This window comes from Mugil cephalus, chromosome 19 (genome assembly GCF_022458985.1).
Source record: "Mugil cephalus isolate CIBA_MC_2020 chromosome 19, CIBA_Mcephalus_1.1, whole genome shotgun sequence".
Classification (NCBI taxonomy): domain Eukaryota; kingdom Metazoa; phylum Chordata; class Actinopteri; order Mugiliformes; family Mugilidae; genus Mugil; species Mugil cephalus.
Genome location: NC_061788.1, coordinates 800198 through 906423, shown reverse-complemented (window position 1 = coordinate 906423; position 106226 = coordinate 800198). Strand labels below are relative to the sequence as shown.

Below are 106226 nucleotides of genomic sequence, written 5' to 3'. Positions count from 1 at the left end.
AGGAGAAGCTGTTTCTCTGTGGTGCTGGGGGGGGGGGGGGGGGGGACTAACTACAATTATTAACGAACTGAACTGTTCTCTAACCTTCAGTCTCTGGACTGAAGGCGTCTGCTGCAGCTGATCTGGAAGGAGAAGCTCAGCGCCTCCGTCAAACCACAGCCTCTCAGCTTCTATCTCAGCTTCTATCTCAGCTTCTAGCGGCTCTCAGCATCAACACCTTCAGCTGTGGTTTCAGCTTTGATACCAATCTGATGGAGCACCTGTTTACTCCGAGGACATGGATCCTCTTGGCTTCAAACCCCAATATACTCCAGTATACGCCAATATACCGTAAAATAACTCCAAAGACACCTAAACATGCCCCTCATTTCTGCATGAACCATCCACAGCAGCAGCCATTTCCTGTCTGTTTTTATTCATTGTCACTGTATATCTCCAGCTTTTGTTTGTCTAAACTGTGTATATTGTTAAGTTGACACACCAAGTACACTTCCTGTGTAGATTGCGCATTTGGCCAACAAAGACATTCTGATTCTGATATTATAATAATAAATATATATAAATATATCTTTATTTTATTGTACTCTGGTTCTAGTTCTGGTTCTGATTCCTGGTTCTGGTTGTGGTTCCTGGTTCTGGTTGTGGTTTTTGGTTCCTGGTTCTGCGGGGCTCAGCATCATCAGGTTGAAGGTGTCTTTCTCAGCCAATCATAAAAATCCCTCAGTGCGTCTCCAGGCGGATTTGAAGGCCGGCAGCCAATCAGTGAGTCCGGCTGGGGGACGGGCCCGGGGAGCTGAGGCCGGCTGAGTCAGGAGTCTGAATCCTGGGGAGGAACATGTGGGAACCTCGGTGGAGAGTCAAAGCAACAACTTCTCTAAAAACACTTTTAAACGCGTTTAAAAGAGGCGTTTAAAAAAAAAAGAAAAAGATGAAGAAGAAGAAGAAGTTATGTGGACTTGTAGTGGTTTTGAGGGTGTTTAGTTGTGGACCAGGTCTTGCCTGGGTCTGTCCTCTGGGCACCATATGGAGACAGCGATAGTAACGGAGAGCAGCCTTAGTGCTCAGGTCTATTTCTGTCCTCAGTGAAACCACAGACTGAGGCGAAGTGGAGGAGGGTTTGAAGCCGAGGCAGCAGCCACATGAAGGCCCCTCTTCTGTAGTGCCGTGGAGCCGGGCGCTGCTTCCTGACAGCGCTGCGTCTTCGCCTCTTCAGAGATGACTCGACACCACATCCTCTTCCTCCACAGCTCGTCTCTTCAAAACAACTCACACACAGATCCAGAGACCTGTAGAGACCAGGGACCAGCACAGACCTGAAACCAGCACAGACCAGCACAGACCAGCACAGACCAACACAGACCAGCACAGACCAACAGAGACCAACAGAGACCAGCACAGACCAGCACAGACCAGCAGAGACCAACAGAGACCAGCACAGACCAACAGAGACCAACAGAGACCAGCACAGACCTGCAGAGACCAGCAGAGACCAGCACAGACCAGCACAGACCTGCAGAGACCAGCAGAGACCAACAGAGACCGGCACAGACCGGCACAGACCAGCAGAGACCGGCACAGACCAGCACAGACCAGCAGAAACCAACAGAGACCAGCACAGACCAGCACAGACCTGCACAGACCAGCAGAGACCGGCACAGACCAGCACAGACCAGCAGAGACCTGAGACCTGCACAGACAGAGGACCCGCAGGAAGACAGAGGAACTACACCAGTTTGTCTAGAAACCAGACCGGACCAGTCCAGAACCAGGTTTAGGTCTCTACTGTCGTCTGGTCCCTGCAGCTTCACCCTCGACGTGGAGGAAAGATTCAGAAGGTTTTTAACTTCCTGCTGGTGTTAGACTCCACAACAACTCTCTGGATGTAAGTGAGCTCATAGTCCAGCGCCTCCTGGTGGATCATTAGCTCAACAGGTTATTTATCTCTATTACAGACTGGAAGGATAGTGGAGAACCATGGTCTACCAGGAAGAAATAAATCCTGATTGATGGAGAAAGGTTTGGAAGAAAAGCAGCAGTAGAACTCAGGGCTGTGTTTAATAGTGGAAGGAAGAGCATTTCACACCATGGACAATGTGAAGGGAACTCAAGGGACTGAACAGAAAACCACTGATCAGGGAGGACAACTGGGAAAAAAGGCTCCAATCTGATAGGGAGCAGCACTAAGACCTGAACCCCATAGAGAATGTTTGGGATGAGCTGGAGACTCAGACTCTGACATCATCAATACAAGATCTGAACTAAAAACACTGGATGGAAAAAACCTGGAGACGTTGGAGAAGCTTCGTATTGAACCAATGGAGTCAAAGCTGGAGGAGCTCCGCCCACAGACTAGAGGGGAGGAGCTCCGCCCACAGACTAGAGGGGAGGAGCTCCGCCCAGATATTAGAGACTAATATTGTGTATTATTACACCTCAAGGTTCAACACTATTCATTGTACAACTTTATATCCCAGTTACACCTGATCCATCTGTGCAATTAAACCCTGTTTAGACCATTATAGTTTTATTCTATTTTATTCTACTATTTATCTTTTATACCATAATCTCATCTAGTCCAGGGGCCACATTCAGACCAGTTGGTTCTAAAGGGTCCAGACCAGTAACACAGATGTTTCCCTTTGTTTTAGAGCGAAGAAGAACATCATGAACATGTTTATATTTAAAGAATTGAACAATTGGAAACATGGAATGAACAAATGGACATTTCTAAAGAAAAAGAGAAGAGTTTATGTTTAGTTGCAGGTCTCAGTGTCGTGTTCTGCCCTCAACTAAAACTAAAACTGTGTGAACCAGAGGAACATCAGATGTAAACTGGAGTTCCCCAGTAGAGGACACAGTCCAGAAGCTCTGTCTTTTATTTTCTGTTTGATGAAAATGACCTTGTTCTAGCATAGACTCATTTACTCTATAGTTTAATTCTCTGCTGGTTTCAATGCTGCTATTTATCCTTCATCAGTTCCACTCTCTCTCTGCTACTGCTGCTTCTATTGTATAGATTGTATTTTATTGTGTATCTGCTACGGTTTCTGTGTTGATGCTGGTGTAGTTTCTGTTTTGTCTCGCCAAACATGTAAAAAAATAAAGAGCTGATAAACTGTTTTTGACCAGGCAGTGACAATAAAACCTTGTTGTTGTTGGTTGGAGCAGACGTTACCAGACTGATGTAAACCACCGACGCAGCAGCTGCTGCAACAAAACGAAAGCAGCCGTGGGAATGTGTCCTGCTCCAGGTTCTCAGCTGCCTCCAGGTGTCTGAACCCGACTCACTCATCTGCTTCCAAGACTTCCAAATAAACAGCATCTTCTCCACTCTCCATCTTAAAACTTGTCTTAAAACCCACTTTTATTCTTTGGCTTTTATTTTTTGATCCTTTCTTTTTATTTTTTCTTTTGCAACAAAAACAGAACAAAATGCAAAACCTGACATCTGAAAAATAACGAGCTGGATCGCTACGTCTCTACAGACACGATCAGTGTGAAAGACAAAGTCCTGAAGTTGATCTATAGACAGTCATTTTCTTATGGAATGAATCTAAAGAAGGAAGGATTCTCTCTAGTATTGTTTTCAAACGGGTTTTATGTGAAATTTGCTCGATAAAAACATGTTTGAAGAAAAGCATCGTTTGAATCCGTGTTCTTGGCGTGACGTCAGAGGATGGCACACGTGTTCAGATTGATTACCGATTACAAATCAATCACGACAAAAGAATCATGGCGATTAGAAGCTGACGGGTCCAGCGTTGATTAAAGCTCCAAAGATCCAAACGTCCTCTCTATTAAAACTCTATGCTAATGCTAGCTTAGCTTAGCTTAGCTTGCCGCAGACAAAGAAATCTGGTCTGATCTGACAGATGACAGGATGGAAAGGACTGGAACGTTGGACAGAACAGCTGATGAGTCCTCTGGTGGACAGGAAGACACTAAACACTCACTGATGTGTAAATAAAGTTTTTATGGTTGGTTCTAGTTGAACTGTCTTCATCCTTCATCATGTCTCACCCGCTTTCTACATTAAACACAACTCTGGGACAACACGAGGACTCAGTGCACTGGACAGAGGAGGACAGAGACCAGAAAAATACGACCACCAAGAAGTGACATTGGTCTGGTGATGTCCACCGGAGGAGACATCCACCGGAGGAGACATCAGACTCTGATGAGGAAGTCGAGGCCGAGGGAGGCGGGGATGTGGAGCGTCTCCAGGCTGAGAGAGGACGGAGTGAACGGGAAGAGGACGGGGAAGGTGTGTTTGGTGTCCACCAGCAGCTGGAGGGGGTCGTTCCTGTCCTGGAGTTGGTTCTGAAACAGAGGACAATGGTCTCAGTCGTCTCTGTTAGGACATGTACTCAGTATCCTACATACGTAGTCAGCTCTACTGGTTCAGTCTGTAACAGCTCCACCCAAACACAAGGTGGCGCTGTGTCTTTTTACCAACGGAGCGATCACAGCTCTGGTTCCATGTCTGTGGAGGTGGAGGTCAGCCATGCTAGCTAGGCTAGGCTCTACGCTAACGTCATAGCCTCTGTGTATGTGATGAAGTATGAATTGTGGGTCGGGGCGTTTTAAGCCTGACGTCGTCTCACCTGAATGTTTCTGATGAAGGACACGGTGACTCTCTCCTCGAACTCGTTGAGTGGTGTGTAAAGGTTCAGGATCTTCACGATCTGCAGCAGAAACAGAAACAGATGAAGCCCAGACCACCACAGACATACAGACCGAGGGTGGTGGTTCTCATGGGCGGGCTGGTCGGACCTGCTGCGTGGTCAGGGCGGTGCACAGAGAGCAGATGGCCTCGGCGTCCTGGGACGTCTTCTTCTTGACCTGCAGCAGCTGGGCGGCCTGGATGATGGGCTCCAGAGTGGCTGCAGCTTGACTCTGGTACAGGTTATTGGCCCGGAGCCACTCCTCCATCTGACTGGTGTTGTACCTGCACAGATTAACATCAGCATCTTAGCTCATCTTAGCTCTGCTGATGAGTCCTGACAGGACCAGTTTCATCTGGACATCATGTTCATCATATTCATCATATCGGTGGTCCACGAGGAGGAGGAGGAGGAGGAGGAGGAGGAGGAGTCTCTTACCTGAGCTGCATGCCGGTGCTCCAGGAGCATACGTCTTTGCGTAGCAGCAGGTTGTTGAGGGTGTTGGCGTTGATGCAGTGGAAGAGTTGCCGGACCACCTGGCCGATGATCTCCGGGTCCAGGCCGTGGTCCCTCATGATCCCGTGGAACTGGCCCAGCTGGCGGATCAGAGCCTGGAGGGTGTAGGTGTGGGGGCCCCCCTCATCCATGTCCATGCTGGACGAACGGTTCCTGTAGCCCATCGGCTTCACCCCCGCGAGACTGGGGATGCTCTCACTCTCCAACATGGCCGACACTGGAGAGAGGAGGACGGAGAGCTCAGAGGAGGAGGAGGGGGAGGAGGAGGAGGATGGTGGGGGAGGAGGAGGGGGATGGGAAGGAGGAGGGGGAGGCGCTCACCGATCATGGGCTGGATGATGCCCTCTGCCACCCTGATGAGCTGCTGGTAGATCTGGATGGAGAGGTCACTCAGAACCTGACGGTACTCGGCCAGGTCGAAGTTCTTCAGGCAGTGTTCGTTCTGTTTGACCGTGTTCTGGCTCATGAAGGCCTGAGGAGAACCAGACAGAACGGTGAGGAGGAGGAACCATGAGGAGGAACCAGACAGAACCGTGAGGATGAGGAACCATGAGGAGGAACCAGACAGAACCGTGAGGAGGAGGAACCATGAGGAAGAACCAGACAGAACGGTGAGGAGGAGGAACCATGAGGAGGAACCAGACAGAACCATGAGGAAGAACCAGACAGAACCGTGAGGAGGAGGAACCATGAGGAGGAGCCAGACAGAACCGTGAGGGGGGACCGGAGCAGAACTGACCTCGTCTCCACTGTACTGTTTGAGGCAGTGCAGCAGGCGGCTGGTGTTGGCCAACCAGAAGGACGTCATCTCAAAGTCCTCGTTGTTCTTCTACGGACCAAAGACAACACGTTAACATGGAACATGGAGCGTACATTGTAGAACACAGAACATGCCTGTAGTCGGAGAACAGGTGTGTGCAGAACCCACCTTCAGAACCTTCTTGATGGCGTTGATGGAACCCGTGAGCAGAGACTCCACCTTCTGGTCGTCGTTGATGTAGTCGGCGTGGCGGATGCACATGAAGAGGACGTAGGCCGGGAGACACGGGACCGTGGCAGAGACGGTGCTGGGCTGGACGTCTGCAAAGAGACAAAGACAAACCATGGACCAGGAACAAAACCATGGACCAGGAACCAAACCATGGACCAAGAACCAAACCATGGACCAGGAACAAAACCATGGACCAGGAACATAACCATGGACCAAGAACCAAACCATGGACCAGGAACCAAACCATGGACCATCTAATCAGTTCATGGCTCTAACAGAGTCTCATGTTTAGTTTATTTCTATGTTAATGTTCAGTAGAATTAATCCACCTGATGAACGGATGAACTGGAACAACTTCAGGACAAACTCAGGGTTCCGTGAACCCACACTCTGACTAGTCATCCATCCATCATCCTCTCATCCATCCTGTCATCCATCCTCTCATCCTGTCATCCATCCTCTCATCCATCCATCCATCCATCCATCCATCCATCCATCCATCCATCCATCCATCCTGTCATCATCATCCAACCATCCATCCATCATCCTGTCATCCATCCATCATCCATCAATCATCCTGTCATCCATTCATCATCCTGTCATCCATCATCCTGTCATCCATCATCCATCCATCCATCCATCCATCATCCTGTCATCCATCCAGTCCCTGTAGTGAAGGGGGTCTGACCAGTGATCAGGGTCTTGACCAGCAGGGCCTCGTCCTCCTTGCTGTACTCCAGCATCCCCTCAAAGTCCTTCTCCTTCCTCTGGACCGTCACCTGGCGGCTCAGCTCCGGTTTGGACCGGCTGCTCAAAGACGCCTGATTGGCTGAAAGAGAAGATGGACCCGGATCAGTCAGAGACCCGGAGAAGAGTCCTGGTCCTGGTGGGATCTCGTCCAGTTACCTTCCAGCTCCTGGACCTTCTTCATGTAGATCCTCAACTGCTTCTTCAGCTTCCGCTCGTTCTTCTCCAGCTTCTCCACCAGCTCTTTCAAGTCCTGCAAACAGAAACACACCTGTAAGGAACCCCAGCCAGACCGGAACCAGAACTGGAACCAGAACCGGAGTCAGACCCTGAGTCTGAGTCTTAACCGGAATAGGAACCGTCTTCTTAAACGTGTTCTTTAATGACCAGCTGATAAATGACTCGTTGGTGGAAACTGTCCAGTAAACAAACATCTCCTTAAAAGTTTATGTCTGAAGAAAAACACAGAACATGTTCTTTAACCCGGGTCTTTAAATGTGTTCCTTAGTCCAGTAGTTCAGAACCTTTCTGGAACCAAGGCTCACATTCACTTTAGAAAAATCCCACAACACAAATAACATGGCACAAAAAATGTGACTCAGTGTACGTGGTTACGTCATGGTTACGTCATGGTTACGTCATGGTTAAGTCATTGGTTAAGTCATGGTTACATCATTGTTACGTCATGGTTACGTTTCATGAGTCACATGCTCAGCAGTTCTCGTACAAACCGTACTGAAGCGCTAACACTGGTCATAGAATCTGGACTTTAGGGGCAAACGTTCTAGGACACAGAACAATCATCTAGTCTGAGAGGCCCTGAGACTTTAAACACAGAACAGAGTCAGAGTAAATCCAGAGAAAAAGGAACCTCTACTCAGACTAGAACCTCCATCTGGGTCTAACCTCCTCCAGGACCCAGTTCAGACCGAGTCCTTGTTCTTGTCCAGTATTTATCCATCATCTCTATCATCACTGTCTCCCTCAAAGTATCAGGACTTATTCTGTAGTTAGAACGGTTCATTATTCAGCTGCTGCCCTCTAGTGGAGGAGGAGATAAATGTTCACTGGTATAGAACCAGGACTAATTATAATATTATAATTATATCAGTGAACTAATAATCACTTTCTGACCAGTTAAGTGAAACTGGATCATTTTCTGTGGAACAGCGATTTAACCCTGTCCCCTGTCCCCTGTCCTCTGACCCTGTCCCCTCACCCTGTCCCCTGGATGTATCCTCTGACCCTGTCCCTTGATCCTGTCCCCTGGGCCTGTCCTCTGTCCCCTAGGCGTGTCCTCTGACCCTGTCCCCTGATCCTGTCCCCTGGGCTTGTCCTCTGTCCCCTATGCGTGTCCTCTGACCCTGTCCTCTGTCCCTGTCCTCTGACCCTGTCCTCTAGGCGTGTCCTCTGACCCTGTCCCCTGTCCCCGTCCCCTGGGCGTGTCCTCACCAGGTTGTCGTTGGTGAGGCGGGTGATCTCCTGCTGGACGCTGAACTCCACCTGAGCCTCCGGAGACAGGGACATGGTGTAGTTGAGGATCTCCTGCTTCTTCTCCAGGTCGTCTCTCAACAACTCGATCTGAGTGTGAAGAGCCTCCAGTTCATCTTTATGCTGCCTGGACTGAGTCTGGAGCTGAGCCTCCAGGAGCCTGAGGAGGAGCGGGAGGAACAGGAGGAGGAGGAGGAGGAGGAGGAGGAGGAGATGATGGAGGAGAATGGTCTCATTAGTGATAACTTCTACTGACAGAACAGCAGCAGCTCTCAGACCAGACCAGACCAGATCTGATCTGGTCGGGTCTGGTTCTACAGTCCACGCTGCAGCTGCTGTTCTCCACACTTCAACTCAGGACCAGGAGCAGGACCAGAACTACGCCAGACTAGAGGAGAACAGGAGGTGGATTAAAGAGACCTGGCTACTTGTTTGAGGCCCTGGTAGACCAAGACCAGCTCCCCATCTTCATTCAGATAAGACCAGTCCTGATGGTTACTGTGGTCCAGCAAGGCCAGCAGAGGAGAGAACAAGAACATGAAAAAGAACATGAAGAACATGAAGAAGAACATGAAGAAGAACATAAGGGACATGAGGGACATGAGGGACATAAGGGGGAAAGCAGAGAGCAGACTCAGAACCATCACGGCCTTAAACTCAGACTGAGCTGATCTTCGTGGTCCAGTCAGATGGTGTCAGCTCCTTGATATCAGGACTCTGTCTGGCCAGGTCTTAGCATAGCATAGCATAGCATAGCATAGCATAGCATAGCTGGTCCAGCCTTGTTTTAGTCTGGTCTGGTCTAATCTGGTCTGACGAGGTCTAATGAAGCAGCAGGAGGTCTGGTCCAGCTGAGTCCTGGTGGGAATCAAAGGGTAAAGAGGGACTCACTGTTTGGACTCCGTCAGACTGGAGTCCACTTGGTCCAGCTCCTCTTTGTTGTGGTTCAGGTCTTTGACGGTCTCCTGTTCCAACACACAAACAACACGAGTGAATCTGATTGGCCCTGACTCATCCCGCTCTCTGATTGGCCCTGACTCATCCAGCCCTCTGATTGGTCGTGACTCATCCCGCTCTCTGATTGGCCCTGACTCATCCCGCTCTCTGAAGGGTTCTCGTCCTCCCGTTCAGGGTTTATTCAGAAAAACTTTAAAAAGGAAACTGGACTTGGAGAGTTGTGAGAACTGAAGAAGCTACTTGGAGGTGAAATGTCCAGTTCCTTGTTTAATATTCATCAAGAACCTTTTGTTCTTCTGTGGGTTATACCCACTGGTGGGTCTCTTTAGACTCTCTTAAGACCCTTTGATGGGTCTCCTTAGACTCTCTGGTGGGTCTCTTTAGACCCTCTTTAGACCCTCTGATGGGTCTCTTTAGACCCTCTTTAGACCCTCTGATGGGTCTCTTTAGACCCTCTAGTGGGTCTCCTTAGACCCTCTTTAGACCCTCTGATGGGCCTCCTTAGACCCTCTTTAGACCCTCTGGTGGGCCTGTTTTGGTCCTCGGGCCGTATGTTTGCCCCCTGTGGTCTAGGTGCTGCCTTGGCTGTGATCAGCTGATTAATGGACTCACCAGGTTGTGGTTCTCCTGCAGCTGGGCAGAGCTCATTATCTGAGTCCTGAGGATAAGCACCTCCTCCTTGCGGGCGTCCAGCTCCTCATTGGCTGCTCTCAGCTGACTCAGCAGCAGGTTGTATCCGTCCTGCAGCTCATTGGACGAGCTGTCCTGTGACGCCCTGTCTGCCAGGCTCCTCCTCAGCTCGTTCAGGTCGTTCTTCAGCTTCTTGTTCTCAGACTCCAGCTCCTGTCTCTGCAGAGACACGACCGTCCAGAGGGTCAACGTGTCCCCCAGCGTCCACACTCACATCTCTCATCATCAATACAGACCTTTAACTTTAACCAACTCTAGACCTTTAACCTTTAACCTTTAAGTCCTTTACCTTCTATCACATGTGACTATAGCGCTGACTAATAGGAGCAGAGGCCGTAACCATGGCGACTCCTCCTTCCTGATAAACTGAGCACTAACTGAGCTCAGTTTAATGTTTCCTTTAAACGTGTTCTTTGACATGTTCTCTAAACTTGTTCTTTCATGTTTTCTTTAACATGTTCTCTAAACTTCTTCTTTAACAGTTTCTCTAAATTTGTTCTGTGAAATGTTCTCTAAATGTGTTCTTTAAACGTTCCTACCTTCAGGTTGTTGTAGGCCAGATCTGCCGTCTCCTCTGAGGTGGGGCTCTTGGCCTCAGGGCCCTAGAAGAAGGAACCATGTGTGATCAATGCTGTAAAGAACCGGATCACAATCCAGACAAGTTCTACTGTTCTGATTAGTAGCGTCACCTTGCGCTTGGCGAGCTCCTCCATCTTGTCCACGTTGCTCTGCAGCCTCTTCCTCTCCTGCTCCAGCTCCCGGACTCTCTTCTGCAGCTTCATGAACAGACTGATGTCCATGGAGGCCTTCTCCACGCCCATCTCCTGCAGAACCACCAGAACCATCAGAACCATCTGAGCCACGGTACCATGACCACACACCAGAATTAAAGAGTGAATGAAGAAGTGACTGACCTCCACCTGCTGGATGGTGTCCTCCGTGTCTCCCACCTCTGAGGTGGAGATGGATGGGTAGTTGGAGTCCGACTCCAGGCTGCTCTGGTTGGACGGGTTCCTCCTGTGGCCGGGGTGGAACTGGAGGACAAAGGAGGACGTGAACTAAACTGAACTGAACCAAGCGTTCCTCTCTCTACCTGGAGCATGATAGAGAACATTTATAGCTAATTACTGGATGAACTTGTTAACAGTCACCTTGTTCAGAGACATCTCCTCCTTCAGGTTGTCGTATCTCTGCTCCAGTCTGGAGAACTCCTTCAGGAGGTTCTGGTAGCGTTCCCTCTCCTGATTTAGCTCCGACTGCAGAGACACACTGCTGGCCTCCACTAATGACACACAATACAACACATGATACAACACATTAACACACAACATGACGTCAACAATGAGACGCAGCGTTCTGAGTTCTAGGTTCTCACCTTCAGAGTTCTTGGTGTTCTGCAGGATCTTCTGGTTCATTTCCTCCTTCTCAGCCTTCAGCAAAGAGTTTTCTGCCTCCAGCTCCTTGAGCCTCTGGAGGAACACAGCAAACACAACAAATACAACACAACAAACATGGAGTCAGTCAGGAGAGACACAGATCAACACATTAACAAACTGGTCCAGTGTTGATTGTGTTGTTGAGTCTTTGTGTCCAGTGTGTGAGTCTGTGAGTCCTTCAGACTAAATGTTCCTGTAACAGCTGATCAGGGTCTAATCTGATCAATTAATCAGAACAGAACCAGCTGAGTTGTGAGATGTTGGTGGTTTCCTCTCATCAACTGATGCTACAACATTTCTACTGGATGAAGGTCAGGACTTTGACTTGTTCCTAAACATTCATCCGGTTCTTCTGGAGAACCACTGGTGTTCTTGGGCTCCTTGTCTTCCTCCATGACCCAGTTTCTCTTCACATTCAGCTCATGGACTCATGTCCTGACATTTTCTTTCAGAGTTCACTGGTAGAATTCACAGTTCATTGGTCCATCAATGATGAGCAGATGCAGCAGAACAGGCCCAAACCAGGACATAAGCGCCCACATGTTTCATGGAGGGATGAGGTTCTGATGCTGGAATGCAGTGTTGGTTCATCTCCAAACATGACGATGCCCAAACATTTAAACCAAACTATTCTACTCTGGTCTCATCTGTCCACTAAACATTGTCCCACATGTTCTTTGTGGACAGAGAGCAGTGTCTTTGGTTGTTGAGTGGATTCATCAACATGAACATCAGCCAATGTGAGAGAGGCCTTTAGCTGCTTAGAAGTTCCCCTGGGTTCCTCTGGTTCCTCTCCCACTATGATGGAGTGATGTTTGTTGGTGGACCACTCCTGTGGAGGGGAAACAGTCGTCTTCAATCTGTCTGACTCTCTGTGGATTATTTGTGGCTTCCAGACTCTTTACAGATGGTTGTGGAACCTTTTCCAGCCTGATGAGCAACAACAACTCTTTTTCTGAGCTCCTCACAAAGCTCCTTTGTCCGTTGTCATCACACTTCAACACAAACATGAGGCAAATCCCTGATTCATAGAAACTAAACCAGGAACTGAGTCTCATCACATTCATGGAAACACTTCTGGACTCATGGACTCTGGTTTAATCCTAGACCAGGGCCACATCCAGACCAGTTTAGTCTCAAGGGGTCAAACCGTAACCGTAACAACCTGTAAATAACAACAACTCCAGGCTTTTTCCATTCGTGTTAGTGCAAAGAAGAACAAGGACATCAGGAGAATGTTTATATTTAATAAAATGTCTTTTAAAAAAAAATGTTTTCTTAAGAAAAATAAGTGTAAGTGTTGTCTGCTGCCTGGTTCTAGTTCTGGTTCTGGGTCTTACAGTTATTTTCATTGAAAGTTTGTAGTCTTCTATGTAATTTTCGCACCATGTAACTTGATGTCGTGGGCCAGATCAGACCCTCTGGGGGGCCACCGTTGGCCCTCAGGCCGTACGTTTGACACCTGTGATCTAGAGGTTCTCCTCTGTGTTAGATAATATTGACTCTCTTTAGTGTGATATAGTGGTCGGGTTCTTTCTGGATGTTCTGAGTCGGTTCTAACCTGTGTGAGGCTCATCTTCTCGCTGCTGTGCTCCTCCTCCAGCTTCTTCCTCTGGGAGTGCGCCTCCTGCAGCTCCTCCCTCAGCCTCTCCACCTCCTCCTGCAGAGACGTCAGCTGACCTCCGTTCTCCTGGTGACGGCGGAGCTGCTCCAGCTCCTTCTGCAACTTGTTCACCTCCGAGCCCAGACTCACGTTGACCGTCTGCAGCTGCTCGTTCTGAGTCCGCAGCTCTTTGGACTGAGACACACAGTTAGCAGCGTTAGCATTAGCATCATTAACAGCATTATTACCACCATTAACCCTCCATCTAGAACCAGGAACCATATGTGGTAACGTGGTTCCTGGTTCCTCTCAGTGAGGTTTAGTGTCATGTGGTTTTCATTGAGCCAATCAGAGAAGATCCAGGAAACATCGTCAGGTCTAATCAGGGTCTAATGTGGTCTACAAGGTCCCCCTCTGACCTGGTTTATTAGGAACCATGAAGAAGAACAAGTGTCCTAATGTTTCTAATGTGATGATGTTGACAAGTGTCTGAATCAGCTCTGATGTTCTAATGTGACAAATACATGTTTACATTAGTTTAAGGACCAGGAACCAGATATGAGACCAGGAACCAGATATGAGACCAGGAACCAGATGTGGTCCTAAAGTCTTCTATGTCCTATGATTAGACTCTAGGGTTGAGAGTAGAAAGTATTTCTGTGAAGGTTTAGAGGGTGGAACGTTGTCCCGGTCTGTTCTACCTGGTCGTCCATCTTCCTCTGCAGCTGGACGATCTTGTTCTCCATCCCCGTGTTGAGTTTCTTCAGATGTTCCGCGGACCGAGCTTCGATCTTGAGCTGTTTGAGTTGTCGTTTGGCTCGAAGCCGTCTGAAGGCACACTGGATGGTGATGGCAGCGTTGCGGGCCCGACGGAACCTCCTCCTCTGCAGCCAGCCCCGCACCCTCTTCTGGATGATCATGGCCTTGTGGTGCAGCATGAACTGGAGAGGAGCAGAGTCGTTAGAACTCACTGGAACCAGATCCAGAACCAGACCTACTGTGTTCTATGTGTGTTTTAAGTGTGTTCCAGGTGTGTTCTAGGTGTGTTCTAAGTGTGTTCTATGTGTGTTCTAGCCATGTTCTAGCCGTGTTCCAGGCATGTTGTGGTACCTCCCAGAAGACGCGGCGGGTGAACATCCCCCGGGCGAAGGCCTGGATGGTGACCACGGCCCGTCTCACCCTCTGGTAGGCCCGCCGCTCCCTCACCATGCGGTACTGTTTCTGGCAGATGACGGCAGCTCGGGTGCGACGCAGGAACTCGGCGTACCTGCAGGAGAACGGGGGCGGGGGGGTCAGAGGAGCCGGAACATGCAGCAGGAACATGAGGAGGATCCGCGGTGGGCGGAGTCAAACCTGCGGGCCATCAGGCCTCGGCCGTATCGCTGCAGGGTGATGGCCATCTTGCGGATCTTGCGGTAGCGGACTCTCTGCAGCCAGCCTCGCACCGTCTTCTGGATCTTGATGCAGGCCGAGCGGAACTTATCGGCACGCAGCTTCTCCAGGTACGCCACCTGGCCCGCCCGGAAGAAGATCTTGGTCTTTCCAAACTGGAACATGTCGGGATCCTGGACACAAACCATTCATTAATGGAACAGAAAAACATAAATATATATATGTGATGCATTTAATGTCATATTATATTATTTGAATTTTCCCTTTGCTTCTTTTTTTTACATTTCTTAACTCAGATGTTAATTAACGTTTGAAGAATTAATATCAGTGTAAATTAATAAAAAACACAAATATAAATCTATAAATTAATTAAAAACAGAAATGAATTAATGTCTGCATTCATTTATAATTTTCTTATACTTTGCTTTTTTACATTTCTTAATGTATTTCTATTTTCAAATGTTTGAAGAATTATAACATGATTAATAACAGTGTAAATAAATATAAAAACACAAATATAAATATGCAAATCAATATCTGAAATAAATGTATTATTATTTGTGGTGCGTTTAATGTCAATGATTTATTTATTGGGTCATTTCTAAATGTTTCTAAACTTTTCTTTAAATCTATTTAGTTCTGTTTATGTTTATGTGACTTAATACAGTTCAGCTTCATTAGATGAGTTGAGGAATATATAAATATAATAAATACAATAAACTGACCAGTTGATCAGAACCAGACCTTTAAAGTACCCCTCTGATGAGAACCAGGCCTTTAAAGGACCCCTCTGATGAGAACCAGACCTTTAAAGGACCCCTCTGATGAGAACCAGGCCTTTAAATGACCCCTCTGATGAGAACCAGGCCTTTAAAGGACCCCTCTGATGAGAACCAAACATTTAAAGGACCCCTCTGATGAGAACCAGGCCTTTAAAGGACCCCTCTGATGAGAACCAGACCTTTAAAGGACCCCTCTGATGAGAGCAGGGTTCCAGTCTGGGTCCAGGATGCTGTTGGTTCTTTACCTTTATGAGGGTCTCCAGCAGGTTCCTACACACCAGCTTCTTGTCACTTGACATCATGTCAGATTTCTTCATGAGAACTCGGTACCTGTTGAAGAAGTCCAGGTACGTCCACCTGAAGACAGCAGGGACACATGTCAGTGGTCTGGTTTCTGATCGGATCCCTGATCGGTTCTGACCAGGCCCCAGGTTTTAGGAGCCAGTATCTGGCCTCGGGTCACAGGAGCGTCGGTTCTCCTACCACCACTAAACTATTAGAAATACATCAGACACAGCTTCTGGTCTGGAACAGTGTCATTAAACTAACGGAGGAGGTTCTCAGGGAACCGTGGATCATTTATCTGGAGAACCCCCTTACGAGACTCATGATACTAACAAGACCTGAAAGGACTGATCATCAATGAGGAAATATATTAAAACGTGAGGTAGAGGAGTTAGAGGAGGTAGAGAAGATAGAGGAGGTGGAGGAGATAGAGGGTTAGAGGAGTTAGATGAGATAGAGGAGATAGAGGAGATAGAGGAGTTAGAGGAGTTAGAGGAGATAGAGGAGGTAAAGGAGGTAGAGGAGTTAGAGGAGATAGAGGAGATAGAGGAGGTAAAGGAGGTAAAGGAGATAGAGGGTTAGAGGAGATAGAGGAGTTAGAGGAGTTAGAGGAGTTAGAGGAGTTAGAGGAGATAGAGGAGTTAGAGGAGTTAGAGGAGGTAGAGGAGATAGAGGAGATAGAGGAGTTAGACGGTTAGAGGAGGTAAAGGAGGTGGAGGAGGAACGTTAGAACCAAAATGTCAGAAATGTCGTATAAAAAACAGAAGAAGAGTCTAAATGGAAACAGCTGACTGGTCGTCACTGACTCCTCATTAAAGCTCCTCCTGGTCCCAGAGACACAGAGCGTCTGTCCTCTCAGAGACAGGAAGTAGCATCGTATGGTCTCTATGGCAACGGAGAGGTCATTCAGAGGACAGTGATCAGAGGAGGAGGAGGAGGAGGAGGAGGAGGAGGAGGAAGGACCGACCTGGACGGGTATCCAGCGGCGCTGATCCGGATCGTCTCCAGGACTCCGCAGGCCCGGAGCTGCTGCACCGCTCGCCTCGAGTCGAACCTGCAACGACAGAACCTGGGTTAGAACCGAGCAGCTGGGAACCATTAGACCGTGGAACCACAGCCTCGTCCCACCTCGGCCTCCGGGACGACATCAGGACTCAGACTGGCTCAGCTGAGACTGGGGCATGTGACCAGGACCTAACTTCATTACCCTGCCACAGCCTCTCCAGACTCCTCCCACCTCCTCCAGACTCCCCCCACCTCCTCCAGACTCCCCCCACCTCCTCCAGACTCCTCCCACCTCCTCCAGACTCCTTCAGACTCAGTCCAGCAGCTCCATGGTTAGTTCTACATGTTCTATACTGTGTGTTTTCCATGTTCTGTCCACCTGACACATTATCTAGAGTCTGTTTATCAGACACTGTGTCCACAGACTGGATGAGAACGTTCATATGAACCTTCATGTGTTCCATCCTGAACTAAACTGTCTTGAATGTGAGAACTCTTTTAGAACCAAGTCAACGGGAGCGTTTTAATTTCATTACTGACCGTTACGGTGTGTGGTCTGTAGGAGCTAGCCCACGGCTAAGCTAATCTCATGGTGTTTATGTAGCTGCTTAGAGACGATGAAAGAAAATCACACTTTTAAAACGACGTCATGTGGTTCTGTGACGTCATGTGGTTCTGTGACGTCATGTGGTTCTATGACGTCATGTGGTTCTATGCTGCTGTTGATCAGAGAATCTGATGATTCTGGATCTGACTCACTCACTGACTGGATTCAGGTCCTGGTCTCAAAGAGTCACACAGTTGTTATTATTAACAGGTTATCATATGTTCTCTACATTCTATGTGCCACAGGTTCTGTGTGTTCTGCATGTCCCAGATGTTCCACATGTTCTGTGTGTTCTGTGGGCGGTACCCGGCTGATAATTCACTGCTGAATGTTTGGTGATGACTCACGAGAACGCCTCCTTCTCATCGTTGGGTTTGATGCAGCGGACGTAGTGAGGAGTCGTAGCGTTCAGGGTCTCCATGAGGAGATGGAGAGAACTGCGGAACTGAACCACACAGAACCACATGTTAGAACCAACACAGAATCTCAGGAGAACCACAGATAATCACAGGGGAACCACATAGAAATGAATGAGAACCGGAGAGAAACATGTAACACCAGAACCAAAGACAAGTGGAGAACTGACCTGGAGCCCAACGGTCTTCCTGTGTTCTTTGTTGGGAACCTTAGGAACCGTCTTGGCCGATCGGACGTTGACTCTGGACGACTTGGAGGATGGAACGTCATCCTTCTCGTGGAACAGATCAGCGACGAGCTGGAACTGGACCAGAAGCAGACACTGAAACCGGTTCTTCTAAAAACTCATAAAATCTAGTGCTTCTCTGTCCTGGTCTCTGGTTCTATCCCTGGTTCTGGTTCTATCCCTGATTCTGGTTCTTGACCCTGGTTCTGGTTCTATCCCTGGTTCAGGTTCTCAACCCTGGTTCTGTTAATGTCTTTGGTTCAAGTTCTGTCTCAGTCTCTGTTCTCTCAAGTCCTGGTTCTAGTTCTGTCTCTGGTTCTGGTTCTGGTTCTATCCCTGGCTCTGGTTCTGGTTCTGGTTCCTACCTGACTGGCCTTCAAGATGTTGATCTGCTCTTCGTAGACTGTGTCTCGGTTCTTCTCCAGAAATCCTTCACACTGATACTCGACCTGTGGAGAAAACCCAGCAGTTAGAGAACCGTTTACAGGTTCTGGTCCTGGTCCTGGTCCTGGTCCTGCTCCTGCTCCTGTTCCTGGTCTTAAAGAAACGTCTCACCTTGTCGGCGAAGTGGATGATGATGAAGGACGTGTTGGACATCCGAGGTTTCTGGAAGTGGGCGCTGCTGGAGTTCTGCTTGTAGAGCTTCTGGGCCCAGTTCTGATCCGTCCCCTTTGGAACCTGAACCACAGACACGTTAGGGTCAGGAGGATGCTAACATTAGCTTAGCATGACAGGGTGAATCATTAATGATAGGAGGATGCTAACATTAGCTTAGCATGACAGGGTGAATCATTAAGGTCAGGAGGATGCTAACATTAGCTTAGCATGGCAGGGTTAATCATTAATGACAGGAGGATGCTAACATTAGCTTAGCATGACAGGGTGAATCATTAAGGTCAGGAGGATGCTAACATTAGGTTAGCATGGCAGGGTGAATCATTAATGACAGGAGGATGCTAACATTAGCTTAGCATGGCAGGGTGAATCATCAATGACCGACCTTACACTCCTCGTCCAGCAGGTCCAGGATGCCGAGTCGGGCCTCGATCAGGTCGATGCAGGGCTGGTTGTCGTAGAAGTCGATCAGGGTCCAGGGGATCTGCTCCTTCATGTACTCCTCCTGCTCCAGCTTGAAGACATGCTGAGGACAGACAGAGACGTTAGTGTCCACACAGGCACAGGGGGACAGGACGTCCTACATGGAGACAGAGGGGAGGGATAGAGAGACAGAGGGACATCCTCCATGGAGACAGAGGGATAGAGAGACAGAGGGACGTCCTCCATGGAGACAGAGGGATGTTCTCCATGGAGACAGAGGGATAGAGAGACAGAGGGACGTCCTCCATGGAGACAGAGGGATGTTCTCCATGGAGACAGAGGGATAGAGAGACAGAGGGATGTCCTCTATGGAGACAGAGGGACGTCCTCCATGGAGACAGAGGGATGTTCTCCATGGAGACAGAGGGATAGAGAGACAGAGGGACGTCCTCAATGGAGACAGAGGGATAGAGAGACAGTTGGACGTCCTCCATGGAGACAGGGGACTCACAGAGTTGAACTGTTGCTGCAGCTTCTCGTTGGCGTAGTTGATGCAGAACTGCTCAAAGCTGTTGACCTCGAACGTCTCAAACCTGAGGACATCAGAGACATCAGAGACATCAGGGAAATCAGGGACATCAGGGACAGAGGACAGAGTGGACGCCTACCCGTAGATGTCCAGGACCCCGATGAAGGAGTGCTGCTTGGAGGACGTGTGCAGAGCTTTGTTGATGTGCTCCACGATCCAGTCGAACATTCGGGCGTAGATGTGTTTGGCCAGAGCGTCCCTGGCGTTGGACGCCTGTCTCAGGGACATGTTCTTGACGTACGTCTCCGACGCCGTCGCCAGCTTCCTGTGGACGAGCCAGTGCTCCATCTGCTGGAGCTCCACTCCCAGCAGTCTGCAGAAATGTCCCAGGTGGACATCGTCTCTCTGATGTCAGCAGGGGCAGAGGACATAAGAGAAAGGCATCAGTGGGGACAGGGGACAGAAGACAAAGACATCAGCAGGGACAAGGATATTATCTGTGGTGCATTAAACGTCATCTTATTTTATTTTTGTTTTTCTTAATATATTTCCTAATGTTGCAGGGACAGAAGACAGAGACATCCGAGAGAACATAGAGGACAGAGACGTACCGAGACGTGGCAGGAGTCCCCGTCTCTCTCTGAGCAGATCTGGATGTTTCCCAGGTGAAGGATGGACGCCACGATTTTAAAGATGCTGCTCTGGCTGCTCTCCTTGATCCCTGCAGAGGACACAACACAGCATCACAGCCGGTAGGACCAGGGGACAACATGGGGACAACATGGGGACAACATGGGGACGTCTCCACAGTCTGTAGGACCAGGAAACAACTGATGGGATGGATCAGAATCACAGCCTTAAGAGCCAAGATGGCCGACGTGTAGCATGAATCTCTGAGTTGTTCCTTGATGTCCTTACGTTTCTGTGGGGTCCACATCTGGGCCCCAGGCCACAGGTTTCCTACCACTGACTGGCAACGGGTCCCGATACTGGGGACCATGATGCTAACGGTGCTGATGCTAACGGTAGTAACCGGACTGATCTGGTACCAGTGAGTGTTTAATTAGCTTAGCCTCCTTAGCTCTATAGCTGCATGGATGGAAGTGAAACTTCATGTCTGAGACCAAAAGTTTGTCTAAAGTTTGTCTGGACTTCACCTCTAAAGATGCAACAAGGAGGAAACACCTGGAATTAGATCCAACATCTGACCACACATAGCATTAGCATTAGCATAGCATAGCGTCTTTGATGCCTGACAGACCCCACAACACTAGTTTATTATTATTATATTGGTTCATTTGTTTCTTTTTTTTCTGTCCAGGACCAAGACCAGGACCAGGACCAGGTCCAGGTCCAGGTCCAGGTCCAGGTCCAGGTCTAGGTCATCTAGAGCTGAACTTGGAGGGGGTTTTGGATCATTGGTGTCCAGATCACCTGTGACCTGGATGACCTGATGAGTCCTGGTTCCTCACCCAGCAGTGTGAAGGCCTCCCTGGTCTTCTTAAAGTCCTCAGCATCGTTCACGCCCTCGATGAAGATGTTCTCTCCTAGAGAGGTGTAGGTGAAGTCCTCAGCGCTGCCTGGAACACAGAACCAGACCTCACATCAGAGCTCTGGGGAAACCACACGGTTCTAGAGATCGGAGCTCCTCCCCCCGGCCATCTGAGCTCCTCCCCCTGGCCCACTAAGCTCCTCCCCTGGGCCACTGAGCATTACTGTTTGTAATTAATTATTATTATTATTATTATTATTATTATTATTATCATTATATTAATTGTTCCAAGTATTAAAGGTTGATTACATTTAATTATTCTGCTTTTATATTTTTATCTTTATCTTTTATCTATGTGCATTAATTATATATCTATATCTAGATATATCTAGATACATGTATCTGTGTGTGTGTTTAAGTGTGTGTCAGGAAATGTTTGGTCAAATGTTTGAAGTTCTAAAAGAACTAACTGGTCATTCAGTTACTGATTAAAGGGACGAGTTCTTCTTTTCTTCTGTGAACGTAATAAAACGAGATAAAGACCAAACGTAGTTCATAGTTTTATTATCAGACTGAAATCTACTTGGTTTCCTGTGTTTTCTACTTTGTATTTACCTGCTGACGTTTTTGTGCCATAACATATTTACTTTTTATATCTTTTTATTGTTGCTCTGTTCTTCCTCACGTTGTGTCTAATTTCCCCACAGAGATAAGTGAATCTGGTCTGATCCTGTTCCTGATTTGAAGCCACATATTCCTCATTTCTGAAACATGTTTCTTCTTTTATGGTTTCAGTCGACTGTGATTTATAGAGGAGGAGGCGGAGGAGGAGGAGGAGGAGCAGGAGGAGCAGGAGGAGGAGGAGGGTGTTAATGTTCCACCAGCTCTGGTTTATCATTAATCTGAACTCAGGTTCCAGACGAGTCAGTTTATTAGCGTTGGACTCACTGAGGCCGAGGTCTTTGAACTCTGGTAACGAGGCCGAGGCGCACAGCTGATAGAAGACGTGGTAGTTCCTCTCGTCCTCCGCCTGGGACACAACACAACACAACACCTCAGACACGTGTCCACCAGTCCAACATGTCCCACCAGTCCACCAGTCCAACATGTCCCCCTCACCTGGAAGACGACGCGGGACTTCTCCAGCAGGTATGTCCTCATGTTGGCCCCGATGATGTGGTAGTTGCGACTGAAGCCGATCTCGATGTACTTCCCAAAGCGACTGCTGTTGTCGTTCCGGGTGGTTTTAGCGTTTCCAATGGCCTGAAGGGAACCAGAGGACAGAGGACGGGTATGAGGGGACACGTTCTTCACACACAGCTCTGATGCTAAGCTAAGCTAAGCTACGCTAAGTTTATTGAACAGTTTAATGTGTTGAGTTCCTCTAGGGTTGTAGGTCACAACATCAAAGAACATCAAAGAACCTTCTCAGAGAAGGAACAAACCTCTGGAACTATGTAAACGTGTGTGTTTATGTCTATAATAATGTCACACACACACACACACACACACACACACACACATGTGTGTGTGTGTGTGTGTGTGTTCGGTATTCCGGTCCATGGACCAGAGTAGACCCTCTGGGGCCTCTTTTGGTCCACGGGCCTTATGTGTGGGCCCTGTGTCTTATAGTATGTAACAGCCTGTCCAGTCCTCCAGGGCTCTGGACGTCTCTGTCCAATGAATGAATGAGATGACGCCCACCTCCATGATGGGGCTGGAGGCCAGGACCTTCTCCTCCACGCTGGTGTCGTTGGCCGACCCCCCCACCGTGGCGAAGTACCTCATGGCGTATTTAGCAGAGACCGTTTTCCCTGCTCCAGATTCTCCGCTCACGATGATGGACTGATTCCTCTCATCTCTACCGGGCCAGCACCACAGAAGAAGAAGAAGAAGAAGAAAGAAGAAGAAGAAGAAGATTAAAATCACCTGATTGAACTACAGGACTAGAGGCTCAATAACAGTAATAATAATATAACATTAATATATTAATAATAATAACATCTCAATATTTAGACTTTATTCTGGTGAATTATTCTCTAAATTAAATTATTCTCTAAATCAGTTTCTGTCTTGTGAGGAACTTTTACAATGACCCAGTCAAAGTGATCTACCTACAGTATATATATATATATATATATGTATATATATATATATATGTGAGTATGCGTATATATACACACACACATATACACACATGTACTGGGTATATACAGCACACATGATGTAATTGAAGCTGTGCGTTGCTGTGGATATGAGCCACTGATGGCGATAAAAGCATTCAAATTCAAAACATGTTGAGCGCCTGCTCTAAATGCCCCATTACTGACTGTATGTTTGAAGATGAGGAGGTGTGAGGAGGTGTGAGGGGGTGTGAGGAGGTGTTAGGGGGTGTGAGGGGGTGTGAGGAGGTGTGAGGGTGTGTAAGGAGGTGTGAGGAGGTGTGAGGGTGTGTGAGGGTGTGTGAGGAGGTGTGAGGAGGTGTGAGGAGGTGTGAGGAGGTGTGAGGAGGTGTGAGGAGGTGCGTCTCTACCTGGCCATCTGCTTATACGCCTCCTCAGCCACAGCGAATATGTGAGGGTCCATGTCTCCCATGTTCTGGCCACTGTAGGCGTTGATGACCTCCTCCCCGTAGATCTGCAGCTGCTCATACGGATTAATGGCCACCAGCACGATACCTGCACACATGACGTCACACATGATGTCACACACATGACGTCACACATACACATGATGTCACACACACACATGATGTCACACACACACACACATGATGTCACACAAACATGACGTCACACATACACATGATGTCACACACACACATGATGTCACACATGACGTCACACATACACATGATGTCACAACCACACATGATGTCACACACATGACGTCACACACGATGTCACACATGACGTCACACACACACATGATGTCACACATGATGTCACACACACACATGATGTCACACATGATGTCATGCACGATGTCACACACATGACGTCACACATACACATGATGTCACACACATGACGTCACACACGATGTCACACATGACGTCACACACACACATGATGTCACACATGATGTCACACACACACACATGATGTCACACATGACGTCACACACACATGATGTCACACACACATGATGTCACACACAAATGACGTCACACATGATGTCACATATACATGACATTATACGTGTCATGTGTGACGTCGGCATGTTGTCAGCTACATTAGTGCTAGCAGGTTGACGGCTACATTAGTGCTAGCATGTTAACGGCTACATAAGTGCTAGCATGTTAACAGCTACATTAGTGCTAGCATGTTGACGGCTACATTAGTGCTAGCATGTTAACAGCTACATTTGTGCTAGCAGGTTGGCGGCTACATTCGTGCTAGCAGGTTGGCGGCTACATTAGTGCTAGCATGTACCACAGTAGGTGTAGATGTGGTTGGACTCCAGGAATCGAACCCGCAGGTTGTGCAGCACGGCCGGTTCATGGAGGTAACTGAGGGCCGTGAGGTCGTTCTCCCCCACCAGGATGTCGGGGTTACGCAGGAACGGGAGGGGGTTGGATTTAGGACCAATGGGGTACTCCAGAGGCTGAGGCACACAGAATGAACACATGATGAATGAACACATGATAAATGAACACATGAATGAATGAACGTATGAATAAATGAACACATGATGAATGAACATGTGATGAATGAACACATGTGATGAATGAACGTATGATGAATGAACACATGAATAAATGAATGTATGATGAATGAACACATGATGAATGAACATGTGATGAATGAACACATGTGATGAATGAACGTATGATGAATGAACACATGAATAAATGAACGTATGATGAATGAACGTATGATGAATGAACACATGAATGAATGAACACATGAATGAATGAACACATGAATGAATGAACACATGATGAATGAACACATGAATGAATGAACGTATGATGAATGAACACATGAATGAATGAACGTATGATGAATGAACACATGAATGAATGAACGTATGATGAATGAACACATGATGAATGAACGTATGATGAATGAACACATGATGAATGAACACATGAATAAATGAACACATGTGATGAATGAACGTATGATGAATGAACACATGAATGAATGAACACATGATGAATGAACACATGAGTGCCTGGGTACCGTCTCATCCTCCAGGCGCAGGTGGAGGACCGGTTCTCCTTCCTTGTAGTCTCTGGTGATCTCTGCAGCCTTCCACACCTCGTCAGGGTCGGGGATCCAGACCCTGGTGAACTGGAACACATCAAACACACAACATGAACACAACTACTACAAACAGCCACACACATCATGTTACTCCTCCAGATCATGTCCTCTGGTCCCTCTGAACACTAGACGGGTTCCCTCCACGTTAATATGGTGATGGACTCGACCAGACCAGTAGCATGATGAGGCTAATGCTAATGTTGATGCTGATGTTGATGCTAATGTCCTGGTTTGGGCCTGTTCTGCTGCATCTGGTGATCACTGATGGACAAATGTTCCAGTTATTTTAAGGAGAAATGTGTCAAACAGAAACTAATGGAATCTAATAGTTTATAATAGAATCTAATAGTAAATAATAGTATCTGATACTATACACATGTAGATCCTACGTGTTTCCTTCAGCTCCATGTTTGTAGTTAGTTTATCTTGTTTCTCCTGTTCTTCTTCTCTCTATCTTCTCTGGTTCTACCCGGCTGGTCTTAGACAGATGGTTTCTCCATGTGAGCTGGTTCTGGTTCTGGTTCTGGTCCAGGTTTCTTCCTGTTAAAGGGAGTTTTTCCTTCAGGCTGCTCTGGAGGTTCGTCTACATTCACTCTGTCAACTCTTTATTTTAACACCAGTTAAAGTTCTTTAGTCATTATTTATCTCAGTGTTCATGTCTGGGAAATGGAGGGAGCTGTTTCTGCTACATGTCAACAAAGTCTAACAGGATAAATTCCTCTGTTACTAAGACCAGAGTTCCTCTTTGATCAGACGCCCACATGATGAGACTGGAACCCAGGTTCTCTGACATGTAAACGCTTAATCAGACGACAACAGGACAACATCCACAACCGCTGGTCACAGAAGAAGAAGGTAAACGGAGCTGGTAGAAGAACCATCTGAGGGACAGCGCCACCTATCTGCTCCAGAAGCAGCTCCACATTACAACAAGATTAACAAGATGAACTGTTATCACCTGGTTGTTGTTTAAATGTGGGTCTGACACATGAACCACTCTTGATCATTATATGACGTAACAGGTGAAACAGACAGTTTAACCCACTGAAAACACACTTATCGCCCCCTAGTGTGGAGGAGGAGGACATGTTCCCTCAGTTATTAGATTTTCTCTGTTTCATGTAAAGTGGAACAAGGACACATTCAGAAAGATGAATTTAGAGCACGGCTCCATTAAACTGTGACTTTATAAAGTGAGCTGAGGACCAACCACACTCCTCCCTCCAGACTCCTCCCCCTCCATCTCTTTAAAACTAAACTCAACACAAACACGTCACTTCTTTGCTTTGATGCAAATTCTCTCCCTGAAACCAGAAAGTCATTTACATCCCGTTTCCCTGTGACGGCCGGGATCCACCAAACACTAGACATCTCTACACAACCCAGGGACACTCTGAGACAACACTGCTACTCAGTCCATGTGTCAGGAGGTGGGAACACAACTGGATGATCAGTGAGTGTTTCTGTTAATTAGCCAAAATAATAGGAACACAACCCAGCTCCACACTGACCTCCTGATTCACTGGTGTACCTAATGAACTGGCAGCTCCTTCCTTTCCTGCCTCTGATCATCGGAGAGAAAGAAGATTCTCAGACGTGGTGTGAGGGTCAACAACACGACAACAATAAAAGGGGGGTCAGAAATGTAACCAGGAAGAGCAGAGGGGCAGAGCAGCCAATCAGAGGAGGCCTGCGTGGTCATGTGACCTCCTGTTTATCTGGGACATGGATGTGGCAGCCAATCACGGAGCCCGACCAGACCAGACCTGAACGGGGTTTAACAGGGTCTCTGCTCCGTGAGAAACTGGATCCACGTCCTGACCAACAATGAGGCCACAACAGCTCCCTGCACACAGGAATGTCTGGGAGGGGGAGGGGCCACAGCACAGCCTCAGTCAGCTGATCAACAGCTGATCTGAGGACACTCAACCAGCTGATCCATCAACACTTCCTTCCTCTCTCTTTTCCTTCCTTCCTTCCTCCCTCTCTTCCTTCCTCTCTTCCTTCCTCCCTCTCTTCTCTTCCTCCCTCTCTCTCTTCCTTCCTTCCTCTCTTCCTCCTTCCCTTCCTTCCTCCCTCTCTTCCTCCTTCCCTCCCTCTTCCTCCCTCTCTTCCTCCTTCCCTCCCTCCTCCTCTTCCTCCCTCCTTCCTTCCTCCTCCCTCCCTTCTCTCCTTCTCTCCTTCCTTCCTCTCTTACTCCTTCCCTCCCTCTCTCTTCCTCCCTTCCTCTCCTCCCTTTCCTCCTCCTCCTCTCTCTCCTCTCCTCCCTTCCTCTCCTCCCTCCTCTCTCTCCTCCTCTCTTCCTCCCTCCCTTCTTTCCTCCCTCTCTTCCTCCCTTCCTCCCTCCCTCTCTCCCCCCTCCCTCTACCATGCTGCTTTGTTTATTCTGGTTCTTCAGGTTTTTTAGCTGAACCAGGTGAGGCCCAGAGAGGCCACGCCCACTGACGGCAGCTCCGAGAAGCCACGCCCACTGATGTCAACCCAACGAGGCCACGCCCACTGACGGCAGTCCCGAGAAGCCACGCCCACTGACGTCACCCCCAGGTGAACTTCCTGTGGGCGTGGCCTCGGGACCTTTGATCCCAGCTGCAGCTCAGAGCAGGACAAAGGTTCCTGATTTCACTGAGACAATAAATCAGCTGATTGGTTGTTCAGGCTTCACCTTCAACCCCAAACTCACACATTTCTTTCTTTCCTCCTTCCTTCGTATTGTGTTCCATTCTTCTGTGTCATGTGACTGTGAGCTGCGTCTCTTCACATTAATTAATGATCAGTTCATCTCAATCAACAGGAAACATTCAAACACACAGAAACGTCCAATCAGAAGCTTCTGAGGAACTTTCTGGGCGGGGCTTAGACAACGGAGGCTGCTGATTGGTCAAATGTTCCACTGACAGAAAAACAACACAAACACACAAAGGAGGAGTCTCTAATAAACGTGATGAACCTGCTGAGATGTGTGTTAATTAGTTGTTAATTAGGTGTGAACACAGAGAGAGAAACGGACAAATCTGATCAATTTCTTCATAAGAAATGACTCAAAACCGTAACAGGTTTTAAAAAAGAGCATTTATGACGTTCAGAAGGAAGGAAGGAAGGAAGGAAAGAAGGAAGGAAGGAAGGAAGGAAGGAGACAACGAGCCTAAAAAGTCATTTTTAGTTTCTCTCTGTTCATATCTGTTCATGTTCTACCTCCTCAGATACATTCACCCTCTGTTCATGTGTTCATATACATGTGAGTCACTGATGTAGGAACAGATGGACCCCCCCCCCCCATAAACCTCACCCCATAAACCTCACCCCCCCAACCCATGTTTCTACCTCCTCATTCCATAGCCCTGACCCCAACTCATTATCTTCTAAAACAACACAAATACACTCTGAGTGGCTTTAACAGAGACACACAACAACAACACACCACAACACAACAACAACACAACCCCAGCACCCTCCTCAGAGTCTCTCAGACCGGACTGGATCAACATGAACGTGACCATGATCCAGTCGGGTCTGAGGATTAGATCTGTGCCTCCAGACGTAATCAACAGCTGCTCATTAGTCTCATTAACCTCGTTAATCTCGTTAATCTGTGGACCAGACTCAGGACGCCGTTGCTATGACGACGCCGTGGTTCCTGTCAGTCAGCTGATTAATAACCATCAATGTTTCATCCTAGAACCTCCTCTACACTCTGGTTCTAGTTCCTGTCCAGCTCCAAAGAGGGGCTGATACGCAGTCCAGAGACTTAGAACCAGGACCTTAAAAAAGAACCAGGACCTGCAACAGAACCAGGACCTTAAAAAAGAACCAGGACCTGCAACAGAACCAAAACCTTCATCTGAACCAGGACCTTCAACAGAACCAGGACCTTAAAAAAGAACCAGGACCTTAAAAAAGAACCAAAACCTTCTTCTGAACCAGGACCTTAAAAAAGAACCAGGACCTGCAACAGAACCAAAGCCTTCATCTGAACCAAAACCTTCATCTCTTCATCCAGGTTCCACCTTTAGAACCGAGGAGCTCTACATCCAGACCAGTTTCTGTGGTTCCTATCGTGGAGACCCCCAGAAACCTGGAGTCACAGGTTGTAGACTCACGCCTGTCCTCAGTAATCTGATTACACTTGATCCAGGTGAAACAGGTCCAGGTCTGTAGTGGGACCTCGGAGGAGCTGAACTCATCCATTCATCCACACACACAGCCTTAGCTGGGAATCGGCTCTTCTGATTCACTCCCAGACTTCGGTTCTTCTCCCTGAACCAGAGTCCGTTCACAATCTGCTGGTTTTAAGCTGAATCACCTCTAACCTGCTCTTCCACACCTCCGACAGGTGAGTCAGCACCCGCTACAAACACCTGAGCTCCCGCAGGTGGGCTCTGAGAGCCGGGCTCTGGGATCAGGACTGCGGGGTCAGGACTTTGGGCTCTGGGCCGGGCCAGGTAGACTTCCAGGTGTGACTCACCTTGGTGTAGAGCTCGTTCACAGACATCCTGACCGATCCCTCTCTCCGCCGCTTCCGAAACCACCGCAGGAGTTTCGGTCACTTTGTTCGGCGGAGCCTCGGTCCCGGGGCGGAGTCCGAGCCCCCTCCTCCCCCGGCGGCAGGTGCCTTTCCTCCGGTTAAAATCAAACACACGCCGCGGTGCCGGAGCGGCTCCGGAGCCCAGAGATCGATCCACAAGTCCGGAAAGAAAAGAGCGAAGGATCCGCAGGTGGAAAGAGGCCGGTTCTTCCTGACAGCCGTGTTTTCTCTGCACGCTGATTGGCTGCTTCCCAGCACGCACGCACACACACACACACACACACACACACACACACACACAGACACACACACACACACACAGACCCGGGTCCTGATCCATGTTTAAATGTGTCTGTATATATATGATAATGACTAATTAACTAATTAATAATTAATTAACAGAGCCCTCTATCTTTGTTCAACTCTTTGACACAAACTACACAAACTGAGCTACACACCGAGCGCAGACAAACTGAACACACCTCAGAGAGCAGACAACACCCGGGTGCATCATGGGAAATGTAGTGTGTCCCGCTACAACTACAGCCTCCAACAAAACGTCAGCTTAAACCGTCAGAGACCAACAAACTGGGGCAGGAATACACACAAAGAAACACACAAAAGTACACAAACGTACACAAAGACGAGCCAACAGAGAGAAAACTAAAAGTCAACTAAATAAATAGACAAATAAATAAATAAACAAACAAAGAGACAAAGAGCAGCTCAGAAAATAACTCATCTCCATCTGTTAGAGCGTCTTTCAGGTTTAAGTCAGATTTTCTGTCGAGTGGAAGGAACAATAAAGAGCTCATAGGGTTAGTACTACTACTACTACTACTACTACCACTACTACTACTACTACTACCACTACTACTACTACTAATAATAATAATAGTAATAATAATGCTACTGATTAATATCTGTACCGTGGTGTAGGGGTAGTACTGCTCCTCCATCCTGGTCTGTGATTTCCAGCTGATCTCATTCTTCACACCAGACTGAGCAGCTGTTATCCAGCTAATTGTTTCACTCCCAAACCGCTCCCTCTGCTGGAATGAACCACAGCGACTCCACCCTCAACTTCACCCACAACAACAGCTCAACCAGGCTTAGTCTGACTCACCAGGACTCAGCAGGACTCATCAAGACCCAGCAGGACTCATCAAGACCCAGCAGGACTCACCAAGACCCAGCAGGACCCAGCAGAACCCAGCAGGACTCAGCAGGACCCAGCAGGACTCACAAGGACCCAGTAGGACTCACCAGGACCCAGCAGGACCCAACAGGACTCACCAAGACCCACCAGGACCCAGCAGGACCCAGCAGGACCTACCAGGACCCAGCAGGACCCAGCAGGACCCACCAGGACTCACCAGGACTCACCAAGACCCAGCAGGACTCACCAGGACCCACCAGGACCCAGCAGGACTCAGAGGTCCTGCTCCCAGACTCTGACCGTTGTGTCTTAATTAATGAGAACTTCATTAATATTAATGAACCATTAATTAATAGTCAGAGTCCGAGCTGTCCCTCTATGCTGATTGGTTCTGAGCTGGTCACATGGTTCGTGGGCGCCATGTTGGATCCATCTAACCATTATTCACTCACAGAGAAGTGGCAACAACAGAGAATGTTTCGCTGCATTAGAAGAAACAACTGAATCCAGACTCAGAAACCTGGTGTTGTGGTTCATTTAGTGTCAGCTGGTATTAATTTATGCTGTAATTTATGCTAACGTCATTAATGATATTTGCAAAGTGTCATAATTCATGAAATTTGTCGTTTTTGCTGACGATACATATTATTTGTCTGGTGATGATTCACAGCAGCTTTAAAAAGAATCAACACACGACATGATTAATGATGGTTTGACATAAACACGTCGTCACTCAGTCTGGACGAAGCAAATAAAGTATCAGTTCAAATCATAATAGATGATGAAACCATTAGTAGAGTGGAGCAGACTTTATGATCATATACGATTAAATCTGTTTCCTCCGTGTTTTAACTTTTAACCTCTCTGTTCTCTGGCAGATATCTGTAAAAGTATCTGTAAAAGTATTTGTAAAAGTATCCGTAAATATATCTGTAAATATATCTGTAAATATATCTGTAAATACATCTGTAAGTATCTCTGACTCTTTTCAGACCTGTTGGTTCAGTCACAGATTGTTTTTATCTAGTTTAGACTCTATTAAAGTCTATGATACAAGCTAACGTTGCTAAGCTACATGATCATCTGTCACTTCCTGTCATGGTTCCTGGTGTCGGTTCCAGATCTACTCGTCCTGAGTATCTGGATGACGTCCCTTTATGTTCAGACTGTTTGTTCAGACTGTTTGTTCAGACTGTGACATCAGTTCATGGTCAAACAACACGACTTTCATGTATTTTCACAATATGTTTGGAAGAGAAAACTCATTAAAGTTTTTATTTATATGTTCAATTTTGCAGGAAACACAAAAAAATACAATGACAGCAATATTCATAAATTTCATAAATATTTGTATTTGTATATTTGGCTTTTTATTGGCGTTTTATCCTGAAAAAGATGCTAACTACCACTACCTGCTACCTGCTAACTGCTACCTGCTAACTGCTACCTGCTACCTGCTACCTGCTAACTGCTACCTGCTAACTGCTACCTGCTACCTGCTAACTGCTAACCTCTCTTCCTGTTGTCCAACCAATTATGAGACATGATGTTAACGTCCCTACGTCATGACGTCATCTGGCGTCGGATACTCAGGACGAGCAGACACTGTAACCATGGAGACGGCAGCTTCCTGTCACCTTTATATCTGCTACTGTCTCCACTGTCTTCACTGTCTCCACTGTCTCTACTGTCTCAGTTAATTTCTCTAAAGTCACATTTGTCCATTTCCTTAAATAAAATATTGAGGTCAGTGAGTTTTATTTGTCTTTATTTTATTTGTCTTTCTTTGTCTCTGATGGACCCGTCCTCTCCTTCAGTCCACCACTGAGTCTCTCTTGGCCCAGGTCAGTCCTCCTGGAGACCTGGTCCTGAGGGGGTGGAGGCCGGTGGAGTTGGGTCCAGGTCTGGACAGGACCAGGTCTTTCCTCTGCTGGTAGCGCTGCTCCAGGACCTGGGCCTCCTGCACCTCCCTGAGAGCCTGGACCTCCTGGACCCTGAGGACCTGCTGTCTCTGCTGGACCTGGGCCTGGAGGTCCCCCTGGTAGGACAGGACGTCCCGCCTCAGCCTGGGGGACACGTCAGAGACACATTAGAGACACAGGGACACGTCAGAGACACGTCAGAGACACGTTAGAGACACATTAGTGACACAGGGACATGTCAGAGACACGTCAGAGACACGTTAGAGACACAGAGACAGGTTAGAGACACGTCAGAGACACGTTAGAGACACAGAGACAGGTTAGAGACACGTCAGAGACACGTTAGAGACACGTTAGAGACACATTAGTGACACAGGGACATGTCAGTGACACGTCAGAGACACGTTAGAGACACAGAGACAGGTTAGAGACACGTCAGAGACACGTTAGAGACACGTTAGAGACACATTAGTGACACAGGGACATGTCAGAGACACGTTAGAGACACATTAGTGACACAGGGACACGTCAGAGACACGTCAGAGACACTTTAGAGACACAGGGACATGTTAGAGACACAGAGACAGGTTAGAGACAGAGGGACATGTTAGACACATGTTAGAGACACGTTAGAGACACGTTAGAGAGACATAAGAGACACAGGGGCACGATGGAAACACGTCAGAGACACAGTCTGATCTTCACCGTCTCTTGTCCTCCTCGTCCTTCAGCTTCGTCTCCTCCATCTGTCTCTCCAGCTCCTCCCTCTCCTTCTGGAGCTCAGCTCGTCTCTGGAGGCTCAACACAACTGGAACAACAATAACAACAATAACAACAATAACGCAACTAGAACAACACAAATGTTGTGTGTCTGTCTCTGATACTGAGGACGTGTCCTGATGTGTCTCCATGAGTGTTGTGTTGTGTTGTGTTGTGTTGTGATGTGATGATTAATCTCATCTAATTTTCATTTTAATTACAGTTCAACCTTCATTGTGTTTGTTTCTCATGATTTAAACAACACGACACTAGTGACAAGGACGAGTCTCAGGAATTTGGTTTAGACAGTCAGCATATATACATATATATATATATATATATATATATATATATATATATATAGTACTGAATATACTGACTGTATATACTAGTCATAGTAAATACATACTGTGTCTAGTATTATATATATATATATATTACGTATTTTCCGGACTACAAGCTGCTACTTTTTTCCAACGCTTTGAACCATGCGGCAAAGATGCGGCTTTTATGTCGATTTCTTTTTTTCTTTTTTTTTGTGATAAATCCTTCAGAACTGGCCGCATGCGAAAAGCATCATTTTCAGGCAGATTTGCCCCGAAATGACAGCGACACAGAAAAGGTGACGAAGCTCCTCTGAGGCTGTTCAACTCCGACACTGAAGAAGACGAGTTCAGTAGTTTCAGTGCAGGAGGAGGATGAATAAACCAATAACTTCTGTTTTGTTTGATCAGCACTTTTACTTTTATGTTACAGGCACCGTTCAGAAAATGATCAGTTCAGGAGACATCAGCGGCTTATATATGTACATTTCCTTTTTTTTAAAAAACTTTGTGGATGCACTCTATAGTCCGGAAAATACGGTAAATATAATACTAGTCACAGTATATATAGTATATACAGTATATACTGCATATACTGTATATACTGGTTTAATTTCTGTGTGTTTTATATGGTCTCTGCTGTTTTCTAACTATGATTTTTGTAAATGTAAAGTGTCTTTGAGGACCTTTTAAAAGTGCTCTATAAATAAAATCTATTATTATTATTATTATTAGTCTTTATTAGTATTAGAATATAACACTAGGCCTGAATAATAAACCAAATGAATGAATAGAAAGATGGTTGAAGTTAAACACAGAAGTCAGAACGATGTGGGACCTTAGAATTGTCTTTTGTCTGTAATGTTTAAGTACTGATATATAATTCCCTGTCATTTTTTTTTCTCTTTCCTACGTCCTATGTTTTTGTTTTTTTGTTTTACATCTGTATTGTTTTGTCTGCTTTGCTTTTAGAAGATTTCAGTGTTGGTTTTATATTAATAAAGACACGATTCCAAATAAACCTTCCTTCTTTCTTTTCTCTTGCTGAAATATTTTGTTTACTGATATGAGCTTTTGTCTTTATATATAATCTGTATAAATAAATACGACTAAAACTAAAGTCAACCGGCAAATGACACGACTATATTTATAATATTTGGATGCAGTCCAATGGTAACTTGTCCAGGATAAAGTTATCCTGCTTTTGTGCAACCGACTTGGAGCTAAGTTCATCCAGGATAACCAACATATCCAGGCTTAATCTCATATCCTGGTTTTGTGCAACAGCCTTATTAGACACAGCGCAGCACAAACACCCTTTACACCACCTTTACCTTTACACCACCTACACCACCTTCACCTTTACACCACCTTTACCTTTACACCACCTTTACCTTTACACCACCTTCAAGCACTGCAAGCGGCCCAGGGACAGCAGCAGCAGCCACTGCTCCACTGCTCCACTGATCCGAGACGTGGCTGGAAATGATCAAGCGCCTGAACCACAATCGAGCAACAATAAAAACAAACCTGGACCAACAACAGCACAAACTGCTCATGGTGACGCTGCAGAGACTGACTCTGGTCTCTGGTCTAGAGTCCTGCAGCAACTAACACACAGAGAATTCGATCAAGCTCAAATTAAATGTGGAACTGATTTAACCAACTGGTGTTTAAATAACTTATGTGTGTGTCTGTGTGTGTCTGTGTGTGTTTACTGCAGGTATGTAACTGAGACTCTGGGTGGAGAAGTCTACATCTCCTGCTCAGTAACTACCTGCCCTCTGCCACCTGGACCCTGCACATGTCAGATCTAAGACAATCTTCATGGAAAACCTCCTGCTAACAAAATACTAATGATGCATGACGCAAGCTTCAAGCCTTGAGGAGTCACAGGGAGGAGGTGTGGACGTCACTTGTGTTAAGAACAATCACCCAGAACGTGTCTGACGACTCCTCTATGAACCAGGAAGAAAATTCACCTGCTACAGATTCAACCTGACAGAGACACAGATACAGAGCAGAGCCACGCATCAGTATGGACGACTGGACTGGACCATGCAGTGGACGACTGGACTGGACCATGCAGTGGACGACTGGACTGGCCCATGCAGTGGTGGACTACCCCATACAGTGGAGGGCTGCCCCATGCAGTGCAGGACCACATGACAAGCTGCCTGCTTCCCTGTGATATCCAGTGGTTCCATGCCAACGACTCCTCTCAGTCACAGGTCAAACTGTTCAGAAGAACCCGCCCTCTGTACATCCAGGAACAGTTAACCAGCTAGCTTACCATAGCCCCTGGCTAAAAGGTGGATAAATAACAGGTAGTGTCTCTGTGTAATGTAGTGTAGTGTAGTGTTGTGTTGTGTTGTGTTGTGTAGTGTTGTGTTGTGTAGTGTCTCTGTGTTGTGTAGTGTTGTGTTGTGTTGTGTTGTGTAGTGTTGTGTTGTGTAGTGTTGTGTTGTGTTGTGTAGTGTCTCTGTGTTGTGTTGTGTAGTGTAGTGTTGTGTTGTGTTGTGTTGTCTCTGTGTTGTGTAGTGTAGTGTTGTGTTGTGTTGTGTTGTGTTTTGTCTCTGTGTTGTGTAGTGTAGTGTTGTGTTGTGTTGTGTTGTGTTGTGTAGTGTCTCTGTGTTGTGTAGTGTTGTGTTGTGTAGTGTTGTGTAGTGTTGTATTGTGTTGTGCAGTGTCTCTGTGTTGTGTAGTGTTGTGTTGTGTTGTGTAGTGTTGTGTTGTGTTGTGTTGTGTAGTGTTGTGTAGTGTTGTGTTGTGTTGTGTTGTGTCCCTCTGAGGGGCCTCAACCCTCCTGTTGACCCCTGTGTGTGTTGCTGACCTTTGTGTTGGACCTGCTGCCTCCTGGTCTCCAGGACCTGGTCCATGAGGAGGTCCTGGGCCTCCTTCCTCCTCCTCCTCTGCTCCTCCCTCCTCCTCCACTCCTCCTCCAGCTGCTCCTCCAGCAGCTGCTCCTCCTCCTGCTCCTCCCTCCTCCTCCTCCTCTGCTCCTCACTCAGATACTGACGGTAACGCTGCTGCTCCTCACACAGCTGCTCCTGAACACAACACAGACACACAACAAGTCAACACAACACGTCAACACAACACAGACACACAACACAACACAACACAGACACACAACACGTCAACACAACACAGACACACAACAACACAACACAACACAACACAACACAACACAGACACACAACACGTCAACACAACACAGACACACAACAACACAACACAACACAACACAACACAACACAGACACACAACACGTCAACACAACACAGACACACATCACATCAACACAACACAGACACACAACACGTCAACACAACACAGACACACAACAAGTCAACACAACACCACACAACACAACACAGACACACAACACAGACACACAACACGTCAACACAACACAGACACACAACACAACAAAGACACACAACACATCAACACAACACAGACACACAACACGTCAACACAACACAGACACACAACACAACACAGACACACAACATGTCAACACAACACAGACACACAACACAACAAAGACACACAACACATCAACACAACACAGACACACAACATGTCAACACAACACAACACAACAAAGACACACAACACGTCAACACAACACAGACACACAACACATCAACACAACACATCAGCTGCACTTGTGTGTGTAGTTGTTGTGTTCCTCTGTGTGTGTGTGTGTGTGTGTGTGTAGTTGTCGTGCTCCTCCACCTTCCTGTGCGCCTCCTCCTGTCTCTGGTCCGTCTCCTGCCTCCTCAGCTCCTCCAGGAGCCTCATGTCCAGCTGCAGCTCCTCCTGCTGCTCCTGGTCCACACGTCTCATCTTCAGGAGGAGGTTCTGGTCCAGGAGGCGACGACGACTCAACTGAGACCGGACCTGCTCCTCCTGCTGCTGCACCTCCTCCAGGAGGAGCATCTGCTGCTGCTGCTTCTGGAGGAGGAGGAGACATGAGGAGGTGGTGTGTTACCATGGCAACGACCCACATCCAAAGGTTAAAAGACAGAAATGAATCAGACTAATTAATTATGACCAGGACCTAAACAATGTAACTGTAATCAGGTCACGACAGTAATCTGATTACATTTAATCTGATTACAGGTCAGAAGTCACTGCAGTAATCTGATTACATTTAATCTGATTACATTTAATCTGATTACAGGCCAGAGGACAATGCAGTAATCTGATTACATTTAATCTGATTACAGGCCAGAGGTCAATGCAGTAATCTGATTACATTTAATCTGATTCCAGGAGTAATCTGATTACCAGGAGTAATCTGATTCCAGGAGTAATGTGATTACCAGGAGTCGCGCCTCCTCCTCTCTCTGCTCCCTCTGCTGCTGCTTGTGTTGCTCCACCTCCTCCACCTGCCTCCTCAGCACCTCCTGCTGCTCCTGGTTCAGGAGCCGCTGCCTCTGGAGCCTCCAAGCCTCCTGCTCCTCCTTGGACCTCCTGTCGGCCTCCCACAGCTCCACAAACAGCTGCTCCTCCTCCTCCTCCAGACGCCGCTGCTCCTCACGACTCCTCATCTGAGCCCCGCGCTCCCGACACACCTCCTCCTCCCTCCTCCTCATCTGGACGCTACGCAGCTCCTCACACTGGGCCCTGCACAGAACCAGAACCAGGATCAGAACCAGGACCAGGACCAGGACCAGGACCAGGACCAGAGGAGTCAGAGGCGTCATGTGACTGAACCTGAACAGCTGATCCATCTTGTCGTCCACCAGCTGCTGTCGTTCTCTCTCTCTTCTCTCTCTCAGGAGTTTAACTTTCTCCTTCATCTTGTTCTGTCGCTCCTCTGTCGTCTCCTTCTTCTCCTCCAGCTCCTTCAGCAGCTGCTGCTCCTCCTCCTCCAGCACCTCCCTGAGCCTGGGGGCAGTAATCTGATTACATTTAACCTGACTCCAGGTAATCTGATTACAGTAACCTGACTCCAGGTAATCTGATTACATTTAATATGACTCCAGGTAATCTGATAACAGTAATATGATTACATTTTATCTGATTACAATAATCTGATTACATTTAATCTGATTACAATAATCTGATTACATTAAATCTAACTCCAGGTAATCTGATTACATTAATCTGACTCCAGGTAATCTGATTACAGTAACCAGTCAGGTAATCTGATTACATTTAATCTCATTCCAGTAATCTGACTCCAGGTAATCTGATTACATTTAATCTGACTCCAGGTACTTTGATTCCAGGTAATCTGATTACATGTAACCTGACTCCAGGTAATCTGATTACATGTGACCTGACCTGCGTCTCCTCTGCTCGGTGTTGGACTCGTGCTGGGTCAGAACCTCCTGGACTCGTCTCTGGACGTCTCCTCTCAGGAACCGTTGCTCTGAACTCTTCAGCCACGACGTCTGGATGTCACAGTTCCTCTGGAACCGGGTCAAGTCCAGAACCTGGTCTCTGGACTCGTCCTCCTTCCGTCTCTGCAGGATCAGATGGTCGGCTGGACGGGACGCAGGACACCTGGCCCTCTGCAGAACCACAGAACCACAGGGTTACGGTACTATAGGACCACAGGACCAGAGAACCATAGCACCACAGAACCACAGAACCACAGAACCACAGCGTTACAGTACTATAGGACCATAGAACCAGAGAAACTGAGAACCCAAGACTTCAGAACTGTAGAACCAGAGAATCATCATCTACTGAATTTAATTATACTAATAATTGTACTGTAGTAGTAGTACCAGTCCTTGAGCACTTGTAGTACCCTAGTACTAGTACTATAATAGTATTATAGTAGTAGTACTGCAATTGTAGTAGTACTATAGTACTAGTACAGTACTGCAGTAGTAGTAGTAGTAGTATAATACTACTATAGCATTAGTACTACTAATACAATACTACTACTATAGTACTAGTATAGGAATGCACTAGTAGTAGTAGTAGTAGTAGTATAGTAGTCATGCAGTAGTAGTAGTAGTAGTGTAGTAGTAGCAGTAGTCGTATTACTGCAGTAGTACTAGTACTAGTAGTATAGTACAGTAATACTAGTAGTACTGCAGTAATAGTACTAGTAGTATAGTACAGTAGTAGTAGTAGTACTAACACCAGTAGCGTGGTCTCACCAGAGATGCTGAATGTGGTGTCGGGCCGCTCTTTGTTCTCGTTTCTCTCTGACTCGTCTTCATGTTCTGAATAGAATTAGATCAGATTAACATCGGTCTAATTATTCTACTTCTAATTAACTGAACTAAAAACAGTTTCTGTCTAATTGTTCTTCTGTATAAATAAAGTTTTTAATCTAACCTCTTCAGCTGTGTCTGTTTAGAAACTGTTGAAAAACAACGGAGAACCCTGTTGTCATGGAAACGACAAACACGGAAACGGCTCTGCGTCCTCTGCGTCCTACGTCACACGTCCGGGCGAATGTAATTAGACATTAGATCAGACCGATAAATATCACATGCATTAATATAGACACACTGATCTAAAGCCACTGCTCCGTCTCTGAAACACACAATGAAACTATGAGACGTTCCTCTAATATGAAACAGACTGAGACTCTATTCTGTGGTGTCTGTCGCCCCCTGGCGGCTGTGTTTATACTGGATTGTATTTATTAATAAAGATTATAGAAAGAAAGAAAGAAAGAAAGAAAGAAAGAAAGAAAGAAAGAAAGAAAGAAAGAAAGAAAGAAAGAAAGAAAGAAAGAAAGAAAAAAAGAAAGAAGACATTTATAGTGAGATAAGATTTATAGTTTTATAGTGGGATTAATGGATGTAAAAAGAAAAAAAAATTAAATGTGAATTTAAAGTAAAGTTCAAATAACCGAACAGAGTCGCCATGGCGACACCTGGTGGACAAATCCAGAACAGGACAAGGACAAACTGGACTGAAGTCTGTTTAAGAGTTACTCGTTCCCTCGTTCTTTGCTCCTGGTCTTGTCCTGGGTTCTTTAATCCATCTGGAGTCAAGAGGAACTGGTTTACATCTCAGAACTCATTCATCTCCTGGTGGTTCATAGGACCAGACTAAAAACTAAAGGGGACAGAACCTTCAAGGATCTGGAATCCTAGAACTGAACTGTGTACGATTGTGAAAGACTGTTCTGAGGGGAAACAGTCTTTCACAATTGTACACAAATACTAAAACACATGTTCAGAACCAGAATCTCTTTATTGGCCAAATCTACAAATACACACGACTTCTACCAGAGCCACACAACTTTAACCCTGATTCCCTCTTCGTGCATTTTTGTTAAAAAAAGAAAAAAAAAAAGAAAAATTGTTTTCCATTGTGTGATCATTGTGTCTGTGTTACAGCTTGTGGTTTGAATTTCTGCAGGAACTCTTCTCGTTAGTCAGATTTTTGATCCAGTGTCTTTTCCTTTCACATGTTATTTATACTCTGCTGATGTATTTTGTCGCCTCTGGACGCCTTCATGGCAAAAATGTACACGCACAAAGAAACTACTATAAAATCCTCATACTCCAATATTCTTTTTTTTTTTCAATAAATCACTTCAACAACTTCAGACCTGGTGGTGATTAGAGTCTTGGATGTGTCAAAGATTAGTAATAAAATTGATTTGTTTGCATCATTATTTTTTATGTAGAGTCAGATTCTCCCTCTGGCTCCTTCATGGTCAAACTGTCCCATTGACTTCCATTATAAATACATTTATTAATGTGGCTGCTGTTCCAGTATAAAACCATGATTCTGTGATGTTAACATTTCATTTAGAAGAAAAATAGTGATATTTGAAACTGCGGAAGAATAATAAAGAAAAGAGTCTATGTTGCTGACAGCAGTTTAATTAATTACATATATATATATATATATATATATCAAATATCACTAGTTTTCTTCAAAATTAAATCAGTAAATCAGTATCAATAAGGAAGGAAGCTGAAAGGATCAAACAATTTCATCACCGACATCGCTGGAAAAGCACGCTACTTGAAAAAACAGGAAAATTCAAAACACATGGATGAGAAGCTGTAAAGTTTTCATTAAACTAAAAGGGTTTTCTCCAGGTACTCTGGTTTCCTCCCACCTCCAAACTAGTATCTGTGGTGATTTTAATATTGATCTGCTAAACTCAAAGAAGCACAAACTGACTGATGAATTTATTAACACAATGTATGAGCCTATATCCAAACCTCACCAAACCCAGCAGAATCACACTCCACTGTGCCACCCTAATAATAACATATTCACCAGTGACATTGAAAACCATACAGTGAGTGGACTATTAATCAGCGACATCAGTGACCAACTTCCAGTTTTTAGTCTATGACAGTAACTACAAGAGAAACCACAGACGGGTCAGGACAGAAGGAACCATGAGGGCTTTGAGGAATGACTTGCTAAAACCAAACTGTACAAAGAGCATGATGTTGATGCATATGAGGCATTTCTAAGAGTGTTCATATCTTTGTATAATAAAAACTGCGCAATAAAACAACACAGTAGAAAACAAAACTACTCTGATCGACCCTGATCACAAAGGTTCTGCAAAATGCCTGTAAAAAGAAAAATGCACTTTATAGTAATAAAAAAACACTCCACCTTCCCACATGGTCACAAAAAGGCAATTCATAAAACAAAGAACTAAAGAGGCAGAACATAAATATAAAAATAAGTTAACTAATATTATAAGGGTATGTAGGAAAGAATACTATAGTGAATTATTAAATAATGAATAAATAAAATAAATTGTTCCCTTATTGATCCCTCATGGGGAAATTCCATCTTCCATTCATTTGTTCACACAGTGATGTGTTCAGTGTGAGCAGAAGGCTGCAGCCTCAGGTGACTGCTCGCTCAGGGCACCACAGCCATGGAGGGTGGGAGATGGAAGGCCTTCAAATCCAAAGCTGTGCCTCTCACCACGACTCCACAGATCCCCAACCCTAATAAAGACAACATAAAATAACTACAACATTCCCTTGGGGAAATTTTGAAGGGGCTACGGGAACTCATGCACACTTTGCCTACATTTAGCACAATTAGCTTATGGTTAGCACAGTTAACTTACAGTTAGTACAGTTAACCCACAGTTGGCACACTTAACTCACATTTAGCACAGTTAGCCTACATTTAGTACAGTTAACCCACATGTTGCACAGTTAGCATACGGTTAGCACAGTTAGCCTGTGAGTGAGAGAGTAATGCGCACTGACGCGCGCATGTCTGTGTGTCCTACTACTCTTCCTGTGTGTATCTGTAACTGTGATAACATGAAGTTATCTCTGTGTTTCTGTGCGCATGTGTATAACTGTATAACTATAACACACACACACACACACACACACACACACACTACACAGGTAACTTTGTGATTACAGTTACACACAAACATGCGCACTCCTCAACCTTCACCCTCACCCACACACACGTGTAACTTTATGTTATTACAGTTACAAATACACTCAGGAAGAGTAGTAGGATGTACAAACACGCGTGCTAAAGCGCGCATTACTCTCTCACACACTGGCTAACCATAAGCTAATTGTGCTAAATGTAGGCAAAGTGTGCTAATTCCCATGTTGACAGAGACGGTACCCCCGGCATTAGCTCCCGTAGCCCCTTCAAAATTTCCCAGAGGGAATTTTCTAGTTTGTTTACATTAATTGTTTTTCTTTGTCTGTAAAAATGTACATATTTAAAATGTGAATCAAAACTGATCGTCAATTACTGAGAAAGGAGAAGGGGTAGGATTAAATAAGCACACTTCTTCCTGCTCCCTTTCACACATTTGTTAACACTGTTTTTTTGTGTTTTTTTTTTGCAGTTTTGACTATTTTTTATTATTATTTATTTATTCATTCATTCTTGCATGTGTTTTTCTCATGTTTGAAATAAAGCGTTCATTCATTCATTCATTCATTCATTGACTGCCTCAAGCCTGCGACCCCTTTGACATCACCAAACTGTTAGTTGGGTTGAGGTCAGGTGACTGACTTGTTCAGTTAAAACCTTCCACTTTCTTCCCCTGATGAAGTCCTTTGTTTTGTTGGCAGTTTGCTTTGGGTCATTGTCCTGCTGCAGGATAAAATTCCTCCCCATTAGTTTGGATGCATTTCTCCATAAACTGACAGACAAAATGTTTCTGAACATTTCAGAATTCATTCTGCTGTTTCCATCATCAGTTCCATCATCAGTAAATATTAATGAGCTTGTTCCATCACGTCCAGGCCATGACACAACCTCCATGCTTCACAGATGAGCTCATGCTTCGGATCATAAGCAGTTCCTTTCTTTCTCCACTCTTTGGCCTTTCCATCACTTTCCATCCCCCTACTTTAGAACTCAAGCCAAAGCTCTGCCATGCTCGGGTGAATCTACAGTTTAAAAACATTAAACAAATCTGGAGTATAATTTCAATAAAGCACATCATCAGATACAGCTTATGTTAATTTACCTCAAGTACTGTCAGATGGATGAGGATCATAATTCCAGAGCTCAGAGGACCAGGGTTATCTTGTTAACCAAACACTGCTCACTATTCTACTACTGACTAATCAGACAGGCTGTAGGATTGTGTTTGGTCACGTTTGACTTTGTAAGATTTGTAAGATTCAGAAAGATGGTAAATATGTGACCTGAACAAGGATGTAAAAGGGACACGTCTACCGACATCCAATCAGGAAATCATTAGAGATTCAAAGTTGTTTTGGTTCAAATTTGTTAGGAGTCAGTTTGTTGTATGATTGTTTTTGATCAAACAGTTCCAAGTGGTCGTCCTGCCTCTGACTCTGCTGTTGATGGTCGTTGCCCTTTATTTCTACTGTAAGGTCCTGTATACATCAGCCTGAGTTAACTGAAGAGTAGAGTGAGGTAGTAAATCAGATCTTTCTGCTGTCATGTCTCTCCAGGCTCCAGAATGAATGTGACCTCTGACCTCTAAAGAAGATGGAGCTCTGGGACCAGATCAGGACCTCCAGACAACTCATGTCACATCCTGATCAGATCATTATCAGCTTAATGAAAGTCTTTATATTTCTAGAGTGATAAAGAAACAGTAAAGAGGGATTATTCTCTAAAAGTTATTTCTAACTTCTCTGACCTGCCTGTGACAAATGTATTATAACACTCATTTATAACAGTTCTCCAGACTCCACCCATCCTTGTCTCTATCCACCACTGAAATCCTGCTCCATTCATTCGTTCATCATTCAAATCACAACTTAAAACCCATCTGTTCAAGCCAGCCTACTCTTTATATGTGGACCTTGCTTGACCTGCAAAAATGTATACGAATAAAAGATGGAAATGGCGATAAGTTCTGTAAATATCTGTAAAATGAAAAGTCACAAGAGATTTATTTATTTTATTTTTTTAAATGAAGCAGAGATTTTATTCAAGATTCACAGAAAACTGCTTCAACCTGGAGACGATTGAACAAGAAGAACAGAATATAGTGAATTAAAAAAGTCACAACAACATAAAATGATCCAAATGTTTCCACTGAGTCATGTGAAATATTCCAACTAGTCATTCCAGCATAAACACATGAAGAATCCAAGGTATGAATCAAATCAAAGAACATTAGATTTCAGGACTGTTCTCTTCAAAAACACTCAAGTGTGAAAGTTGGATGGAGCTCCAGCTCAGCAGAAGATTTCTCCACTGTGTCTGAGTTCAGTGTGAGTAACATCCTCTGTACAAACTGATTAGAATGACAACAACAAGCCAGGAATAGGAGACACAATCATATCACACTGATACAACATTTTCCTCATGGAATACTTTTACTGCTGATACATGAACTACATTTTACTGACAACTGACAACACTACTAATATGTTGGTGTTGGTACTTTGACTGAAGTCAATGATCTGAATACTTCCTCCACCATGTTTCTGATTGGAAATATCACCTCTGGATATTACACTGAACACAATCACAACCAAACAACTGATTCATGTTTAAAGATCAGATCAGCTAAAAGATCACACACATGATGATCATCTACATCAATCATTATTTTACTTTTTCTTCTCAGATCCCATCAGTTTACTCCACATATACTTTATCCCAACTCTGGTTCCTTCATCCATTCTGTTTTTCATCTCCTCCAGTTTCTGGACCTTCTCTCTGTCTCCTCTCTCCTTCATCTTGTCAATCAGGAAGTCCAAGTGGACATGAGTGGACACTGAATCAACATTCAGGGCGATCTGCTCCTGGTTGACAACATGTTGGTAGGCCTCATCCAGGAGCTGGGACGTCTCTGATGTCAGTTGGTTCATTTCTTTATCAAGATTTTCCAAAACTTTCAACTTCTTCTCACTTACTGATTTATTCTTCACAAACTTCTGTTTTATTTCTTCTTCAGTTTTCTGAACTTTCCTCGTCTTGGTCACATATTTCCACTTTTCCTTCACATGATCTGTTACAGGACACTTGTTGGAACAAACAGTACAGTGACCATCCTTCATGACCTCACATTGTTCAGGTTTCCAGACCATTGTGCATCCAGGATAGTGACAGTTCTCCTCACAGACAGTACAACAGACAGCTCCTTCATAAAACACCAACCCCCTCATCCCACCATCGATAGGTTCTTTATCTTTGTAGGGCTCATCAACCTCTACAGTGAACTTTTTATTTTTCTTCAGAGCTTCTTTATGTTTCTTCAGAGCTTCTTGAGTCTGTTTGATCTCATTCTGTTTCAGTTCAGTCAGTTTGATTCTCTCTTCCAGGTTTTGGATGCAGGCTGTCAGTCTGATACGTCCATTCAGAACATCCATAGTTTTTTCCACTTTCTGAGGAGCAGATCTTTCCAAGAAGGAAGTGAAGTGAAACATTCCATCTTTGGAAATGTCCCATGAATGTTTCAGGACAGCTTTACTTTCTGTGTCATTGTTCCTCTGTCTGTTCTGTTGGTTGTCAAACAGGAAGTAAACAGGTTGATTCTTCTCATTTTTTGCACATTTAATTTTTGCAGCTTCAAGAGCTTGAAGAGCATTTACAGGTCTACTTCCATCTGAGTGTGTGATGAGAGCTACGATGTTTTTCTCCAGGTCTTTTCCAAACAGAGAAATCACTGAATTAAAGACGTACATCAGTCGATCACTGAGTCGATTATCACTGGCCTTCACCACCAGACCCACTGCATCAACTTCATGAACTCCATCCACTGATCTAAACAAGTCAAATAATCTTTGACTGATGATGAGATCTTTCTTGATCCCTCTGGTGTCTCCATATCCAGGAGTATCGATGATGGTAAGAGAGTAGGGCAGAGTTTCACCTTCAAAACCAAAGATCTGGTACACGATCACATCTGATGTCTGACTTTCTGATTGACTTCTTTCCTCCTCCTCTACAATCTGAAACCAGACTTCATCCTCAAACTTCACTCCCATGGTGTAGTTGACCAGAGAGTTGACCAGAGTAGATTTTCCTGATCCTGATTCTCCAACCAGCAAGATGGTTCTATTGGTCTTGTTCATGTTTCTTTCTCCAACAGTCATTCTAGTCAGAGTTCCAATCTTCTCTTTCTTTGTTTTCAGCTGGTAGACAGAAGGAGATCCTGAGGAGATCTGAATACTTCTGGAGATGATGTCTTCATACTTTGATGAGATGTTAGGGTTCCTGCACACAGCACAGAATACAATACACATTTAAACTGAATGTTTTTCTTTTTCTTTTATATAAACAGCTGATCGTTGTTCATAGTAAATAAAATTATTTTATCTTGTGTTTAAATTCTGCAGCTGTTCAACAAATTCTTCTATCACAATAGTTCTAATAATCAAAACTATAATGTAGATGTATTGTCCTAGGATGTCCAGACCTGGACCATGAATATCTAGATCCTCATTAGGTTTTCAAGAAGTATTTTATTATTAATAAATACCACCATCTTGTACAGTATGTTGTATCAGGTCAGCAGCACAATGAACAAATTAACTTGGAGTTCATGAGAGAAGACATAAGCAATGAAACTGTGGTAGTCTGTTTAGCCATGGACGACATCAGTGGTGAATTCTAGAATAATCTTAGAAAAATGTTGAATGTTGATGAAGGGTGTGATTCAGAAAGCACATTAACTTCCAATGCTTCCTTTAAGGCAGATTCATCAGTGATGTTAATCTGTAGACTGAAGAGACTTTTGATACCAGAAGGTTCTAATTAGAAACCTCTAATTAGAATGTGATAATTTTTTTTAAATGATCACATTCAGAATTAATCTTTTTTTTTACCATCAACATCATTTTCACTTTTATTATAATGAAATATCTTTGTGCTAGTGTTGATCTTTTAATCTACACAGCTGCCTGATCACAATCATGTTATTCACCTACATCACTGATTGTATGCTTTCCTAAATACTGCGAGTTTAACTTACATGTATCTCAGTGCTGCTCTGGTTCCTCCATCCATTCTGTGTTTCATCTCCTCCAGTTTCTGGACCTTCTCTCTGTCTCCTCTCTCCTTCATCTTATCAATCAGGAAGTCCAAGTGGACATGAGTGGACACTGAATTAACATTCAGGGCGATCTGCTCCAGGGTGACAACATGTTGGTAGGCCTCATCCAGGAACTGGGACTTCTGTGATATCAGATGGTTCATTTCTTTCTCAAGATTTTCCAAAAGCCTCAACTTCTTTTCACTTTCTGATTTATTCTTCTCATATATCTCTTTAATCTCTGCTACAGTTTTCTGAACTCTCCTCGTCTTGGTCACATATTTCCAGTTTTCTTTCACATGAGCTGATGCAGGACACTTGTTGGTACAAACAGTACATTGACCATCCTTCATCACCTCACATTGTTCAGGTTTCCAGGCCAGTGTGCATGGAAAGTGACAGTTCTCCTCACAGACAATACAACAGACAGCTCCTTTATAAAACACCAACCAACTCATCCCACCATCAATTTCTTCTTTTTCTTTGTAGACCTCATCAACTTCTACAGTGAACTTTTTATTCTTCATCTCTTCTTCACGTTTCTTCAGAGCTTCTTGAATCTGTTTGATCTCATTCTGTTTCAGTTCAGTCAGTTTGATTCTCTCTTCCAGGTTTTGGATGCAGGCTGTCAGTCTGACACGTTCATTCAGAACAGCCACAGTTCGCTCCAGTTTCTGAGGTTCACTTTTTTCCAGAAAAGATGTGAACTCTCTCATTCCTCTCATTGATAATTGATCAGCATGTTCCAGGTCTTCTTTTTCTTCCTCTGTTCTGTCTTCATCCTGACAGTTGTCAAACAGGAAGTGAACAGGTTGATTCTTCTCATTTTTGGCACATTTAATTTTTGCTGCTTCAAGAGCTTCAAAGGGATTTCTAGGTTTTCTTCCATCTTAGTGTGTGATGAGAGCTACAATGTTTTTCTCCAGGTTTTTTCCAAACAGAGAAACCACTGAATCAAAGACGTACATCAGTCGATCACTGAGTCTCCCTCCTCCTGACTTCATCACCAGACCCACTGCATTAACTTCATGAACTCCATCCTCTGATCTAAACAAGTCAAATAATCTTCGACTGATGATGACATCACATTCAATCCCTCCAGTGTTTCCATATCCAGGAGTATCGATGATGGTCAGAGAGTAGGGCAGAGTTTTATCTTCAAAACCAAAGATCTGGTATACGATCACATCTGATGTCTGACTTTCTGATTGACTTCTTTCCTCCTCGTCTATGATCTGAAACCAGACTTCATCCTCAAACTTCACTCCCATGGTGTAGTTGACCAGAGAGTTGATCAGAGTAGATTTTCCTGCTCCTGATTCTCCAACCAGTAAGATGGTTTTATTGGTCTTGTTCATGTTTCTTTCTCCAACAGTCATTCTAGTCAGAGATCCAATCTTCTCTTTCTTTGTTTTCAGCTGGTAGACAGAAGGAGATCCTGAATGGATCAGAATACTTCTGGAGATGATGTCCTGATACTTTGATGAGACATTTGTGTTCCTGCAGAAAAAGTTTTTACACATTTTTACACATTAAAAATTCATCCAAAGTTTATTTTTAAAGCACATTTTATAGATAGAACAGTTCAAACTGATTTTTTAATTCATCAAGACAGAAATACAGTTTTAAACTACTTTAAAACCAAGTTGAGATGAGTTTTAAAAGTCACGCTTTACTTTTGCTTCCCCAATTTAGAATTCACATAGAATTATGTATAATGATGTAACATGTTGAAGAAGACATGTAGTCATTAACCACTTTGTCAGTTCCTTATTCCATTACAACTCAATTAAGAGACCTCACTGTGGTGAGGTTTTGCCTTGTTTCCATTTTTTGTTTCATGACTTCCTGGTTTATATACATGGTCAAATTGAAGTGGAGCAGCATAAAATCATTTATGATACAACACATTCTTTTTATAAGGACAATACAAGAAAGGACAAAGCCTGGAATGTAATCCCCAGGTCTCTCATACCTCCAGGATTATCTGCGGTTCCACGCCCGTGACGCACACAGTAGGTGTTGACGCCGAGTGGAGGGCGGACCAAATACGCGACACTCACGCGATGACAAGCGGACGGACCCGGTGGATTTTCGAGATATGTCTACAAGCAACCAAAATGTATTTTCTCTACAGGGTGGCCGGGCTTAGCCTTAGAGATAGGGTTAGGAGCTCAGACACTGGAGAGGAGCTCAGAGTAGAACCACTGCTCCTCCACGTCAAGAGGAGTCAGTTGAGGTGGTTCGGGCATCTGGGAAAGATGCCTCCTGGACGCCTCCCTTTAGAGGTGGTTCGGGCATGTCCCACCAAAAGGAGACCTTGGGGTTGGCCCAGGTCATGATGAAAGGATTATATCTCCTCTGGAGGAGCTGCTGGAATTGGCTGGGGAGAGGGCCGTCTACACCTCCCTGTTGAGGCTACTGCCCCCAGATAAGTGGATGACGATCACAACGATAATAAAGTCTCCTTACGTTTCAGTTCATTTGTCCTTCCCTCATGTGTTACCGATCTGTCTTCCCTAATTTCCACCTGTTCCCTGTTACCCTTGTGTTTGTATAAATATAGGGTATAAACACAGTCTGCATCTCCCTTTGTTCTGTCATGCACCCCAGCCCTCGTTCTAAGTTCCTATTATCAGGCACAGCAGGAGACTTTAGTTTCCTCCTTTGGAGTGTTTTTGATTTTGCATCTGAGTCCTTGTTACGGTCACGTGTTTGCTTTCAGGTACCGCCCTTTCTCCCTCCAGTCCTATTTTGAGCTCCGACCTGATTGTACACTCTGGCCAGTATGAACTCAACCAGACAGAGCAGATGGCCACAGCTATGCATGCTCAAAAGCCCGAATCTCCTGTAAGGAGGAATTTCAAACCACCAGGGGCTCCTCAACTAAGTCACCTCATGTCTCAAGTTTGAGATCTGCTTGACTACCCTGTCAGCGTGACTGTTACCCACATAATGCCTGCCGTCAGTAGCAGCTGTCCTGCTCCTGCCTCAGCCATGCCTTCAGCAGGCATGTTGGGGCCAGCATCAAGTTAGAATCTCTAGAGAGATGGGTCAATACAAACCTTTTCTTGTAGACTGCTCTATACATTTTGAACATTTGCCCCAGTCTTTCACCACTGAGAGGTTGAAGATAGCCTTTATGATATCCAACTTCCCAGGCAGAACCAGAGTTGGCCACAGTAGAGTGGTCAAGAGACTCATTACTCTGCAGCTCTCTTGCAGATTTTAAAGAAGCTCTACAAAAGACTTTTGACCCAGTGTGCAACTGACCGGGAAAGGGCATATAACAGTAAGCTCAGCGGAGAGTGGCTCTATCCACAGACCTGGATTTTCTCATTTAATCTCAACTCACCATCTAGTCCAGGGCTGGCCAATCCGCGGCTCCCGAGCCTCATGCGGCTCTTTGCCCGGTTCCATGCGGCTCTTGCGTTCATATTGAAGTTTCGCTTCGCTTGAGTACAATACGGTATTTTCATCCAACGCACATGTGCGTTGGATGAAAATACCTCAACGTTTCCCAGTAGGAGCAAGATCATTTGAGTAAACAATTTGCGTCAAGTTCGCTCTCAAAACGGCAGGGAACAAATGCACAGCAAAACAAAAACATGAAGATGAACACAGGACGTTTTTAACAGAGTGGGAGAGTTTAGATTTTTTTGTTGAACGTAATGGCAAGCCATTCTGCCTTATGTCAGGCGTCATTAGCGCATTTCAAAGCTTCAAATCTTCAGCGCCACTTCAGCTCACTATGAAAGTAGTAAGTAACATGCATAGTAAAAGAGAAAAGCTATTGTAAATTATAATATTTTTGTTTGTGGACTTTGTGTGAGACAGTGCACACAGTGTTCATTGTTGGAAATGACTGGCCTCTCTTTGTACTTAAGCCCTGGTGGGAGTGTGATGGACTAGGGGCTGGCTACAAAACTAGAACTGAAAGTTTGGCTAAGCCTATCAGTGCTTGCACACTTAATGGAAGTACCATTATTCAGTCAAATCAATCAAAAACCTTTTATTGTAACTAGTACAAGTACCAGCGAAATTAGCCATCAACCTGTCCATACATATACAAAACATGCATACACTTTAACAAAATGGGGGTAGACAGGACAGGAAGACAGAGACAGAGTTGACAGAGACAGACAGAGATGTCTTCCAGGCTGGATTATTGTAACTCGTTACTGTCTGGCTCCAAATACTCTTTAAAAGCCTCCAACTGATTCAAAACGCTGCAGCAAGAGCACTGACAGGAATTAGCAAGAGAGATCATATTACTCCAGTATTAGCTTCTCTTCAGGAAGAACAACACGGACAGGAAGCTGCTGCTGGCCTTCTACCAGTGTGTCCACATGGTACCGTTAGCCTAGCCCTAATGCTAATTGTAGCCAAGGTACAGGAGCTGCACTGAGGAGGACAGAGCGAGGCTTCAAAGGACAGTCAAGGCAGCCCAGAGGATTGTTAGCTCCTCTCCCCTCTCCGATGGACATCTACTCCACACAGAGTCCCAGCAGAGCACACAATATCATCAAGGACAAGTTGCGCCCTGGTTCTCAGCTGTTGCCCTCTAGGAGGCGCTACAGATGTATCAGAGCATGGACAAACCGATAAAAACACTTTCCAAGAGCCATCACCACTCTGAACTGTTAAAATCCTAAATCCGTCAATAAAGGATTGTAATAACAGACTGCCACAGAATCTGCCATAAAGCACAACAAACTCAATAACGCAGAATCTCTTTATCAGCCAAATGTGCAGAGATGGGGTATGTGTTACTGTTTTAAGTGTCTTTGGGAATGATGCAGAGTAGGGGTCTGGGAGGGAGAGAAATGGCCTGGGGAAAAAGTCCTGAAGGACCTGAACCGAACAACTCAGACTCAAAGTAACATCAGCCCTCGCCAGTGCGAAAACGCCACCTTCCAACTGCCTCTCCTCCTCCATCTCCCCCAGCCTCTCTACTGTCTGTCACCTTACAAAAATATGTTGATGCGACATATGAACAGATTAGGGAGAGAATGATCATAGAGTTTGATAGTGAAGTTATTGCCTGAGCAAAAAAGGCTTTTACTTTCACACAATTATGTGTAATTAATTCCACAAAACATATGGACGCATTAAATCACATGACCATCTAAAATCTGAGGTTTTATTGTATTTTCACTACAAATTTTCTTTATTTGTGTTTTTTAAACAGTTGCTCTCTTCCACAGAAGTACATGAAAATAAAAATGTTTTAAAAAGTGTATCTCTTTGGCATTAAATATGGCCTTTTATTCAACATCTACGGTGGCCCTGAAGTGCAAAACACAACAGCAAACACAAAACACAACTGCAAATCAGAAAACACGACATTAACCAAACCGGAAAAGGCACGTACCGTGGGCGACTTGAATTTTTACTGATTGGACAAAAGAACTGGTCCGTCCTTTAAACCGGAAAAGACGTGTTTTTTTTGTTTTTTTTACATGTTTTGAAAACATGAGCGCCATGAATGAGCAGGTACGCGCTGTTATTAAAGACTTTGATGCCGGACATGAATATGACGTGATACTGGATGTGCTTTTGACATTTCACAACATAAACATGAGTCTGCGTACGCTGAAGCCGCTTTTAAAAGAAGATCGTGCGTGGCCATCGCCACCGTCTTCGTGCAGCCTTGTCCCACATTTGCCGCAGAAGTTTTGTTTTTTCGACTTTCTTGCTACAATTTTGTCAGAACATCACAGCTTCTCTGCGCTCGTATGTCTGGCAAACAGCCGTTGTTTTTCCGGTTCAAAGAACGGACCTCCCCCACCTCTCCCTATTCATGTCGCTCGAGGTTATTTAACTTTTCCTGTTTGGTTAATGTCGTTGCGTTTAGTAATTTGCCGTTGTGTTTTCTCTTTGGTTGTTGTGTTTTCTGACACACACGAACACGCTCGCACACAAACAGACACAAACAAAAATGTAGATGACATCGCTGATATTAAAATCCATCTAACTGACGTGACCCAGACAGAACAAATGCTGAACATGTTGATAACTTCCACTCGTGGTTGCAGATTCATGCCCTGCCTCTGGTCCGGTGTCAGTACCAGATATGTTCAGCTATGCCTACACCGGTCCAACCAGCAGGTTGAATGAAGCTTTTACCAGCAGGTGGAGTGACAGCGGGGACAGCCAATCACATGTATGTTAGTGAGAAACCAGCAGCCAATCAGAGAGCGATATTTAGGTTAGAGGCGGGACTTCTAGCAGAGACAGACATTTAACCCTTTTTGTGCCATTATCATTATATTGACTAAACACTGAGGACAGAGGTTGTGTTGAATTTGATAGTGATTACACAGTAGCGGCTGAATATTGGTAAGGACGTGTCCCTAGCGCCTCTACCCAATTCTACACCCTTGACTATAACTGGACTATAACCATGTTGTCCCTTTGAAAATATATTTTGTGTACTGATGGTTACCTCGTTTCATTGGTGGTAAATGAGCTTTGTTTTCTTCCCAGTCCAGTTAGTTTGTTTCTTTCTTTGTTCCATTCTTTATTTCTTTATGTTTTCTTTGGTTTTGTAACCCCCCCCTTTGTTTTAAAGTTGTCAAACTCGTATATGCTAAAACGTATTTTAGCATATAGAGATATTTTTGTAACAATACAGCCTTATTTTTATGCTAAGTTCTCCTATTTAACTGATGTGAGATTAACTTGTAAATAAAAACTGAAAATTGTTCAAAAACTAGAAATTCACCTCTCTGCTCCTTTTCTCCTTAAAACATAAGAACCTGCCCGGGGGAGTTTGGTTTCCTCACAGACTGGACATCTGTGCGTAATTTCGAATGAGAAGCAAATGAGAAGCAATGCAAAAAATTTGATTTTACTTCACTCACTCTGTATCAGTTACTCTAATAGTTATAAAATATATTTCCTCTTAGTGTCACCTTTCAGTGAAGCCTTTTTATTAAAAATGTGTCCAAATGGCACAGTTTGGAAACGCCTGGTTATGCACTTAGAAAAAAGGGTAAATAAACTCAGTTTTGGTCATTTTTATATGCAATTTGGACTGGGAATAGGTAAGACTTTATGCTCTGATAATCTTGTGTTATCCGGGTGAGATCTGTCCTCAGTTTCCTCTGAAGGCATCAGATTAAAAAAAAAGAAAAAAAAGACAGACCCAAAAACTTTTTATTTTTAACTGTGTGTGAACTCAGCGTCTTTACTTAGGCAGGTTGTTCTTCAGAGTCTTAGCTTTCAAAAGAGACCAAGACCATAAATGAGCTCCAAACTGTTCGAGAACAGTATTCAATTTACTGTTCTTATGTGGTTTTACATGCTACACACTTTGACTACTCTGGGCAGCACTTTGGTTGAGAGTTATTGTTTTTAAAAGTTACAGTATTTTCTGTTCTCTTACAGCAGAAGGGCAGAAAGAGATGTGCTGCATTATTCACCATTTGCTATAATAGTAATATAAAAAAAATTATCTAAAATGGTCTTGTAATGTCTCATCTCAAGTCTTTATACAACTGGTGTTTTTATTGCAGTTTATTTAAATGATTACTAGTGTGAATGGTACTCACTGTGCTGCCATGATGATGCCTGATACAGATGTGTGGACCAGCTGGATTTAAGGGCATCTGGATAGAAGATAGTAGAAAATATATAGTGTCCTATGAAGGAAAATTACTATCAAATCTTTGAAGTATTTTAGAAATGTTAAAGGTTTTTCACTTACCAAACTTTACAGTCCAGATGATACTGTTTCATGTATTAGTCTTCTCCATTCATGTATTAATCTGCCCAAAGAGACATAAGAGTCAGACAGTACTATAAAATCATTTAATCAACATTTAGTCAAGATTCTGATATAATTTGGTCAAATAATTTCCACTGTAAACACAGATTAACTGGACTCTTCTGTCAACCATAGGTTTATATGATGACATTAGAACTGTTTTTTGTTTTTATGAAGGATATTAGTCCTGTGTGGACATAATTGTGATAGTCATATGTTAAGACATGGTTTGGTTTATGTCTTCAGCTCCTAAACCCAGCACCAGAATATGTTTGAAGGGCAGAAGTGGAGCTGACAGAAGGTCTGGAACCTGAAATGATGAGGATTGATAGGTCTGGACATGTAATGTTTTCCAGCAGAGAATGAACTGGAAATCAGGGAGCAGCAGCACAATCACCAATTTTAAAATGTAACAGTAAAATACTATGTGTTGCCCCAGCTGTTGTCAGCTCTTATAATAAATTTTAACCCTAAACTATGAAGCTTAAATTACATAAACACAACATAAAGTGGTATGTTATCATAAGGCTGAGAGCGTTTTGTCGAATTGGGTGAACAAATTTTAAGTTTGTTTGTGAACAAATTTTTTCACTCCTCAGAATTTCTTCATAAAGAGAAGAGAAACTGGGTCATGGATGAAGACAAGGAGCCCAAGAACACCAGTGGTTCTCCAGAAGAACCAGATGAATGTTTAGGAACAAGTCCTGACCTTCATCCAGTAGAAATGTTGGAGCATCAGCTGATGAGAGGAAACCACCAACATCTCACACTGAACTGGTTCTGATCTGAATGGGATCAGATTAGACCCTGATCAGCTGTTACCAGGAACATTTAGTCTAAAGGTCTCACCAGTTTCCACCAGCTGATCTATTACATTTAACACACTTTGGTCACAGTTACCAACCAAATGTACCAGACGTTTGTTAAGCAAATTACATTACACATTACTCACTCCCCAAACCACTTAATAGTTCCCAGACCTCAAGCACAAAGGCTGTGTTGTTGTAGATTTAAATTTAAGATTTAAGTGCACCCCACTGGTGTAAGTATTGCAATGTTGTGATGTTTGGTCAAAGAGGCCGTAGGTGCATATTGGTAGAATATTGAATACTGAGGTAATTTACCACGACCAGGGTGTGACTGTGTGAGTGGATGAATAATGGATCCAATGTAAAGCATGTTTGGGTATTTGGAAAAATGCAATAAAAAAAGTGCATTATTATTATTATTAGTATTAATTATTAACCTTCTGGCATTAAATATTCTCTTTCTTTAGAAACGACAAAACTGCTTCAAATATATCGAATGAGGTGCTGACTTTTCTGACATTGAAGGAAAAAATAAAAAATATTTTACAAAAAAGAGTTAATCTTCCCTTTTAGTCAAAGTTCACATGTTCAGGTTGGAGGAAGATGCAACAGTGTGAGAAAGTTTGATATCTTGGTAATATCTTAGCTTAACATGTAAATATATACATACATGGACCCAATAAAACAATTTTTGCTTTGCCAGACTTTTAACAAATTTACAAATTTAATTTAAATTAATCTTTTGTCGATCTGTACAGAGTCTCCAATCCTGACTGTGACTGTTTCCTCATTCCTCTCACCTTGTTGTTGGTGACAGGAAGTTCTGTGATGCTGCTGAGTCAGAAAGAGCAGAGAGGAGTCAGAGCTCAGAGCTTTTATATTCTCTGTCAGTGAAGGGGACGGACTCTCTGTGGTCACATGATTTCACTGAAACTCTAACAGGATCCTTCCTGCTTTTTTTTTTAAATGAAGGAGTTTCTCATAACTCTACCAGTGCAGTTGCCTGCACTCGAGCACTGACTGTTATGAATCCAGCACATGTCACAATAATCACAATGATCACAAACAACGACAGATCAAATTATAATGGGATTTATTTGCAGTAATAATTATTTAACATGACATTACTCACTCTAAAAGACTATTAGAATTTGATTATCAAAGGCACACGTTGGTTACTAACTATAACAAGCAACACACAGGTAATATGTAAAGCATTAGCGCTGGGTAACTGTAGCAATAGCAATAACAACAGCAATAGCAACAGCAATCCCAATGTGTGTAAGTGGAGCTAGAGAGAGGGAGAGAGAGAGAGGAAAGGAGAGGGAGAGAAAGAGAGAGAGAGAGAGATGACGAATGGCGGCAGAGTCATGTGAGTGACGTCTTTTAGGAGCCAAGATGGTGGCAGAGGGGCGTGGCTACGCAGAAGGTAATGTAGTAAACCACAGTGTAGGTCAATTCATCCAAATTAGTGCAAGAGTCTTTAAAAACATGCCAGTTCGTGTTATGCAAACCACCATTCAGTTCCCGCATAGCGCTCTCTGTCCATAGAGCGACCTCTTTGCGCTCAACTTTCCCCTTCTTGAGGTCGTCTGGTAGACCGGAGCAAGCAGGACACAGTTAGCTCAGGAGGTAGAGCGGTCAACCAATAACCGAAAGGTTGATGGTTCAATTCTGCCCTATCCTTAGTCTGTCTGTTGAGACTATACATTTACAGGATTACATTTAGGATAACAATAATTCAGCAGAGGGTAGGATATGTAAACCAGAGGGGGCAAATCGCAGCCTGCATATACACCACAAGAAGGAATTATCATACTGGCTATTTGTTGAAACTTGGAGATTTCTCTCTTCCGTCTCTTTTGAGGGTCATGCAACCAAAGGCACAAGATGAGCTAAATAGCAAACACCCTGCAAAACATAGTGTGGCATACAGCTGTAAGGTTTATCTCCAGAGACTAAATACACTCTCAGGGAGCGAAACCCTCTTAAGAGCAGCATGCACAACAGATAAACAATCACTGGTACCTAAATCTGCATGAAGATTGGAGCCCACACCCTGGAAACATAAAGAAACATTATGCAACCATTAATGTTATAGGGGGAATATAATGTGAACAATCCCTCAACGGCATCTGCTCTGTTGAAAAAGGAACGGAACAATTATGAATCATAACTTGTCCACTTACAACCGGTGTGGATCTAAACCATGGGTGCACCTCTAACAATACCTCAGTCAACACAGAGGGAGTGAAAGGCTGTGGTACACACTGTGGGCTCAGAGGAAATTCAGAACAGTTAGTTTGAGCTAAGATAAGTGACATTTTATATCTAAATGCTCCACTGCTGTCCATCCGTACAGAATTAATGCGGAGCAATCGACACATATTAATTCTTACAGGCAAACAATGTTTATTTATCTCATTCACTGCCGTGTCCACCACCCCTCGATACCTGGAGTAGTCCGGCAGGTCATAGATTTTGGCAAATTCTGACACAATCAATAATGTGATAGATTATATTCCTGAGCGTAATCCAACCTCAACTCCACAGCAGTGTTGTGAATGTTCTCAGAAGGTGTCAGAGTTTTCTGAATGTTATCCAATGTCGTGAACAATTCCCCAGTAAATGTCTTTAGTGTTTTCACCTTTCACCCAAGTGCTTCCCATCCAGATACTATCAGACTCACAGTCAGGATACCAGATGTCTGTCTCCGGGCAGGAAAGGGTATTCCTCTCTCTGTATCTTAGTTATGGCTACCAGTCGTTGGGTGGGTCTCCTCAGTGACATCAGATCGAGCAGAGCAGCTAAGCGTCAGGAGGAGTAGAGGCCAGCACCGCGCTGCGTGAATCCATTCTGCTCTGCCTTTGACCTTTACTGCCGTTCTGGTCACCAGAAACACCTGGTATGGACCCTTATTATCTGAAATAACTAATACGTTCACGTTCACCTGGGAGGAGAACAGGTGTGACCATTTGCTGCCATTAAAAATATCAAAAAGGTTTCAAAACTGTGTCCTGGAACATCTGACACCAGCAGCTGAAAAATGTGGAACTACCTGCTCAACAGACCTTTTTATTATGACTGGAACAAACTTTGACAGTAATTTGATGACAAATATAAACACCATGAAATGTCTTTGTAACCCCTCCCTGCACCTGTCACTCTAAGACAGGGTTAATATCAAACAGGAAATGAGGACCAACTCTAACTCTAGACTCGATGAGGAGACTACTGGTATCTACTCAACTAAATTTTGATTTAGATCTGTAATGTCTACCCCAAATAACACACAACAGACTGAAAGTTTAAAGGAGGTATATTATACAAAGATCTTTCAACCACAATTGAACCCAAAATACAAAAAAAATATATAAAATACAAGTAACAAAAACCTCTGAGATCTCAGGTACTGAAAAGCAACTGTCCCAAAAGTTCAAATGAATAAAAAACTAGGAAAAAAAATGGAAAAATGGGCCCAAATAAATAAAATAAAACGGTGCACTCAAAGTCCTACCGCCCTCTTTAACAGTGAACGTCCAATGGTAAGTATCACGGTGAAGATGAAGATGTGGATGGAGATATGGATGACCTCACGCCAAGGGAAAGTAGCCACTGGGATGGAGATGGGGATGGATGACAGGGTAGGAACCAAGGACTGAGGACCCAGGCGAAGGACTCAAAAAAAAAACAGCCTACACAACCATGCAGGAAAATTATCTCATTTAGTCCATAATAAAAAGGTCAACTCGAATGTAAATAAATAAATGTACTACTTCTCAGTGTAAATTTCACTTTTCTTCTACACCATTTTCCATGAATTTTTAATATCTATCTTAACTCATAGTAACCAAAACATGAATTCACATAAACATTTCAAAATAACTCTGTTTCCCTCCCTCTCTTTTTTAACATAACTCATATTATTCACATGAATTACATTAACTTTACTATTCACAACAGTACAAAACACCATTTTAACTCAACACACTCACTAGCTTAGCTGCATGAATTTTTTTCTGCCGAGGCCTAACACTGATTACATTAGCCTGCACCAAGCCTACTATCAAGAGTTTCACTCACAGTAATAAAAGTAACAACACAAGATTCATAAAGCACAAAACATAGTCTTCTGACACTAATACATTACTCCAACCTGTTTCGAGTTTATCCCGGCTGGTTTTAGAGAGAGTTCAAGGCTAACTTAAGTTATTTTCAGTGTTTAGCACTCTGATAGCAAATTAGCATGCTAATGTTACTCACCGGGAAATCAATTGTTTACACAGTTTACGTCGTCCTACTCGAACTCGCAGCTCACTGATAGTCTCTTCTCGTTTAGTTTCATGACTTCTGAGTTTTTTATCATTTCAATTCTAACTTTTCCTCTTTTTTCTCTTCTCACATCTACACACGCACCATGCATCGGTCAGTGGACTTGCAAAGATTTGCGCTAAAGTACGATGCACACACCTGTCAGCTTTTGGCTCAACAACTGCCACCTCTGTTAAAGGGGCAGTAACACATATACATTTTTTTTTTTTATAGGAGAAGATGTTTTTACTGCTCCACTCTTGTGAAAAATAGTCATGCATTTAATTTTGAGGGAAACATTTAGAACATAAATAGATCATATAAAAATACATTTCCAAAGCAACTACAATTAACTGGGGTTTAACTAACCCTGGTTACATCTTCAACAAAAGGAAAAGAATTTAGTGTGACAAAAAAGAAACTTATGAATAGCTGAGCAGTGTTGGCTTCAAATGCGATGATACCTAAATATCATAGTATTGTTTCTGCAGTAGATTCAGAGCAGCAGAGGTTCAGGTCTGATTTACTGAAGAGATGAGAGAGAAATCTAGGAGACATTATTAACTACAACTCTGTTTTTTCTGTCTCTGTGTATTCTTCATCCTACTCATCTCTGCAGACTGGACAGACGAAATGTAGAGACAGTGACTAAGCTCATTCATCTGTTGATTTGTACATGTCTAATGTTCCTGATATAGATCTCTGATGGATTCATTCATGCGTTGGGTTTAAAGGGGTTATTGAGGCCTTCAGCTTGTGAATAACACTGGGAAGAATCAGGAAGAGTGTTACTTCTGTTAACTCACCATATCAATCGTTGCCTCCCGCTTTGATACAGCTGCTCACAGATTAGGACACATTACACCCTGATATTTCACATGCTGGAGACCAGATGAAGCTAATCGGCTACACATAGAAACTCACTGACACATGAGAGGCAGGACTCCTCCCCATTGTCTTAGGGGCGGAGTCTAGAATAAAGTCACTGTACGTCCCTGAAGTGGAGCTTTTAGTTCTTTTTACCCCTAAGATGAACTGACCGAAGCCTCAGCACTGAAATCAATATCTATTCTCTGTGAACCAAATAAATATCCACAATGTGAGAAACTGTCGCGTGATTTGTGCGTAGGTGAACTACCCTTTCCAAACGATCCTTTCCTAAAAATCCTGGACTGAAGGAGAGGGAGAGATCCTCCTTCGACACAAGGGAGGCAATGCAATGTGTGCCTCCTATATTGCATAGCAGCAGTGCATAGACGCATAATTAATGACAATACTATCGAAAGCTTTCAAAAGAATGTAAAAGAGATGTCGCTATCCACAATATCTTCAACTGGGGACCTTGTGCACAACTTCAACTCAAAAATACAAAGTGTCTTTGACAAAATTGTGGACATCAGATGCTTAAAGACAAAGTGTCGTCAGGCAGAGCGACAGTGGAGAAAAACAAGACTTCAGGTTACCAATGACATTTATAAGAATAAACTGAATGACTACAACAAAGCAATCAAACAAGCTAGACAATCATTCTTTTCTAAAATTATCAATGAAAATATAAATAATAGTAAAGTGCTTTTCTCAAATGTTGACAGACTTGTTTACCCACCATCCACCATTCCCTCTGAAATGTTGTCCTCAGAAAAATGTGACCAATTTGCTTCTTTCTGTAATAACAAAATCATTTCTATTAGACAAAACATTAGTGCCCTTAAATCTAGCACTTTAGCTAAGGAGTCTTTAACTCACTAGCACCAGAGGTTCTACATATCATTAACTGGTCTCTTCAGCCAGGTATATTTCCCACGTCACTAAAAACAGCTGTCATAAAACCACTTCTGAAGAAGAACAATCTGGATCAAAGTGTCATTGCAAATTACAGGCCCATCTCCAACTTACCAACTTACCATTCCTTAGCAAAATACTTGAAAAAAATGTTTACATTCAGCTCAAGAATTATCTGGCATCAAATAGCCTTTTAGACACTTATCAGTCTGGTTTTCATTCCCACCACAGAAACGGCACTTATTAAAGTTTTAAATGATCTACGTATAAACACAGACTCCAAAAAAAATTCCACTAGATCTTAGCTCTGCGTTTGACACCGTTGACCACAAAATTTTATTGGAAAGGCTTGAAAGGTGGGTTGGCTTGTCTGGCCCAGTTCTAAATTGGTTCAGAACCAACCTTTATGATCGGCAGTTTTATGTCTCCATTGGTGAATTCAACTCAGACAAAATGAATATTACATGTGGGGTACCTCAAGGGTCAATTCTTGGACCACTGCTGTTCAGTCTCTACATGCTTCTACTCTCTCATGTCATACGCAAACATAATCTTAGTTACCATAATTATGCAGATGATTCGCAACATTTATTTGCTGTGAATTTGCGATTCACTCTGGTCTCCTGCCTAATCTGACCGGTGACGATATGTATAGTCGCATGTCGTCATTCCACCGCTGGTTATCTAGGTGGTGTCCAGCAAACGACGTGGCCTACGTTGATAATTGGAACTCTTTCTGGGGAAAGCCTGGGCTGATTAGACAAGATGGAGTTCATCCCACCTTGGCGGGTGCTTCTCTTATCTCTAGGAATTTGGCCGATTTTATTAACACCCCAAAACCATGACATCCCAGAGTTCAGCCCAGGAGGCAGAGTTGCAGTCTTACACGCCTCTCTGCTGCTTCTCTAGTGCTGTCTCACACCCATAACTCCACAAACTCCATAGATGTGCTGTCTGCTCCCAGATTTTTTAAATGGAAAAATAACAATAGAGGAGTTATTCATAGGAACCTTATCCAAATCAACACAAATTCACTAGTACAGGGGTGCTCATTACGTCGATCGCGATCTACCAGTCGATCGCAAAGGTAGTATGGGTAGATCACATGACATTAAAGAAAAAATAGATGTCAGCCTATCATCCATCCTGTCACTTGATTGATATACAGGGCAGCCAGTCAGATGACATCTGAATTTTTCTGACACTTAGGTCACCACGCATGCGCAAACAACGGTGCTAAGTGCAGCACAACTGACAAGCTAGCTAGCGAGTTGGTTACCTACAATTATAAGCCCTCGTTTCATTCTCTTGAACTCAAGAAAGGGTATAAACATGAGTGGGGGAGCTGGACCAAGTAAGAAAACAAAAACGTATCACTTTCATACGGAATGGGAGGAGGACTTTTTTTTCACAATGACATTTTCGAAGTGCGTTTGCCTCATCTGCCAGTCTACCATCGCAATACCAAAGAAGGGAAATGTGGAGCGGCATTTTCGTACTGTTAATGGGAAATATGACACCGACTTCCTGCCAAAAAGCGAGCTGAGAAAGAGAAAGGTGAAGGAATTAAAATGCCAGTTGTCCGGACAACAGTCATTTTTCACACAACCTACTTCAAAAGCGAAAGCCGCCACCGAAGCATCGTTCCGGGTGAGTCATCTCATCGTTGATAACAAGAAATCCTTCCAAGACGGAGAGATGGTAAAGGAGGCCTTCGTTGAAGCAGCTGACTCATTGTTCCGAGACTTTAAAAACAAGACAGAAATATTATCTTCGATCAAAGCTCTGCAGCTGTCAAGAAGTACAGTTACACGGCGCTGTGAAGCCATGGCGGAGGATTTGACCGGGCAACTTTGGAAAGACATCGTAGATTGTGAATGTTTCTCACAGCAGTTGGACGAGTCTACGGACATGAGTGACACAGCCCAGATGTGCATTTTCATTCGTATGGTGTTTACTGATATCACTGCAAAAGAGGAGCTATTAACTGTACTGCCCATGAAAGAACAGACGCGAGGAGAGGACATATTTCAGTCGTTCAAAAACTTTATCGATAAAACCCAGCTCCCAGTGTACAAGTTGGTGTCTATCACCACGGATGACGCACCCGCAATGGTTGGCCGCTTGAATGGATTTATTGCCAAGTGCAGGCAGGACGATGTTTTCCTGCACTTCTTGAATTACCATTGCATAAACCACCAACAAGCGTAATGCGCTAAAATGCTCAACATGAAAGAGATCATGGATGTGACAACGAAGATCGCCTGCTCTATTCGCGCCAGATCTCTTCAAAGACGGTTATTCCGTGCACATCTGGAGAAGGCTGACTGCGACCACTCTGAGTTGTTCTCTGACGTGAGATGGCTTAGTCGAGGGAAATTCGAGAGCTCTGTCCGGAGATTAAGGAGTTTTTCCGTGTAGCTGGACATGCAGAATACAAGCAACTAAATGATGGTCAGTGGCTGTTAGACTTGGCATTCTTAACAGACTTGACAAACATGTTGAATGACCTCAATCTAGAGCTGCAAGGAAAAGACAAAACAGTGATCAATATGATCAGCTCAGTTAATGCTTTCAAACGAAAGATGCGACATCTCTTCTCAAAGCTGCAGCGCCATGATTTGGCAAACTTCCAGAACCTGGCATCAGAGCTGGAGATGCAAGGGAAGTGCAACTTGACAGTGCACGCTACACAGAGCAGATTGACAATCTTCTGTCAGAGTTTGACAAACGCTTTCAAGACTTTTCTTTGCTCGAGCCAGTCGCTACATTCATGTGCTATCCTTTTCGGGACGATGCTGAGGTGGATTCACTCACATCAAAAATTGCAACACTGTTTCACCTGAACTCTTCTGGAGTGGAAGATGAGATTTTGACACTGCAAGCCGACATTGAGCTGAAGTCCAGAGCTCATGGACAGTTGTGGAACTTACTCACAGAGGTCAAGTACCCCAACATGAGGAAATGTGCTACCTCCTTGACTGCATTATTCGGCTCCACTTATTTATGTGAGTCAGCCTTTTCTCACACGAAGATCATTAAGCCCAAGTACCGCTCCACCATGACTGCCGATCATTTGGAAGTGTGCTTGAGGCTGGCTGTCAGCACCTACTGTCCGGACTATGCATCCCTATCTGATTCAATTCAGTGCAAGTCATCAGAGTAAACTCACGTAATGACAAAAAATGTGCATAGTTAATTGTGTTGTGTTGTGCAATATTGGCTCATGCGGTTATGCAAGGTACATCAATATACATTGTACAAAGAATCCTCAATATATTTATAAATAAATATATGTTTTGCATTTTTGTAGTAGGTAGATCATTTTGACTTGGCCATTTTATAAGTAGCTCGCATGCTGAAAAAGTGTGAGCACCCCTGATCTAAGGCCTCTCAAGGTTTTGGTCAGGGATCCATCAGGGGCAGTATTACTGGGGATGAATGTACAGCACACTTCTCCAAACACGCTACAGATACCTCCCTTTGCAGTCAGGATCAGAGCAATAGCAAGTCTATTCTGGTGTGCAGTAAGAGACCCATCTCTACATATTATAATGTAAATAATTTATTCATCCACATTTTTGTTGGGATGATCCAGAGGATCTATATGGACTGTGATCTGATCAGCTAATTTATACTTATCTGGTTCCCGTTCATAATAAAGCTCAAGCACTCGTACTTCTGTATATATTGATCTTGGTGAGTTTCTTGTCGTGTTCAAGGTTTGGGTCCCCCTGTTGGAATAATTATTTTGTGGGGGATACTTACAGCATCCTTTTCCTTAATCTGTGATCTCTCCTCTACATTCAGCCATGATAACGGTGTGATCAGACTTACCGCTGCCAAACAGGTCAGTGTCAGCCATGACCTGTAGGTCAACATTTCATTCTCCCTCTGTCTCTTTGCCTATGTCCCTTTGTGTCCATTACCCGTTCTGTATCTTGGATCAAGTCACGAGGATACGGCATGTGTGTTGGTGATGCCTGTCTCTGTCCTACTTCACTGTCTGATTCTGATTCTTTCTGTAATGGTGTGTTTGGGACAAGGTGTTCTCTTAAGTGTTTTGCAGTCCGTGTTCTAATCTTTCCAGTGCTTCAATCCATTCTGTGATGTTCTCTCCCAACTGTTTCAGGACCTTTGTTAGTTGTTCAGTATCATGTGGTTTTGTTGCTTGTTCTTCCAGATATCTTATCATGTCCCTGTTCTCCACTTTCTTAACCCCCATGTACTATCTCCCTCACTCCCTCCTGTGTCTCCATACTGTGACCGTGACTCCACTTCACTGGCTTTAACGGTTAATTTGGCCATTTCATCTTTTAATTCATCCAACGTACATTTCATTTCTTTTAACTGCTCCTCTCTTACCTCTTCTTTATATGCTTGCTCAACAGCCTCCCCCGGTGTGGGTTTTTAATTCACATGTAAGCATGCCCTAAGCCATCGAACAGACCATTTGTTGTTACGTCTCTGCACCATTTTTCAAAATCTTTAAGCTCTCTTTTTGCTCTGTTCTCCGGGAAGGATCGTTTTATTCTGTCCCTCCCTTCCTTTAAGTGGGCTCCTTATGTCCCTGTTTCAGCTGTGTCTGAATCACACATACTGTGTTCTCATTCACACACTCTGGCCAGCTGAGAGGTATGGCACGCTATGTCCCGAGTTCTCAGCCCAAGTGACCGTTCACGTAAGGACCCGGTCACGACACCAGAACTTATTTAGACCCTTGAACAGCTTACTTCAACAGACAGTGGACTTATGTTATCACTGTTAGGTTTCCATCCACCCGCTGCTTCGGCATGCTCTGCAGATCTCACAACAGTAAAAACAAAAGACATCTTATTAACACCTGCATAAACCTCATAGCCTCTTTTATCTTTCTCTATTTCTGCTATTTTATAATGATTTCTTATTTTTATTTTATTACCTCAGAGGGTGTCTTTTACATTCAGACAATCAGGCAATATTGGCCCCGAATTGTCTGATCGAGAGACGTCTAAACTCTTCTCTTGTACTACTGAGACAGAACACACGCGAGGAGAGGACATATTTCAGTCGTTCAAAAACTTTATCGATAAAACCCAGCTCCCAGTGTACAAGTTGGTGTCTATCACCACGGATGACGCACCCGCAATGGTTGGCCGCTTGAATGGATTTATTGCCAAGTGCAGGCAGGACGATGTTTTCCTGCACTTCTTGAATTACCATTGCATAATCCACCAACAAGCGTAAAGCGCTAAAATGCTCAACATGAAAGAGATCATGGATGTGACAACGAAGATCGCCTGCTCTATTCGCGCCAGATCTCTTCAAAGACGGTTATTCCGTGCACATCTGGAGAAGGCTGACTGCGACCACTCTGAGTTGTTGCTACACACTGACGTGAGATGGCTTAGTCGAGGGAAATTCGGAGTGGCAGCTTTTATTCTCTGAATACATAGGCGATCTACTAGCCTAAATATTTAGACAAAGGGGACCTTCTAAACCCTAAACTCCTAGACAGCGGGGTTTTGGGGGCTGATCAGACCCCTCCAGCATTTAAACCGTGCTAGTCGGCCCTTTTTCTTCTCTTCTCTATTCTTCTTTTCACTTCTCATAAACTCAGAGGGCAGCTTTTACATCCAGACAATCAGGCAATATCCAGCCTGACTATCTGGATGAGGGGACCTTCTAAACCCTTCTCTGGTCTTTTACACAACTAATCCGTATGTATTCTCTGTGTTTTATTCTTACAAACAGTACTACTGTTGAATCATACTCTCACAGTCACAAAATGTCTCATAAGACAGAAGCAGAAGCAGAAATTTGGTTAAGAGGTTTTCTGCTCACCTTTTACTTAGTTGCGGCTGCTGACTGTAAGAGATGCTCCTCCAGTGTAACTACATTCCTTTCCTGGTAGGAGGATCTTTTCCTCTCCTTCAGCCCAGGATCTTTATACCGTTTGGAAAGGGTGGTTCACCTACGCTCAAATCACATGTTTTGGATATTTATTTGGTACACAGAGAAGAAATATTGATTTCAGTGCTGAGGCTTCGGTCAGTTCATCTTAGGGGTAAAAAGAACCAAAAGCTCCACTTCAGGGACGTACAGTGACCTTATTCTACCTAGACCCCGCCCGAAAGACAATGGGGAGGAGTCCTGCCTCTCATGTGTCAGTGAGTTTCTGTGTGTAGCCGATTAGCTTCATCTGGTCTCCAGCATGTGAGATATTAGGGTGTAATGTGTCCTAGTCTGTGAGCAGCTGTAGCAAAGCGAAAAACAACATTGATATGGTGAGTTAACAGAAGTAACACTCTTCCTGATTCTCGAAGGCCTTATTAACCCCTTTAAACCCAACAGCATTGACCCTCACTCTCACTTAATGAAATAATAATGAAAGCACAGGGCAACTATGTTTTGTTTTGATTTGATTCATCTTTATTCCGAACATGTTAAAAAGATAAAGAAAGAAAAAATAAAAAGTCATACAAAACTACACATCATAGTGTCCTAAAGAACAAGTCCCATATCAAGTGAATAAACAAAGAATGCTGGAAAAGCAGCAGGAGGAAGCCAAGCTTTTCAGTTCCCACCCCTTTCTCACTATCACAAGTTTACTTGTGACGCTGATTCTGAGGTGACAAAAATCAGGTATAAGAATGACTCAGTGTTTCCCATTCATTCGTGGCTGCCTACCACAAATAAACTGCATATGCCATTAATTGAATTTTTGTCTTTTGGCTCGACCAACGCAATATCGTTCCGTTCGTTCATCTCCGCATAGCGCTGTTTCTCCATTATTGCCGTTCATACACACTACGTTTTGAGTATGTTGATGTCTAATCTATGTATATCTGTTGTATGTTTTAATTGCCTTTTGCTGAATACTTTTATTTCCAGCATAGATTGGTGGCAAATCTATGCAATGTATGCTGTTTTGTTTTAATTTAATTGTTTTTATTCATGTTACTGTGTTGTTTTGGGGGGGGGGGGGTAGGGGGGGGGCACAGCTCAGTCCATAGATCTTCATGGGTAAGTTTTTCTTCTTGTAAAAATGCTGCTTGCAACGCTGCCACTCGGACACAATTTGCTTCCCCTGCCACACATCTGCCACTCATCACCTGTGTCTTTCTTACCTTAATGCCTTTCCTGTGATGATGCCCCACCTCCAGCAGGGTTACCATACTTCTATCCTAGCATCTCACTTAACTACGTGAGGTCACATTGTGTGGTCACTTATTCCTAATATGACCTGTTTCACATGAAACCTGTTACCTCAAATGCAACACATTGATTGCATGAGATTAAGATTGTCTGTATGAGTTTGTAAATGTCAGCCCATGTCCTTATGTAGTGTCATATATCTACATGTGGGATACATGTTCTAAGTTATGTATGAAGTCCTGCAAGCAGAAATACTTGAGTGTTCTGTATAATAAAATATTCTGTGGTGTCTGTCGCCCCCCGGTGTGCCTGTCTTTATAGCGGATTGTATTTCTTAATAAAGAAAAAATAAATTATTTAAAAAAAAAAGACAAAAGAAAGAAACAAAAAGAGAGGAGATTTGTAATCAGATCAGATTTATAGTTTTATTGTTTCATTGTGGGACTGAAGGATGTAAAGAAATAAATTAAACTAGAAAATTCCCACTGGGAAATTTTAAAAGGGCTACGGGGGCTAATGCCGGGGTTGGAAATGTGTGGGACACAGGGATCAGCTGTGTTAACAGCAGAGACATCTGATTAATGAACTGGTCTCAGCTGTGGCTCAGGCCTGAGGGTCAGGGGTTGCCGTGGCAACTCACAGTGGTCGTCAATGACGACGGAAGCGCGCGGAGCCGGGACACAGAAAAGAGAGAGATTTCCCTCCTTTTCACTGGTCTCACATTTGGGCTCACTGTGACAAAATGGTAGCTCGTATCAGAAAAACAAGCAGACCGTGGGCGTCGTAAGACCTTCCTGAAGACTTTAATATGTTTTTTGTCCTTGTAGAGTAAATATTTTGGACACAGTCGCAAGTTAAAAAAAAAGGTCCTTCTCCTTTTCTCAGAAAATCTTTGCATTGGAGTGAATGGAGAGCAGACAGGTACTTTACCGCGAACAGAGGATCACAGTTTAAATGCTGTACGTCTCACTGCTTTGCTGGGAACATTGTGAGAGACACAACAAGTTTGTGTACAACTGTGGAAAAAATCATGCGTCTACTGTGTAAATTGTGGCCGGGACGAGCGTGGAAAGAGAAAATTTTTAGGCGATTTCACACACGTTCTCTCACTCTAAGTAGCAACATTCCGCACTCTAAAACGAGATTTTTGGAAAAAGATCATGGTCATTGAACAGTGACTGATCAACAACGATAAGATCTATCAAAACGAGATGATAATACAGAAATACACAAGGCTTGTGTCTACATTTTAAAGTTCAAATGAAGTCTGTAGGTGAAAGTATGCCTGAGCAGTAGACATTTGAAAAACTCCATTGATTTTAATTCTTAACTTTCTTTTATTGACCGTCCCATTCATTTCAATCCAAACACCTTACGTCGCGAAAAATTTGTATTTCATAGAGAAAAGTAATAGCACACTGATCCTGATCAAACTGCACGTTTTGATATATAAGTTAAGGGACGAAAAATACAGGGAGATGAAAAATAAATAAGAAGAAACAGGAATTATAACAATTGTGCCTTGGTAACTATTCTCTTGATTACTGACTCTCTAAACGTTCTGTCTAACTTCTCTGTCTGAGGCGCTCAGTTACAAATATATGTCAGCACTCCTTGTTAATATGGAGTGTAATTTTGAACCAGAACTGAAAGCCCAGGGTCCAAACACAATTCAGATCTAAACAAAAACTGATCAGGATGTCATGAGTCATAAATGTTTAATTAAAGTAGAAATGAAACATCATCAGGAAACTGATGAAACTTTACATTTGTCAATTTAATTTCATGATGACAGTAAATAAAATCAAACCAGTCCAGTTCTCGTCGTCTCTTTAGCCTTGTTTCAGACATATGATGATCTGGATGAATGAGGTTGGTTAGATAGATCCTCTCTGTTCTTCACCTCCATTAACTTTATTTCCTCTCTGTCCTTCACCTCCATCAGGTTCATTTCCTCTCTGTTCTTCACCTCCATTAACTTTATTTTCTTTCTGTGCTTCACCTCCATCAGGATCATTTCCTTTCTGTGCTTCACCTCCATCAGGTTCATTTCCTTTCTGTTCTTCACCTTCGTTAACTTTATTTTCTCTCTGATCTTCACCTCCATTAACTTTATTTTCTTTCTGTGCTTCACCTCCATCAGGATCATTTCCTTTCTGTGCTTCACCTCCATCAGGATCATTTCCTTTCTGTGCTTCACCTCCATCAGGTTCATTTCCTTTCTGTTCTTCACCTTCGTTAACTTTATTTTCTCTCTGATCTTCACCTCCATTAACTTTATTTTCTTTCTGTGCTTCACCTCCATTAACTTTATTTTCTTTCTGTGCTTCACCTCATCAGGATCATTTTCCTTTCTGTGCTTCACCTCCATTACTTTATTTTCTCTCTGATCTTCACTCCATATACTTTATTTTCTTTCTGTGCTTCACCTCCATCAGATCATTTTCTTTCTGTGCTTCACCTCCATCAGGATCATTTCCTTTCTGTGCTTCACCTCCATTAACTTTATTTTCTCTCTGATCTTCACCTCCATTAACTTTATTTTCTTTCTGTGCTTCACCTCCATCAGGTTCATTTCCTTTCTGTTCTTCACCTCCATTAACTTTATTTCCTCTCTGTCCTTCACCTCCATCAGGTTCATTTCCTCTCTGTTCTTCACCTCCATTAACTTTATTTTCTTTCTGTGCTTCACCTCCATCAGGATCATTTCCTTTCTGTGCTTCACCTCCATCAGGTTCATTTCCTTTCTGTTCTTCACCTTCGTTAACTTTATTTTCTCTCTGATCTTCACCTCCATTAACTTTATTTTCTTTCTGTGCTTCACCTCCATTAACTTTATTTTCTTTCTGTGCTTCACCTCCATCAGGATCATTTCCTTTCTGTGCTTCACCTCCATTAACTTTATTTTCTCTCTGATCTTCACCTCCATTAACTTTATTTTCTTTCTGTGCTTCACCTCCATCAGGATCATTTTCTTTCTGTGCTTCACCTCCATCAGGATCATTTCCTTTCTGTGCTTCACCTCCATTAACTTTATTTTCTCTCTGATCTTCACCTCCATTAACTTTATTTTCTTTCTGTGCTTCACCTCCATCAGGTTCATTTCCTTTCTGTTCTTCACCTCTGTCAGGTTCATTTCCTTTCTGTTCTTCACCTTCGTTAACTTTATTTCCTTTCTGTCCTTCATCTCTTTTAGTTTCTTGATCTTTTCTGTTTTTCATCTCCTCCAGTTTCTGGACCTTCTCTCTGTCTCCTCTCTCCTTCATCTTATCAATCAGGAAGTCCAAGTGGACATGAGTGGACACTGAATCAACATTCAGGGCGATCTGCTCCAGCTTGACAACATGTTGGTAGGCCTCATCCAGGAGCTGGGACGTCTCTGATGTCAGTTGGTTCATTTCTTTCTGAAGATTTTCCACAAGACTCAACTTCTTCTCATTTTCTGATTTATTCTTCTCAAACTTCTGTTTTATTTCTTCTTCAGTTTTCTGAACTTTCCTCGTCTTGGTCACATATTTCCACTTTTCTTTCACATGAGCTGATACAGGACACTTGTTGGTACAAACAGTACAGTGACCTTTCTTCATGACCTCACATTGTTCAGGTTTCCAGACCATTGTGCATCCAGGATAGTGACAGTTCTCCTCACAGACAGTACAACAGACAGCTGCTTCAAAAAACACCAACCAACTCATCCCACCATCAATAGGTTCTTTTTCTTTGTAGACCTCATCAACTTCTACAGTGAACTTTTCATTCTTCATCTCTTCTTCATGTTTCTTCAGAGCTTCTTGAATCTGTTTGATCTCATTCTGTTTCAGTTCAGTCAGTTTGATTCTCTCTTCCAGGTTTTGGATGCAGGCTGTCAGTCTGACACGTTCATTCAGAACAGCCACAGTTTGCTCCAGTTTCTGAGGTTCACTTTTTTCCAGAAAAGTTGTGAACGCTCTCATTCCTCTCACTGATATTTTATCAGCACTTTTCAGGAATTCTCTTTCATCTGTTCTGTCTTCATTCTGACAGTTGTCAAACAGGAAGTAAACAGGTTGATTCTTCTCATTTTTTGCACATTTAATTTTTGCAACTTTAAGAGCTTCAAGAGCATTTCTAGGTTTTCTTCCATTAGAGTGTGTGATGAGAACTACGATGTTTTTCTCCAGGTCTTTTCCAAACAGAGACGTCACTGAATTAAAGACGTACATTAGTCGATCACTGAGTCGATTATCACTGGCCTTCATCACCAGACCCACTGCATTAACTTCATGAACTCCATCCTCTGATCTAAACAAGTCAAATAATCTTTCACTGATGATGACATCACATTCAATCCCTCCAGTGTTTCCATAACCAGGAGTATCGATGATGGTCAGAGAGTAGGGCAGAGTTTTATCTTCAAAACCAAAGATCTGGTACACGATCACATCTGATGTCTGACTTTCTGATTTACTTTCTTTCTTCTCGTCTATGATCTGAAACCAGACTTCATCCTCAAACTTCACTCCCATGGTGTAGTTGACCAGAGAGTTGACCAGAGTAGATTTTCCTGATCCTGTTTCTCCAACCAGTAAGATGGTTTTATTGGTCTTGTTCATGTTTCTTTCTCCAACAGTCATTCTAGTCAGAGATCCAAACTTCTTTTCCTCTGGTTTCAGCTGGTAGACAGAAGGAGATCCTGAGGAGATCAGAATACTTCTGGAGATGATGTCCTGATACTTTGATGAGATGATTGCGTTTCTGTAGAAAAATGCAAGATTTGCTGAATACACTTTAATAGTATATTACAGGTAATCACATGGTAAAAGTATATGCTAGACTGTGCGGACTGTGTTTTGTATGTTTTGTTTTTTGTATGCATTTCATTATATTTCGAAGCCAAGATATTTTCCTACTGAAATGTAATTATATGGCTGTAACATGGTAAAGAAAGGACAAGTACAATCGATAAATTGATCCTAAAGGCTGGACACATTATTGGCAAAGAGTTGGAGATGTTTGTCTCAGTGAGGGACAGGAGGTCATTGGACAAACTACTCCCCATCATGGACAACCTATCTTATCCACTCCACCAGACATAGAGGGACAGAGGAGCTCATTCCCCAACAGACCGAGCACCACTCCCATAGTGAACGCTACAGGACGTCATTCATACCAAACTCACCAACCATAGAACAACTCACCTTTCTGTAACAAATATCTCCATGTTATTTCTTTTAAATGGACAATAATGCACATTATTTATCTAATAACCCTAACATTAACCCCAACCCTATGTATATATTTACTTCTATCTCTATTATACATTAGTTATTAGGCAAATCTTGTACATTTTCTGCTTATACTGTTATTTTACTAGATTAATTTATATTTTATTTTTATGTTTTAATTATTTAATAATTTTTATTTTAAATCTTCAATTGTTGAAGAAATCTTCACCAGTTGAGATGTATCTATTTTATCTAAAACAGGTAGCCTATACTAGATTACAAATACCATTTTACTCTTAGTCACAATGAGAAATATGGCATGTTACCAAGTGTAAAAGGAAGCAATGAAAAACCTGGTATTGTTGAGTAATAAAGTAATTTATTGCTTCAAAAAATAACAGAGGAACAAATGATACAGAGAGTTCAAAGGATGTGTAAAGGTATGTGTCAAAAAAAAAATCAATTAAAAACCAAAATCTAACATTGCTCAGAATTCGTTGATCCTACAAGATAATACGACCAACACCAGCTATGCTCCTCACCAAGTGAATCACTCAGTGCGTTTACATGCACGTGGAAAAAAACGAATTATTGCCTTAATCGGACTCTAACAGGACAACTTAAGTGCGTGTAAACACGTTAAAATCGGAGTTCTCATTATCCGATTGAGACGCCCAGATAATGCGATTGAATCAGTTTTAAATCAGATAATGTGTGTGTTCATGCTCCACCACCGCTGCGCTGGCGTGTGAACAAACACGTCCAAGAAGCCGATCGTAGAGGAAGAGAAACGGAGCCGTCTGAGGGATAGCGCGGATCTTACCTGCACCAGAAGTAGCGCGAACATTACGTACGAGTCTGGTTGTTGTTTAAATGTCTGACACATGAACGACTCTAGTTTATTATATCACGTAATAGATCAACCAGAAATCGGGCCGTATTATTGTGGTATTAACCCGCTGAAAGGACACGTATCGCCCCCTAGTGTGGAGGAGGAGAACAGTTATTAGATTTTCTTCGCTGCATGTAAACTGGGACAAGGACTGTAGTCAGGAAGTAGAGTTTAGAGCAAAGCTCCATTAAACTCTGCATGTAAACGCACTGAGTAACAGCTAGCACCAAGACTCTTATAGAATTCAACAAAATGCAGTTTAACAGAGTGGCCCAGTATCCTGATAGTTTAATAAGTACATCCATATATCAAAAAAAAAAAGAAGAGCTTAAAGGTACAAGTAAGCACTTGTAAGTAGCAAAAGAACAATAACTCTGACCCTAACCCCCAACACTAACCCCAAACACTTGTGCCATGTGAAAGACAGAAAACCATGAAGATACAAGCAGACACAGAATAGAGTGATAACAGAAAAAAAGACATTGACAAACAACTAAGAGATGGATCACATGAAGATACAGAGATGAGCTGACCAAATTAAATCACAATCACTCTGATCACACTCTAATATAATTTTTTATTATTTATGAACTCTTCCAAAATTTCTGTGGGTCATTAAAGGACCCAGTCTTTCAGAATTCAATGACACGCTCAAGCAAAGACAGTTAATACCATTAACGAGCCCTTGTTTTACTGCCCAGTGATTCAAACTGAAAAGCATCAAACATCTCGAGTTCTTTGATGAGATCCCTACACAAAATGCAGTGTGCTCACATTGTCTGTCCAGAGGATCAATCCAGGCTGCACGCTTATCCATCCATTCAGCCCATTGAGATTCCAGTTCATAGCAGGTAAACTACTCATAATGACTATTAAAAGCTAAATATAAGCTACAGAGCTTTCACAAAAAAAATGTGCTATAATATATTTCAGAAAGAACAGCAGTCTGATTGTAATTGTAATATAAAATGCCAAGAGATAACATTAAATCTCCAAATCCCATATTTCTCCAAACCCCAGAAAAGAACAAAAACATAGAACACTACACTGAAATAATCAATATTAATTGGAAATGTGAACTGTATATTACAGTAAATAATACAATATATATAATCACAATCAAACAACTGATTCACGTTTAAAGAGTGTCAACAGCAGAATATCAGAATCATGTTGATCATCTACATCAGTGAGTCTTTCATTTATTTTCCTCGTCCTCTTTAGTCTTCATGTATCTCAGTGCTGCTACGGTTCCTTCATCCATTCTGTTTTTCATCTCCTCCAGTTTCTGGACCTTCTCTCTGTCTCCTCTCTCCTTCATCTTCTCAATCAGGAAGTCCAAGTGGACATGAGTGGACACTGAATTAACATTCAGGGCGATCTGCTCCAGTTCAACAACATGTTGGTAGGCCTCATCCAGGAGCTGGGACTTCTCTGATGTCAGTTGGTTGATGTCTTTCTCAAGATTTTCCAAAAGACTCAACTTCTTCTCACTTTCTGATTTATTCTTCTCATATTTCTGTTTTATTTCTTTTTCTGTTCTCTGAACTTTCCTGGTCTTGGTCACATATCTCCACTTTTGTTTCACATGAGCTGATACAGGACACTTGTTGGTGCAAACAGTACAGTGACCTCTCTTCATGACCTCACAGAGTCCAGGAAACCAGGCCATTGTGCATCCAGGATAGTGACAGTTCTCCTCACAGATGGTACAGCAGACAGCTCCTTCATAAAACATCAATTTCCACTTCCCACCATCAATAGCTTCTTTTTCTTTGTAGACCTCATCAACTTCTACAGTGAACTTTTCATTCTTCTTCATCTCTTCTTTATGTTTCTTCAGAGCTTCTTGAGTCTGTTTCATCTCATTCTGTTTCAGTTCAGTCAGGTTGATTCTCTCTTCCAGGTTGTGGATGCAGGCTGTCAGTCTGACACGTTCTTTCAGAACATCCACAGTTTTCATCAGTTTTTGTGGAGCAGTTTTTTCCAGAAAAGCTGTGAACGCTCTCATTCCTTTCATTGATATTTTATCAGCACCTTTCAGGTATTCTTCTTCTTCTTCTTCTTCTTCTTCTTCTTCCTCTTCTTCCTCTGTTCTGTCTTCACTCCGACAGTTGTCAAACAGGAAGTAAACAGGTTGATTCTTCTCATTTTTTGCACATTTAACTTTTGCATCTTCAAGAGCTTCAAGAGCATTTCTAGGTTTTCTTCCATTAGAGTGTGTGATGAGAGCTACGATTTTCTTTTCCAGATCTTTTCCAAACAGAGACATCACTGAGTTAAAGATGTATGACAGTCGATCATTCAGTCGGTTCTCAGTGGCCTTCACCACCAGACCCACTGCATTAACTTCATGAACTCCGTCCTCTGATCTAAACAAGTCAAATAATCTTTCACTGACCATGACATCTTTCTTGATCCCTCTGGTGTCTCCATATCCAGGAGTATCGATGATGGTCAGAGAGTAGGGCAGAGTCTCATCTTCAAAACCAAAGATCTGGTACACGATCACATCTGATGTCTGACTTTCTGTTTGACTTTTTTTCTTCTTCTCTATGATCTGAAACCAGACTTCATCCTCAAACTTCACTCCAATGGTGTAGTTGAACAGAGAGTTGATCAGAGCTGATTTTCCTGCTCCTGATTCTCCAACCAGTAAGATGGTTCTATTGGTCTTGTTCATGTTTCTTTCTCCAACAGTCATTCTAGTCAGAGTTCCAATCTCCTCTTTCTTTGGTTTCAGCTGGTAGACAGAAGGAGATCCTGAACGGATCAGAATACTTCTGGAGATGATGTCCTGATACTTTGATGAGACGTTAGTGGTACTGAAAAGCAAAAAATACAAATATGCTCAATTCACATTTACAATTTGATTATTCACACTTCATTAGCTGTTTTCTACACTCAAAAAAGTGGGACAGAGCTAAATTAATATTTACAAAATAAATACTAGTAACCGTTACATGAAAAAAATGTCTGTGTGCAGTTTGGTATATTGTTATGTTGTTTATTAATCAATTGCATTTTACTCACTTTTGTTTGAATAATATCAGCTCAAAATCACTGAGTAGAATTTAATAATATTTTATCAGTAAAGTCAACAATGTCGAAAAACTAATAAACTCTACTCAATGGGAATACTTTAGTTTTAAACACCATACACTTCCCGCTCAAGGCATTTGCGCCACACGGACGTTGATGTCTGCCATAGCCGTCAACTGATATCTGCTCAAGGTAAGAGGCTTTAATAATAACACAAGGCTTTATATCTATGATGCTCCAGCAGTTGAACATTGTTTTGCGTTACCCCGAGTTACCTAACAAGTTTACTGGCAGTATATTAAGTTTAATGTACCTTATACCGTGATTCAAAGTAAGTCGGAGCTTCAGCGGTGCCTCCGACACGTGTTTAAACAGTCAGTTTTTCTTTTTTTGAACTTCGTCAGGTGTTGACAGGACGTCTGATAATATGCTTTATGTGTCATGCTCTGGTTTTCTTGGCTAGCATGTCGGTTCTTATTCTGCGTCATGGTGTATTCAAACTGTTGGTTGTGGGTCGTGGTCACAACACAACTATGGTGTTATATGTCATATAGAGTCATAAGTTGCGCGAACATAAACACTAACAATAATTTAGGCGCGCAGAGAAATTGCGCGTGTAGAGATGTGTTTATGCTCACGCGACTTATGACCGTCATAGACAACGCATTACACTATCGCCGTTAGTGTTTTGTTTTTGATCTCTTCAAACCGAAAATCCTCCGTACGGGGGATAGCATGAAATGCACACACAATACATGCTGTACACCTGAATAAAAGTTTCTGGAATCAAGTTGTAGAGCACTGTAATGGCACTCCGTTAGCTCCTCTTTCTTTACTGTACGACTTCTGGAGTCAGTCGAAAAAAAAAACGCTGACTTCAGTTGCTATCTGAAGTAAGGAAAAGAGACAACAACAAATTGATCAAAGAAAAGATGGCCAAAACTTTTGCACACCGAAGAAATGAAATCATTAACCAATCATCCGCCATAGAGGACATCAAAGCCAGATGGCCAGCTCTATTTGAGGCATCTAATGTGAGTTACAAGTGTATGGCAATCAGAAGCATTCCTTTGCAATTGTGAGGAGTCAGCTATTTTATACCAAATGTGTTAAGTAACTGTCATCTCATAAATAATGCTTCAGGTATTTTCAAATATAGTTTACAGGTTACATCATTTGTTTTTTAGATCCAGGATGAGTTTCACAGAATTACAACGGTGCACCTGGAATCGAAGTTCATGTCCAAGCTGGATGAATACTCTCCCAGGCTTCTGAACCTCTTCCACTCCAAGGGTGGGACCTTGGGATTGAGGTTGCAGACTATGGTAACACTTTCGATCCTGTATAAGAGACCGATATAACAAATAACCATTAATTTTTTTTCGAATCTCAAAGTGCCGAATCCTGCAGCAAAATTGACGTTATATAAAAACCGAAATAAGACCATTACAAATCTAGTCTAAATGAAATTAAATCAAACCTCTTCATTGCGCAGTGTCCCATTGACAGTCGTCCTCACGAAATAACTTCCAATTGAAATACATCAGTTTGAAATTCGTTTCGAGCGGCATGAAAATTTGAGAAAAATCGGCAGGCACCAAACAATAGATTAATTTTCGTGACAGTTTCACATCCACCGTGACACCGCTTCTTCATAAAGGGTCGCTAGAAATGTCCGCATTTATTGAATGCCATCAGATATTATTTTGATATCGTTTTTATTAATATTATTATTATTGTAGAAATGTCATTCCTTAGTCCATGACCCCTGACCTCTGACCCCACCCACCCACCTCCATCCCCAGCTCCTCCCACTGTCGTAAAGCATTGACTGTATGTACTAGTCGTAAAGCGGCTTTTCTTTCCTTTCTCCTCTGAGTCCTCTCCAGGACAGGTAGGTTGTCTCTCTGTCCAGCTAGTGTTTTGTGAGCTAATGTCTTACTTTGCTTACATGAAGCACATCGTTTATAATATTAATGCAATGGTTTTGAATGGTTTCAATCATTAAACGCAAGAATATGAAAACGATCTAATTTGTGAATTAAAACTAGCCGTGTCTGGTAACTTTCGTGTAGCTAGCTTAAGCCATCTACGGGTAATCTGCGCTGCCTGCATGATATGCGGTAACATAATGTCTCATTAGGCTGCTTTAAACAAAAACACGTGATCTGCTTATGTGTTTTCAATCAAACCTTTCTGCATAAAAACAAACCCAGCTAGAGCACTAAAGATTTGCCTCTGTTCTTCTTGTTGCTGTCAAACCATCTCCTGACCTCTGACCCTGAATCACCTCACCAACCCAAAGGCACTTTTAAGAGCCACATCTCTAGGACCACGCCGTGCCACTTTTGTGGCCTGTTTCATGTGTTTGTGTAATGTGCTCAGAGCGTTGATAATCATTCTGCTTATGTGTGTTGTTTAAATGAAAATAAAGTGAACTAAATGCATTTCTTTTGTCTTTACTGTCCAGGCATTTCATTTGCTCTAATTTACCTAAAGCTGACAAATAACACCTATGATATTAACACTGTGCATATGGGGTAAAGATGCCAGACTCAGGACTTAGTTCATTGCACCTTTTAATTACTCATAGTAACTTATATCTGTTAATAATAGTGTCATATTCTTGTCACTTTACTTAGCGCTGACAAATAGCACTTATGATATTGCATGGCTGTTTATAACAGTGTGCTGTAGGGAGATGTATTCATTATTATAACTTTATTACATATACTTATAACTACAGATATAAAGCACTATAGGTGAAGTCAAAACTCATTATGCATCACTATACACATTTAGCAAAGCAAAGTAGTTATGATGCATCATAAAATGAACAAGTGACTAGGCAGATATTGACATATTTATAATGCACTATTCAGATTAAAATTATAATCATTCATAACCAGTTGTCATAATGCATCATGAAGTTGGTTATGACGACTTGTGAATATGTATAGATGTAATAATGACCATTATAATGCTTTATAGACACCTTATAAAATATTATGAGTGTATTCATAGGGCATTATTAATACAACCTTCATAGAAAGTGTTACCCAGACTATCCTACTGAAGGTATCCTAAGTTTGCCCATATTAAGTTGTTGTTTTTTTTTTAATCTATATTTATATATTTAAATCTGCAGGAGGAAATGTAAGCATGTGACTGGCTATAAAAATGTGTATCAAATAAGTGCATATCTTTTTAATTACAGCAGTTTGTATGGCCAAAAATGTGACCATAGCTCATGCAAAATGTTTTAATTTTTATACATAGATTATAAATAATGTGCTCTATATATGTTTTACACTACTCTACTCCTACCAGTGTATTTTCGTCTGACTCTTTAGGCACCAGCTGCCACTCACTCCTCTTTTCTAGCAGCTTAAATGTTAAAATAGAGTTATAACGATATTGCTTCTTTTCCTCTACTGTAAATTTGAAGGTACAATCAGCAGCATATCTTATCATATAACATAGAACCAGGGAAGCAGCAAGTTTGTCCAAAGGTGACAAAACTCACCTACCAGCTCACCATATGTCCACTGATAAACATAACCTCAGTTAAGACAGGAATTGTTTCGTAGGACTGGTCTCTCAAACAGCACATAAAGTATCATTGACAGTGATTTCTTTAAGTCTAAGCCTCCTAGTGTTAAAAACTGCACCATGACCTTGAGTTATATTCATTTATGTTTTTTTTTGTTGTTGTTTTTTTCCATTTCAGGCTCATAGCAATCCTAACATCAACATAACCACAGACATTGTCATCACTAACACACACACACACGCACACACACACACACACACACACACCCACACACACACACACACACACACACACACACACACACTCACACTTGGGGCCCCTGGTAGTCATGTGGCTCCATTATAATAAATTTACAATTTCATGCATCGACCTACAATGAGAAAATGACTGAATCTGATCAAATATAGTAAAAATGTCAAATATCACAAAATTTCTTCTAAATGAGACGTTAACATCACAGAATCATGGGTTTATACTGGAATGGCAGCCAGATAAAAAAAAAAAAAAAAAAAAAAAAAAGTAGTTATAATGGAAGTCAATGGGGCATTTTTGGCCATGAAGGAGTCAGAGGGAGAATCTCACACTACATAAAAAATAATGATGCAATCAAAAGAATTTTATTTCTAATGTTTGACAAATCCAAGACTCTGATTGCCACCAAAGTCCCATCATCCTACTGTTTATTTTACGGAAAATAATTCTGTTTTTGTCTTTTTTGGACAAAAAATGAATTATTTAAAACTTGGTATTTTCAGACTGACTTTAAAGCTTTAAAATCATGAAAATTGTTGAAATTTCTTTATGCGTGTACATTTTTGCCACAAAGGAGTCCAGAGAGCAGTAAATTCGAGGAGGGCATAAGGGTTAAGAATCAAGTCTTCAAGCGCAAACTAAACTAAGAAGTCCACTACTTCATGATGGAGGAGGGCAGATTTGTCCTGTAACACAGCTTCAGCTGGAGTTCCCTGTTGCACGTCTTCCCTGTTGCTAGGGTTGGAGTAGTAACAGTCACTACAGGGTTCCGGGATTCAGTGAGGGACATGTCCCGCCTCACCTTGGTACACTTGAACTCTTCAACCAGGCTAGAAATTGGTAGTGACAGGGCTCCGTCGCCGTAGAGTCCGACGCTGCTGAGGCATCTGAGGAGTCCAGGTCACTTTCTCACATAGGCGTTCACCAGGCTTTCCAGCCAGTTAGAATGGGTAAGCGAGACCTCATACATGGTCAACGGCCACAGTAGTCTGGATAGTAGCCCGAACTGGAGGCACCATAGCTTCAGTTTCCCTGGGAGTGCAGATTAGATTCTAATCTGCAGCTGATATGGAAGCGCTCTCCTTTTAGTTGGCCTTTGACGACAGAAATGCTGTGTGATTTGCTTGCTTTGAACTTTATTTGTGCCCACTGGGACATTTTCCTGGAGTTTACAGCGTTTGGTGAAAGGCTTTGTTGTTGTAATGGTGGTCATGTTGCCAATATAGGCTCTAACTGGCAGAAGTCGCAGGCAATTTTTGGTCCTCTCACCTATCACTACCCAACGAGATGCCTGTATGATTGCCATAGTGAATACCATTTACACCCAGGCCTCTACCATGCTGGTCTCTTTCAATCCAATTTAACATAACTTTAATATTGCATGGCCAATAGGGTAGGACCAGGCAAGCAAGCTCTTTGGGTCTTTGAAGGGCACTTCTTTTGATTCTATGTGGTTTACCGTTCCAAATAAATGATAACATGTTATTCTGCTTTGAATAAAATATAATTCAAAGCAGAATAACATGATATTTTTTTATTGAAAAGGGTAAATGAATTTTGGAATCACAATGATTTTAGTAAGATTAATTTGGCCTGCTATGGAAAGAGGAAGGTTCATCCATCTAATCATGTCTTTTTTTTTTTTTTTTTTTACAAGAAATATTTCACTTTTCTCAAAATTGATTTTGTATCCTGAAACAATCCCAAAATAAGCCATAGTGTTAAGAATGATGGGAACAGACTTTAATGGATCTGAGATGTATAAGATAATATCATCTGTACATAGAGACTTTTTGTGTGTAAGACCCCCTCGTTCTATACTGTTGTCTTAAAGCGATAGCCAGAGGCTCCATGGCATTGGCGAAAAGTAGAGGGGGTAGGCTACAGCCCTGAGGTGTGGCTCTGCCAAGAAAAAAATACTCATATTGCTGTTGGTTGGTAATGATTGCTGTTAGAGGGTGAGAATAGAGAAGTTTTATCCAGGCAATGAAAGAATTCTGAAAAACAAATTTCTAGAATCTTGGATAAAATTTTATAATCCATATTCAGTGAAGAAATTGGAGGCACATTGGACTGGATCTTTACCCCCTTTTGTAGGAGTGCTATTGCACCCATTCGTAAAGTTGGAGGGAGACATCATGATATTCATTAAGCATGGCTCAAAGCATTGGACATAGTTCAAATGCATTTTTTTTTTTAAATAAAAATTGGAAGTAAATCCATCAGGACCAGGTGTTTTGTTGCATTTTAAAGACTTGATGGCTTGTAGGATCTCTATGTTGGAGATCTCACCTCCCAATAAAGAGTTTTGTTCAACTGGAACAGAGGGGAAAGCGAGTTTATTAAGAAAGTGGTTAAGTTGTGAAAGGTTGTCGTCACATTCAGAACTGTATATGTGTGAAGTTCTCCCAATTTCCTAGCGATCTCATGTGGTAGCATTGGAGAAGAAGGAGAATGAAAATAGAATTGGTATTAAATTTAAATCTCCAAATATCTGAAATGTCATTCTGTGCAATGAAATCATTAATAACTTTTGCAGACTTGGTGCAGTGTTGATGATCTGTCGAAGACACTGTTAAGTACATAGTTAAAGTGAGCCCCTATTATCAAATTGTAATTATTATCATTGGATATGATAGAAAATAGCTTGTTAAAGAAATTATCTTGATCCACTATTTCAAGGACAATTAGGAAGAAAACAAATAAAAAGCTTTTATGTAACTCAAATAGTACATACTTTCTCCACAAATAGGCCTATTTTAATTATTGTTATTATTTTTTAATTACTCCTTAATTTAATGAGGGCCCAGTTCTGCCCCTCACACCTACCCTGGGCCCGGGACAACAGACCCGCTTGTCCCCCCCTATCGGTGGGCTTGCATATATATCTCAAACAAAACAGTGGCAACAGAAATGTTATATGTAAAAACATGAAACACACAGTGTGTTAAGTACATGTGTTGGTGTCCATGCAGCACTTGTATGGCTGCATGTCTGTGTGTCAGAAAGTGCATCTATCATATGAAAGGGGATAACAGCCTGTAATTAACAGCATGGTCTTACAAATGTCTGTGACAAAACTGTGTCCTGAGTTTAATTTTACTTATAACATATTGTTAGATGTATGTAGTCTTCACCATATATAAGCAAAGTGCAAAATAGAAATTACTAAATACCTTTAAACATGGCTGCACCCAAGCAGTTTTCACACAGTCATTACTTCACAAGACAGATGTGGGAGACGTGCCTGGTTGCTTGTGTTGGGGAAAGGAGGAAACTTCTTCGGGCGAGAAGACAACCAGTTTCTGTCCATTCGTGTTGGTAACTTGAAGCTTGCTAGGAAAGAGCGTCCTATACCCGAGTCCGGCGTTTCTCAGCTGAGATTTAACTGTGAAGTAGGCTGCTGTAGATGTGTATTTTGGATTCGCGGAAGGAGAAAGAGCCAGCCTCCCTGGCTAGCTTCAGGATCCACTCCTTGGTCTGGTAGTGATGGATCTGTGTGATGAGTGGATGTACAGGGTCGTCCTGACTATTACAAGGAATGGTGATTCTGTGGGTCCGGCCAATAGATGCTGGAATGGAAAAGGAATCTGTGCCAAGCGTTTCTTTAAGAAACATCGTTGGTTGCACACCCTCAACTTTCTCAGGTAAGCCAGTTATACGGACGTTATTTCACCTCGACCTTTTTATTCTCCAGGTTGACCGTCTTAAGCTTGAGCCCCTTGTTTTCTGTGGAAAGGGCTAACAGATGGATTCCAGGGTTGTCAATTTAACCTCCATATCGTTGCGTCAAGTTTTCATGTTGGATTGCCGGTCAATAGTTGCTCAGTCCGCTAAGAGTTCGTCAGAAAGTTTGCCTAAAATGTCCTCCATTGACTTTAGAACTTTCTCCATATCCACCAGGGTTAGCAGTGCGTTGTTAGCATGTTGTTCAGTTTGGCTAGCATTTTGACGCCTTGTCTATTTTCCAGAGACTGCTCATCTGTGGCTTGCTTTACTTTTTTAATATATCTATTATTATGTCTTCATTAAATTTTCACACAGGTTAACTGGAATATTGTGGTTCTTATTGCTCGAATTTTAAGGGTGTCCCAAAAAAATTTTCTGCCACTGTTGCTGTGTCCACAAGTACTTACTCCTTCTACCTGAAGCTGACTGATTCAGTTCTACAGCATGAGCTTTGTAAAACCATATATGCTGATATTCAGTCTGCTACAGGTAGAAGAGGTTTTCCTCTATAAAACATGAAAAATGCAGTCCAAGGGAAAAATATATTTCTTGACTTAAAAGTCTGTAAACGTGTCTGTTGGCTCGTGTTTAACAAATGATCTGATACTTGGACTGAAATCATCTGGCTCCAGTATGTGTGACATATATTAAGTCAGTTTAGGAGAGTGTTAAAGGACTGTACTTGTATGTGTGAGGTTTTCAGTTTATTATATGAATGTGACAAGCTGAGTCAATGAAACATCCAGATTTGTGTTGTAATTGTTCATATTTTACTCACTGTGCCATGGTGATGTCTGAAACAGCTCCACACAGTGAAGAGTCAGTGCAGTCTGATCTCTAAATGAAAACAAGGCCAAAGCTATATTTTCATTCAATGAAAGGAAATCAAAAGATGTTCCAGACAGATTCTAACACTTGAGGTACCAAATCACATAATGAGTATACACATAATGTACAGGTCAGAGTATAGGGGGCACCGTTTGGAAAGCTGCGCATGGTAAAATGAACACGCAACTTTTCCCACATTTAGCTCCAAAACAATAAAAAATGAGGAGTGACTTTTTTTTTTAAACACATTTAGTAAACGTTAAATCTAAATACTAAATCTAAATATTAAATATAAATGCTAAATATAAATGTTAAATGTAGCGCTTGGAAAAACTAAATATTCAGCAATATGCTAATTGACGCTGCCGTTCAACGGAAGTAGACTACCAAAATAAAAGCTTCATGCAGGTGCATGCAGTGCAGTGCCTTGTTCAGAGCTGGTGAACCCCTGAGGAGACATTTCTGTCCAGATACAGGGGCATTAGCTTTAAGATGATTTGGATTGCAACGGACAGCACGGCACTACTGAATCAAAACAAATGCGCTTTTTAAGGAGCACGTTGATTGCTAACGAATTTAGCAAAGAGTCGGTTACATCTGCTGCCAGTTTTATAGTTTACCGCTGCTGATTGTGGTTTGGAACAGGAAGGAGTCGCCGTGCGCATTGATGAAAGTCTGAATTTCAGTCAAAAATCGTTCTTTCAACGTTTTTTGCTGAATCAAAGGCATGTAGGGCATGACGGACAGCACGGAAAGAGTAACCTCTGACTGCGGTGCAGTGACGGTGCCACCAGAACACTGGTCAGAATGAAGCTTTTTTTTGGCAGTCTATTTCCGCTGAATGGCAGCGTTAATTAGCATATTTGTTAAATGTTTTGTCAAATTATTTATCTTTTTTACACAGTACACATTCTATTCTATTCTCTAAATAATTTATTTTTTGTGTTTTTTGGAAAAAACAATTAATTCTTAATATAATCAGACGGACAAATTTTTATTGTTTTGAGCAGGTTTAAAGTTGTTTAAGAGGTCGATTAAAAGAATGGAGTATAGATGAAATGAGAAAGTCAAAGACAAGAGTTGTCAAAAAAAAAAGTCTAAGAAACAGAGTTCCTGCAGAAATTCATGTCAAGTGAACAACTAACAGCCAAAATGATCACCAAATCACAAAAGAGAAGTTGAGAAAAATGTACAAAGATACCAGAGGAAGGTCATCTTACCTGAGGTTTTCACTTCAAGCTCTGTGATGCTAAAGAGACAAGAAGAGCAGAGAGGAGTCAGACCACAGAGGTTTTATATCATGGTGGAATGGGTGGGGTGAGTTTTGGTCACATGTTTTCAGAGAAACACTTGTCTCTCTTGTCAGTTTCTCGTTCTTTTTGCTTTGTTTTACAATTATTTGGTACAAATGATCAAATTCAAACATGTTGCTGCAGATTTTCTTGAACTGAGTTCAGAATAGAGATGACGTGTTTAAAACTCTGATAGAATCTGGTTCTTTGGTTGAGAGTCTCTGTGACTTTGAAATAGTTGAAAGCTTTTACTGTTTTTCCCCACTCTGGGATGAAGATTAGACTTTGCACATGCAGCATATTACAATTCAATAAAGCGAAGGATTCTTTGAACAGTTTATACAAGAACAGATGAGGTCATGATGATGTCAGTTTTCATGTAAGAACATTTCATTGCTCCAGAAAACAACAAGAGAAAACACAATGCTGTAGAACTGTACTATCTGACCTAAAGCATTTGATCTGTTTTCACTTGGGTTTTGATAGCTTTTCATTTGTTGACACATTGATGTTGATCTGTATTTTACATGTTTTGTATGACATGTTGAAGGTGAAGCACTTTGGTGCAAATGCTCTTTGCATTAAAGGTGCAATAGAAATGAAATTAACCGAAATTGAAAGAGTTGGGGTGCATATACTGCAGGAGAGAAAATAAGCCTGAAATATGCAGGTGGAATCAGATCAATTATAAAGTCTGTTTTCTTGATTATTTTGATTATCAGTTATTATCAGTTGTTCATTTTGATTTTGTTTCTGACTTGGGATGAATACATTCAGATACAACCATTTTTCTGTTGAATGTATTTCTTGGACAGACGCATATAATATCCAGAGAGAAGACCATCTGCAGGCAGACATAAACCATGTGACGTTTAGCCTGTGTGCATTGCAGCAATTCTCAGAAAAGAAGAAGGCTTCATGCAACAAACAAGTTTGCATCTTTACCACAGAACTGGTTAACAACAGTTAAGCAATAACCTATCTCTGTAGCTGCACACAGACAGGATGTGGATATATATAACTCTGTTCATGCTTCTGTACTTGCTCTCACACACATATCACAGTATCTGATCTTATGCACAGAATAAAAAAACAAAAAACATAACGACTGTCTTGACCACAGTTCTCTTTTTTCCCTCTCACAATAAGTCATACAGTTTCACAACAATTTTAATGCAACAATCTTCTCTGATTCTCTGTACAAATTAGTGACAAATTAATTATTTTCACCAATTCTGAAGGATATGAGTCCATAGTTTTTTCTCCATTGTTTAGCAGCAGCTGTTTCAAGAATAACTGTAAAATTTCTCATTCCTTTAACTGACATTTGATAAACACTCAGTGACATTTTATACTTGCACATGATGGTGTTTCCAATGAACTGTCTTGTGTCACCAGTTCTTCCCCAAGTGTCCAACAACATGTCAGAATATCTCATGTATCACAGGACTGAAAGGTGACATGTTTCCAAAAATATGTACAAATTTTTGTTTCATGATTCATTTGAAATATTCAGGTTGATGTTGTTTCTGTTTTCACTAGGAAAATCATCTGTAATATTTCCATTAGTTCTACAGTAACTGAGCGTCATTGCCGTTCACATTAGTTAAGAACTCATCCGTAGGGTGTTGGGATTTTACTGTTCAGATGAATTCAGTTCCAACATTTGTAAATAACATGTACTTTTAATAGTGCAGAAGTCAGAAACTGTGTCTGTCTGAGTAGCTTCTTCTGTGCGAAGGGGCTGGAGGGAAGTTTGAGGTTTAAGCTGTTGATAAAACCAGCAGAAACTGGTGCAACTCAGTGGTGTTGAACACATCAAATTACCACACCAAAGTGAACAACCTTCTCTGCAACAAAGATACATACGAAACACAGAGATAAGACCCAAGTAACACATACAAAACCAAAATACTAAAGTACCTTCAACAGTTGGAAGAGGAGAAGGCACCTGGAGAAGCCTGTCCTCCATTGACTTCAGAACAAAAAAAGAAGAAGCCGCATCTTTGCATAAGCTGCATGGTTCAAAGCGTGGGAAAAGTAGCGGCTTATGGTCTGGAAAATACTGTAGATATTTGGTTAGATTGCAAGAATTTAAGGTTTGTTTTAGAAAACATCAAATGGATATTTAATGGTTTTACGTTATTTTTAACGCTTAATTACAAACTAAAATTACAATAAAATAATGAAATTACCCATGAAGATGACAAATTCACATTGTAAAATGAACAATAATGCTTAAAGTTACAGAAATGTGGTTTTATTAGTTGGTTTTAATGGCATTATTTTTTTTTATTTAAAAAGGCTGTATATGACTATATTAGATGTAATATAACAGTATACAACAATAATTTGATATTTTCAAAACATGTCCAAAAAATAAATAAATAAAAAAATGAGACCAAGCTGAACAAGAACAGCTACAATTTCCCTTTCTCCCTATTTTTACTCAACTGTAGCAGGTAACCATTATTACAGCAATACAGTATTCAAAAATCAATTCAATTAAAATGACTGGTTCTGAAACAAAAAACAAACAATAAAATTCAACTGAACTAGTTATGAAAGAAAATATTAAAATAAATAAATAAATAGTTGAGTTACCAATTTACAGCTTCCTATCCTAGCCAGAAATCATGCCATTTCAAGACACGCAGTAAAAGTTATGGCCAAAAAATTAGTGAAAATGTAGAAGAGGGTTAAAGTTAGTGTAAATAACATAAAAAGTGGTTGGTCTGGCTGACTACTAACACTCATAGATATATATCTATGACTAACACTGGCAGACGCCGCCGCCGGCCATACTTTTGTCATCATAGTTAGCTAACATTTCAATTGACAACATGCTAGCGCTTTTGTCGACTGAGTAAAGTCAGAGGCATGGTGGTAAATAAAGCTAATACTACTCAGCTTCAGTTTGATACTTGCCTTCTGCCTTCGTCCTTCCTCCAGCCTCGACATTAGCTGCTGTTTGCTCCAAGTTTCTGTGACCAAACGGGAACAGCCGCGTGGTGGTTGTTGACATTGTTAAGCGTAACGTCAAAGACGGATGTTCAGTGTCCCAACAGCCAATGGCATGTCTTCTTCTTTTTCTTCTTCTTCTTGTCGTCTTCACGTTTTTGTCTTTTGTGTTTGTGCAGGGAGACGTTGCAGCAGTAAAATGTCTCCTGATTACACGTGTTTTGTTCAAACATACTGTGAAATAATTCAAGACATTGTGATTTACATTGTATTACATTGTATATATATATATATACACACAATAGCCTACAGTGTTAAATAGTTATTTTACTATTAATTTCTCGGTAATTTTAAATGATTTTTTTAAGTTTTAAGTTTTGTTGAATTTTACAGTTTATTCCATTAAATAACAGACAAATATTTGTAAAATAACGATACAGTTGTGAACACATTTTAACAATAAATATATGTATTTCTACTGTTTTTTTGTGTAAAATAACAGAAATATATGTTTTCACACATATTCGTGTTAATTTACAGTCGACGTGTAAAATCAGTCATTTCGTAAATTATTATTATTATTAAATGATATTTTAAAAATACAGAAACTGTCTGTAAAATAAACAGTAAACTTCTGTTATATTGTTTTTTTTTTTTTTTTTTTTTTTTTTTTTTTTACAGTGTAGGATGCCACCAGTGCAACAGTCTCCACTAAACACTCCAATTGTCAATGTCAATTCCATGCTCCCAACTTTCTGTGACGACTTTGGCCGACGACCCCCTTCCTGTTCCACAATGACTGAGAACCAGAGCACAAAGCAAAGTCCATAAAGACCTGGATGAGGAAGAACTGGACTGGTCTGACCTGCTTTCTCTCTAACCTCATTTACTTAAATCTGTTTTTATTATATTTCATTGTGTGTTTAATTCTCATGGCGTTTAATGTAAGGGGGCCTTTGCTGCTGTGAAGGACAAATAAAATCAGTTATTGTTCTTACTGTATGATTTAGACTGGTCCTCAGAAGGACTGATATCTGTAGAAGAGCTGTAATCACATGGTTTCTATCCACTGATGATCTGTGTCAAGAAGTGATGCAGCAACATGAACCAGTCTATGATCCACATCTCACACAGTGGACCAACATTAACCCTTCATGGGGGCCACATTAGACCTGACAGTGTTTCCTTGATCTTCCCTGATTGGCTCAATGAAAACCACATGACAATAAACCTCACTGAGAGGAACCAGGAATCACGTTACCACATATGGTTCCTGGACCCATGGAGGCTTAAAGATTATTCTGTTGATGTTTCAGTGTAAATGTACAGCCATGTCTAACAGTGTGACCATTATTCACTGGGTTCCTCCTCCGTCGTGGCCGAAGGAAAACACAAGTCGACCGTGAACTTTAATGTTTTCAGGAGAAACGTGACCTCTCTCTGGTCTAAAGACGTCCGGTTGGCGGGATGAGAGAGTTGCTGTAACAGGAGACTGGAGGCGAGACACCAGGGGGAATGGAGACCAGTGGATATGACTCACTGGACCCTGGAGACAGCAGCTGTGGTCTGTGGTCAACATCTGGACGGTGGCTCAGCTGTTTCTGTAGGACAAGGACATGTTGTCTGGGAGAAGGTCGACTCTGTCTTCACTCTGGAGCTGCTCTAATGAAATGTCTCATGTCTCACCATTACTCCTCCATCATGACCTCACCTGTTCAGGCAAGAACACAACGCAGCAGTTCATGAACCGTCTATGATCAGCCAGTCGGCTCAGCTGGGACACGTTTTACTTCTGGACACAGAAAAATAAGAAAGGAAAAAAGTTTATGTTTATGACGTTTATGTAAAAGTAAAGGCTGAGGAAACGGAACAGAAGGTGAAGATACAACAGGTTTTCTTAGTTTCATACACTGATGAACTCTGGACTTTGAAATAAATGACCTTGATGTCCAGATAGAGGTCGAGTACAGAAGAGACCTTTAAACCTTTTAAAGAAAGAGACTGAGACACACTGGATGTAAAGAACTCTAACAAAAGTAGGATGAAGGAGAACGGAGGAAGGAGTGAGTCAGAAAAAATAAAACTAAGAGCTTGTTTGGACCTCACATCAGCACCTGGTCTATTGTCAAGTGAGTTGAGATCTCAGCCGACTAACAGCTTAAGGGCACGGTACTAAGTGTATGATCGGAACTTGAATTAATGGCATGTGAAGATATAATACTATGATTTGGGAATGATTCTGAATTAAATTAATTAATTAATTAATTAAATTTCAGTAAAGTGATTGATATACACAGAATGTAAAATGAATAATAGTTGAATCAGTATAACTAAGTGTTGCGAAATCATGAGCAGAATAAGATAAACAGGATGTAGAGGGCCAGCAGTGGGGGGTAAAAGGGGAACTGAAACCTTGTGGCCTAAGAGCAAGTCAGGACAAGTTCAAGAGCATGAAAGTGAGCATGATTAGTGGAAAAGTACAGAAAGAGAACTAATGTCCAAATATTAATCAATAAGTCATGAGTGTAACACCCTTATTGGATAAAAGTAGTAAGGGGGGGAATGTTTAGTCATAAGGATGTGTGGAAAACAGGATGTGTCTCGATTCAGAGAGTATAAAGGATGTAACGCAGAAAGATACTACGGGAACTTCACCTCGGACACAGACTGTGCTGCATGCGGACTGAGCCAACTCCCTCGCAGTACTATTTTGGCTTTTAAGAGTTTGGTCTGGATTCCCCCTGCCTAGCAGACGAAGTTGGATTATCTATCACACTTTGGATTTCTACTACTTCTTGGACTTTGTACGGAGTTGAGGAGACCTATTCGGAATACATTTGTGAAGGATTTAAGGGTTTTTACCAAAGGACAGAGTCATCGTTCATCAGGACTTCCCTATTTTACCAACTCCTTTCGCGGCAGTAAGAGGAACTAGGTTTGGGTGTGGTCGCATCCGCCGTGCGGCTCACTCGATGCCTGCTCTACTTTAAAAAGGATTTTTGGACAGTTTTGGACATTTTCACATTACCCCTACTTCACCTGCTTGGATCATAAGTAATTCTTTTTGATTAATTGATTTTTAGAACAGAATCTTAAGAGAGATATTTCTGATTAGGTATCACATGATTGAGGTTTTAATTGATTTTAAATACTCATATCTTATGTTAACCAATGTCTGATTTTTGATTGAATTAATTGAGCTGTTGCAAACCGCTATTGCTGAACCTGCAAATAAAATTTGGCTCTAAAGGTCAGAAGTCTTTGCTGACGATTATTTCTCCCTTTTTGCTGGTACTCAAGCCAGTAAAACTATAGGCAATCTTAATGGTAGCTCCGACACCTTGCTCTTATCGGTCACACTAGTCGTTTCCACTTAAAACTATTTTTATGTCCCTAGGGCTTCCAGCCTAGCCCTTAAATTATAACCTGGCACGTACCAAGTGCACAGATCCATTAGGGGTAAGCCACCACAACTGACGGGACTCAACTTCGGACCCAGCTGCGGGAAGCCTCCCTGACTGGCGGTTCCGGGGGAAGTGAGGAAGCGGGGCAGACGTCAGAACTAAGGGTGGTTAGAAGCCAGGCGAGTTACCCCGTCTACAGCTTGAGTAGTGCTATCATTGAATTTGGTTGGAGTAATACTCCGCAGACGTGAAGCCATAACCCTATAGTAAACGGAGAAGCTGTTATACCTGTTCCGGGATCTAACACTATGCTGATCCATTTACCTAATTAATTAATTAAACTGTGTTTTCCACATATTATCTCAGTCTGTGTATAACTGAGCAGCAGCGCCACCATGTGGTCAGTAGAATATTGTATCAGCTGCTGTCTCTGATGGATCTCTACCTACCACTGGACCAGAACCAGGACCACATGGTTGGTGACTTGGAGACATGATCCAGATGGAAAGACTCTCACATGTTAAGATGTTGTTTATTTTAGACAAAGCTCAGATTTGAACTGAACCCTGGAAGCTTCCATCTTCAGAAGAATGAACTTCTCTCATGATGAAGGAAATAAAGACACCAGGAGTTATTGAGGAAATAATGATCCATGTCTTTATCGTCTAACTAAACAATTGGTTCCACATATGGATCAAATCCTCAAGGAAACAATGAGTTTGTGTTCTTGCCCTCTGACCTGCTGCCTCTCCAGACTCTGTCAGGCTGATGAATGGAACCAGTCTGTGTGTGAAGCTGACTTTGACCAGCCGGATGCAGAGGTGGTCTATGGGGAGCTGGGCTGTGAGGGGCTCTTTCAGTCCTCCAGGGGGCACTCCTTGGGTATGTGGAGGCCCCAGAGTGCACCAGAGGGTTCTAGTGTGGAGACAATGAGTCTTCTCTCCTTGACTGTAGAAGCTCAGACTCAGATAGAAACATCCGACTGGACTCTGAAGACAGCATCTGTGGTCTGTGGACATCTGGACTGTGGCTGAGCGGTTTCTGTCGGAAGAAGAAATGAGGCCTCGTACAGATCTGTGTGGTTGATCAGACCTAAGTGTATAAAGTCTGAATCTGCTCTGAGGGACTGCATCACGTTAGACGTCTCCACCAGTAATGTGAAAACTTAACAATAAAAAAAAAAAACATCACATTAAAAATAAAAGAAATCTGTGAAACATAACTACACTCAACTCTACACCAGCAGAACAAGAACTCACAAGGAAACTGAGGCAATGTCTTGATCAACAAAAATGAAACACAAACATGAATTATACACAAAGTAAAAAAAAAAAAAAAAACTGAATGTAATAAAAGTCTTAATGATTCTTTGAAACAACTACAGTAACGTCAGAGCTCCACTAGAGGGAAGCACTCCCCAGTTTAACAGATGAGATTAGATCAATGAATAAAGGGTCCATTTGACAAGGACTAAGAGTTTAAAAGAAAAAATACGTAATCAAATTAAAAGACACAAAGCTTGCAATTCTAATCAATTTTCTTTCATGTTTAAATAAAGTCTTTTTAAAATACTTTTTTACCAACAGAGTGCCTTTGCAATCTGCTTTTACATAATCTAATTATTATAGGCATGAACACAGACTGCAGAGCATGGTTGGTGTTTAATGTAGGAATAATCCAGACAGAAACGCAGTACGACTGGAGCTATCAACTTTATGGGGGTGTAGAGTCATCTCAGTTTAGTTAGAGATGATAGAGGTTTGTGTTGTTGTATTGGAAGGAAACAGTTTTCAATTTGTTTGAACATTTTGACATGAATGTGAATGTAAATATGATGATCTCCAGTCTGAGTTGTACTGTAGAAGACAAACTCATGGTAGAACCGTTGTTTCATTTGGTCCTTTTATTTCTGTCTGCCCTCTGATCTGCTGTCTTTCCAGACTCTGTCAGGCTGATGAATGGAACCAGTCTGTGTTCAGGTAGACTGGAGGTGAGGTTTGACCAGTCCAACCAGGGGTGGTCCTCGGTGTGTGAAGCTGACTTTGACCAGCCAGATGAAAAGGTGGTCTGTAGGGAGCTGGGCTGTGGGGCTCCTTCAGTCCTCGAGGGGGCGCTCTATGGGGAGTACGTGGCTCCAGAGCAGACCAGAGGGTTCTAATGTGGAGGCAATGAGTTTCATTCCTGGACTGTAGAAGGTCAGACTCCGCTAGAAACACCTGCTCTCCCGGAAAAGCTATAGACTCGCCTGCTCAGGTAGAAGAGGAGCTGCAGCTTTGATTTAGTTTATTTCTGTTCTGATCAAACTGATTCATTCTTTTACCCAGAAGCCATCAGGCTGGTGGGAGGAGGCAGTCACTGTGCAGGTACACTGGAGGTGAAACATCAGGAAGAATGGAGATCAGTGAGTTACCCTCACCAGACCCTGAAGGAACCATCTGTGGTCTGTGGACATCTGAACTGTGGCTCAGCTGTTTCTGTGAGTCCTCATACAGATCAGATACGACTGTATCCAGTCTGGATCTCATCTGAGGGACCGTGTCGCTCCAGGTTACTCTTCCTACATTATGAATCTCACCTGCTCAGGTAAACACATCTCTGACATCATGATGACATCTGTTTATGTTGTTGAGGAAGAAATGTCGTTCAAAGACACAAACTCTGACTTGACATGAATTCAAATCAGTTTATTTGCAACAAAAACCTCAGGATTAAGAAGTTTTGAATGTTGTGGTTGAAGACCTTAATCCAGTAGCATCGGTTAGAGTTACAGCACAAGGGCAGCTTCAGAGGTTAAGACTGGGGTTGAGAGGATGAGAATGAACAAACAGGAAAATTGTAAATGTAAAAGTGTTAGGGTTAGAGTTAGCATTAACAAAAACCTTGGTCAAATTCTTGTCCACTGTTTTGGAAACTTAAGTTTTCAGCTTCCTTCAATAAAGAGATAGATTCCAGTGAGAATTACAGAGACAGGATGCATTTAGTATTTTTTTTTTAAAAGTTTTGGTGCAGGAAGAAAATAAGAGATGGTGTGAGACCCAGAGGCGTCCGTATCTCTGAAGTTCACAGAGAATTAACAACACTTGTATGTTCCTCTAAACAGAGGAAGACCAAGATTCACCATATGTGCCATATATAGAGTTGTTCTCTACAACAGATGGTCACTAGATGTTAATCAGGTCCACATATCTTGTCTATCTTGACATTTATGGCACGTGCATGGAAGAAATCCCACATCCAAAGCATACCCTTCTCTCTAGGCTCCCACACATCTACACTTATGTAAAAGAAAATACAAAAGACGTATGAGAATATATAAGATTTTGGTACATTTATATTAGACCACCTTCCCTAGAGCATATAGTTTGACCACTTTAATGAGGTGGAATACAGCTGCAACAGTCCTTCCTTGAAGAGACTATGAACAGAGTGAATATGATCTCACCTTTCCATCTCCTCCAGACCTGCTGGTTTAGCCAGTCCTCTCTGTGTCCATGGACGTGGTCTCTGAGGCCGACCAGCAGAGGTCTCAGGTGTTCATCCAGCATCAGTATTCAGGAGGCTTCTTTCAACTCACCTTCATCTCCTCCAATAAAGCAAACAACTACACCCAGCCAGCTGTCAATTAAATTCAGTTTTATTTACATAGCGCCATTAACAATACAAATTGTCTCAAGACACTTCACAAAAACCAGCCTGAGGGAAAAACTCCCTTTAACAGGAAGAAACCTGGAGCAGAACCAGCTCATATGGAGGAACCATCTGCTGAAGACCAGCCGGGTAGAACCAGAGAAGATAGAGAGAGAAGAAGAACAGGAGAAACAAGATAAACAAACTTCTGTCATAGATACAAACATCAAGCTGAAGGAAACATGTAGGATCTAGTAATATAACACATAGCTGATGATCTGTGACAGTTTGTGAGTATAACAGGAATCATGGTCAGGTTGGTGAATAGTTCATCTAGGTAGGAGTGGACACCTGGAGGAGGACATGAAGACTGGGACAGATGTAGTTTATGGAGCTCCACAGGTCTGATACACAGACTCCAGACCATGAAGACTGGGCTGGTTGATGAGGCCACGGCAGCAGATGTAGCTTAGAACTCCACAGGTCAGATATTCAGCACTCCAGACCAGAGACCCTGACAATAAAACTCTGCAGCGTTTTGAATCAATTGGAGGCTTTTTAAAGAGTATTTTAGAGCCAGACAGTAATGAGTTACAATAATCCAGCCTGGAAGACACAAATGCATCAACTAGTTTTTCCGCATCACTCTGAGAAAGGATGTTCCTAATGTTGATGATATTACGAAGGTGGAAGAAAGCAGTCCTGGTCACCTGCTTTATGTGAGAATTAAAGGACATATCCTGGTCAAATATAACACCAAGGTTTTTCACAGTAGTACTGGAGGCCAAGGTAACGCCATCCAACAAAAGTAGGTGATTAGATAATGAATCTCTGACATGTTTAGAGCCAAATACAATAACTTCTGTTTTGCCTGAGTTTAAAAGGAGAAAGTTACAGGTCATCCAGGCCTTTTGTCTTTAAGGCGCTTGGAGTTTAACCAACGGATTAGTTTCATCTGGTTTCGTGGATAAATATTGCTGGGTATCATCTGCTTAGCAATGGAAGTTTATGCTGTGCTTTCTAATAATACTGCCTAAGGGAAGCATGTATAATGTGAATAATATTGGTCCTAGCACAGAACCCTGAGGAACCCCATAGCTTACTTTGGTATATATAGAAGAATTGTTGTTTACATGGACAAACTGGAATCTGTCTGACAGATATGATTCAAACCTGTTAATAAAGATAAGTTTATCTGATTTAATATGGAGGTATTAATTAATTCCTTAATTGAAAAACCTCCTTGAGCAACTTAGTTGGGATGGGGTCTAGAAGACAAGTTGATGGTTTAGACGCTGTAATAACTGAAGTGAGCTCAGGAAGATCAATTAGAGAGAAAGAATCCAAATATTGACTAGGTACTACAGAGGTTTCTAATGCCACTGTACTTACATCTTTGACAGATGGAAGGGTGCTATGAATTTTACCTCTAATTCCAACATTTTTTTTTAATAAGGAGGTGGAATATATGTCAATGAAAGCACATGTCAGAGCAAGAGCTAAGGGCTACATTGAGTCGCTCCTGAAGCATGAGACTGTGCTTACAGCCCAGATATTCTTGAGGATCTTTGAGATCACCTCACCACTCTCCAGATACCTTCAGACTAGCAACATGGACCTAATCACTGCTCATCAGCTTGTATTAGGGCCATAGATAGCCTAAAAACAAGCACCAGGGACATAGATGGTGTGACAAAAGCAGCAAATGTATTTGCTGAGTGGGGAAACGCTGGAGGAGAGCAGATCCAAAGACATGGTTCAGGTGGATCTACCTAAAATAAAGATCAGAAACAGAAAGACCATGCCAGGTGAGGCAGCAGAGGAACGGCATGAGTTGAGTGCAGAGGATCAGTACAGGGTCAAAGTGTACAATATTATTTTGGACACAGTCACTGAGCATTCAGACTCGCTTTTCAGCAAATGGAGCCCTTTATAATGATTTATGCCTTGACCCAAGAAACTTTGGTACGCTAAGAGAAAGGGGGCTTCCATCTGAGTCACTCCAACAGCTCAGTAAGTGCCTCCTTAGGTTTGATAACAGAGCCACACCTGGACGGCTGAAGGCTGAGCTCTGTAGTCTTGCCAGCCACTGGGAGAGACTTAAGTTGCTCCATTTGGAGTCATACACTGTCTGGACTGCAGAAGAGACAGAAAATGAGGAAAACATGGAGCTGAAAAACACCAGCTGTACCTCATATAACTGCAAATTGTGTTTATCACATACTCTCCAAATACAACGTACTGACTGATGCCTAGGCTAGAAGTTCCTGCTGACACCGTCTTTCAGTCAAGTGGCCTGTGAGAGAACATCTACTAGTTTGTGAAGAACAGACTGAGGAGCACACTGACACAGGAGCATCTTGAGGCATTTATGCTAATGTCAACAGAGAAAGAGACCCTGATGATTTTAGACAATGATGCAGTCATAGACAGAGTTACAGAGAGCAGTGTATCGCTCAAACAGTTGCTGATGAAGTAAGTTAGGACAGTTTCCTTTTGTTGGGAGGGTTGGGAAGATAATAAAAACATGAAAGAGCTGAGAGTTCAGATGAACAACATGTTAACAGAGAACAAGATTAATAGAAATAGTTTTGTGTATAAACAAATCAGTGTTGATAAATTAACCAGAGAAAATTAGAGCAGAAGGTGAACATCTAAACAGGTCAGAAAAATGTCCTCACACTGTTTAGATAATAAGGACAGGAGGAAAAGAAGGAGAGGCAGGAGGAGGAGCAGGAGGAAGAAGAGTAATAGGAGCAAGAGGAAGAAATGGAGGAAGAAGAAGTGGAGGAGAAGGAGGAGGAAGAAGAAGAAGAGGAGGAAGGGAAAGAGGAGGAAAAGAGGAGGAGGAGAAGAAAAAGAGGCTGTTTAAATTAAATTATGGTTCTACTTGTGTCCTTCATGCGATCGGATAAAAGGCTTCTCCAAACCAAGCTCCTGGGCTGAATCACAACCCCAGCCCACCCCTGGTTACAAGTAACTGTTATATTTCTTTTTACACACTTTTAGGTCACTTTACATGACACACACATTACCTATTATATGTAACTTAACTCTGAGATATTTCCGTGCGTAGAAAAGTGTCTAGATGCTTTGCCCAACGTACGTAGCCTATGCTGGTGTGAGTCATTTCTACTTTTACCTCGTCAGTCTTAAACGCTCGTTGCTCAAACTCCTCCCAAACAATAATTGGGAGTGTGTCTCTATTTTGCCATTTTTTTGCATCACTTTCAACAATAGTGACTGCGACTTTCGCCAAAACGTTCAAAGAATTCTGTCAAATTTTCACCAAACACAAGTCATATAAATGTTTGTGTTACAGCCTTGGTCAGGGTGGTAACAAACAGGGAGATCACATACAGTGATAAAGTCAACCAAATGTGATTTATTTAAATTAACCACAGAAATAAACTAAAAAGATAGAGTGTGTAAATATGAAGAGGATCAGTAGTGTAATTTTGGTTACAAGTGTATATTTAATAGCTTCTAGTTGTAGCCAGACGTCAATGAGAAAAGTCTTAAATCCTTCGTCTTAAAACCTCCTCAGTTTATCTAAAATTTATCTAAAAGAGAATACAAAGGATACATGGGAATGTATAAGTTATTGGTACATTTCCATTAGACCACCTTCCCCAGAGCAAACAGTTTGACCACTTTAATGAGGGGGAATACAGCTGCAGTAGTCCTTTCTTGGAGAGGCTGTGAACAGAGTGTCTCGGTTTGGCCATGTCTGACTCCCACTCACGACATTCGGAAAGATGATAAATATGTGAACTGAAGAAGGATGTGAAGTTGACACTGCTAGAAAAATGTGAACAGGAAACAGTTGTGAACATTATTTCTATTAGAGATTCAAAGTTGTTTTGGTTCAAATTTGGTTGCAATCAGTTTGTTGTTTTGTTGTGATTTTTTTTTTTTTTTTTTTTTTTTTTTGCCATTGGTGGTCATTGCCCTTTATTTCTACTGTAAGATACTGTATACACCAGCCTGAGTTGACTCAAGAGAAGCATGACACAGTAAATCATGGTAAATGCTGTCATGTCTCTTCAGGCCAGCAGGAGGCAGAGGGAGAACAGACAGGAGGACATTGAGCTGACTGAATGTGACCTCTGACCTCTAAAGAACATGGAGCTCTGGGACCAGATCAGGACGTCCAGCCAACTCATGTCACATCCTGATCAGATCATCATCCGCTTAATAAAAGTATTTATATTTCTAGAGTGATAAAGAAACAATATATAGGAATTATTCTCTGGATTATTGAATCTCTAAAAGTTCTTTCTAACTTCTCTGCCATGTCTGTGATTCTATTAAACACTCCTGTGGTCCAAACACACAACACAATTCAGATCTAAACACAAACAAATCAAGAAGTCAGGAGTCATTGCAAAAAGGGTAAATGTTTATTTACTGCTCTTGAAACTAATGGGTTAACAGCTCTCACTTTTCATTTTGAATAAAATTACAGAACCCGTAAGTGAACTAGTAGTTATCTGTATCTCTAGTAGCATCCCTCCCTTTGACACATGGTCTATACCATGTGTCCGTATTTCATAGTGAGGACAGACAAAGATTGTTTAGTAGTAAGTAACACAGTTACAGTAAATTAGTAACACAGTTTTTAAACTAAAACACTACTTATTAGTCTGAAATTCTAGTCTGGAAATGTAAAACGTAAGGAGTTCAATGTAGCTCAACTATCTAAGGTGACAAAAAGAAATAAATCTATACGATACAGCAACTTTCTGAGCTCTTTGTATACAACCAATAAGAAGAAAAAAAAACTGAGAAAATCAAAATGAGAGAAAATGGTCTTCCTTTTATATAGCACTTTTCTACCTACTCAAAGTGCTTTTACAGTCAGAGACACATCCACCTTTTCACACAAGCACACACACATTCACACACCAGTGCCAGTTGCACTGGGAGCAACTGGGGTTCAGTGTCTTGTTCAAGGACACACTCAGCACATGGCACATTCCAGAGATCGAACCATCAACCCTTCGGTTTGTGGAACAAAATCTGTAAATCTGCTAGATAAATTAAAGGAGCATAGGCAACCGGACGAACATCAGTACACCCTAATGCTGTCCCCATGAGTGCCAGGTAGTCCATGCTTACATATTGGTGTCCCATCCAATCGACCACGATTGGTCAGTTGAGCCAATAGGACCCACAGCAGATTAACAGAGCTCCTGTCAGGAATCTCAGGGACTATTTCTTTTATGTCAAATCAGCTTAATTAAAATGCCTTTGATCCAAATGTTTCCACTGAGTCATGTGAAATATTCCAACTAGTCATTCCAGCATGAACACATGAAGAATCCAAGGTATGAATCAAATCAAAGAACATTAGATTTCAGGACTGTTCTCTTCAAAAACACTCAAGTGTGAAAGTTGGATGGAGCTCCAGCTCAGCAGAAGATTTCTCCACTGTGTCTGAGTTCAGTGTGAGTAACATCCTCTGTACAAACTGATTAGAATGACAACAACAAGCCAGGAATAGGAGACACAATCATATCACACTGATACAACATTTTCCTCATGGAATACTTTTACTGCTGATACATGAACTACATTTTACTGACAACTGATAACACCACTAATTCCCTGCCCAGCCAGTAAAGTCTGGATCTGACTGAGCTAATAGTTCAGAGCCTCCTGGTGGATAATTAGTTCATGGTGATTAGCTTTCAGCTGGTGTTCAACAAGTTGTTTAAGACCAACTGATGTAAAAACTAGTTTCACATTTCTTCAACACCCATGTGAAAAGACACACCCCGTGGTGGTGGTGAAGATGTTAGTCTGTTGGGAAGGTTCAAATCATTGGCTGCATCAAGCATAGGAAACATCTAAGGAGACTGAAGCAGGAACTACTAAAACTGGGTTAAGAACTGTCCAATGCTTATGTTGCTGATTTACATCAATCATTATTTTACATTTTTCCCAATTCCCATGAGTTTACCCCACACATACTGTACACCAGCTGTGGTTCCTTCATCCACTCTGTTTTTCATCTCCTCCAGTTTCTGGACCTTCTCTCTGTCTCCTCTCTCCTTCATCTTCTCAATCAGGAAGTCCAAGTGGACATGAGTGGACACTGAATCAACATTCAGGGCGATCTGCTCCAGCTTGACAACATGTTGGTAGGCCTCATCCAGGAGCTGGGACTTCTCTGTTCTCAGTTGGTTCATTTCTTTCTCAAGATTTTCCAAAAGACTCAACTTCTTCTCACTTTCTGATTTATTCTTCTCAAACTTCTGTTTCATTTCTTCTTCAGTTTTCTGAACTTTTCTCGTCTTGGTCACGTATTTCCACTTTTCTTTCACATGATCTGTTACAGGACACTTGTTGGTACAAACAGTACAGTGACCTCCTTTAATGACCTCACAGTGTTCAGGATACCAGGCGAGTGTGCATCCAGGATAGTGACAGTTCTCCTCACACACTTTACAACAGACAGCTCCTTTATAAAACACCAACCCCCACATCCCACCATCAATAGCTTCTTTTTCTTTGTAGACCTCATCAACTTCTACAGTAAACGTTTCATTGTTCTTCATCTCTTCTTGATGTTTCTTCAGAGCTTCTTGAGTCTGTTTCATCTCATTCTGTTTCAGTTCAGTCAGTTTGATTCTCTCTTCCAGGTTTTGGATGCAGGCTGTCAGTCTGACACGTTCATTCAGAACATCCACAGTTTTTTCCACTTTCTGAGGAGCAGATCTTTCCAAGAAGGAAGTGAAGTGAAACATTCCATCTTTGGAAATGTCCCATGAATGTTTCAAGACAGCTTTACTTTCTGTGTCATTGTTCCTCTGTCTGTTCTGTTGGTTGTCAAACAGGAAGTAAATAGGTTGATTCTTCTCATTTTTGGCACATTTAATTTTTGCAGCTTCAAGAGCTTGAAGAGCATTTACAGGTTTTCTTCCATCTGAGTGTGTGATGAGAGCGACAATGTTTTTCTCCAGGTTTTTTCCAAACAGAGACACCACTGAATTAAAGATATACATCAGTCGATCACTGAGTCGATTATCACTGGCCTTCACCACCAGACCCACTGCATTAACTTCATGAACTCCATCCTCTGAACTAAACAAGTCCAATAATCTCTGACGGATGATGAGATCAAGTTCAATTCCTCTGGTGTCTCCATATCCAGGAGTATCGATGATGGTCAGAGAGTAGGGCAGAATTTTACCTTCAAAACCAAAGATCTGGTACACGATCACATCTGATGTCTGACTTTCTGACTGACTTTTATCATCCTCTGTGATCTGAAACCAGATTTCATCCTTAAACTTCACTCCCATGGTGTAGTTGACCATTGAGTTGATCAGAGTAGATTTTCCTGCTCCTGATTCTCCAACCAGTAAGATGGTTCTA

General features: G+C 42.4%; 5 protein-coding genes, 1 long non-coding RNA gene and 1 pseudogene across 9 annotated transcripts in view; 1 reads left to right on the top strand and 6 right to left on the bottom strand.

The window, feature by feature from the left end:
• Positions 1-3346: 3346 nt before the first annotated feature.
• Positions 3347-30723, bottom strand: myo5b (myosin VB). 2 transcript variants are annotated; one of them, XM_047570131.1, is made up of 39 exons: positions 30591-30723; positions 25056-25166; positions 24303-24474; positions 23402-23546; positions 22573-22729; positions 21988-22131; positions 21817-21898; positions 20849-20956; positions 19988-20097; positions 19516-19781; positions 19359-19440; positions 18810-18950; positions 18365-18487; positions 18175-18258; positions 17753-17887; positions 17514-17611; positions 16522-16608; positions 15515-15626; positions 14449-14660; positions 14206-14362; positions 13797-14036; positions 13054-13290; positions 11432-11525; positions 11208-11338; positions 10971-11090; positions 10746-10880; positions 10596-10658; positions 9979-10215; positions 9301-9374; positions 8371-8569; positions 7078-7171; positions 6860-7000; positions 6109-6260; positions 5920-6009; positions 5502-5652; positions 5103-5397; positions 4774-4948; positions 4605-4685; positions 3347-4320 (listed from the first exon to the last, which is right to left on the bottom strand). In XM_047570131.1, the coding sequence occupies exons 1-39, from the start codon at positions 30618-30620 to the stop codon at positions 4168-4170; spliced, it is 5418 nt and encodes a 1805-aa protein (XP_047426087.1). In that variant the 5' UTR covers positions 30621-30723; the 3' UTR covers positions 3347-4167. The 2 variants fall into 2 exon arrangements, with proteins under 2 accessions (XP_047426087.1, XP_047426089.1); XM_047570133.1 differs by lacking the exon at positions 30591-30723 and adding an exon at positions 29602-29888.
• Positions 30724-32575: 1852 nt separating this feature from the next.
• Positions 32576-40349, bottom strand: cfap53 (cilia and flagella associated protein 53). Its single transcript, XM_047570031.1, has 9 exons — positions 40137-40349; positions 39956-40021; positions 39126-39355; positions 38553-38726; positions 38159-38462; positions 37569-37787; positions 36658-36874; positions 33448-33550; positions 32576-32886 (listed from the first exon to the last, which is right to left on the bottom strand). The coding sequence occupies exons 2-9, from the start codon at positions 40016-40018 to the stop codon at positions 32634-32636; spliced, it is 1563 nt and encodes a 520-aa protein (XP_047425987.1). The 5' UTR covers positions 40019-40021; positions 40137-40349; the 3' UTR covers positions 32576-32633.
• Positions 40350-45151: 4802 nt separating this feature from the next.
• Positions 45152-56326, bottom strand: LOC124996278. The gene is made up of 4 exons (XM_047569112.1): positions 55961-56326; positions 55806-55862; positions 48190-49749; positions 45152-47432 (listed from the first exon to the last, which is right to left on the bottom strand). Exons 3-4 carry the CDS (start codon positions 48972-48974, stop codon positions 45824-45826), a joined length of 2394 nt encoding a protein of 797 aa, XP_047425068.1. The 5' UTR covers positions 48975-49749; positions 55806-55862; positions 55961-56326; the 3' UTR covers positions 45152-45823.
• Positions 56327-72285: 15959 nt separating this feature from the next.
• LOC124996211 lies at positions 72286-72866 on the bottom strand. The gene is made up of 3 exons (XR_007110820.1): positions 72851-72866; positions 72521-72619; positions 72286-72391 (listed from the first exon to the last, which is right to left on the bottom strand). It is a non-coding gene; the product is annotated as an uncharacterized LOC124996211 (long non-coding RNA).
• A 3386-nt stretch (positions 72867-76252) lies between these two features.
• LOC124996210 (septin-1-like) lies at positions 76253-88814 on the bottom strand. Of its 2 annotated transcripts, XM_047569005.1 has the most exons (4): positions 88780-88800; positions 87510-87568; positions 80421-80537; positions 76253-78980 (listed from the first exon to the last, which is right to left on the bottom strand). In XM_047569005.1, the coding sequence occupies exons 2-4, from the start codon at positions 87515-87517 to the stop codon at positions 77354-77356; spliced, it is 1752 nt and encodes a 583-aa protein (XP_047424961.1). In that variant the 5' UTR covers positions 87518-87568; positions 88780-88800; the 3' UTR covers positions 76253-77353. The 2 variants fall into 2 exon arrangements, with proteins under 2 accessions (XP_047424961.1, XP_047424962.1); XM_047569006.1 differs by lacking the exon at positions 80421-80537 and having other exon boundaries at positions 88780-88814.
• A 7115-nt stretch (positions 88815-95929) lies between these two features.
• On the top strand, positions 95930-98689 carry LOC124996987 (annotated as a pseudogene).
• Positions 98690-103224: 4535 nt separating this feature from the next.
• LOC124997043 overlaps positions 103225-106226 on the bottom strand; it is a 15370-nt gene continuing 12368 nt past the window's right edge. For both annotated transcript variants that reach the window (XM_047570546.1, XM_047570547.1), the window contains exon 3: positions 103225-106226. This exon is cut by the window's right edge and continues 153 nt beyond it. In XM_047570546.1, coding sequence (XP_047426502.1) covers positions 104774-106226 — 1453 coding nt within the window. In that variant the 3' untranslated portion in view covers positions 103225-104773.

What these genes read in the sequence shown, in the direction of transcription:
- myo5b (XM_047570131.1), bottom strand. Translation starts at nt 30,620, where the DNA reads ATGGAGGAGCAGTACTACCCCTACACCACG. An exon ending in AGTACTACCCCTACACCACG is followed by an intron (nt 25,167 to 30,590) that starts GTACAGATATTA and finishes GATGTGTTCCAG; the next exon opens with TTCACCAGGGTCTGGATCCC. An exon ending in CCCGCCGCGTCTTCTGGGAG is followed by an intron (nt 14,037 to 14,205) that starts GTACCACAACAT and finishes GCTCCTCTCCAG; the next exon opens with TTCATGCTGCACCACAAGGC.
- cfap53 (XM_047570031.1), bottom strand. Translation starts at nt 40,018, where the DNA reads ATGAAGACGAGTCAGAGAGAAACGAGAACAAAGAGCGGCCCGACACCA. An exon ending in AGGAGGAGGCGCACAGGAAG is followed by an intron (nt 36,875 to 37,568) that starts GTGGAGGAGCAC and finishes TGTTGTGTTCAG; the next exon opens with GAGCAGCTGTGTGAGGAGCA. An exon ending in GACGAGGAGGACAAGAGACG is followed by an intron (nt 32,887 to 33,447) that starts GTGAAGATCAGA and finishes CGTGTCCCCCAG; the next exon opens with GCTGAGGCGGGACGTCCTGT.
- LOC124996278 (XM_047569112.1), bottom strand. Translation starts at nt 48,974, where the DNA reads ATGAGAGGAATGAGAGAGTTCACATCTTTTCTGGAAAAAAGTGAACCT. An exon ending in AGAGCAGCACTGAGATACAT is followed by an intron (nt 47,433 to 48,189) that starts GTAAGTTAAACT and finishes TGCTGTGTGCAG; the next exon opens with GAACCCTAACATCTCATCAA.
- LOC124996210 (XM_047569005.1), bottom strand. An exon ending in GACATGAACTTCGATTCCAG is followed by an intron (nt 78,981 to 80,420) that starts GTGCACCGTTGT and finishes TTTGCTTTTCAG; the next exon opens with TACCACTAACGTCTCATCAA.